This window comes from Hypomesus transpacificus, unplaced genomic scaffold, assembly GCF_021917145.1.
Source record: "Hypomesus transpacificus isolate Combined female unplaced genomic scaffold, fHypTra1 scaffold_170, whole genome shotgun sequence".
Taxonomy (NCBI): Eukaryota; Metazoa; Chordata; class Actinopteri; order Osmeriformes; family Osmeridae; genus Hypomesus; species Hypomesus transpacificus.
The window spans coordinates 1-136587 of NW_025813728.1; the positions used below are offsets into that span (position 1 = coordinate 1).

General features: G+C 44.1%; 17 protein-coding genes and 1 long non-coding RNA gene across 30 annotated transcripts in view; 15 read left to right on the plus strand and 3 right to left on the minus strand.

Moving 5' to 3' along the window:
• The first annotated feature begins 3837 nt into the window (after positions 1–3837).
• Positions 3838–8748, plus strand: si:ch1073-220m6.1. The gene is made up of 5 exons (XM_047051763.1): positions 3838–3918; positions 4637–4933; positions 6606–6869; positions 6977–7122; positions 7271–8748. The coding sequence occupies exons 2-5, from the start codon at positions 4639–4641 to the stop codon at positions 7679–7681; spliced, it is 1116 nt and encodes a 371-aa protein (XP_046907719.1). The 5' UTR covers positions 3838–3918; positions 4637–4638; the 3' UTR covers positions 7682–8748.
• A 1960-nt stretch (positions 8749–10708) lies between these two features.
• Positions 10709–25577, plus strand: LOC124489050 (titin-like). 6 transcript variants are annotated; one of them, XM_047051674.1, is made up of 27 exons: positions 10709–10904; positions 11144–11274; positions 11492–11527; positions 12063–12131; positions 12559–12825; positions 12982–13266; positions 14152–14418; positions 14575–14859; positions 16272–16538; positions 16680–16952; positions 17110–17385; positions 17569–17835; positions 17993–18277; positions 19183–19458; positions 19672–19941; positions 20027–20332; positions 20433–20699; positions 20785–21030; positions 21232–21330; positions 21460–21484; positions 21703–21803; positions 22457–22534; positions 22722–22784; positions 23566–23640; positions 23831–23893; positions 24327–24398; positions 24666–25577. In XM_047051674.1, the coding sequence occupies exons 2-27, from the start codon at positions 11244–11246 to the stop codon at positions 24719–24721; spliced, it is 4605 nt and encodes a 1534-aa protein (XP_046907630.1). In that variant the 5' UTR covers positions 10709–10904; positions 11144–11243; the 3' UTR covers positions 24722–25577. The 6 variants fall into 6 exon arrangements, 5 of the variants coding, with proteins under 5 accessions (XP_046907630.1, XP_046907631.1, XP_046907632.1 ...); XM_047051675.1 differs by having other exon boundaries at positions 11147–11274; XM_047051676.1 differs by having other exon boundaries at positions 11150–11274.
• Positions 25578–28218: 2641 nt separating this feature from the next.
• si:cabz01074944.1 (T-cell surface antigen CD2) lies at positions 28219–32653 on the plus strand. Of its 3 annotated transcripts, none has more exons than XM_047051680.1 (7): positions 28219–28436; positions 30066–30386; positions 30590–30862; positions 31012–31101; positions 31484–31551; positions 31764–31841; positions 32061–32653. In XM_047051680.1, exons 1-7 carry the CDS (start codon positions 28367–28369, stop codon positions 32145–32147), a joined length of 987 nt encoding a protein of 328 aa, XP_046907636.1. In that variant the 5' UTR covers positions 28219–28366; the 3' UTR covers positions 32148–32653. The 3 variants fall into 3 exon arrangements, with proteins under 3 accessions (XP_046907636.1, XP_046907635.1, XP_046907637.1); XM_047051679.1 differs by having other exon boundaries at positions 31009–31101; positions 32061–32651; XM_047051681.1 differs by lacking the exon at positions 31012–31101 and having other exon boundaries at positions 28220–28436; positions 32061–32650.
• A 32-nt stretch (positions 32654–32685) lies between these two features.
• si:cabz01074946.1 (SLAM family member 9) lies at positions 32686–35825 on the minus strand. Its single transcript, XM_047051682.1, has 6 exons — positions 35705–35825; positions 34522–34842; positions 33642–33920; positions 33372–33491; positions 33197–33239; positions 32686–33095 (listed from the first exon to the last, which is right to left on the minus strand). Exons 1-6 carry the CDS (start codon positions 35751–35753, stop codon positions 33056–33058), a joined length of 852 nt encoding a protein of 283 aa, XP_046907638.1. The 5' UTR covers positions 35754–35825; the 3' UTR covers positions 32686–33055.
• A 1565-nt stretch (positions 35826–37390) lies between these two features.
• On the minus strand, positions 37391–44617 carry vangl2 (VANGL planar cell polarity protein 2). The gene is made up of 8 exons (XM_047051684.1): positions 43869–44617; positions 40854–41117; positions 40598–40721; positions 39725–40332; positions 39255–39391; positions 38895–39030; positions 38157–38403; positions 37391–37728 (listed from the first exon to the last, which is right to left on the minus strand). The coding sequence occupies exons 2-8, from the start codon at positions 40916–40918 to the stop codon at positions 37468–37470; spliced, it is 1578 nt and encodes a 525-aa protein (XP_046907640.1). The 5' UTR covers positions 40919–41117; positions 43869–44617; the 3' UTR covers positions 37391–37467.
• An 806-nt stretch (positions 44618–45423) lies between these two features.
• On the minus strand, positions 45424–65929 carry arhgef11 (Rho guanine nucleotide exchange factor (GEF) 11). 3 transcript variants are annotated; one of them, XM_047051689.1, is made up of 41 exons: positions 64165–65929; positions 62758–62849; positions 62382–62486; positions 62225–62274; positions 62029–62086; positions 61681–61880; positions 61438–61509; positions 61113–61220; positions 60980–61028; positions 60780–60817; positions 60461–60556; positions 60115–60183; positions 59717–59821; positions 59523–59621; positions 59366–59408; positions 58897–58993; positions 58592–58714; positions 58116–58139; positions 56259–56388; positions 55825–55918; positions 55620–55649; positions 55251–55377; positions 54874–55083; positions 54728–54775; positions 54389–54537; positions 53207–53347; positions 53016–53092; positions 52684–52809; positions 52185–52302; positions 51508–51656; positions 51328–51403; positions 50959–51141; positions 50671–50752; positions 50468–50548; positions 50307–50365; positions 50075–50227; positions 49744–49977; positions 49245–49346; positions 48566–48867; positions 48139–48271; positions 45424–47955 (listed from the first exon to the last, which is right to left on the minus strand). In XM_047051689.1, exons 1-41 carry the CDS (start codon positions 64197–64199, stop codon positions 47903–47905), a joined length of 4320 nt encoding a protein of 1439 aa, XP_046907645.1. In that variant the 5' UTR covers positions 64200–65929; the 3' UTR covers positions 45424–47902. The 3 variants fall into 3 exon arrangements, with proteins under 3 accessions (XP_046907645.1, XP_046907646.1, XP_046907647.1); XM_047051690.1 differs by lacking the exon at positions 60461–60556; XM_047051691.1 differs by lacking the exon at positions 49245–49346.
• Positions 65930–66256: 327 nt separating this feature from the next.
• myadma (myeloid associated differentiation marker a) lies at positions 66257–71769 on the plus strand. Its single transcript, XM_047051697.1, has 2 exons — positions 66257–66398; positions 70508–71769. Exon 2 carries the CDS (start codon positions 70756–70758, stop codon positions 71605–71607), a length of 852 nt encoding a protein of 283 aa, XP_046907653.1. The 5' UTR covers positions 66257–66398; positions 70508–70755; the 3' UTR covers positions 71608–71769.
• Positions 71770–72205: 436 nt separating this feature from the next.
• Positions 72206–74645, plus strand: LOC124489064 (GTPase IMAP family member 7-like). Its single transcript, XM_047051696.1, has 3 exons — positions 72206–72274; positions 72472–72632; positions 73151–74645. Exons 2-3 carry the CDS (start codon positions 72569–72571, stop codon positions 74347–74349), a joined length of 1263 nt encoding a protein of 420 aa, XP_046907652.1. The 5' UTR covers positions 72206–72274; positions 72472–72568; the 3' UTR covers positions 74350–74645.
• A 360-nt stretch (positions 74646–75005) lies between these two features.
• gal3st3 (galactose-3-O-sulfotransferase 3) lies at positions 75006–78780 on the plus strand. Of its 2 annotated transcripts, XM_047051693.1 has the most exons (3): positions 75006–75135; positions 75358–75454; positions 76939–78780. In XM_047051693.1, exons 1-3 carry the CDS (start codon positions 75006–75008, stop codon positions 78059–78061), a joined length of 1350 nt encoding a protein of 449 aa, XP_046907649.1. In that variant the 3' UTR covers positions 78062–78780. The 2 variants fall into 2 exon arrangements, with proteins under 2 accessions (XP_046907649.1, XP_046907651.1); XM_047051695.1 differs by lacking the exon at positions 75006–75135 and having other exon boundaries at positions 75276–75454.
• Positions 78781–79996: 1216 nt separating this feature from the next.
• On the plus strand, positions 79997–82090 carry LOC124489104. The gene is made up of 3 exons (XR_006958752.1): positions 79997–80120; positions 80811–81041; positions 81190–82090. It is a non-coding gene; the product is annotated as an uncharacterized LOC124489104 (long non-coding RNA).
• A 2933-nt stretch (positions 82091–85023) lies between these two features.
• Positions 85024–94694, plus strand: LOC124489074 (calpain-2 catalytic subunit-like). The gene is made up of 22 exons (XM_047051708.1): positions 85024–85131; positions 86549–86801; positions 86900–86969; positions 87074–87192; positions 87717–87850; positions 87945–88119; positions 88300–88374; positions 89266–89351; positions 90222–90296; positions 90561–90721; positions 91377–91543; positions 91701–91712; positions 91987–92195; positions 92341–92380; positions 92582–92656; positions 92901–92958; positions 93173–93234; positions 93360–93428; positions 93593–93671; positions 93808–93924; positions 94046–94098; positions 94259–94694. The coding sequence occupies exons 2-22, from the start codon at positions 86565–86567 to the stop codon at positions 94283–94285; spliced, it is 2100 nt and encodes a 699-aa protein (XP_046907664.1). The 5' UTR covers positions 85024–85131; positions 86549–86564; the 3' UTR covers positions 94286–94694.
• Positions 94695–96305: 1611 nt separating this feature from the next.
• Positions 96306–99997, plus strand: LOC124489103 (tripartite motif-containing protein 16-like). The gene is made up of 6 exons (XM_047051757.1): positions 96306–96919; positions 97218–97313; positions 97747–98001; positions 98385–98544; positions 99240–99299; positions 99434–99997. The coding sequence occupies exons 1-6, from the start codon at positions 96320–96322 to the stop codon at positions 99952–99954; spliced, it is 1692 nt and encodes a 563-aa protein (XP_046907713.1). The 5' UTR covers positions 96306–96319; the 3' UTR covers positions 99955–99997.
• A 3936-nt stretch (positions 99998–103933) lies between these two features.
• On the plus strand, positions 103934–111967 carry LOC124489075 (calpain-2 catalytic subunit-like). Its single transcript, XM_047051709.1, has 21 exons — positions 103934–104276; positions 104406–104475; positions 104580–104698; positions 105152–105285; positions 105384–105558; positions 105729–105803; positions 106744–106829; positions 107627–107701; positions 108087–108247; positions 108415–108581; positions 108754–108765; positions 109059–109267; positions 109441–109480; positions 109748–109813; positions 110067–110124; positions 110370–110431; positions 110559–110627; positions 110796–110874; positions 111012–111128; positions 111250–111302; positions 111452–111967. Exons 1-21 carry the CDS (start codon positions 104040–104042, stop codon positions 111476–111478), a joined length of 2091 nt encoding a protein of 696 aa, XP_046907665.1. The 5' UTR covers positions 103934–104039; the 3' UTR covers positions 111479–111967.
• A 554-nt stretch (positions 111968–112521) lies between these two features.
• LOC124489082 (E3 ubiquitin-protein ligase TRIM16-like) lies at positions 112522–116558 on the plus strand. Its single transcript, XM_047051728.1, has 7 exons — positions 112522–113211; positions 113948–114043; positions 114158–114391; positions 114690–114849; positions 115378–115494; positions 115785–115814; positions 115957–116558. The coding sequence occupies exons 1-7, from the start codon at positions 112612–112614 to the stop codon at positions 116478–116480; spliced, it is 1761 nt and encodes a 586-aa protein (XP_046907684.1). The 5' UTR covers positions 112522–112611; the 3' UTR covers positions 116481–116558.
• A 4725-nt stretch (positions 116559–121283) lies between these two features.
• On the plus strand, positions 121284–130005 carry LOC124489076 (calpain-8-like). The gene is given in 23 exon segments (XM_047051710.1): positions 121284–121386; positions 122488–122740; positions 122870–122939; positions 123034–123152; positions 123432–123565; positions 123664–123838; positions 124009–124083; positions 125045–125130; positions 125695–125769; positions 126182–126342; positions 126505–126574; positions 126576–126654; positions 126737–126748; positions 127142–127350; positions 127493–127532; positions 127779–127853; positions 128100–128157; positions 128526–128587; positions 128715–128783; positions 128947–129025; positions 129163–129279; positions 129401–129453; positions 129603–130005. Coding segments are annotated over 22 exon segments (2082 nt in total). The 5' UTR covers positions 121284–121386; positions 122488–122503; the 3' UTR covers positions 129630–130005.
• LOC124489102 (protein mono-ADP-ribosyltransferase PARP15-like) overlaps positions 125090–136587 on the plus strand; it is a 17905-nt gene continuing 6407 nt past the window's right edge. The window contains exons 1-2 of the mRNA XM_047051756.1: positions 125090–125101; positions 131532–131537. The gene's annotated coding sequence lies outside the window, so the exon portion shown is untranslated. The remainder of the gene's footprint in view (positions 125102–131531; positions 131538–136587) is intronic.
• On the plus strand, positions 130756–135514 carry LOC124489078 (E3 ubiquitin-protein ligase TRIM16-like). Of its 3 annotated transcripts, XM_047051712.1 has the most exons (8): positions 130756–131425; positions 132247–132342; positions 132479–132712; positions 132889–133057; positions 133487–133636; positions 133834–133920; positions 134396–134455; positions 134597–135514. In XM_047051712.1, exons 1-8 carry the CDS (start codon positions 130826–130828, stop codon positions 135121–135123), a joined length of 1923 nt encoding a protein of 640 aa, XP_046907668.1. In that variant the 5' UTR covers positions 130756–130825; the 3' UTR covers positions 135124–135514. The 3 variants fall into 3 exon arrangements, with proteins under 3 accessions (XP_046907668.1, XP_046907669.1, XP_046907670.1); XM_047051713.1 differs by lacking the exon at positions 133834–133920; XM_047051714.1 differs by lacking the exons at positions 133487–133636; positions 133834–133920.
• Positions 136253–136587, plus strand: part of LOC124489056 (leukotriene B4 receptor 1-like) — a 5291-nt gene continuing 4956 nt past the window's right edge. The window contains 1 exon segment of the mRNA XM_047051685.1: positions 136253–136269. Coding sequence (XP_046907641.1) covers positions 136253–136269 — 17 coding nt within the window.

Below are 136587 nucleotides of genomic sequence, written 5' to 3' on the forward strand. Positions count from 1 at the left end.
GTTGGATATCTGTCAAATACATGTTCTTTGGCATTCCAGCATGATCCTCTAAATGTACTTTTCCTGTTTCTGGTTCCCCCTCACTTCCGAAGCCGTGTTCGTCCAGCAGATAATCTCTTCTCCTCGGGAGACACACATGTACAATCATCTGTTCACTCAGCAGTTACTTTGACCACAATGACCGCACAGAAAGAGATTTGAACCCACAACCTCATCAGCTGCACTCCAATGCTCTAACCACTGAGCTATACCCATCCCTGCAGTTCCCAACTACAGCTGTGACTTCACTGCAGTACAGACGTCCTTTCACAGAATTGTACGGACGGGTGATCGGCCTTCAGACTCGGTGGCGACCGTGCGCCCAGCTTGACGGTGCACGGACGCGTGAATCGACGACAGAACGTTCTGCTTGGTTCTGCAAGTGAGGCGAGGCGGCTGGCCTCTGGCCAGACGTTCTGTAGGGGTCTCTAAGGTTCCCTGCTCGAGCCCGCTATATTCAGCGGTCTGGAACCATGTTGGTGCCTACCTCTCACACACCGCCCCCCCCCCCCCACCTCACCATCCCTACCCGTGCTGTGTGTGTGTGTGATGTTTATATCTGTCATAATGTGAGTTACTAAGTCACACTATAGATTAAGTCCCTCACTGTTTACGTTTGTGTGTGAATCCGTGTTTAGGATGAAAGTGTGTGTGTGTGTTACGAACCCCTGTGTTTTCCCAGTGAGAGCAGTACTGGGTGTGGGTTAGGGGAAGTACTGTTCAGACAGATGACAGACATGACAACTCATCAGATGACAGAGTATGTGCTTGTGTTTGTGGGTGCTTTTTTGTGTGTATATGCCATTGAGCATGTCATTTGTATAATGTGTTCATGGGTTTATACGTGGAAATACCCATACCAGAGTATAGGGAGTCAGATGGCTGAGCGGTGAGGGAGTCGGGCTAGTAATCAGATGGTTACCGGATCGATTCCCCGCTGGGTCAAATGATGTTGTGTCCTTGGCAAGGTACTTCACCCTACTTGCCTCGGTAGAATGTCCCTGTACTTACTGTAAGTCGCTCTGGATAAGAGTGTCTGCTGAATGACTAACTGTAAATGTAACACCCCTGTAGCTCCCCTTATTACTGGTCGTGACACATGTCGTTCAAACAGCAAAACACGGTCTGTGCGTGTCTGAAACCACAATACAGTCAATGTAGCTGTGTGAAATACGTTTCAACGTGTGTTCACTTTCTCCAAACGTCATTTTAAAGCGTGGGGGAGTGCTTGTGACCTCGTGTGGCCTGCCCTACGTAGCCATATTCCATGACCATGTCCTCCACGCTCAGCTACACCAACACCCTCCCTGGTCCTAGCAGGCGTGCTCAGCCTGTCTGTGCTCTGTGTTCCAGGCGGGGGGTGGACGGACCCGGACCTGGCCGACTTTGAGCTGCTGGTGATCCTGAGCGCCACGGTGGAGCCCACCTCGGCCACCTGCCAGGTACGCACCTCCTACCTGCCCGACGAGATCCTGTGGGGCTACGAGTTCCCCCCCGTGGTCTCCCTCTCCGCCTCGGGCAAGTACGTGGCCGACTTCGCCTTCTTCGACAAGGTGGCCAAGACCAAGACCCCGCCCTTTTTCAAACAGGCCCCGCCCCCGAGCCCCGCCGCCCGCTCGCCGGTCCGCCGCAGGGGGGCGACCGAGGAGGCCGGGGGGGCGGACCCAGAGAAGATGCGCCTGGAGGAGAGCTATAAGGAGAAGGGGGGCGAGAGGGGGGAGGAGAGGGGGAGGGAGAGGGGGAGGGGGAGGGACAGCAGTCCTCTCAATGTCCGCATCAGTAATGTGTAGAGAGAGGGAGAGAGGGAGAGAGAGAGAGAGAGATAGATAGATAGAGAGAGAGAGAGAGAGAGAGAGAGAGAGAGAGAGAGAGAGAGAGAGAGAGAGAGAGAGAGAGAGAGAGAGAGAGAGAGAGAGAGAGATGGGGAAGTTGGAGTGGCATATCGGAAAAAACCCATGCTTCTATTTTTACACACGCACGCCCACATGTGCAAAACAGATGTGTCTTTTGGTTCAAACTGAATGGAATCTAGGTCTTGCAGAATCACGTTGTGCATGCTCCAAGGTTCACCCCGCAACCAACAATGGAAGTTTTCCCAAATGACAGACGTGTATGTATTCACGGGGGCACTTGGAAACAAATTGAAAAGATCAATGGCGACCAAAACCAAACGGAACCCTGAGGTGAACTGTTTCCCTGGAACTCAATCACAAAATCATGGAGGACTGATGTTCCTCAGTGTTCTCCACAGCCCTGACAAGGTGTTTTAACGGGAGAGAAAGAGTCGACTTGGAGACACTGGAAGCTTGCTGTTTCTACAGTAGTCAAAATGGAATGTATTGCGTTGGTTGGCGGAGTTTTACGTTTGTGTCTCTAACAGCTTGTCAGCACTCACTCAATATGTATTTGAAGTGTCTAGCTTGGACGGAATGTTTGTCGTCATTGGAATATATAAACCGTGTGTTTTGAATGTGAATGGAGGAAGTTTGGTAACACTACTAAAAGCACTTTAACTCCACGGGAAAAGCAGTACTGTACACTGAGAGCTTAACTGGACTAACTGTATGATTTATCACACTGGTTTATAAACATATTACGTGTGTGTGTGTGTACTGTGTGTGAGTGTGTGTGCGCGCATGCGACCGTGTGTGCGAGTTAGCACCCTCTATGACCAGTATGAGAGTGTGTGTGTGTCCGGAAAAATAGCTGTGTATGTACATGTGAGAAAACATATGACATACTTAAAAAGGAAAGAAAGCCCTTTCGAGCCAAGCACCATAGAATGCCTCTCTCTACCCAATACTACTGTTAAACTAAGATCAACTCAGAGATGTTATGTCACTCTTCAGAACCAGCGGGGTGTCACATCAAAGCGACACATCATGTGACATGTGACACCCCGCTGCGCACACAGGAAGTCAGCTGAACATCTTCCCTTGTGATAACATCTCTTGAACTGGGTTGCATTTTCTGGTGTTTGGTTTTGAGTTTACCTTTTAAAGGGAATTTGAAACATGTTCCCCCCCCCCCCGCCCCATGTCCAGCTTGAACTGCTCTGGAATCTACACAGCATTAAAACACAACACTACCATGCCAGGAAAGCCTGATCACTCATCATAAGGGGACAGCATGGTTAGCCTGCGTATGTTATTTCTTGAGGGGATTTTCTAATATCTGAATGACTGGTTTTGCTTGTGGGAATCTTCAGTGTCCAGTCTCACCTGTTATATAGTGCAGGCCTGGAAACCTAACTATCAATTCTACCAAGTGCCTGTTTTAATAAATTTTCAAACTTTTAAAACACTTTTTGGTTTTCGCTCTCTTAAGGCCAGGTGTGCAGGCTAAAATCAGGTGTGGAATTTTGAATTGTTCATTTTCTCAGCCCTGGTGTTTATTTCTTCTTTGTGGTAAGGTTAAAACCAAAACATGACTTTTTGGGTTTTAGTCTCATGGAAACACATGATCACTACAGTGTGTTTCTAAAATTATCTATGACTAATTTTTTCTTTATTTCCACTAATCTCTCTTTCTCTTTCTCTTTGGTTGATTAGACCCAGGATAGGAACGATAACATCAGTCCACATCCCGTCTAATATCACAGGTTGTTATTCATCACACCTCGAGTGTTGGTGAACCACATGGGAGGTAAAGATTGTCCTATTACTTTGAAGTTTTGCAAAAATACAGATAAAACCCATCAACAGGAAACACTGCTCAACTGCTAGAGTTGAGAAGAAACTCAGTGGTAGGCTTACATGAAACTAGCAGAATGCATGATAAAATCTTACCATACAGTATCTACCTCACGCACCTGGCAACACAGGATGTTTCACTTCTCGATTTTCGGTTTCAAAGCCACGTTCTTGTCAGGTGTGAAATGTAAGTGTTTTAAAACGAATGCATTTAATCTGGTGATGGTAGTGGCTATGTCCTGCATAGTCCAGCTGTTTGCAGCAAAGTGTAGTGAGGTACATGTTTTCATCAGGGGGAAATGACAACACGGGGTCATGCATCTATTTCCCAGTGATGCACCTGATCACAAGGTGTCACATGATGGGGAGATTTATAGTAAGACACATGGAAGTTACAGTTTTAGAGGCGGGTGTATGTGTGTGTGTGTGTATTTCCCATTTAAAAAAAACGAATCTGACACATGCACAGAGAAGTGGGGTGTTATCATGCAAAGCGGAAACTGTTGTTTTCAGTTGTCAGTTTTCTCACAGGAAGATAGCTGCTCTCCATATCATACGGAAAATGAACATTCTTTTTTGTCATCTGATCTTTGTCATCGCAGGTAAACTAAATGATTTGAGTTGAGTTAAGTTTGAACTACGTTTTAGTTAGGTTGATCATTGTAGTTGTTAGTAAGGTGTAAAAAGGTCAAATTATGTCATGAGGTTAACCTGACATTTGGTTATGCAAGCGGAAGAGTGTAAAATATGTTAACAACCTGATGGTTGAAATGAGCAAATAGTTGTATAGTGGTAGACAGGCATTCTCTCTTCAGAGCAAAGCAGCTTTTGACTGATTTTACTATATTAGCTAAATAAACTGTGGTACTTGAAAATCCCTATTTAAACCTTTATTCTCTTCACAGGAATGAAAGCACAGGCCTCTGCTACCGTCCAGTATGGGTTGAAAGGGAGCTTAACCTGTCTGTGCTTTACAAATTCTCTAGAGGACATTACAGAGCTAAAATGGAAAGTCAACACTAAGTTAATTGTTAATAAGGGAAATGTAACTAATTCATTCAGAGACAGGTTTCAGTACAACAGAGTGAACCACAGTCTGTATATTAGGAGTCTGAAGGACACAGACAGTGATATCTACATTGTAACTACAACCTATAAAAACGACTCAGAATTCACTAACAGCTATAAACTGATCGTGGAAGGTGAGTGTACACCCCTTTACTGCCTAATACAAAATTCCGAACATTCCATATGCTGTTGAAATATGATATGCATATTAATATTAATATTTTATGGATTTTCATATAAAATCATACACCTTAACTGTTTATACCATCTTGAAGAGGAGAACTAGGGGATTTTTATCATGTCAATGAATATATGATTACTTAAGGCAAATCATATTTTATCAAAGTGGTTTCAGGTAGATATTTTTAACAAAAACTTCTCCATCCACCATACCTCATCAGACAACTGAATTTGTCACCACTTTAATTACAAGATAGAGAAAAACTTTGAGTAGGTGGAATATCCACAAGTCTGTGGGCAATGTAGAACAGAAGACAGATTAGAAATACCTTATTTTGATTAAAAGTTATGACCGTTCTTGTGACTAGTGGAGACATGGGGGAAACCGGAATTATCCTGTCCCAAAAGCAGCTAAAAGCAGCTAGCGCTATGGCTGGATACTCCTCTCGATAAGTAAAAAACGTTCGAGTTTCTTCCACAATCGACCGAATTGGCCAAACAAGGCATGTACATTTAGCTTAGAGTATACATAATCTACCTAGTTAATGTTGTTTTTCGAAGTTTTTTAGAAATCTGCTCAAATCGAAGCTAAACAGTGCTACTACCGTCATTGCTGCCTGTCACAAACGGCCAAGCCGGACACGTCATTCTTTCCTGAAAACACTCGCGTCACTCCCACAAACAAATTCTTCGTAAGTAAAAAGTTGAGACTTTTAATAGACAATATTGACAACACATATTAAGGAACTTGTCTTAACTCATAATATCGTCTCCGATTTCAATTCGAAGCTGTATATCTAACACTGTAGGCAATCTCCCATGGTCTCCGCTCTGGCTCCGCCTCAGAAAACAATGGCTGCCGTTGCAGACGATAGATTTATTTCCCCCTCCCACTAACCCCTTAACCAATGATATGTGCCTTGAGCTTAAGTTGTCATGAGTATCTGGCAGTTTTCAGAAATAAAATCGGTGATTGGATGGCAAAGTTATTAAGGCGGGTTCTATGGGTCTTTTTCGACCCATATTTGAATGGTCCGGCAGGAAAGGGACATGTTTCTGTTTTGTTAGCTACATCAAGGTGTTTGTAGTTGGCCTTAGTATGGGACTTTTGAAAATTCTAATGGGGTACTTTGAATTCCACATTCAGTATTTTCTCTCCAGTTTTGTTGTTTGTTGTTAAATTTTTGCTGCTCTTCTTGGTCAGGATGTGAGACATAATTTCATTAGCGTCAGTGGGCCTACATATTTTCTTAAATCTTTTCTACGATAAGTGTAATTAAGAATAAAATGTACTGAGCTCGAAACTGAAAAACTTTTTCTAGTCTTTTAAGACTAGTAAAATACTTTTACCAGTCTTTTACTAGTCTTAAAATGTATACATGTATACATCCTATAGGATATTAACCTTTTATGAGCTGGGCAGACTTGGAGTTTAAAATATCTTCAGGGCGAGTCTAAAAGCCTTTTATTCTAGTGTGCTTCCCTTGCTAAAAACGGCTGTGCTTATTCATGCCTAGTGCCTAACCGCGTGCAGATACTGTGCTGTTCAAACGTCTACTTTTAGATTCAAGGATGATTCTTCTTTCTCTCTATAGTCTTATTCTTTCACTTTATTGATTCACACAGAAGCTGTATCCATGCCAGTTGTGAAGATAACACCTTTCGACTTTAATTCATCCGCCGGAACCTGCAACATGTCAATCAACTGCTCTGTGGGAAGCAACTGGGCTGCCTTCATCTGCGATGACGACTCACATGATAGTCGGTGCACGTTATCATCATCAACCACCAACGTCTTCATCAACATCTCGAAGCTTAGCGGGAATGTTGAGTGTACCGGCAAGAACAATGTTAGCAAGAAGACGCTCTTAAAGTCCACGAATTACATATGTAAGGACTGGTGCTACGTATACAATCATTTCTAAACTTTTGGTGGTGCGTAGATTTCTGTTAATGTAGCCTCATATTTTCCCGCTGGGTTTCTGTGATCCTCCCAGGTCCAGATGGAACTACAGCTCCTGTTATAACTCCACATTGGTGGCCAGATTATTGGTGGTTTATATTGGGGGGTCTAGCCCTGATAGCCATTATAGTGGCGATATTGATTATACTAAAGTGTCAGAAATCTTCCCAAAACTCACAGGTATGTGTACGAGGCTGCTGTCTCTGATCCAACTATTTAACTCAGTGTGGTTTGTAGATTATTATTTATTATTATATTTATAATTATATTATATTAATTATTATTTTTATTTATTTATTATTATTTTTTAAAATATTTTTTATAACAGGAAACTTCTCGACCTGTGAAAGATTCAACAATGACAGGACATGAAAATCCAAGCTACAGCACAGTACAGGAACATGCGTCCGTAGTGACATTTGGGGTTCAAACCGAAGCAGATGGGACCACGTCTCTCTACGACACTGTTAGAGACCAAGTGAACAGTCCTGCGTCGAGGGAGCCGGAAACTTCCGTCTACAGCACCATCCAGAAACACGGGTCAGCGGCAGAGGCCGACGTGGCGGCGATGGAAAAAGTAGCTGACAAAACCACGTCGGTGTATGAAGTGGCTACAGAGCCTGAAAGTCATTGCAGGCTCAAAGGCAGAGTGAGAGCATCAACACCGGACAAGGCTGTAGCAGACACGATATATTCAACTTTACAAGCCGTCTGCCCAGTGGATGATGGTAGTGTGTGAGGTGATCTGAAACAGGTGAACTGTGGGAGGGGAACTTCAGGAGATGAACTGTGGGAGGTGAACTTCAGGAGGTGAACTGGAGGTGATCAGCAACAGGTGAACTGTGGGAGGTGAACTGTGGGAGGTGAACTGCGGGAGTTGATCTGCCGGAGGAGCTACCAGTCTAAAGGACGCAAACCCCTGTTAACCCCAGACAGAGATGACATATGGTCGCACAGCGCCCCCAAGTGGACAGCAAAAGTAGACAGAAGGATGTTGGTTTAGTAGTACTCATGCTTTCTGCTTCTCTGGGCTCCTCCTGGCCTGCGTGCCTCAGAGCATGTACCATGCTGCCCTTCAGTCCCTGCTGGAGACACCTCAGAGCATGTAGGTCAGATGGCTGTGCAGTTAGTGAATTGGGCTTGTAATCTGAAAGTTGCCGGTTCGATTCCTGGCTGTGCCAAATTACATTGTGTCCTTGGGCAAGGCACTTCACCCTACTTGCCTCCGGGGGATAAGAGCGTCTGCTAAATGACTGAATGTAAATGTACCATGCTACCCTTCAGTCCCTGCTGGGAGACAATGTGAATAACACGAGGACTTCCTGTGCCTGTCCTCTCTGAGGCGATGTACCGCAGTAACTGTTACTGTAGTAACGCTTGTTTTACGGTTTCTTACCTAGAAACCTAAAACCACTTCGCATTACAAGTGCATCGTGTTGCTGCAGTAAAACCACAATCTGTAGTAACTAACAGTGTTAAAATGTTTAATGATTCTAGTACTTATTCAGCTTATGTATCATATGTAACTGTACATAGTATATCTATGTGTTTCATGTTTCTGTGACTTGATTCTACGTAAGTTGGTTCTTAAAAAATATGCCAAATATAAACTCCAGTATCCTTGCCACAAGCTTCCATTTGCTTTGTTATACTGCTCTTTTCAATACTGAATATATAGCACTGCTACGCTGACCATATTTGGAGTTTCTACTATGATTTGAGTAACTCCTTTGTGGAAAGAACAATTACTGATAAATCATCATAAGTTCAAAAAGCGAGTCATAACTAATGATAAATGAACAGATTTAAGTTAACCTTTGGAGATGACTCCTCCAATGGTCCCAATTTGATGATTCTGATGGAGGATTTTTGTCCAGGATGTTGCAATCGGAATTCTTTGCACATGTACACATTTTTCGGAAAGAGGGGGAGATTGCTAAAGAATGTCTTGTTTTCACTTATCTACTGATCTGTACTCAAATATAATTAGCCTACTAGTAGTGCCTCAACATTTCATGTCTTGTATCTTCACCCACGCCTCGTCTGGGTTAGAATTGGGCAAAGGCGTAGATGGTGGAACCAGAAACAAGAGTGGACGTGTCCAGAGTCCGTGGTGACTCAGGACACATCCACTCTTGTTTCGCTTGTCAATGGGGCGAGCCCATGCAGACTCTGTACAAAATGAAATGTAGGTGACTAGTGGGCTGGAAGGAAGGGCATGACTAGCCTGGTCCTACCAGACTCTCTACATTTCATTTTGTACAGAGTCTGCATGGGCTCGCCCCATTGACAAGCGTTCCTTGAAGGCGGGTGCACACGGTTGAAGTTTAAAACGATTGGATCTGCCCAGAACCACTCTGGATCTGCCATAACCAATCACTAGCGTTCGCCTTAGCCAACTCCTTCACCACTAACGGAGCTAGCTGAAAAATCTAACTTTTCCCGAACCCCGTGGGGAGGAGAGCCACGACATCATCACCACCAACTAAACTCAGCAAAGATTGTTCTTGCTCCAGCTTTAACTTATGGATATTCGGCAGCATTGCCAAAACAAACCGAATGGCTTCGCTCGCATCTTTCTCCGCCGCCACTTCCAGAACTTCAGTGCTTTAACAGGACTGATGCGTATGAGTTTTTCCTCCTGAACTTCAGTTAATCGAACTCCGTTAAGTTTTTAAGTAATTTCCTTACAGTTTCAACATATTTCTGTTGAAGTACCTATTAACAACATCAAGCGGTGTTGCAAATGTAGGTTCCTGCTGCACACTCACATGAAGAGAATGGGGACCTCATTACCTGAACACAGGAAGTACACACACAAACACAACAAACACATGTGGAAGGGGTCATTACAGTAACAAATGCTGGGCACGTTTTGCAGGGCAGTTTTTTGTCACGTGACGATGACACCTACAAATAAACATTTAAGCTGAAAGAGACGCAGATAGAATCACATCTTGAACGTTTGAGTTGATTGAGAAATATTGGAAAGTTGTAAGATTTCTTCATTTTCCTTTCTGCATATGTGAAATAATGTGTTGTATTTCTATCAGCATCTCAGTGCTGGTGTTGTCTCAACATTTCCTGTTTGAAATCTTCCTGTGCCTCGTCTCTCAAGGCAGCGTTTGCTGGTAAGGACACTGTGCAGGCCTCCAGTTGTATCTGCCACCTCTACATACAGTGGCAGTCATCCTCAACTGTTGTCTCTGAAATTGATCTCTCCATCTCCATCCCTACTGCAGGCAACAACATTCATCCCATGTCTGTGTTCTCACACTTCTGAGTTCTCTCTCCGTCCAGTTTTTCTGTAAAGATGAAATAACTACAAAGGAAATAAGAACTTGAAATTCATTATTTCATTTATTTTCATGACGTCATTCTGTAGCCCTGAAGGTTTATGACACAGTCCCTGTAGTTTCTTCAAGGCTGCCAACTCTCACGTATTGGCCGTGAGACACGCATTTCAACCAGTTCACTCGCTCTCACGCCACACCTTGTATTTCTCATGCTGAAAAGGCAACGCCAACCAAGTAGCCCTGCCAACGCTGTAATAATTAATGGACTGAAGCAACATAGACGCGTGAACACCCTTGAAAGCTCGTCTAATATTGTAACTCTTTTTCTATCTTTATCTCTCCATTCTCTGTTCAGCTCCCCTTTCTCTCTCGCTCTCTCTCTCTCTCTCTCTCTCCCTCCCCTCCCAGTTCTCTCTCTCCCCTCCCAGTTCTCTCTCTCTCCCTCCCCTTCCAGTTCTCTCTCTCCCTCCCCTCCCAGTTCTCTCTCTCTCCCTCCCCTTCCAGTTCTCTCTCTCCCTCCCCCTCCCCTCCCAGTTCTCTCCTTCTGTATTTCTAGCATCAGAGAAGTGTGCTGCCTCAGTTTGTAGGAAGTGTTGTGATCAGAATAAACGTTGATAGCAGGATAGCAGGAGAGGATGGGGCTCACCTCACCTTGTGTGATGCTCTGTGAGTACCCACATTCTACTCTGTTATGATGTACTCAATATGTGTGTGTAGACACACGGGGCATGTCTGTGTGTGTGTCTATGTTTGTATGCATGTTTGTATGTACGTAATTTTCATGAAGTCATGTTCATCTCTCCCTTTTCTCTCTCTCTCTCTCTCTCTCTCTCTCTCTCTCTCTCTCTCTCTCTCTCTCTCTCTCTCTCACCCCCCCTCCCCATTCTCTCCTTCTATATTTCTAGCAGCAGAGAAGTGTGCTGCCTCAGTTTGTAGGAAGTGGAAGTGTTGTGATCAGAATAAACTTTGTGGTTCAGAGACTCTCACACTGGATAGCAGGAGAGGATGGGGCTCACCTCACCTTGTGTGCTGCTCTGTGAGTACCCACATTCTACTCTGTTATGATTTACTCAACATATGTGTGTAGACACACGGGGCATGTCTGTGTGTGTGTCTATGTTTGTATGCATGTCTGTATGTCCGTGTGTGCATGTGATTTATATGTGAGTGAAAGGGGGGGTTCCTACATTGTTACGTTGATTTTAAAACATGTATTTGACCTAATGAGATGCTTCTCTCTGACTTGGTTGTAGTGCTGAGTGCTCTCCTCATCTCTGGAAACACTCAAGGTTGGTTGAAACACAGTAAAGTGCCGTACAGTACGATACTGGATCAAACCAATAATGAACTTCTGTGTCTGACTGCCTCTCAAACTTTCCTTTCTTTTTTGGCTACTGAAACTTCTCTTCCTTGTCAAATCATATTAAATTAATTAAAACGGAAAAAGCGAGAGACAAATAATTACGGGCACTCTTGCAAAATGTAAAGACATTGAATAAAGCTTAAGCAAAGCCAAGCTAAGTGAGAGAGAGTCTGCAGCCTGAAGATGCGGCAGTAGCCTACCAGAGGCGGCAGGTGCAAGCATTGTCGACATTTAGAAAATTCAAATATCCAAACCATATTGTTTTTATTTTTCTAAAAACAGTATACATTTGGTATTACTGTTATCCAATATATAGGATAAATATTTTAAATAAAGGAAAAGCAATGGCCAAGCGAAAAAGGCACTCTTTTAAATATGCACAACATGTTTTTTTGGGCTTTAAATATTAAATTTGCTATGTGGATGAAATGCAATGATCTTATTTGTTCTGTGTATTAAAGCAGCCACAGGTGACACGGATCAAGAGATGGAGGCTGCTGTGAATGGGTCCAGTGGAGAGACTACGACAGGTGCAGCAATGCAACTCTGCACAGTAGACTATATGTTAACTGGGTTATTATATGGAAATTAGTTTGTTGAATTGATTTTCATTATTGACTATAGTTAACTGATTATTATTCTTTTGCAACATCAAAAAGCAGATGCAGAAACGGAGAGAAGTAAGGAAAAAGAAAGTCAGGGAGAATTTCCATATTCATTTTAATATAGTGTATAAGATCTCATTTTGTTAACAGTCTTTGATAGCACTGCATTATACTTTATTATTATATAGCCTATTTGTATAAAGCAACTGTACACGGTCGCGGGCCGGTCTGCGTTTCAAAGTCCCGGGGTATTTTTCGGTCCCAGTCCGACCCTGCTGAGAAGTGTTTGTAACAGAACCAGTAACTGACAGATACTCCTACTTTTACTGTCATGTGTCTTGTGTGTCCACAGCTCCGCCCACAGCAACAGTGAACATCCTCTCTCCTCCTGATCCTCTCTATCCTGGAGACACAGTCACTCTGCAGTGTGACATATCACAGTATGAAGACTGGAACTACTACTTCTGGTACATGAATGATCAGAAGTATGAAGATTGTACCAGTAAAACCTGCTCCATCAAACTGGTTCACAACAATTATCAGTACAGCTGTGCGGGGAGGAGGAGTGGTCGACCACAGGATTCACAGCGTAGTGCTCCCTCATTTATAACTGTTACAGGTGGGTTAACTAGACTACTGACAGCAGAACACATCAGCTACTAGATCTTTGATCTCCCTGTCAAACATACACATTGTCAATATCTGGACATCATGGAACTGTATTACTTTATATGGTATGTTTCATTTTCATTTAATTCATCTCTGTTGTCCTCAGCCGTCCCTAAAGCTACTCTGACTGTGACTCCAAACCCTGTCTACCACGGAGAGACAGTCTCTCTGAAGTGTTCAGTGGAGTCTGGTCCTGCCTGGAGCTACAGGTGGTACAAAGACGGAACAGAGATCAGAGTGGAGCAGTCTGGTAGACACTGGATATCTGGAGACTCCCTCACCATCAGTAAAGTAGAATCATCTGATCAGGATCAATACTGGTGTACAGGAGAGATACAGTCCAGATCCATATCAACATTACAGAGTGATTCCATCAGTATCACAGTGAAAGGTAATCTTTGTTTGTGGTGGTGTGTCCATGGGCGGACTGGCCATCGTGGATACCAGGGGATACCGGGGGAATCCCCGGTGGCCGACGGGGTTGGGATGGTCATTTTTTTGTAATCATCCAAAATAATGTTAAGTGTATGGGTATTTTTCCAAGTAGGCCACTGATTGGTCGATACGTGCGATGCATTGAGTGGGCAACGCGCCGTGTACTGAGTGGGCCGGTCTGACAGTAACTCCCAGGACACTTTGTTCCCCCAGTCCGTCCCTGGGTGTGTCTGTGTGTTAGTATGTGTGTTAGTATGGGTGTGTGTGTATGTCATGAGATATCCAGATTTTCAAGAGTCAGCAAATTACAATATCCTCTGAATATGTCACTCTTAAGGGCATCCTTCCTGGCTTGTAGGAGCATCAAGGGGGTTACCAACGTTAGCTTCCTCCATTGTCGGTGTAGCAGAGTGCTGTGTTTTACGGCCTGCCCTCGTGGAGTCTTGCTTTGGCTTAGGCTGAGCGTACGGTCAAAAAACAAAAAAAGACATCTAGAAAGTTTCCCCAGTTTGTCTAAAATTGTTTCGGATTGATTTTGTGAAAAACAGTACAGTAAAAAGTGTATTTAAGTCACATGATCTTAGAGCTGTAAGGGGACACGTCTACTCCCTTCCGTGCTCTATAGCGCCCCCCGATTTACAATATCTTCATGTTAATGGTTAGTTATGGGAGTTGTTAAAAGTAAAGGTCAGACTGTGTTCATGTTTTGTACGCATGATCATCATTTGAGAACTTAACCAGGCTAACTTAATATATTGACATTTACTGAAATATTCAGTATTATAACTGAACCTGTATTCTAATAGCTACTGTTGCTGTCATGTGTCTTGTGTGTCCACAGCTCTGCCCACAGCAACAGTGAACATCCTCTCTCCTCCTGATCCTCTCTATCCTGGAGACACAGTCACTCTGCAGTGTGACATATCACAGTATGAAGACTGGAATGACTACTTCTGGTACATGAATGATCAGAAGTATGAAGATTGTACCAGTAAAACCTGCTCCATCAAACTGGTTCACAACAATTATCAGTACAGCTGTGCGGGGAGGAGGAGTGGTCGACCCCAGTCTTCACAGCGTAGTGCTCCCTCATCTATAACTGTTACAGGTGGGTTAACTAGACTACTGACAGCAGAACACATCAGCTACTAGATCTTTGATCTCCCTGTCAAACATACACATTGTCAATATCTGGATATCATGGAACTGTATTACTTTATATGGTATGTTTCATTTTCATTTCATTCATCTCTGTTGTCCTCAGCCGTCCCTAAAGCTACTCTGACTGTGACTCCAAACCCTGTCTACCACGGAGAGACAGTCTCTCTGAAGTGTTCAGTGGAGTCTGGTCCTGCCTGGAGCTACAGGTGGTACAAAGACAGACCAGAGATCAGAGTGGAGCAGTCTGGTAGACACTGGATATCTGGAGACTCCCTCACCATCAGTAAAGTAGAATCATCTGATCAGGATCAATACTGGTGTACAGGAGAGATACCGTCCAGATCCATATCAACATTACAGAGTGATTCCATCAGTATCACAGTGAAAGGTAATCTTTGTTTGTGGTGGTGTGTCCATGGGCGGACTGGCCATCGTGGATACCAGGGGATACCGGGGGAATCCCCGGTGGCCGACGGGGTTGGGATGGTCATTTTTTTGTAATCATCCAAAATAATGTTAAGTGTATGGGTATTTTTCCAAGTAGGCCACTGATTGGTCGATACGTGCAATGCATTGAGTGGGCAACGCGCCGTGTACTGAGTGGGCCGGTCTGACAGTAACTCCCAGGACACTTTGTTCCCCCAGTCCGTCCCTGGGTGTGTCTGTGTGTTAGTATGTGTGTTAGTATGGGTGTGTCTGTGTTAGTTAGTATGTGTGTTAGTATGGGTGTGTGTGTATGTCATGAGATATCCAGATTTTCAAGAGTCAGCAAATTACAATATCCTCTGAATATGTCACTCTTAAGGGCATCCTTCCTGGCTTGTAGGAGCATCAAGGGGGTTACCAACGTTAGCTTCCTCCATTGTCGGTGTAGCAGAGAGCTGTGTTTTACGGCCTGCCCTCGTGGAGTCTTGCTTTGGCTTAGGCTGAGCGTACGGTCAAAAAACAAAAAAAGACATCTAGAAAGTTTCCCCAGTTCGTCTAAAATTGTTTCGGATTGATTTTGTGAAAAACAGTACAGTAAAAAGTGTATTTAAGTCACATGATCTCAGAGTTTTAAGGGGACACGTCTACTCCTTTCCGTGCTCCATAGTACCCCCCGATTTACAATATCTTCATGTTAATGGTGAGTTATGAGAGTTGTTAAAAGTAAAGATAAGACTGTGTTCATATTTTGTATGTCAAATCAAATCAAATCAAATTTATTTGTATAGCCCTTTTTACACGCAAGCATGTCACAGAGGGCTTCACATGCGCCCATAGAACTGCCCCTCAACCAACCTAAACCCTCAAGGAAGACAAGGAAAAACTCCCAGAAAAACTCCCACCGGGAGAAAAAATGGAAGAAACCTTGGGAGGAGCAATTCAGAGAGGGATCCCCTCCTCCAGAGACGGTTGGTAAGAGAGAGGAGCAGAACACAAGCTAAACATAGTCATACAGTGTCAATGGGTTTTGAAACACCAAAATCCATTGTTCGGCTTTATAGACGTTGGATGGGACCGGGAAACTCGCTGTTGGCCGTCATGGAGACTGGATTCCGGGTGACGACCTGGTTCAGCGTTGGCAGACCGACGACCAAGCAGGTCCTGACAGCTCAAACCCCCCACACCACAGGGAATGTGTGGGGGGGGGACAGAGAGGAGAGCAGGGATTAGAGAATGCCAGGAGTATGCATGATCATCATTTGAGAACTGAACCGGGCAAACTTAATATCTTTACATTTACTGGAATATGTAGTTTACAATTGATCCTGTATTCTAATAGTTACTGTTACTGTCATGTGTCTTGTGTGTCCACAGCTCTGCCCACAGCAACAGTGAACATCCTCTCTCCTCCTGCTCCTCACTATTCTGGAGAAGTAGTCAGTCTGCAGTGTGACATATTAGAGAATGAAGACTGGAGCTCCTACATCTGGTTCATAAATGGCCAGAAATATAATGGTCGTACCAGTAAAACCTGCTCCTTCACCCTGGGTCATGCCACAGTGAGGTACAGCTGTAGTGGGAGGAGGAGTGGTCAATCCCAGACTTCACAGCAGAGTCCTGACATATCTATAACAATTACAGGTGGGTTAACTAGACTACTGACAGCATAAACATCAGCTGCTAGACCTTGTGAACATCAGGAAGCTTTTCATTACATTGTAACAGAACCAGTAACTAACAGATACTCCTACTGTTACTGTCATGTGTCTTGTGTGTCCACAGCTCTGCCCACAGCAACAGTGAACATCCTCTCTCCTCCTGCTCCTCTCTATCCTGGAGACACAGTCACTCTGCAGTGTGACATATCACAGTATGAAGACTGGAACTACTACTTCTGGTACATGAATGGCCAGTACTATAAAGATTTCACCAGTAAAACCTGCTCCATCAAACTGGATCACAACAATGTTCAATACAGCTGTGAAGGGAGGAGGATGAGGAGTGGTCGACCCCAGGATTCACAGCGTAGTGCTACCTCATCTATACCTGTTACAGGTGGGTTAACTGGACTACTGACAGCAGAACACATCAGCTACTAGATATTTGATCTCCCTGTCAGACACATTCACATTGTCAATATCTGGACATCATGGAACTGTATTACTTCAGATGGTATGCATCATTTTCTTTAATTCATCTTTGTTGTCCTCAGCCCTCCCTAAAGCTACTCTGACTGTGACAAACCCTGTCTACCACGGAGAGACAGTCTCTCTGAAGTGTTCAGTGGAGTCTGGTCCTGCCTGGAGCTACAGGTGGTACAAAGGCAGACCAGAGATCAGAGTGGAGCAGTCTGGTAGACACTGGATATCTGGAGACTCCCTCACCATCAGTAAAGTAGAATCATATGATCAGGGTTCATACAGGTGTAGAGGAGAGTTAAGATCCCTATTTTCAACGGACAGTGATTCAACATATCTTTATGTTTATGGTGAGTTATGTGAGTTTTTAAAAGTAAAGATCAGACTGTGTTCATATTTGTGTGCTTGATCATCATTTGAGAACTGAACCAGGCAAACATAATATCTTGACATTTACTCGAATATTCAGCATCTACAACTGAACCTGTATTTTAATAGTTACTGTTACTGTCATGTGTCTTGTGTGTCCACAGCTCTGCCCACAGCAACAGTGAACATCCTCTCTCCTCCTGCTCCTCACTATCCTGGAGACACAGTCACTCTGCAGTGCGACATATCACAGTATGAAGACTGGAACTACTACTTCTGGATGATAAATAATAACGATTATAAAGATTGTACCAAGAAAACCTGCTCCATCAAACTGGATCAATACGGTGTTCAGCACAGCTGTAGGGGGAGGGGGAGTGGTCGACCCCAGGATTCACAGTTTAGTGCTCCCTCATCTATACCTGTTACAGGTGGGTTAACTAGACTACTGACAGCAGAACACATCAGCTAATAGATATTTGATCTCCCTGTCAGACACATTCACATTGTCAATATCTGGATATCATGGAACTGTATTACTTCAGATGGTATGCATCATTTTCTTTAATTCATCTCTGTTGTCCTCAGCCCTCCCTAAAGCTACTCTGACTGTGACTCCAAACCCTGTCTACCATGGAGAGACAGTCTCTCTGAAGTGTTCAGTGGAGTCTGGTCTGGCCTGGAGCTACAGGTGGTACAAAGACAGAACAGATATCAGAGTGAAGCAGTCTGGTAGACACAGGATATCTGGAGACTCCCTCACTATCAGTAAAGTAGAATCATCTGATCAGGCTCACTACTGGTGTACAGGAGTGATACCGTCCAGATCCATATCCACAGTACAGAGTGATTCCATCAGTATGACAGTGAAAGGTAATTTTTGTTTGTGGGGGTGTGTCTGTGTGTGTGTGTGTATGTGTGTGTGTGTGTGTGTGTGTTTGTGTGTGTGTGTGAAGGTATGTATTTGTGTAATATTCATGTAATTGTCAGTATTTTGTCATGAGATATCCAGATGTTCTTACTGTAGATGGTGGAGGGAAGCATGTCCTAGTTGTTTTTAATCAAAGTTGTTCTGGTAATGAGACAAAGAAAAGACTAAATGAAAGAACCACAACTTCATATCTTAATGAGTTGAAATGGGAGAAACTTCACTGATGTGTGTTTAGTTTTTAAAATGTTTTATGGTACGGCTTCACCTCCGCTTAGTGATTTTATTAAACAGCGCACTCAGAGTGGCAGACACACCAGATCTGCTTCAAGAGGTGATTGTATTATTTCATATAGGTCTAGCTCTTTTAAAAAATCAGCATTTTCTGTAAATTGAGCAAACGTTAAAGCACATACTTGGAATGCTCTGCCGTCACACATACGCACAAAAGACACATACAAAACATTCAAACATAGCCTTAAGGAATGGCTTGTTGCCAACCAGGTATGCAAGCATTGATGTACTGTCTGCTTATATGTGTGTTTGTCGTGTTGATGTATGTCATGTGTCTCAGATGTATGTCATGTGCCTCATATGTGCTTGTACTGTAGGTACACTTTGCTGTTGTTTATATGTGAACTGGGTGTGTCTACGTTACTGTATGTTTATTGACTTATTTTAACCTTAGTATGTTATTTGATATTTTGTCATTTTAGGCTGCCTTGAAACATCTGGCTGGGGACAGCAGATTATAATTAGCCTCTCTGGCTAACTCTGGTGCACTTACAGTTTTTGCTGTTGATCAGTGTGCATTGTCCCTAATACCATCATGTTTTATCAATTTATACAGATTATGTGCCAACAGCCACGCTTCAGTCTGACAAGACAGACATCTATACAGGTGCCAGAGTGACTCTGACCTGCACTGTGGAAGGTTCCTCTTGGTGGTGGTTTTACTGGTACAGACACACCACAGACTCTGACCATGTGGCCTCTTCTTATTGGTCACCCTACTCTTTCACCCCTGCAAGTGTGTCAGAGGGGGGTCAGTTCTGGTGCAGAGGGGAGAGGGGATACACAGACTTTTACACCCAGTACAGCAGCCCAGTCCATATTAATGTTACTGGTGAGTCTAGTACAGTTTCTCATCATACAGTGTAATATGTCAAATGCGAAACTATACGTTGTCTAATAACGGACATTATATAATTGTAAGAAACGGTGGTATTCATTTATTTGAATTGTATTTTATGAATCTCTAGTTGACAGTATGGTGATAATAATGACTAATGACTTTTGTCTGTAATGCTGTGTGATCATGTTCTGTGTGTTTGAACAGCGAGGCCCTATGCTTCTGTGACTCTGAGGCCCAACTGGATTCAGATATTCAGAGGGGAGAGTGTCACCCTCAGGTGTGACATACAGGGGACAGAGGACACAGACTGGGAGTATGAATGGTGGAGACCTGGAGACTCTACCCCAGGATGGACAGAACAGGAATACAAGATAATCAGTGCTGAGGAGTCTTACAGTGGTGACTACAAGTGTAGAGGTCAACGTGGAAAAGACCATTCAGTGATGAGTTCTGCTGTCAAACTGACAGTTAAAAGTAAGTCAGGTTCCATCACGTTTACTTTAAACAAACATTATTTGCCACATTGATTTGAAAATGTATTTACATGTTGTCCTCCCAGATCGTCCCCAGCCAGTCCTGAGAGTGTCTCCCTCGTGGCTGAATCCTGGAGACTCAGTGACTCTGAGCTGTGAGGTTGGAGACTCATCTACAGGCTGGAGCTTTTCCTTCTACAGAGCTGCTCCCTCTCTACCAGACCAGCCCTACTCTGTAGAGCTCCTCTCTGACCGTGAGCAGACTACAGGGAACTCCTCCACTCTGCAGCTAGCTGCTCCCTCTCACACAGCAGGATATATGTGTAGAGCTGGGAGAGGAGAGACAGTCTACTACTCTGACTACAGTAATCCACAGTTTCACTGGTCTGGAGGTAAGTTCATGCTGTGTTTGTTTGTCTGACCAGACGTTCATCTGTATGTATATGGGTCGAATCCTGAATCCTCTTTCTCTTTCTCTCTTTCTCCCATCAGATCTGCATTCCTCAGTGTCTCTCAGTGTAAGCACCAACAGATCTCAGCAGCTTGTGTCTGAGTCTGTCTCTCTGAGCTGTGAGCTGAAGGGGAACTCTACTGGATGGACACTGAGGAGGTACTCAGGCAGTGAGCTGTATACTGTGTGTTCATCTGTCAGTCCATCCACCTGCACCATTGAGCCCTTAAACGTAGAGCACAGTGGAGTGTTCTGGTGTGAGTCTGGCTCAGGAGAGGACAGTAATGCTGTCAACATCACAGTACATGGTGCGTTCATGATACTAAATAGTGTTCAATTGGGACATTTTTATGAACATGACTTTAAACTCCATTGAAACCTTCTGATTTCCAGTTGGCTCTGTGATCCTGGAGAGTCCTGTCCACCCTGTCACTGAGGGAGACTCTGTGACTCTGCGCTGCAGACACAAGACTCCTCCATCAAGCCCCGAGGTAGACTTCTACAAAGATGGTAACCTGATCAGGAAGGAGACCACAGGAGAGATGACCATCCCTGCAGTATCCCAGTCAGACAAAGGCCTCTACAAGTGTACATACTCTGACAGGGAAGAATCCTCACAGAGCTGGCTGCTGGTGAGAGGTGAGTCGACGAGTTTTGAGTGAATCTGTTTGAAAGTCTGTCCTTCCTAAGTCAGGTCGTTCCAACAGCAAACCCGTTCAAGTATAATGTTTCTGTACGTCTCTCCAGTATTAGTATGTTGTTGCGTCTGTCTCTCCAGCATTAGTGAGGTGTTGTGTCTCTCTCCAGCATTAATGAGGTGTTGTGTCTCTCCTGGTGCAGTTCCCTCCTCTTCTGTAGGATTGATGGTGGGACTGGTTGTTACTGGTGTTTTACTGTTTCTCCTCATACTGATGTTACTAGGCTGGCGAAAGTTCAAAGGTGAGAAGGTTGTTAAAACGTCTTCCTCCTCTTCCTGGTCCAGTGATTAAATACACAACCTCATTTTAACTCCATCAATATAATTTAGAAAGACTGTAATTGAAGCGTTGGATGTGTTTTGTGTTGCAGGTGCTCAGTCTAGTGGGGCATCTATGTGAGTAAACCACCCATCTCTCTCAACCATCACTGCTGACAGAGACATTACATTTGTAGACTAAACTTTGTACCCTACATAGTTGGCTCACTAAGTTAGACACTAAGACTCAAAAGAAAAGAAAACAGGATCATATCTATAGGAATGTTTTTATAGGCTGATTATAATGTGACGTTAGTAGTAGTCCTCACCTCTTATACTAATTATTTTGTTTATAGATCCTCCCAGGCACAAAGTACCAAACGTGTCTTAGATGGGGTCCAGATAACCAATCAGAACCAAGCTCCTGGTGGAAACGCCCTTCTGCACCATGGGCAAGGTCAGTGTTAGCCAATCACATTCTCTCTACATACGCCATGCAGAATGCAGTGTTTTAGATTGCACAAAAATAACAATTATCATTCAAGAATAGATTTTCCTTTATGCATATCTCTAACTCTCTCCCTGCCGACCAGCAGATGGCCTTGACAACATATTTTACACACTTGTTGTTGTGACAACATAAACACACAACATAAACACACAACACACAAGTCCATCAATGTGAGATAGAATTATGTTAGACCTAGTAGATGGTGTAGTCCTACTGGTACCACACTGCCAGGACAGTATGATGATGTGATACCTAGTAGATGGTCTAGTCCTACTGGTACCACACTGCCAGGACAGACCAGGCATCCTCCAGGAGGACGGGGTGCAACATTATGAATCATTTTAAACATCAGAAACCCTATGGAAGCCTGTGTGGAACATTTGACATGAAGATGAGAGACGTCTCACTGGGAGGAGTGGACTCCTCCAGTAACGATCCAGTCACAAAGCGTCATCTATGAGTTAGTTGTCATGAGTATCATGTATGAATCCTGTCACAAAGCGTCATTTATGAGTTAGTTGTCATGAGTATCATGTATGAATCCTGTCCTAGTTTCCCAGCAGAGTCACTGTGGTCTGTGTGTGCTGTTCATGCTCAAGGTGTGGAGGCCGGACCAAGTCACCTGACCTACGCCCAGATTGAGCTCAAAAAGATGAAAAAACCCAAGAGAAAGACAGGTGATTGTAATCAGCTGTTTCATACAGGTGCTAGTATCACTGTTAACAAGCCGTCTAATACAGTTTGCCAGTGATTTACCTTTTAGCATCACATACACCTGATGGTCTATAGTGTATGTATAACACGCAGCTTCATGTTTAAAATGACAAAATGGTTTGTTTTTTACATGTTTATGTTGCTCTTTAGGAAAGCAAGCAGAATCAGAGGAAGACACCATTTATTCCAATGTGGCCACAGGACCTTCCTCTGGTAAGGTCAATTTTTTTTTGGTCCAGCACGGTGGCTCAGTGGTTAGCACCGTTGCCTCACAGCAAGAAGGTCCCTGGTTCAAACCCCGGTCGCTCCAGGTCCTTTCTGTGTGGAGTTTACATGTTCTCCCCGTGCCTGTGTGGGTTTCCATCATTGTATGAATGTTGGTGGAGGTCGGGGGGGCCGTAGATGCTGATTAGCTGCCATGCTTCTGTCAGTCTGCCCCAGGGCAGCTGTGGCTACAGAGGTAGCTTACCACCACCACTTTGACTGTGTCTGAATGAATACTGGACTCTGTGAAGCGACTTTGAGTAGTAGAAAGCGCTATATAAGATCGATAATAATAATACTAATTTTCTCAACAGAAGGCAGAAACTGAAGGACTTGAAGAAATCCTGTGCGTTGACGCAATTTCATTTTCAGTGCCATTCACAGAACATGAAAATAGTGATGTCATATCATCCTGTTGCCACAGTGTTTTTCCTGAGTTGTGGAGTGAGATGCAAGTTTCTTGGTGTGCTTCAGTTTGTCGGAAATAAATATATCACCATGGAGACGTGATACACAATAGACAAGCAAAGTGTAGAAATATAATGCAAACACCACTTTATCAAGCACATATTAAAGACCAATCTAGAGTAGTTGTCCCAGCTCCAGAGCACCAATCAGGGCTTAGATTGGAAGCAGGAAGCCAATCAGAGCCCCACAACCAGTCTTTTAGCCAATCATATCGTGGCCCGTGGATGACAGAGAGTGTTTTGTTTTCTTTGTTGGTCTGTAGTTGGCGCTGGACCAAGTGACCTGACCTACGCCAAGATTGAGCTCAAAAAGATGAAAAAACCCAAGAGAAAGACAGGTGATTGTAATCAGCTGTTTCCTACAGGTGCCAGTATCACCGTTAACAAGCCGTCTTCCGTCTAATACAGTTTTCCAACGATCTACTTTTTAGCATCACATACACCTGATGGTCTATAATGTATGTATAACAAGTAACTTATTGTTAAAAATTACAGTTTGTTTTTTTACATGTTTATGTTGCTCTTTAGGAAAGCAAGCAGAATCAGAGGAAGACACTATTTATTCCAATGCGGCCACAGGACCTTCCTCTGGTAAGGCTGTCCTTCATTTTCTCAACAGAAGGCAGAAACAGACATGAAGCAGACATGAAGAAATCCTGCGCGTTCACGCAATGTCATTTTGACTGCCAGAACGTGGAAAAAGTGATGTAATATCCTCCTGTCACCACAGTGTTTTTTCTGAGTAGTGGAGTTAGATGCAAGCGTCTCAGTATGCTGCAGTTTGTTGGACATAATTATATCACCATGGAGACATGATACACAATAGACAAGCAAAGTGTAGAAATATAATGCAAACACCACTTTATCAAGCACATATCAAAGACCAGTCTAGAGTAGTTGTCCCAGCTCCAGAGCACCAATCCTGGCTCAGATTGGAAACAGGCAGCCAATCAGAGCCCCGCAACCAATCATATCGTGGCCCATGGCTGAGAGTGAGTGTTTTGTTTCCTGTGTTGGTCACTAGGTGACGCTAAAGCAGATGACGTGACCTATGCCCAGGTTGACTTAAAGGGCAAGAAAGCCAAAAAGAAATCAGGTGATTACCCCTCAGTTCTCTCCTTTACAACCCTCTCATCCCTGACAGTGAGAGTTGTGAATGAGTGAATAAAGTGAGTGAATGAATGAGAGAGAGATGATGAGAGAGATAGACACCTACGCTATCACAACTTAGGGAGGCAACAGAGAGGATAGAGGATTCACATACTGTGAAAAACAAAGACTACTACTATCATATTATTTTAACCTTCTATAACAAATATATTCTTGTTAAGCAGCTCTCTGTCCCGTGTGATCTGTCCTGCAGACATGTTGACCACCAGGGAGCCGGATGCTGTCTGCTCTGCAGTGAAGACAGGGTGAGGGGTCCTCCCTGGATGCTGTCTACTCTGCAGTGAAGACAGGGTGAGGGGTCCTCCCTGGATACTGTCTACTCTGCAGTGAAGACAGGGTGAGGGGTCCTCCCTGGATACTGTCTACTCTGCAGTGAAGACAGGGTGAGGGGTCCTCCCTGGATGCTGTCTACTCTGCAGTGAAGACAGGGTGAGGAGTTCTCCCTGGATACTGTCTACTCTGCAGTGAAGACAGGGTGAGGGGTCCTCCCTGGATACTGTCTACTCTGCAGTGAAGACAGGGTGAGGGGTCCTCCCTGGATGCTGTCTACTCTGCAGTGAAGACAGGGTGAGGGGTCCTCCCTGGATGCTGTCTACTCTGCAGTGAAGACAGGGGGAGGGGTCCTCCCTGGACAGTCTGTTTACTGGCGTTTTGTTGTCATGACAGTGTACGTGTCTGTGTTGAGGTAGTTTTTTTACACACAAAGACAGGTACATATTCATGAACCGACACGTCAGGAAATGCACTCACGTAAACACATATAACATTTACACACACACTGACAGGCACACACACACACTCACATGCACACAGACTCACATACACACACAGACCCACACACATCTGTTTGATGTGAATAATAGCTTAGCAACCTGTGTGATGTAGCTGCTTAGTGTAATGTTTTGGAACTTGGAGGATTTCATGCAACTCAATGAATTGAAAGTGTCTTTATCATATAGGTGTCTTTATTTTTATGCTGCATTTTAAAGCATTTTTAACATAAAGTTAGTCAATTTTTTGGGGGATATGTGTTGATAGAATATTTTTGATATGTGCTTCTTTACTGCCCAGTTTAATGTATTAATAAAACATTTATTGACCTTTCTTCAAAGTCTCTGTTTGAATAATTGTTTTACAAATTTTATCCATGATGAGGTTGTTCCAAAAAAACATTTTCCATCATTAAGAACACGATTGGTGTGCTATGTCCATCATTGTCACTGTTTTTTAACTTCCATGATCAACTGTATTAAATCTAGTTTCACAGTGACTGTGTCCATTGCTGAAGTTTTACTATAACCATTACAGTAGGCGGACGTAGCTGTGATGTAGTGGAAGAATCATATCATCAATGAAAAAAGTACTATTTATATACCCATAAATAATGTATGTATTGCTACCTAAGGCCTGATATCTATAATGCAGCTCTTTGTCAGCTAATCTGATCAACTAGACAGTCTCACTGATACAGTCTAAACGGCTGATGACTACTCCCTCAGTTGATGTATACGATGATGGTCTATGACATCACAGGCAGCTTAGATGAACCTGAAAACAGACCTTGTGTGACCCCCTGTTACTCTCAGATGGTCTGCAGTCCTGCTGTGAGAAATGTCTTGTTTCTGTTCTGCCCCGTCATCACTTCTCTCTGAAAGCAGTTCCAGAACCTTCCTGTGTCATAGACCTCTCCCTATTCACTCACTTCTCCTTTTTCAACAAACTCCTTGATGCATAGTTGTTGTAAATTGAATTTACGTGCATACTGACCAGTAGTGGTTTCAGTAATAAGATATGGAAAGGTTCTACAAACTGTTACTTTGGTTAAAAAAAATACTTTTTGGAGATAAGAAAGTTTATCAAGTGGAAGTCTTGAGCTGATGAAACTTTACATGTTCCATCTTATGTCTACAGTTTGGCTGGTCTAGTGTTAAAGTCAAAATCTCACAGCCACTAAAAGAGGTCACTGGCAGTTGTTTACTTCAATATTTTCACCCTAAGAAGTTTTTTGTCAAGGAAAAAGAAAGAAAGTACCACTCGACCATGTCATAGGTGCTGCTGTTTGCTTTGTGGTTCCAGCATTGCTGTGGGTTGACACGACAACGCGTAGGTCGCTTTTGTTTTCGGGTCGGACCACAACCAGACTGTTGTGAGGAAAAAATAGCCTAGCGTTTAATAGTCATGGAAACCTAGTGTCTCTTTCATCCAGTGTCTGGTCTAGGTGGAGGCTGTTCTGATGAGGCCCAGTGTGGGCGTGGTCTAAGTGGAGGCTGTTCTAAGGAGGCCCAGGGTGTGAGGGGTCTAGGTGGAGGCTGTTCTGAGGAGGCCCAGGGTGTGTCTGGTCTATGTGGAGGCTGCTCTGATGAGGCCCAGTGTGGGCGTGGTCTAAGTGGAGGCTGTTCTGATGAGGCCCAGTGTGGGCGTGGTCTAGGTGGAGGCTGTTCTGAGGAGGCCCAGGGTGTGTCTGGTCTAAGTGGAGGCTGTTCTGAGGAGGCCCAGGGTGTGGGGGGTCTAGGTGGAGGCTGCTCTGATGAGGCCCAGTGTGGGCGTGGTCTAGGTGGAGGCTGTTCTGAGGAGGCCCAGTGTGGGCGTGGTCTAGGTGGAGGCTGTTCTGAGGAGGCCCAGGGTGTGGGGGGTCTAGGTGGAGGCTGTTCTGAGGAGGCCCAGTGTGGGCGTGGTCTATGTGGAGGCTGTTCTGAGGAGGCCCAGTGTGGGCGTGGTCTAGGTTACTGACTCTGACGCGAGGGGGGTTTCTATGACAGGACCACAACCTTTGACTTCATGAGAAACACGGTGTAGAACAGGAAGAGGCGGTGCCCTCAGAAACAAGGGTGGGTGGGGGGGGTGTGTGTGTGGGTGGGGGGGTATGGTAGTCTGAAAGCTCCACTTCCTGGTCCTGGTGTCTCCGTGGTTACGTACTAACTCATTTGTAGCCGTCTGCAACATTTACCGTTCATGGAAGCGTTTGCTGTGTGCACGAGGACTGAGAGCGTGAGAAGCAGTGTCTACACGCGTGCACACGCATGAACACACAGACATGCACACGCATGAACACACAGACATGCACACGCATGAACACACAGACATGCCCACGCATGAACACACAGACATGCACACGCATGACCACATAGACATGCACACCCATGACCACACAGACATGCACACGCATGAACACACAGACATGCACACGCATGAACACACAGACATGCACACGCATGACCACACAGACATGCACACCCATGACCACACAGACATGCACACGCATGAACACACAGGCATGCACACGCATGAACACACAGACATGCACACACATGAACACACTGACATGCACACGCATGAACACACAGACATGCACACGCATGAACACACAGACATGCACACGCATGAACACACTGACATGCACACGCATGAACACACAGACATGCACACGCATGAACACACAGACATGCACACGCATGAACACACAGACATGCACACGCATGAACACACTGACATGCACACGCATGAACACACAGACATGCACACGCATGAACACACAGACATGCACACGCATGAACACACTGACATGCACACGCATGAACACACAGACATGCACACGCATGAACACACTAACATGCACACGCATGAACACACAGACATGCACACGCATGAACACACAGACATGCACACGCATGAACACACAGACATGAGGGTTGTCATGAAGCAGCACTCCACTTCCCATAAGCAGAACGTGTCACGCAAGGAGCCACTGACACCACTGCCTCAAACTTGAACTGTGCAGCACGCCGACTGAGGAAGTCTACCCCACCCCCGCCTTCTCTCTCTCTCTCTGTCTCTGTCTTAACAGACAGGATGACCAGTCTTTTGGAGGAAACAGAATAGTCAAACCTCACAGACATGGTCTCTGGAGAGCGCCTGCTCTTCCTCTCCGCTCCCGGGGGAGTGCTCTCCCTCCTCTTCCTCCAAGGTAAGGGACCAGCGTCGTCACGTCAACGCCTTCATGTGTTTGCGTCTCTGCCGGGTGAGCACTTGGCACGGCTCCAGGGCACCACATCGTACCACTTCACTGTAGGATGCCGCTCCTGATCATCTTGTACATGTCTTAGGTCTTTGAATTGAAAGTTTGTAGGGACGCTAACCCCGGTCTAACCTAGTCTAACCTAGTCTAACCTGGTCTAACCTGGTCTAACCTGGTCTAACCTGGTCTAACCTAGTCTTACACGTCTCCTATGATAGCATAAATGCTAATCCTGTCTGATCTTGCTGAGCTGCACTGTTGAGCAATGGATGTTGTAGAGTTAGTACTTGCTCAGGATATTCTTTGTGGTTTAAGGAAGCAAGAAACCCACAACTAACTGCCAGACTCTGTTTGCTCTCTGCTCTCTCCCATACGCGCCAGCATGGCTTTTAATTCATGAGTGGACATTTCCTCCTCTGCTGTATTGTATCCCAGTGTTCGAGAAGGTGAAAGGGGAAGAAAGAGAGGGAGGGGGGAGGAAGAGAGAGGAGGGGGGAGGATGGGGAGAGAAGGGAGTGGGGAAGGAGAGAGGAGAAAGAGAGGAGGGGGGAGGATGGGGAGAGGGGAGAGGGGAAGGAGAGAGAAGAAAGAGAGGAGGGGGGAGGAGGGAGAGAGGAGGGGGAGAGGAGAGGGAGAGAGGAGGAAGAGAGAGGAGGGGGGAGGGGGGAGAGAGGAGGGGGGAGAGGAGAGGGAGAGAGGAGGGGGGAGAGGAGAGGGAGAGAGGAGGAAGAGAGAGGAGGGGGGAGGAGGGAGAGAGGAGGGGAAGTGCGAGGGGACAGAGGAGGGAGAGAGAAGATAGGTGGGAGGGAGAGAGGAGGTGGAGGGGATGGAGAAGGGGGGGATAGAAGAGGGAGACAGGAGGGGGAGGGTCATAAGTGACACAAATGTCTGTTTGATTCCTTTAAGTTCACTTGGGTTAGTTTGGTTCGATTCAGCTTGGGTCTGTTTCTTTGTGCTGGGGTGTGTTTGTCTGATATCAGTGGATTTGTGTTTCTGGGGGAGGGGGAGCTGTGTTAAGGGTGTATTGATAAAGATCTGAACACTTCTCTTTCCTGATTCACGGCTGGAGGGTGTGTGTGTGTGTTTGTGCTTGTGTGTGTTTGTGGTTGTGTGTGTCTGTGTGTGTAGATGGGGGGAGGGCGGGTTATAATGTAAAACCTTCATTGCACATTATGATGATGAATATGATGGTGATGATAGAAGAAGATAAATAACATGAGTAGAACGATAAAACAATGATGGTGATGGAAAATATAATGATTCATAATTCACTTTTTTTTACTCCTGTGGGCATGTGTTTTTGTGTGTTTGTATTTGTGTGTGTGTGTCGAATCATTGTGTGTCTGTGTGCTGACCATTTGTGCATGTGTGTGTGTGAGTCTGTGTGTGCTAACCGTTTGCATGTGTCTGTGTGTGTGTGGACCGTTTGTGTGTGTCGGTGTGTGTGTCTGTGTGTGTGTGGACCGTTTGTGTGTGTCTGTGTGTGTGTGATTATGTCTGCATGCGTCTTTGGGTGTGTCTCTGTGTGTGTGTGTCTCTGTGTGTGTGTGTGTCTCTGTGTGTGTGTGTGTGTTTCAGGTGTGGGGGCACTTGCATCTCAGGTGATCAACAAGACAGAAGGAGAGAGTGTGCTGTTTCAGTTTAACAGCTTTAGGAGAGAAGTCCAGTATGACGTTGTGTGGTGGGAATTCAACCGCACAAGAATAGCAGAAAAATCGAATGGGGCAAAGCCAGAATATCCAAGTACGTTGTTTGGAGGAAGACTAGAAATGAACACTGGAAATTTCAGTTTGACAGTGAAGAACCTGGAACTGAGGGACTCTGGGACATTCAGTGTTGTGGCGGATGTAGCCAAGGGAGCTCAACCAGCCACACAGTGCATCCCTCTTCAGGTCTACAGTAAGATGGCTGCTTCTGATCCATTCAATCCCAGTAGATGATCTGGTGCCTGAGTGTCATTGAATACTGATCCGCCCCCCTCTCTTCTTCTTTCTCCTTTCCCCTCTCTCACACTCTCCTTTTTTTCATTCTTGCTCTCCTCTTCTCCATTTCTCTCTCCCTCACTTTTCTCTCTCTCTTCCCCCCTCCCTCTGGTGGCCCAGAGTCTATAACCGAGGCAAAAATCGACTTCAACACCACTTGGCAGTCGAAGAGTGGATGCTGTGACGTCTGGGTGAGCTGCTCTTCTCCAGGACACGCTGATGTGTCCTACACCTGGAAGATAAACAACCAGACCCACCATCTCCCCCAGGTGATGCTCCCCCTAGAATCAACAGAGCGAGTCATCGTGAACTGCACCGCCCAGAATCCCGTCAGTCATAAAACCGCATCACAAACAGTGACATGCACGGAGGAAACTACGCTGGATTCCACAGGTAGGCTTTGCCAGCAGGACGTGGGTGATCTTACTTTGCCATATTTCATATCCTCAAGCTCCCGCTAGAAGCTGTTTCATGGTAAGGTGTGAAATACATGTTGGGGACAATCTGGATGAGTGTAACAGGTTGAGTTCTCTGTTCAGAAGGCCGGTATGTCATCATCGGTGTTTCAACATGTGGTGTCCTTCTCCTCTTCCTTATTGTGGCCTTGGTCTGCTATAAATGCAGAAAAACTGGTAATATTCTCTACTCCGATACACTGGGCTATACTCTACTGTTTTCTATTGTCTCAAAATGTCTGTGCTCTACAGCACTCTTCGCCTTCTAATACATTCCTCTCACTAGCTCTTCTCTCCCTCTAATACATTAACATTTAGTCATTTAGCGACTTACAGTAAGTACAGGGACATTCCCCCTGAGGCAAATACGGTGAAGTGCCTTGCCCAAGGACACAACGCCATTTGGCACAACCGGAAATCCAACCGGCAACCTTCTGATCAGTAGCCCGATTCCCTAACCGGAAGTATACGTCCAAACTGTTCTAGACTGCTGACCAACGCGCTCTCGAGGAACACGCAATCCTTGCCTAACATCCTGTTCTTTTTAAAAATGTGACAGAGGCAAACACAGACCTGATAGCAGATACCATATATGCTGACATTACGGACAACATAGAGATGAAAGACGTAAGTCCCAAACGAGCCTATCTTTAGTTAGTAAGAGTATTGGCGATAATAGTAAAGGTACTGGTATAGTCCAGGGGCGGTACTGTGACTGTGAGGAGGGAGGGCGGGTCTCACACCAACCACAGTGTTGAAATCTAGATATTTAAACTTCTTAAACATCAGACGTATTTAGGTTAATCCTATGTCATAGAGATGTTCTGTTGTTGTTGCAGAAGCCAGCTAGCACCACCATCAAACCTGACTCCATCTACGAAACTGTCAAAGACCATGTTGTAATACCTGCAAACAAGGTGAGAATGTTCTCACCCACATGCAAATTACAAACTACACTATTAAACTCCCCAAAACAGGTTAATTTAACACAGGAGTTTGATATATATGTATGTACACTTAAGTAACATGATCATTCCTTTGGTAGTAAATGCAAACATTGACATTTCTTGCTAGTGGTCACTCACGTCACTTCCATGTTGTTCATAAACTTCCCTGTGCTGTGTTGTCTCTCTCAGCCTCTGACGGTTTACGACACGATCCAGTTCGACCGAACGCCAGCGCCCGACTCTGCCGGAGTCTCTCAGTACCAGCATGTACTTTAGCTGAAGCACCAGTTCCGAAAAGAAATGATGGATGTCAGCCATGACACCTAGCCTACTGAAGACGTGTGTTGTTCTGTTCTGGGGAGCTTTTATGGTTAGTTGTTATCCCCAACAAGGAAGTAAATGCTGAATGAACAGTGTGCATTGTGATGGCAGCATCTAGCTCATGTGGATGCTCCTGAGGTTGTCATGGTAACCTATTTGCTATTATGCTAAGCTAATGCTGTATACATTATTGATACATTAAGCAGTATTATGTCAAATGAATGGATTTTATACTTTACTATTCTTGATGTCATCAGTAAAATTGTTTTTTTTATCCAGTGTATATTTTCTTTTTCACAAGGAAGCTAAGATGTAGGCTATTTGTATAAAACAGCTAATAAATAAGATTAAATAAATTACACTCATCTTATTTCTTTTACCCAAAATAATGTAATGATTATATGAAATCATGATCCAAATCATAACATATGTTCCAAATATTCTAATACAATAGGCATTTTAAACAACAGTATATATTAATAAATGAACAATGTTTTGTAGTCAAGTCATTTTTATTTATAGAGCACATTTAAAAACATCCAATGCCGACCAAAGTGCTGTACAAAATCATCAAATAGGGCAAATCAACAATTAATAAGAACAACAGACAAACAACACAATTACAGTAAGCTCGAGTGACCCTAAACTGAAAGATGTTTTTTTTTTCAAACAACCAAGATTTAACATTAGACAGAAACAATTCAACCCCCCCCCCTCAACATCTCTACCTTGTACCTAAAAAGGTTGCATATATGTACATATTATTTTTAACATAAAAACAACAAAGTATTTCTTATGGTTCAGGATGTAGATGTTAGCTTGGTGAAGAGGATTTTCAGGAGTTGCCTAATTTTGAACTGTTTTCAGAGTCCTGAATCTTGTACACAATCGGATTTCTTATCCCTGAAAAAGACAAGAGAATGAACAATGTTTGTTAGTAATCAAAGCTTGTGGGGTTGTCTAAGAAAAAAATACAAAATAAAAAGGAAATAAAGTTTACATACCTAAATTTTCTTTTGCAATAATCTACCTTCTTTTTTAGTTTTTCTGTAAAAGATAGAAGTGGCACATGAACACAGCATTTACCAAATTAATTTTAAAGAGAGATAATACTAATTTTAATGGATAAATCTAAGCTGCAAAGTCAATTTAAATGTATTAATTTCTAGCTGTACTTACCATTAAATTTGTATGCAAAGAGTCCACCAACTATAACTCCAATTACAAATGTAAGAAAGAAAAAAAAATCTGAAATACAGGGTTTGGGACACCGGATAGGGGGGCAAATTGGCTTGTCTCCTGTAGGCAAATTACAAAAATCAACATTGTGATTGTATATATAAATATAATTATAATCAGTCTTTCACTAAATATATTTTCATTGTAATAGGCTTAATAACAAAAAATTAATTGTTCCGTTGGTTCCAGTCACGCTAGCCTCAGTCTTACCCTGACAAGTCTTTCCTACAACTTCAAACTCCTCGCTGTCGTCGTTGGCTGCGACGCATGTTAGGGTAACATTGCGGGATGCGTTGGATTTGAAGAATACAAACAGCTCGGTGGCATTGCCGACACGTTTCTGAAAGAAGGCTTCGTTGACCTGTGAAGCATCAGATTTCCAGGAGATGTTGGTGCCCTGTAATATGGAGGAGCATCGCAGCCCCATCACACAGTACCCGTTCTCCACCGTGTTGAACAGGTCTGTGATGGTGGGCTTCTCCAGGCGCTCTGCACAACAGGACAGAAATGCAGACATTTGTGGAATTAAAAAGATCTGACATCAGGACTACTGCAAGGTGGCTGTAAAATCTCAAGGCTGAGTGACTATTACAAACAGCACATTCAAACTATACATGTGTATCTGATACCAGTATATTGTGGGTCCCACCATAACTGCTCTTTGGAATTATCTATTAACTGCAGTGACAGCTATCGATCACTAAAACACTTTAGCAAAAAGGGGATTGCGGTTGACAATTTTGATTGTCTGAAGTTCATCTATATCAGGGCGGTCCATTCCTGGTCCTCAGTTGCCACTGTCCTGAATGTTTCAGATGTTTCCCTGCTCCAGCACACCTGATTCTAGTGAATGGTCATTACTAGACTTCCACAGAGCTTGATAACAACCCAGTAATTTGAATCAAGTGTGCTGGAGCAGGGAAACATCTAGAACATTCCCCTGAGGACCAGGGTTGGACAGCCCTGAAGTATATAATCCCTTTAAAATAAAGTTATTTCACTCATCTATTCAGATTATACAGTTGGTGTATCCAAGTAGTCAGAGGCAACAAATCAATTCAGCGAGACCACCGGTATTTTCATCCCTTACGTTTCACTGAGAGTTGAATCTCAATCCTCGGCAGCTTCCCTCCAGTTGTCCTCGTTATATCTGCTATGTAGAGACGGGAGTCCTCCTTCTTCAGATCTCGGATCTCCAGGTCCCCGTTGTCTTTGTTGAGCTTCAGACGACCTTTGAACTGTGGAATGCGATTATCCCTCACATTTCCGTTGCGGAAGGTTGCAATGAAGGTGTTGTTTGTGAAGATGGACCACTCAATGGTGGAGATGCCAGAGCTGTCAGCGTATCCTGGTTTCAAGGTGATAGGCTGTCCCACGAACCCTGACACTTGTTTTGTGTCCGCTGCCAAGGCTACAAGACAACAACATGTGTACAAACATCAGGCCTAATGTTATTGGGCATGGCTGTCTCGCTATGCCAGCTTAGTTATAAAGTATCTCTTATAATGTTCTACCTATTTTATGAGAAGTATAGCTAATTGAATTCAATGTACAAGACAGGGTTCAACCATTTAACATCTTCATTAAATGCTTGTTCAGTATTTGTTGTGAAAGCATGTTGCAATTACAGAAAGAGGAAAACACATTTTCAACACGGCCCCTCACTTCCAACTTTTACACAAAAAAGAACTCCACCAACAATTTTGAACAAAATGGCATGAAATGCTGTGAGATAAGAGATTAAAAAAAATACATGTTTTTTACAGATGCTTTCACAGACAGTTGTTTCACTTAGGAACTAATTTATTTCAACCCAACTTCCTACATTAAACTGCCCACAACAAGGTCTGGATTATTAGGATTATTAGGAGTAACTAGGTCATGATTTCTGAAAAAAAGACATTACTGTTGAGTTTATCAAATATATTTTAGGGCACATTGAGCTCCAAAAACTAGGTGCTATCTAGATCTGTATTACTCAAGAGATGGCAGACATATCAACGGACGATATATCAAAAAACGCGGCAATTTACAACGAAACAGTCTAGATTGAAAAATAGCACTAAAAGTCAGAGGGAAATATATTTTCGATTTTTGAACTATCCCTTTTTTCACCAAACACAAGAACACAGAAGTTTAGGTTTTATGCCTCGTGCTGGTTTACTGTCTTCTACTGAATGATACATACTCCCTGCTTTTTCACTAATAAAATGGAATCTCTCACAGAACAGTATCTGTGTGTATGTATATATATTGTATATAGTCCATCTTACCTTGGGAGATCATTAGAAGGTAGACACAAGGTAAAAACAATAGTTTCATCGTGAGCACGTCCCTAGCAACGCAGTTTATAGGAACTGTGTCACATACCCTGTTACTCACTTCCCTTCAGAGGGGGGATGGAACACGCGGTTGACTTTATGGTTTGACAGCTGAATCACAATTTCTCATCAGGAAAGAGACAAATGCACATATTGTCATTTTGAAAGAGATCATTTATTTAGAAAGTTTTTCAAATAGTTTAGTACTAAAATGATCGAATGTGAAAGCCGTTCACATCCCACAGCAATCTACAAACTTTTGTTACCGACTACTGTTTTTAATAAAAGGGTTAGGGGTTTAGCTTCAGTACAGTATATGTTGATACAAAATGTTTATCAAAACACTGCGAGTATGCAATCTTCCAAAAGTTCATGGAGCTTCATGCAAGCAGGAGAATTATGTTGAAATGGAACAAGTCAAAAAACACCTTTACATGAAAGCTACTTTGTTACAAAACACACACACACACACACACATACATACGAACAACTACACAAATGCATTCCGTAGTTCAACATTGACAAATATACACATGATAAAGGAATCAAAACATGTATGTACAACATAGGGAGGCTACGGTGGCTCGGAGCTGCCAAAAAGCACAGTCATACTTCAGCATATCATTTGTCTGTCCACATATCTGTCGTGGCTCTTTAACACTATTGGTCCCCAGTGTTTGTGGGTGGGGTCAGTATATCTCTGCTCAGCAGGCATGTGTCAGAGCGGTGCAGTGGTCACATGTTACACCCACACACTCGAGAATAAAATAACCCTGTTTTATCTGTTGTTTCACACATGGCCGATGCTAATCTGTGAGACTGAGCAAGTTCCCCTTTAAAATAAAAGGGATCTTTTTACTCACCAGTGTATTTCCTCTTATATTAAAAAGAAGTGATAATAAAAAAAAACAGCTTGTCAGTGTTTCAGTTTGGACAGTCGGACATCTTTACACAAATCCATGGTTGGTTGGTTAAAGGACTGACCACTGACCATGCACTTCTATTACCAAACAAACACAAGTGTGCACACATGCACACTCACAGTTGACCAAACATGACATCCAGTTGTCCCCCCCAAGCCCTTGGTGTCCGACTCGATTGACAGCTTTGCAGGAGAGCAGACAAGACAGAGAGCCCATCTCTGATGGAGTAACGCCCATAAGCATGAGGTATGCTGTTCTTACATACAAGGTTGGAAGTTCAAACTCACACAAAAACAACACAGAATTAACAGGCAACCGACTAAAGGAAAAGTTCACTCACTTCAAAGTGTCAACAGTGGGCTGGGATGTTTCTGAATGACAACAGGGGTAATTATGAACATTATGAATATCAGGACAGACTTGGTGTTTTTGAGGTGTGTTGTCCTGTAATAACCCTAAACCCCGACGCAGCATGGACAACAACTGCTGACACGGTGTCACGTTGACAACCTGCTCGGGGTAAGGTGAGTCTGTGGCATTGGGGGGAACAGTCGAGTCATGTCGAGGAAGCATCCGATTGGTCGGACAAAGGCAGGAGGAAGCACGTCATTGGTGGTCTCCTCCCCTCCTCAAGCCCCCTTCACTTCTCTTGTTTTTAACCTGTCCTCCGCCGTCTCTCTCTCTCTCTCTCTCTCTCTCTCTCTCTCTCTCTCTCTCTCTCTCTCTCTCTCTGTCTCCTGATCATACTCGATCTCTCTCTTTCTTTGCTGCGTTTCTTCCCCTCCCCCTTTGCTAGACGGACGTTTCCGACTGGAGCCTCATGACAAACTTGTGGCTTTTGGGGTCGATGAACTCCTCCCCCAGGCGCAGGAAGGGGAGGGGCGTCACCGTGACGACCAGGGAGAAGTCGAGGCGGCGCAGGGAGAAGACGAGGCCCTGGCGCAGCGACGACGTCACGGGCTCCTCGCTCACCAGCGTCCACTGGCGCCCCCTGCCGTTCTCTTTCTGGTACTGCAGGGTCGGCCCTGGGCTCAGGTAACGCTCCAGAAACGCCTGAGAGGGTGGGGAGACAGAGAGAGATCGAGTATGATACACAGGAGAGAGAGAGAGACAGAGAGAGAGAGAGAGAGACATAAGTAAACAGAGTAACAGAAGGGGAGAGACAGAGAGAGAGAGAGAGAGAGAAAGGGAGAGATCGAGTATGATACACAGGAGAGAGAGAGAGACAGAGAGAGAGAGAGAGACATAAGTAAACAGAGTAACAGAAGGGGAGAGACAGAGAGAGAGAGAGAGAAAAAAGGGAGAGATCGAGTATCATACACAGGAGAGAGAGAGAGACATAGGGAGAGATCAAGTATGATACACAGGAGAGAGAGAGAGACATAGTGAAAGAGAGACATAGGGAGAGATCAAGTATGATACACAGGAGAGAGAGAGAGACATAGTGAAAGAGAGACATAGGGAGAGAGATAGAGACGCACCTTGGGGGTCATGTTGTGCGTGATGCAGAACTGCAGGTGGTTGATGATGCTCTCCATACTGTGGTAGGGCTGCTGGCGGGTGGTGCGCAGGTACTTCTGCATGGCCCGGGCCATGGGGGCGAAGATGGCCTGGGCCGCTTCCCTGGGGTCCATCACCTCCCGGGGGTGCTTAGGAGACGAGGCGGCCGGCTCGTCCTCCTGGAGGCGCTTGATGTGGGTGAAGGCCTCCTCCACCGCCACCACCAGCCTGGGGGGAGGAGGGGGGAGAGAGGAGGGGGGGAGGGGGAGGGGAGGAGGGGGAGGGAAGGAGGAGGGGAGGAGGGGGAGGGGAGGGGAGGAGGGGGAGGGAAGGAGGAGGGGGAGGGAAGGAGGAGGGGGAGGGGAGGAGGGGGAGGGAGGGGGAGGGGAGGAGGGGAGGAGGGGGAGGGAAGGGGGGAGGAGGGGGAGGGAGGAGGGGGTGGGAGGGTCAGAGGGATGTTGGGATGGGACATGTGTGTGTTCAGGTATGTTGGGATGGGTCATGTGTGTGTTCAGGGCTCGGAATTAACGCCGTCCCCGGGACAGTTCAGCACTGACCAGTCCAGTTTTTGGATTTTGCGAGCCCCTATGTTTGTGTTTGAGGATGTATGCTGACAGAGAATGTACAGTGTGGGAGTATCCCTGTGTGTGGGAATGTTGTACACCGTGTGTCACAGAGTGTGTGTGTGTGTGTGAGTGTGTGTGTGTGTGAGTCCTCACCTGGCCTTGCGCTTGCGTAGCCGGCGGTCCATCTCAGCCTCCTCGTAGTAGTACTCGTTGTGGGAGTTGTCTCGTCGCCTCGCCGCGGCGGCCATCATGGCCCTGGACTGGCCGGTGGAGTTGTTGGTGCTGTTATCTAAGGGAACACGGCCAACGGTACTGTCAACGCCAAGCAGGACACATCCTACAGCTGCTGGGTTTAAAGGTGACTGTTTGTAGGTGAAGTGTGACAGGAATGGCAGGAATATATGCAGCGAATGGCCAGGATTGGATAAGATCCCAGGTTGCTGTGGTAATGCCAGTAAGGAGACAGAGAGAGGGAGAGAGAGAGAGGGGGAAGAGCAGAAAAAGCCGGCCCACCTTCTCCCAGGTTGTAGACCTTGAACCCAGACATCTTCTTGGAGAGGATGGACTTGGGCAGGTTGAGCAGTGCCGGGTTGTAGACGGGGAAGTCACTGTAGTACTGGTCCAGGATCCACACGGCTGCCCTTTGGATGCTACAGAGCAGGATGTCTGTGTTAGAGCACTGGAACTGACCTCTGACCTCTCACGCCACCTCGGGGTCAGGACCCATCTAATCACCCGATACAAGTCTACATCCCATATCTCTTATCGCATCCAGAATCCCTCATGCAGTCACACAAGTTGTTATTCGAGGGGCTGAAGATGTGGAGAGTGACACACACACACACATACACACACATCTACACACACACACACATCTACACACACACACATACATACACACACACACACACATCTACACACACACATAAACACATCTACACACACACACATAAACACACATCTACACACACACAAACACACACCTGAGGTGGCCCACGTTGTAGAAGCGGCTGGCCCCGTCGGTGGAGCGCACCACCTTGAGGCAGAAGGCGGGCTGCAGGTGGCGCACCTCCAGCAGCACCAGCGCCAGGTACTGGATGAAGAGCAGCGAGTCCACCAGCGACGCGGCGTAGCCCACGATGCCCCGGTAGTCCCTCTCCTGGGGCTCCAGCACGCGCACGCCGTAGAACAGCCAATAGGACGCCACGAAGAGGAAGACGAGGGCCAGCAGCAGGCAGCGGAAGATGAAGAAGCGGGGCAGCGAGGCGCGCGGCGGGCGCAGGAACAGCGCCCAGGTGGAGATGAGGAGGACGAGGAGCTTGAAGGCCAGGGAGACGTAGAGGCCCTCGCAGGGCGTGCCGCACGGGTCCAGGGCGTCCCGCCACAGCAGCTGGGGGAGGGCCAGGAAGGCCAGGGGGGTGACCAGGGCAAAGAGGCCCAGCACGGCGCCCAGGGAAGGGCCGAGGAAGCGCCGGCACTCCAGAGGGGAGGACTCATCCAGCTCCTTGGAGACGCGCGTCAGGTCCTCGTTGGAGACGCTGTGCTCCGAGGTGCCCGTGACCACGGTGGTGGTCTCGCCCCAGTTGTCATCCTGGGGAGGGGGAGAGAGAGATAGGAACAGAGAGATAGGAACAGAGAGATAGGAACAGAGAGATAGGAACAGAGACAGAAACAGAACGATAGAAACAGAGAGCGATAGAAACCGAAAAAGACAGGGAGGGAGAGATTTCCGTGAGCATATGACAATGATGTCCAGGTCAGTATTGCATTGTGTATTATTCATGATGATTTCTTAAACATGGAGGACATTCTAAAACAGATACACAAACGACACAAATGCATGTGCGTGGTCTGACCCTGTCATCTCCTCTGGTCGACTCGCCGTCCAGGAGCGGTTCTCCAGGGGCCTGGATGGTCACAGACTTGTCCCCCCGGACGCTGCTGTCCCGGCTCTTCGACCGGTGCCTGTCCCTCCTCTCCCTGGATGTCCCACACACAGACACATCAGTACACGGAAACAGTCAACAATCAAGCCACCGACAGATTGTCAATCACCCCGTGCCCCCCCACCATCCAGCCCCTGTCTGGGGTCCAACCCCTGCCCCTCCTCACCTGTGCTTGCGTGAGCTGCGGGACGACTTGTAGGAGTAGCCCGAGTACTGCGACTCGTTGTCCATGTCGGAGGCGGGCGGCGGGCGGGGTTTGCGGGCCCCTACTCCTCCCCCCGCGGCGGGGCCCAGCTGGCTCTTGCGGTGGCTGATGGACTTGGAGGAGAGGGCCAGGGGCAGCCGCAGCAGGTCAACCTTGCTCCTGAGGGAATCTATCTTGGAGGCCGGGCTGGGTGGGGGAGGAGGGTGGGGTGTGGGGGGCGCAGACCTGGGTGGGCAGGGGACACCGCGGGAGAGGGAGGGAGGAGGGGGGAGAGAGGAGGGGAGGGGGAAAGAGGGGAAGGATGAAGAGAGAAACAGAGAGAGGGAGAATTACTCACATGTGACACGTCTGGCTCGAGGGCCCCAACAAATAAAAACACAAAAAACTAATCCAGTTTCCACACAGCACAATCTGCACTGTGTTGACTCCACACACGCCTTATGGGGCCTTCATGTGTGTTCAACCAGTTAGCGTGGCTTACTAATCAGGCTATTTGTGGGGCTGCTTGTGCCCTGCCATGAGTCAGTGCAGGAGGGGACACACAGCCCTGGGACCAGGCCTCCACTGACAAAGAAGTGAGGCAGACACGGCTGTAGAGGCAGCAGATGAGGTCTTGTTAAGCCATTTCAATGGACTACTGGTCCCCTGGAGTATGCCCCCCATCCCCCTTCATTTTAACCGTTGAATGAAAGAATTGCTGAGGTGGAAAATGTGAACCACTAAATGAATGTCTGCTCCCCAGACTGATCTGAGTTCGCTGCCTCTCTCTTCCCAGTGTGCTTTTCTGTCCGCTTTCTGCCACAAACACACACACACACACACTCATTAACACACACAGAACATGCTCTCTAACACACACACACTCTCTCTCCCACACACACTCTCTCTCCCACACACACACCACATTCCCCTATCCTCCCCTGTCGTCTCCAGGGGCAACAGAGCTTAGCCATTACTATGGAGATGAATGGGGGCTGTGGGGTGAAAAGGGACTGGGGGTTACCACGGTGACCACCCATCAACTCTGCACCTTCTCTTGTCTTTTTTCCTTTTTTCTTCACAACCTTTTAGAACGTGTTTACGTCTTCGAGAATGTAGGTAGCCTTGCTTCTATATTCCTGGTGTGTGTTTTTCTATCTGCTTGTATATGTATCGTCCACAGTTGTCTGACTGATCTCTATCTCTAATTCAAGTGTTAACAACGTGACTTTGTTTTTGCACAGTTGGTCAATTGCCTCTAGAATGTCTGTCCCTTATAAAACACACGCACACACACCCCCACACCCCCACACACACACGCTCCTAATCTAATACTGGGGGATGAAAGACACCCTTATGATTGTGTCCAGCCCTTCGCGAGGCTCTGTTAATCTGTGCCGTGTGACAGTGGGTCACATTGAGACAGACCACGATGGAGCAGACCAAACGTAAGGGCTTCTTCCTGATATGACCCTATGTGGTTCAGTCTGTGTGAGGCTATCACTGACCAATGACACAGCAGGGTTAGGCATCCCAAGGCGCTGGCTGTGGAAGCTGCTCTTACAGTTGACCAAAAGAGGGTTTGGGGATTTTTAACCCCGTAAACAGTTGTGTTGCCAGGACCAATTAAAAGACAATCCATAATTGGGCCACACACACACACACACACAGGTGTAATGTATGACATAACTCAGGTGACATCAGATAGCATGCCCCCCCTCCCCCCAGGTAGCTTCACTAAGTTTAAGTGAGTCATGAAACCCAGCATACTAGTACACACTGAGGAGCCTTCCGCCAAATCAGGCCTGATCTCTATTAAACACAGATAATCTGTCTATCTGTTTGCCTGCCTCTCTTTTTCTCACACACACACACACACACACACACACACACACACACACACACACACACACACACACACACACACACACACACACACACACACACACACACACACAGAAGGACATGGTTTGGTAGCATGCAGAGACAGGCTGTGTGTGTTTCAGTCAATTCCATTGATGCAATTACTATGCCCAGTGTGCTGTAGGCTTTAAACAGCTACATTGATTTAAATGGTTCATGGGGGAGGAGCCCTAGGATGGATTTATGTCAATACTTCTGTTATCTCCAAGACTTCACACGACAGTTCAACGTGCCTATTAAAGTGAACAAACCCAGGTGGCATAGCCTACATTCCGAAAACTGTCCTAGTTCCCAGGGGCCTACAAAAGCCTCGGGCTGGAAGCCGGCCTAGGCGGCGTAGCAAAGCCACACCCGATAGTAACCTCAACAAATCGAACCGCAGGCTTCAGGGCCTTTCCATTACGCATCTGTATCGACAATCGGTATCCTATCGTTCACGTTTTAGGATTGATAAATTGCTGACATAACGACTCTAACTAACAGTATATGGGGTGGGTGGGCGTTTATAAATATTTACAGTTAATACATCACGGATTACGCTTAAATCGAAGCAAGATCCGAGACAAAGTAGCTAATGATTCGCACACGCCCTAGCATCATCGAGATGTTCCGACTGGCAGAGCTGAGAGCTCTACAATGGGCTGGAGCATAGGCTAGCCACAACATGCTGCAGAACACATTGCCTACTACAAAACCAAATATAGCTTTGAATATCTGAATGCAGGTATTAGACAATTTTGGGGAAGATCCAAAATAGGTGTCATGATTCACACAATGCATGATGAGAACTTGCAGTAGACTTTTGAGTGAAAGGTCTCTTTTCTTTTTTTTTTACCCTAAGCGTCCTAACACCGTGATGTTTGCATTTTTTCTATAAGGCTAACAAAAAAATGGTCAATAAGTTTGAAAAATATTCCTTAAAGATGCAACTTAGTGAGGAAAATGTACGGGCGAAGTAATGAATGAAACGAATTGTAGCCCCCACAAAGGCTTCACAACTGAACTTTAGCATTTTATTTCAATTTACGAGTAAAATTAAAGTTATATATGTGAATAAATTATCCGAGATCTTACCTTTCTTTTCGAATATCCTAAAATAGGCGAGTGTTTTGCAAATCCCTCCACACAAAAGAACTATCCGAGTAGCCTATGAGTAGTTCAGGCGTATCCAGCAAGGCTTTCCTTGATTCACTTTAATTCCTTTAGTCCAAATTAGGCGAAGAATAGACTACAACGTAATGTGATTCCTCTTCACAAACAGTATCTCTTTTCTAACTGAAAAACATATAGGGCCATGCTTTACAAAGGCACTGAGACGCATCCCAATCTCAGTTTCTGCATCTGTTCTTCTTTGGAAGCCCCGCTGCGCGTGTGAATACGGACATTCATCACCCTGAGGGGCAAGAGACAGTTAAACGCTTTGCCGCGACGCTTTGCTTTGGTGACCCGAATACAAACGGAATACAATCCCAAAGAAAATTTAAATTCACATCCAAGGGTCGCAGTGGTTCAATCTTTCCACTTGTTCCAATGAAGAGTCCAAATGTGAGCTATCTCTTTGGTGTGTGGGGGTTCTCTGGAAGCGACAAAGTCGTAGCTGGCTGAGGACAATTGTCCCTTCGGTCTTGTCCGCGGTTCCTCGCCCTTTGTGATGAACATTTACGGCATTTTTTCTCTCTCGTATACGGTTTACTTTCATTGAACCAACATGTCCAGGTTCAATCTTCCTTTAAGTAGGCTAATTTCAAAACCAGTCTCTATCCAAATTTTAAACCCAAATCAATGGCCTCTCTCTCTTTCTCCCGAGGTCCCCAACGGTGCTCCGCCTCTCTCTACTCCTCTTTGGTGGCCCCCCTCTTCGCTTTCCCAACTCTCCTCCTCCCTTTTCCGCCGCACACCTTCACTTTCCCAGGCAGGAGTTTGACTATAACCGTTGCAACCAGATCCATCTGTGAATTTGACTCGATTTTTGTGCACGCCGCACGCCTTGCAACACTGACATGTGCATAACTCTCCCCGAACTATCCTACTCAGAGTATAAACCATGACTTCCAAATTGCCTCACTCAAACATGTTTTAACTGACGCTGCTTAAAGAAGTAGCCTAGGTTATAACCTGGTGCAAACACGTCCGTAGGCCTATAGGCATAAATACTATTTTAAATCCTCGAGAAACTGCAGCCTATACACCATTCAGCTTCTCAGAACTGGATATGAGTTTTACCAGACTGCAGGATAAAAGATCATTGTCCAGTGATAATTAGCTGGTTCAACGAGCGCTACGCCAGGGGCAGTTACCACCAGGGCGTGGGATGCGATTTCTCTTGCCTCCGCGAGTATCCATGCAGCACCTGTGCTGCATTATTCAACAAAACAAACACACATTTATCGGGCTATACAGTGCAACGCTGAACTGCGAAAAGCTTTACATTTTCTATTACAATAAACTTAAGTTGTTTTCATTTTCCCAGATGTAATTACGTTCAACTATATTGTCTTAAACAAGAAAAACGGCTAGGCCTACATAATAGGATATACTGTAGGCCTATATCCCATAATCTATAGTGTTAATTAGAGTATTGTGTAAATTGAAGGGCAACATTATTAAACAGCAGAGTTTCACACAAATACTTTTTTTAACAGTTATTTTTTATTGTCACAAAACACGAGTTCATTTTCCTTCTGTGCCGCTAACAATCTCGCCATTCTTAAAAACAGGGGAGAAAAAATAATTTACATTTGTTTTCGTTTTTTTAACCGTATCTACAAAAATAAAATCAAAGACAGGACTAAGGCTTTACAGAAAGATTAACATATATAAAACAAGGGGTGTGATTTCTATATTACATGAGTGAACGAGACCATATAAAAAGAAAAAGGAGGTCTTTACGCCTGTGTATGAATACAGTAGTTTGCACTGTGCAGGGTTTCCCTGTGCAACATCTCACAAAGAAAACAGATCGGTTTAAAACGTCTTTACAGCCAGTTATAACCTCTTATAGATCCGACGTGACATCGTAATGAGCGAGGTGAACTGGACCCAGACATCAAAGGAAAGACAATGGTATGAAAAAGACTATTAGAGTTTACAGAAGAATAGAGGTAGAAAATGGAGATGGCTAAATGCTACTTGAAGGGGAGGAAATATAGAGGGGGAATGAATCCTAGTCCAAACAAGAATGAAAGAAGGGCGAGTCGGGAGGTCTTTGCCATGCGACGGTATGGTAAATAAAACACTGTATCGCCTCCAACATCGGAGCGTGCACACACGCAGCTTAGTATCACAGTCGTTTGCTGGTTATAACGTCTCAAAAGAATGACAGGGAGTTCACATTTGACGTTTTTATGAAGTGAAAGAAAGGTAAGGTTCTTTAGCTCAACGTTTTGAACTGAGCGGTCTTTAAGGTGAACATTGTCAAGCCAAAACGTTACGGTAAATACCATAAGTTTAGCTGTCCTCCAGACTGTCATTTTATTTTGTCGTTGACACTGCATTTGCATATTCTACTCTCAGAACTAATTACAGATTTATTTTCTTTTATTCTCCCACAATAAATAGAGGGGATCTGTGCATAGGATGTGTAACTACAGGTATATATATATATATTGGTATACCACTGGGAGTGAACCACAGTTCCTTCAGAGTTTGGTGCAGAACCTTGGTCAAACACCTGAGATGCGCTTGATTCACTTCACCAGCACACTGTAGCTACCGAGGAGATCAGACAAGTTGCCCACCAGGGACACAAATCAAACGTCCCTCATATCAGTTCTAGTGTTTGCCCAAAGTCCGGTTTTGGTGAGGCTGCCAACACTATCTAGGTCCACGGTGGAAGTAGGGTGGTTCACAGTTGAGCTTATGTATGTACACACGCACGCACAACAGTAGTGATAGTATCCATCAATAAACCCAAATATAACATGATTGGGGGGGGAAACAAAACAATTTAAAAAAACAAAAACAAGACAATAACAGTGTTTAAGTCCTTTCTGTTAGTAGTAGTGATCCCTGTTTGTCTGAGCAGTTCTGCATCACTGAGCAGTGTCTGAGTGATCCACAGCACCGAGGCCCTGCTGTTAGCCACATCCATCCACCCGTGGCTAAGAAAATCCAGGCTGGCTGGCTGGAGAAACGCACAGATGGTCCCACATCCCTTGGCTTAGCAGCTGTCCAGAGGCAGTGTGACGTGGCGGCCAGCGCGGCGGACATCTTGGATCCGGCCACGCCTCCATAGTGTTCAGTCTCCTCATGTGTTTTGGTACTGATTGAACATAGCAGTTGAGTGACATGAATGAAGTAACGCTGACGTGTGCTGAATATAGTCTCTATGTATGATTCCCATTCTGAGTGTTGACCCTTGTCTTTCTACAGGGCCCAGTGCAAATTACCTGAATTGATAAGACACAGTCCTTTGGCGTCCTTTAAAGCAGCCAGTGGCAGAATGTCCGCCATTTTGGCTCAAACTAGGTGTGCAGTCGCATTGGTCCACAATGGCGCATGTGGTCTTTCCAGTTCCTGACCAAACAAATCGACTGGGTTCTGTGTAGAGATTGAGAGGTGCGCAGTGGGTAAAGTGCTGGGGGTCCTTCAGTGGTGTCCTTGGTAACGTCACATTACCTCGACGACGCTCTTCTGCTCCCTTCATCCGACTTTGTTTTATTTTTAATTTTTACTTCCTTCATTTCCCAGTGTACAACTCGATCCTTTAACTAGTTTTGCAAACCCTACTTTCCTTCAACATCCCAAAATACTTCCTCTCCCAGTAGTGTGCCTTCCTTCCTTCCATTTGCTACTTCTCCAAATCTTTCTCTTTCACTCACTTGTTCTTCATGTATGTTTCCTTCATTCCGCCATCCTTCTTCCCCCTTCCCCCTCCCGGTCATGAGCTTTCCCCTGCTCCTAAAAGGTCAAAGGTCATTTGGTCCCCTCTGAGGGGGTGGGGTCCTTAAATGTCAGGGGTGGTTGTCACGCCAAAGTAATTTCCTGGTTTTCTGGGGGTAACAGATGCATGCTGGGATTGGGGTAAACCGGGCAGAGTCAGCTGGGGTCCCATTCTCTGTGGGTGTGGATGCGTGTGTGTGTGTGTGTTAGTCCATTCTAAGGTGAGGTCAGAATCCTGTAGACTGAATCTTGACAGGTTCCAGTTGTCCTCTCTCACTTCCTGCAATAGACGAGAGACAAATACAAACATGAGCTGACGATCACCATGACAACAGACCAAACGCCTGCAGCTCAGTGTACTGTAGAAGGGTTGGGGTTCTAATGCTGTGTCCCAACACAGACTGGGACAGTCATGCACGCCTGGAGAGAGAAGTTTGACCCTTGACCCCTCCCTCTTCCTCACCTTCTCCAGAGCCCCGATCCAGAGATGGCGTCCTGGCCACAGTTGCCTGGATACGGGGGAGGTCCACGGGCTCTTGATTGACAGCTGGCTCACTGAGTGTTTGGAGGAGCTGCTGGTGCGCCTTCTCTATCTCCTGTCAGGTGGACGGACCAACAGCCAATCAGCACACACTCAATAATGCTACCGTGACATTGAGAATAATACTGGTTTAGAACAATAGTCAAAATTGTAGAATGTTTCTGATGTTGTCTCATGAAAGACTCACATGGTTACTTACAAGATGAGTACAAATGTGTATGCATGTTGTATGTGTGTATGCATGTTGTGTGTGTGTGTGTGTGTGTGTATGGATTTGTGTGTGTGTGTATGCATGTTGTGTGTGTGTGTTTGCATGTTGTGTGTGTGTGTGTCTGTACATCAGTTGTACCTTCAGGCGGTGCAGCTTGCCCATCAACTCCTCGATCGTGTGGAAAATCTCGTCCACCTTCTTGATCACATGACTCTGGCGCCTGCTTTGTGATTGGCCCAATTCCTCCTCCCCGCTCGGCAGCGTGGGCCCTGATTGGTCGACCTTGGGCGGGATGTGAACCTGCGCCTGTTCCTCCTCCTCCACCGCCAACCGGACGGGGGATGACATCACTTCCTCTTCCTGCGGAGCATGCTCAGCGGCGGGCTCGTCAGTGTGGCTCTCTCCCTGCTCACCGGGCATGACCAGGTAGAAGGTGTTACCTGGAGGAGGGGGAGGAGACAACGGAAGGAGGAGGAGAAGAGGAGAAAAAGAGAGATGGAGGAGAGAGAGGACATGGGAGAGAGAGAGAGAGTGTGAGAGAAATTCGAGAAAAAGGACAGAGCCATGAGAGAACAGAGAGAAGAGAGGAGAGAGATTAGAAAGAGAAGAGAGAGATCAGGGACAACAGCAGCTTTAACTCAACCTAAACGCTACACATTCCTGCTCACTGCACGTCAAAGCTGCCTTGAAGAACTGTCCTGTCCTGTCCTATGCCTTATGGACTTGAGCCTGACAACAACAGCATTATGAAGCGTACTGAAAGGGAGCCCAGAGAAATCTGGGATGGAGGTTCAGACGTGAGCTAGATTGTCGTTACCCTGGGCACTGGCCACGTCTCTCGGCTCACACGATTGGTTGGAGAGGAGGCTGACATCATCAGTGATGTCATCAGGGACAGAGGAAGAGCCCGCAACCAAAGCTGTACGTGGAGGACAGATGTGTGAAGAAGAGAGAGTGTGTGTGCGTGTGTGTGTGAGCGCACAGGTTCATAGGAACATGGGAGTGTCAGTGTTGGGTGCAGGTGAGTAGACGTGAGAGCGTGTGTGTGTGTGTGTGTGAGAGAGAAGCGATTCAGAGTGTTGTGAAATAAAAAACAGGCAGAGAAAAGAGAGAGTAAGCAGCAGAATAAAAGAATCATAAAGAATAGTGTTCATGCGGGACTCGTGTGGAGAGTGGTCCATCCATTATTATTATTATTGTGAAAAGATTGGATAAGGACAGAATAGACACCAAGCTCCACAAAGCAACAGATTCATAGAATTTGTACGGAGTAGTCCAATATTAGTGCTCTGGTAATTTGTAACCCCCTTTGTTACCTTTCCTGACAACGTGAACACTCTGTGGCTCCGCCTCCGGGGGCGGGACCTCCTCAGACGCAGCCTTCGATTGGTTGGGACTGACCCCCGGGACAGTCTCTGAGGATTCTGGCCTCTGTCTGTCAGTGAAGGGACTCTTCTCATTGGCTGTCTCGTTGGTGGGCGTTTCACCTGAATTGTGGCTCCACCCATCCTCTTCTAGGTCTCGGAAAATCAGCAGCCTTAATGTTTCAACTGATAAAATGTTTTAATTAGTTGGTAACATTTGTTAAGAAATATTATTGATTAATTAACTAAGACCTAGCTATGATATAACTGGCTGCTTCCTCACCATCTTGGAGCGCTGCCTCGGCCACGCCCACTGCCCGCCCATTACTGCAGAGGAAAGATGCTGATTGGTCCGTTGGCGTGGTGGGTGTGAGCGCGCCGTCGTCGTTGGGGGAGTCCGTCTCCATGGAAACCGACCTTTCTGTCATGGAATCGTCTAGGAGATTGAAACAAACCATGTTAAAATGTCACAAACAAATCCAACATGAATTTCTTGCTTGAACAACATCTCTCACCTGATTGGTAGATGTGGCTGCCTGTTGAAATGGGGGAGGAGTTGCCAACACTGGGGGAGCTGGGGGGGGGGGGGGGGGTGGTGAGAGAGAAACAAACTGTTAGGTGTACAAATCCTTCAGTATGCTTGATGGCAAGGAACTGTAACACACTAGATACTCACGATGTAGGCGTGGACCTGTGATTGCTCAAAGGTGACGAACTGGCAACCAATGAGATGGTCTTTTCGAGAAAGTCCTTCCATCTGGGGAAAGAATAAAGAGGAAAGTAATCTCTATACAAAAGTTGACAGACAACAGCACAAATCGCAGACGTGAAGGTTCTAGAAGGTTCTACGTTGTTCCACACCAGCTGTGAGACACTTACGTGTTCTTCTCTGACGACGTCCTGGCCACCAGCTCGTATATCTGCCTCTCCGTGGTACTGATCACATACAGGGCCTTGTTGTCTAGGAGACCAGGCACACAGGAAGTAAGAGGCAGCTGTAGTGTTTTTCCCATGCATCCATCTTTACATCCATCCTAATTTTCATTACATTGTCCAATCTCACAACCACTCGTTTCTCCACATTTCCTCCCATCTATCCACAACAGTGACAAACAGGTGATTAAACACACCCACCCCACCCACAGCCTCCCTGACCCTTGACCTTACCGGTGGCCACGGGCCGGACCAGCAGGGAGTCCAGCTGGACCACGGGGCTGAATGAGGTCTTGGTGTCCCCGCCGCCCCCACCGCCGCCCCCCAGCCAGCGAGACGGACCCCTCAGCAGCAGGCGCTCGTCAGGGCCCCTCTGGAGCAGAACCAGCAGGTCGGACAGCAGCAGGGCCTGGATCTCTGCACACACACAGAACCAGGGTTAGGAGAGCCAGGCTTAGGAGATCCAGGGTTAGGAGAACCAGGGTTAGGACAGCCAGGCTTAGGAGATCCAGGGTTAAGAGAACCAGGGTTAAGAGAACCAGGGTTAGGAGAACCAGGCATAGGAAATCCAGGGTTAGGAGAACAGCTGGAGTGCTGCCTTACCTAAGGTTTTGTCTTTGCTGACTTTCCAAGTGAGAGGCCCTTCATGGATCATCCTCTTGGAGGTCAGGTCCAGACTCTGGGACAAGGCAGGCAGAGATCACAACATTAGATTCATGTGGACAGAGAGATGAGATCGGCAGGAAGGATAAAGAGAAGAAGCTGGAAGGATGGGGAGGATACCTTAAACTGGGGGGCGGCGTCTAGCCTGCGCTGGTATTGGCTGAGCCTCTGGCGGTGTTCCGTCTCCCTGACGACCTCGTTGACAGCCTGCAGGATCCCGCGGCAACAAGCCTGAGCCTGCTGTAGAGGAGGGAGGTCCGAGGAGCCGGCTGGAGGAGGAGGAAGAGGAGGAGGAAGAGGAGGACGGGAGGATGAGGAGGAAGAGGAGGACGGGAGGAAGAGAAGGACGGGAGAGGAAGGGGAGGAAGAGGAGGACGGGAGGATGAGGAGGAAGAGGAGGATGAGGAGGAAGAGGAGGAAGGGGAGGAAGAGGAGGACGGGAGGATGAGGAGGAAGAGGAGGAAGAGGAGGAAGGGGAGGAAGAAGAGGAGGAAGGGGAGGAAGAGGAGGACGGGAGGATGAGGAGGAAGAGGAGGAGGAAGGGGAGGAAGAGGAGGACGGGAGGATGAGGAGGAAGAGGAGGAAGAGGAGGAAGGGGAGGAAGAGGAGGACGGGAGGATGAGGAGGAAGAGGAGGAAGAGGAGGACGGGAGGATGAGGAGGAAGAGGAGGAAGAGGAGGAAGGGGAGGAAGAAGAGGAGGAAGGGGAGAAAGAGGAGGATGTTAGCCACTGGGCAGGAGCGCAAGGCTGTCTGTGTGTGTGTGTGTGTGTGTGGGTGGGTGGGTGGGGCTCCCTACCCTGGGTGTGTTTGATGATGTTGTTCAGCAGCAGGGGGTACTTGGTGAGTCTCTGCATCTCTGACACGAGCAGGTCCTTCAGCTGCAGTCTCCTACAGTGGGGGCTGGCCTCACACTCCTACACACAAACACACAAACACCCACGCACACACACAGTTAGGAAGGTGTGTGTGTTCAATCTATCAGAGTGAAGCAGGTGTGTGTACCTGGATGAGGTGAGCGAAGCGGGGGTGTGTGTGTGTGTGTGTCTGGGTGATGTGAGCGAGCGTGTGTGTGTGTACCTGGATGAGGTGAGCGAAGCGGGGGTGTGTGTGTGTGTCTGGGTGATGTGAGCGAGCGTGTGTGTGTGTACCTGGATGAGGTGAGCGAAGCAGGGGTGTGTGTGTGTGTGTGGGTGATGTCAGCGTGTGTGTGTGTACCTGGATGAGGTGAGCGAAGCGGGGGTGTGTGTGTGTGTACCTGGATGAGGTGAGCGAAGCGGGGGTGTGTGTGTGTGTACCTGGATGAGGTGAGCGAAGCGGGGGTCTTTGCGCTGCTTGTTCTTGATCAGCTCCAGGGCCTGAGACTGCTGACTGCACAGCTGAGACGCCTGCTCCTGAAACTCCTCCCCCGCCGCACCCTCAAACTGACACACACACACACAGCCATACACACACACACAGCCATACACACACACACACACACACAGCCATACACAGACAATCAAAGTTGGGTTGGGGGCACATTACATCACCATCAGAACACAGATGAGTTGAGATGGACCTCATCCTCCAGAGAACTGTCTCATTACTGAGAGCCAGGGCCTGGCCTAGCCTAGCCTGGCCCACTCACCCTGGCCAGCATGACGTCCCCGATGACCGGCACGATGGGAGTCTCCCTCCTGTTCCTCATGGCCTCACACAGGCTGGCTGCAACACAGCAGCAACACAGACACATGAGACACACAGTGGGGCTCTTAGGGAGCCAGGGTTCACACCAGCAGGCCAGCAGCTTCACACACACACACAAACACTGGGACGGACCGTGGAGTTTGTAGACCTGGGGCAGGTTGGGGAAGATGCAGGCCAGCTCGTCTGAGCTCAGCACGCTCCTCATCTTCTGGAAGAAGACCTGGTCCAGAACCCTGAGGATCCTCAGGTGGGAACACTCTGTAGTCAGCAGCTCTGAGAGGAGGAGGAAGGAGGGAGGGGGTGAAGGAAGGAGGGAGGGGGTGAAGGAGGGAGGGGGTGAAGGAGGGAGGGAGAGGGTGAAGGAGGGAAGGGGTGAAGGAGGGAGGGAGGGGATGAAGGAGGGGGTGAAGGAGGGAGGGAGGGGATGAAGGAGGGAGGGAGGGTGAGGGAGGGATAGGAGGGTCAGAGGTAGGGTGTGAGGGAGCGGGAAGGGAGAGGGAAAGAGGTTGGGAGAGAGAGACAGAGAAGATAAATATGATTCACCTGGTTTCTTGGTGTGAGTTTTAACCATGATCTTTGTTGTGTGTCTCTGTGAGAGACTCGAGTGTGTGTGTCTCTGTGTGCGTGTGAGGGTGTGTGTGTGTGAGGGTGTGTGTGTGTGTGTGTGTGAGGGTGTGTGTCTCTGTGTGTGTGTGTCTCTGTGTGTGTGTGTGTGTGTCTCTGTGTGTGTGTGTGTCTCTGTGTGTGTGTGTGTCTCTGTGTGTGTGTGTGTCTCTGTGTGAGGGTGTGTCTCTGTGTGTGTGTGTGTCTCTGTGTGTGTGTGTGTCTCTGTGTGAGGGTGTGTCTCTGTGTGTGTGTGTGTCTCTGTGTGTGTGTGTGTGTGTGTGTGTCTCTGTGTGTGTGTCTCTGTGTGTGTGTGTGTCTCTGTGTGTGTGTGTGTCTCTGTGTGTGTGTGTGTCTCTGTGTGTGTGTGTGTCTCTGTGTGTGTGTGTGTGTGTCTCTGTGTGTGTGTGTGTCTCTGTGTGTGTGTGTGTCTCTGTGTGTGTGTGTGTCTCTGTGTGAGGGTGTGTCTCTGTGTGTGTGTGTGTCTCTGTGTGTGTGTGTGTCTCTGTGTGAGGGTGTGTCTCTGTGTGTGTGTGTGTCTCTGTGTGTGTGTGTGTGTGTGTGTGTGTGTGAGGGTGTGTCTCTGTGTGTGTGTCTCTGTGTGTGTGTGTGTCTCTGTGTGTGTGTGTGTCTCTGTGTGTGTGTGTGTCTCTGTGTGTGTGTGTGTCTCTGTGTGTGTGTGTGTCTCTGTGTGTGTGTGTGTCTCTGTACCGTAGATGACGGCCTGCCGGTCAGCCTCCCGGGAGCTGAGCGTGGCGAGGAGGTGGGGTGGCACCGTGTCCTGCCAGTTCTGCACCTCACACACCTCCTCCTCCAGGGGCGGGGCGTCCGGGAGCAGGGCCGCCGGCGTGTCCACGTTCCTGCACACACACACACACACACAGTATTAAACATACGGGGATAAAACGCAACATGGATGCAGACATGAGAGTGACTAGGCCTGCATCCAGAGGCACACACACACAGGGACAGAACACACACACACAGGGACACACACACACACACACACAGGGACAGAACACACACACACACACAGCCGTGTGGACCCACCTCCGTGTGGAGCGAGGTGTGTATGGAGGGGTTGGGTTCTCCAGGGACCTGCAGACAGAACCAGTACACGAGCGTCACAACATCGTCCAGCGTGTGTGTGTGTAAGTGTGACTGTGTGTGTGTCTCTGTGTGTGTGTGTGCCTCACCGTGCAGAGCTGCCGGAGGAGGACGAGGCGCTGTGCTGCAGAGGCCTCAGGCCCCGCCCCTCGCCCTCCTCCTCCTCCCCGCAGTCCTCCATGTCCACGTCGCTACGGGAACGGGGCACAGACTCCGCCCCCGGGGCCCCGCCCCGCCGGCGCCCCTCCCCCTGCGCCTTCAGCGACTCACTGCGAGCCAGGCGGACTGAGACCGTGGGACTGGAGGGAGAGAGAGAGGAGGGAGAGAGAGGGGGAGAGAGAGAGAGAGAGGGAGGAGGGAGAGGGGTTAGGTCAGGACACACCCACAACAACATACCACCCACAGTCCCACAGACACCCCACCTCACCCATCGATACAGCCTCCCCCCCCCCCTCCGGCCCCTCACCTGTCCATGCGCTCCTCCCCCAGGCTGCTGGAGGGTCTCTGGGGGTCGGCGTCGCCCCCCTCCTCTCCAGGGGTCTCCACGTGGTTCTCAAACTGCTGGATGATGTTCCTCACACTGCCCGGCCGGACTGGAGACGCACACACAGGCACACACAGGCACACACAGGCAAACACACACACAGGCACATAAATACAGGCATATTTACACACACACACACACACAAACATAGTTTAGGAGAAAGGACAGGAAAGGGTTATAGAGCAGATGTGAGCCACAGCAGCAGCCTCACTCTGAACAGAGAAGAACAAGGGGGGGGGGGGGGGGAGCCAACAGAAGAAGAAAAGATCCAAATCAAAGAAAGAGATGTACCTTCGGAAGGTGACAACGGGATGTGGAACGCTGGGGAATCGAAAGGATAAAGAGACAAAAATAAAATAAACGCAAAATGGATTCTAAGAATGATGAACTGAAATCAGAATGGTGTTGTGGGGGAGAGATCAATTATTCCAGGTCCAATGGCAGACAGAGAGAGGAGTGTGTGTGTGTGGGTGTGAGTGTGTGTAGATGTATTTACTGGACTGGGACGTGCTCCGGGGTTTGCCGATGTACTTGAGGATGGGGTTCCTCTTCCTGTCCTCTCCGTCTCTCTCCTTCCTGGTGCTGCTCAGCTGCAGGGAGAACACCGCCCGAGGAGGGGGGGGGGGGAGTAAGGGGGGGGGGGAGAGAGGGGAGAGAGAAGGAGGATAGAGGGGGGGAGGAAAAAGGAAGAGAGAGGTGAGGAAGGGAGGGAAAGATAGAGAAAATGAGCGTGCATGTTTGTGTGAGAACATAGAATGAATGGGAATACATTTGTGTGTGTGTGTCTCTGTGCGTGTGTCTCTGTGCGTGTGTCTCTGTGCGTGTGTCTCTGTGCGTGTGTCTCTGTGCGTGTGTCTCTGTGCGTGTGTCTCTGTGCGTGTGTGTCTCTGTGTATAGGTCTCTGTGTGTGTGTGTGTGAGCCCTCCTCACCTTCTTGGTCTTGGGGAAGAAGGCGAGCCACTTGTCCCTCTCGGTGGCGAGGCCGGGGAACACCCTGGAGTCTCTCAGCTTCACCCCCGAGTGGCGCAGGTAGAGCAGCACTGCAGAGGCCAGGGGAGAACTGGAGGGGAGGGAGAGGAGAGGGAGGGAGACAAAGACAGACAGGCAGAGGAAGAGGAAAGAGAAAGGAAAAAAGGGGGAGAGGGGAGGGGAACAATGTTAGATAGAAAACGCAACAGGAAACATTTAGAGTGTGTGTCAGACAGGAGAGAGAGAGTCAGACAGGAGAGAGAGTCAGACAGGAGAGAGAGAGAGGGTCAGACAGGAGAGAGAGTGTGTCAGACAGGAGAGAGAGAGTCAGACAGGAGAGAGAGAGTGTCAGACAGGAGAGAGAGGGTCAGACAGGAGAGAGAGAGTCAGACAGGAGAGAGAGAGAGTCAGACAGGAGAGAGAGTGTCAGACAGGAGAGAGAGAGAGTCAGAGAGGAGAGAGAGAGAGAGTCAGACAGGAGAGAGAGTCAGACAGGAGAGAGAGTGTGTCAGACAGGAGAGAGAGTGTGTCAGACAGGAGAGAGAGTCAGAGAGGAGAGAGAGAGAGTCAGACAGGAGAGAGAGAGTCAGACAGGAGAGAGAGTCAGACAGGAGAGAGAGAGAGAGTCAGACAGGAGAGAGAGAGTCAGACAGGAGAGAGAGAGTGTCAGACAGGAGAGAGAGAGTGTCAGACAGGAGAGAGAGAGTCAGACAGGAGAGAGAGAGTGTCAGACAGGAGAGAGAGAGTCAGACAGGAGAGAGAGAGTCAGACAGGAGAGAGAGAGTCAGACAGGAGAGAGAGAGAGTCAGACAGGAGAGAGAGTGTCAGACAGGAGAGAGAGAGTGTCAGACAGGAGAGAGAGAGTGTCAGACAGGAGAGAGAGAGTGTCAGACAGGAGAGAGAGTCAGACAGGAGAGAGAGAGTCAGACAGGAGAGAGAGAGTGTCAGACAGGAGAGAGAGAGTGTCAGACAGGAGAGAGAGAGTCAGACAGGAGAGAGAGAGAGAGTCAGACAGGAGAGAGAGAGTCAGACAGGAGAGAGAGAGAGTCAGACAGGAGAGAGAGAGTGTCAGACAGGAGAGAGAGAGTGTCAGACAGGAGAGAGAGAGTCAGACAGGAGAGAGAGAGTCAGACAGGAGAGAGAGAGTCAGACAGGAGAGAGAGAGTGTCAGACAGGAGAGAGAGAGTGTCAGACAGGAGAGAGAGTCAGACAGGAGAGAGAGAGTGTCAGACAGGAGAGAGAGAGTGTCAGACAGGAGAGAGAGAGAGTGTCAGACAGGAGAGAGAGAGTCAGACAGGAGAGAGAGAGTGTCAGACAGGAGAGAGAGAGTGTCAGACAGGAGAGAGAGAGTGTCAGACAGGAGAGAGAGAGTGTCAGACAGGAGAGAGAGAGTGTCAGACAGGAGAGAGAGAGAGTGTCAGACAGGAGAGAGAGAGTCAGACAGGAGAGAGAGAGTGTCAGACAGGAGAGAGAGAGAGTCAGACAGGAGAGAGAGTGTGTCAGACAGGAGAGAGAGAGTCAGACAGGAGAGAGAGAGTGTCAGACAGGAGAGAGAGAGTCAGACAGGAGAGAGAGAGTGTCAGACAGGAGAGAGAGAGAGGGTCAGACAGGAGAGAGAGTGTGTCAGACAGGAGAGAGAGAGTCAGACAGGAGAGAGAGAGTGTCAGACAGGAGAGAGGGAGAGGGTCAGACAGGAGAGAGAGTGTGTCAGACAGGAGAGAGAGAGTCAGACAGGAGAGAGAGAGTCAGAGAGGAGAGAGAGAGTCAGACAGGAGGGAGGTGGAGAGCAGAGAGGAGGACAGCAGACGCTCTGCTTACCTGCGCTCTTCTTCGTGCTTGGAGCTGCGGGAGGAAATGACACGTTGGTCCGTTAGAACTTTTTCTCCAGGAGGAACCAGACGGCCTCTAATCCACCCGAGTGAGAAACTAGCCTGAGTGTGTCTGGAGCAGTCATGTGATGGGAGGCTGTGTGTGTGTGTGTGTGTGTGTAAATGTCATGTGGCAGAGTGTGTGTGACGCTGACCTTTGTCCCTGCTACGGCTCCACCTGTCTCTACAGCACCAGAGCAGTAAGGGGCTCAGGCTTACACACACAAGGTTTTTACTGGCCTGCAAACTCTTTACCATGTTGCTAGGCAAATGGGGGGGAGGAGTCACCCGGTTGACGGATGGCTGTCTCCACCAATTAGACTGATTCTAGACTACAAATAGCCTTGCTGCTGTGTGTGTGTCAGACATCTAAGACCAGATACAGGACTAATACTACAAGGTGTGTGTGTGTGTGTGTGTACTCACAGCAGCTCCCACAGGGCTGTGACCTGTCTGTCCACCACCTGTTTCTCCCTGGCAGGGTCTCCGTCCAGCTGCTGCAGGTCTCCCTCTCCAAACAGAGAGCCCAGCCCCATCATCTGCTTGTTCCTGCACACACACACGCTAGCGTTTAACCATCGCTCACAAAAGACACACACAGGAAGTCCATACACAACACAATGTCACGCAATGTCATGTTTGAACACGCGTGACACACACACACACACACACACACACACAGACACACACAGACACACACAGACACACACAGCCACACACAGCCGGGGTACCTGTAGTCCAGGATCTGCTCCTGGATGTCTGGGAGGACCTGTTGCTGCAGCTCTGACAGAGGCCCTCTGATGTCCTCCTGGGCGTGGAGACGACCCTCTGCAGGGGACACAATACACCGTAACACCCCAGTCAGACTGGCTGGGGGACACAATACACAGTAACACCCCAGTCAGACTGGCTGGGGGACACAATACACCATAACACCCCAGTCAGACTGGCTGGGGGACACAATACACCGTAACACCCCAGTCAGACTGGCTGGGGGACACAATACACCGTAACTCCCCAGTCAGACTGGCTGGGGGACACAATACACCGTAACACCCCAGTCAGACTGGCTGGGGGACACAATACACCGTAACACCCCAGTCAGACTGGCTGGGGGACACAATACACCGTAACACCCCAGTCAGACTGGCTGGGGGACACAACACACCGTAACACCACAATAATAAAAAGGCAGCTTACCTATATCTGTGAGGTACTCTTCTCTAACTCTGATTTTCAGCGGCTACAAAAACACAAAAGATCACGTTTGATTGCAGGGTTACTGACGCTATGGCTACACATGCTGACGAAGAGAGGTGTGTGTGAGGGAGGAGAAACAGGAAGTGGGGAAGCGTACAGCGTCTGGGTCCAGGAAGTGGGAGCAGATCTGAGGGGCGAGGCCACGGGCATCCTTAGGACTGGAGCCCAGGTAGGCCTCCACTGACAGGTAGAACAGCTGTGGCACACACACACACACACACACAGTGTCAGGTGAGGCCTCCAGGTGGGGCAGTGAGCATCTTAAAGCCTGCTTCCAGGGGGGTTTCTGACCAGAGGGTTGGGGTCCAGGAGCTGGCTGAACACGTATCTCATGAACACAGTCATGTGGGCCGGCCGAGACTTCAGCAGCTCAATATCCTGGAAGGGGCCGTCCATCTGGAGGAGGGAGGGAGGGAGGGGGGACAGTAGTGAGGAGGAGGAGGAGGAGGAAGAGGGAATGATGGAAGAACATGTAGAAGAAGGAGGAGCAGAAAAAGAAAGGGAGAGAGAGAGAGAGAGAGAGACAGAGAGAGAGAGAGAGACGGAGAGAGAGACGGAGAGAGAGAGAGAGACGGAGAGAGAGACGGAGAGAGAGAGAGAGACGGAGAGAGAGAGAGAGCCAGAGAGAGAGAGCCTCAGGTGGAGGATGAGTCCTGAGTGAGGCAGCTGTGATGAAGTGTGTGTCTCACCTCGTTGATGGTGTAGCTGTCCTCCTCTTCCTCCTCTTCCTCCGGCCCAATGATCTGGGCCTTCCCTCCCTTCACAAACAAGCACACACACACACACACACGCACACAGACGGACACACACACACACGGACGGACACCAGAACAGCAAGAATGTTAGTGAGTGGGTTTGGATGTATCGGGATGTGTGTGTGTGTGTGAGTGTATGCCAGAGTGAGTGAGTGTTAACGTGTGTGTGTGTGTGAATGTGTTTGTGAGAGATTCAAGTGTGTGTGTATGAGAGTGTCAGAGTGTGTGTGTGTGTGTATGTGTGTGTGTGAGAGAGAGTGTCAGTGTGTGTGTGTCTCACCGAGTCAGAGAGCATGTGTGTGTCTGAGGCCTGTCTCCTGTGTAAGGGGGTCCTGAAGGAGGAGGAGGAGGGGGAGGAGTGGGGGCTCTCACATGCCTGGGGGAGGAGGGGGGTGGGGGGGTGAGGGATGGGTTGAAAAGGAGAAACACACACGTGCACACACACACACACTCGCTTTTTCAAATGTGTCCACTTTAGCCATGCCCAGATCTCCTCTCGATCTGTCAAATACACACACACCAAGACACACACACACACAGACACACACACACACACACACAGACACACACACATTGTCTTAAGGAACGGCCCCTCTCACCTCAAAGTCTCCTTCACTTGAGTCCACTGACAACCGACCTGCCAAGACAACAACAATCTGTTTTAGGCATTTCTACAACACAACCAAAGACCACTGACACACAGGACATCTTGTATATCTGACACACACACAGAGAGACCAGAGACAGGACATCTTGTATATCTGACACACACACAGACAGACCAGAGACAGGACCTCACCTTCGCCTGCTATCAGGTAGTTGGTCACAGCTTCCGATCTCGTCCCGTCCTGGAGAGAGAGAGGATGTAAGTCAGACACGCTGCACTACACGACAAGGACCGAGTCCGTCGGCATGGAAACGGGACACCTCACCAGGTCTTGCTGGATCTTGACGCGGACCTGCTGGGCCCGCCTCTTGGCACTTTCGATTCGCTCCTCCAGCGAGGGGGAGGGGTTCCGCGACAGCTCCTCCATCAGGTCCTGAGGGGATCAGAGGAGGAATGTCAGCGGGTTGCTGCTTGGCTGACGATGGGTCAAGCTGACTCGCATATGTAGATCATAGAAGAGACCCTTCTGTTCTGTGTGTGAGAGAGAGAGAGAGAGAGAGACATAGAGAGAGAGTGAGAGAGAGAGAGAGAGAGAGAGAGAGAGAGAGAGAGAGAGAGAGAGAGAGAGAGAGAGGAGAGTGTGTGTGTACCTGCAGCTCAGCCTCTCCCTGCTGCAGCATGTTCCTGAGGATCTGAGTGGCGTGTTTCTGCACTTCAGGGTCCTGAGAGAGAGAGAGAGAGAGAGAGAGAGAGAGAGAGAGAGAGAGAGAGAGAGAGAGATAGAGAGATAGAGAGAGAGAGGACACAGACAAACAGACAAAGAGAGAAAGCGTTCAGTATTTCAGTGTGCTGGAACCCGTCCGACACAAAGCCAGGTGTGTGAAGGTCCTGACCTGGAGGGGTTTAGGACCTGTGATCCTCTGGGAGGGGGTGCTGGTCAGACCGGGGGGCAGGGGCGGGGGCGGCGGGGGCGGGGCCTCGCCCCCCAGAGATGTCCTCTGGTTGGGCAGGAGGTCGCTGGGGAGGGGCTCCAGGGGCAGGGCAGCGGCCGAAGGGGGCGGGCCTTGGAGGGTGAGGGCAACGTACGTTCCAGCTGGAGACGGAAAGGAAGGAGTGGCATTTGATTTCATGCTCTAATATTTGGCCCAAGGGATCACTTCACTCCTTCAGCGCACCTCAGATCTTCATCATCCTCACCTTCATCCTCATCACTGTAATACTGGTAAGAGAGCCCTACTTACACTTGATGAGCTTCACTACTTCCTGGTGTGACATCGAGGACACCAGAGAGCCGTTAACCTGAGGGAGAGAGAGAGACATAGGGAGAGAGAGACATAGGGAGAGGGAGAGAGACAGAGACATTAGTTATAGTGATAACAGTCATTCAGCCTGTCCTACAGTGGAATGAGCTGAAGACTTATAAGACTATTAAATAACCTTGATGATTCTGTCTCCCTCCTGGACTCCAGCCTTGACCGCTGCTCCACCTGCAAGGACCCACAGCACAAACACAGATATGACTGGTGTGTGCGTGTGCTCTGTGTGTGTGTGTGCTCTGTGTGTGTGTGTGATCCGTGTGTGTGTGTATCCTGACCTGGTCGGACGTTCTGGACCAGCTTGATCCTCTCACCACACACTGTGAAGCCGAAGCCCAGCTGGTCCTTCTGAACGACCACACATCTCTGAACCAGCCCTGGACCTGGGAGGGAGAGAGAGAGAGGGACAGAGAGAGAGCGAGGGGGAGAGAGAGACAGAGAGAGAGACAGAGAGAGAGAGAGACGGGGAGAGAGAGAGAAAGAGTGAAGGGAAGAGAGAGAGACAGAGAGAGCGTGAGAGAGAGACAGAGAGACAGAGAGACAGAGAGAGAGACAGAGAGAGAGACAGAGACAGAGAGAGGGTGAAACCATGAAGGTCAGCTGGCGTCACTCAACATTAAACCCCACTGATCCCAGCGTTAATTGGCCACCTACCTGAGCTCTCAGTGGGAACCTCCACAGCCGGCTCCCTCTGCTGGCCAGCAGAGGTCTTGCGCTCTGAATCTCCTATCGTCAGGCTGCTCAGCCTGGGGGGGGGGGGGGGGGGTGGAGAAAATTAAGAAATTAATTTGAAGGAGAAGGTTAAGGAGAAGGGTGAGATTGTGACCTGGGAAAGGGAGCAGGGATGAAAGTGAAGACAAGGCCATGGGGGAGAAGGGGAGAGTAGGCAACTGTGGGGCCACAGAGGGGAGAGAGGGGTGAGAGAGAGGTAAAGAGACAGCGGAGAGGAGGACGTAGGAAAGAGAGAGAGGGAGGGGGAGAGAGAGGGAGGGGGAGAGAGAGAGAGAGAGAGAGAGAGACATAGCTTCAGGTGGAGGATGAGTCCTGACTGAGGTGAGGAGAGGATCTGCACAGGATACATGCAGTTACAGAAACTGCAGGAGGCAGGAGAGGAGGAGGCAAGACATACACAGAAAACAGGCAGAGGGAGAGAAAGAGGCAGAGAGAGAGGCAGAGGGAGAGAGGCAGAGGGAGAGAGAGATTGGGCGAGAGCCCATGAAGTACACTGGCAGCACTAGCACGGTGCTCATGTGGTCGTTTGTGTGGCTTTCACTTCTCAGGACGGCTCAGTCAGAACACTCACCAAGCAGCGAAAGGGCTGATAGGGAAGCGTGCCAGAGAAGAGAGAAGAACAACATGAATACAGAGGGTGGGAAAGGCCAAGGCAGAAAAAAAAAAAGAAGTTAAGAATATAAATATGACTGCGCCTTAAGGAGAAAATACTTGTGGTTAGCATTTGGAAATACGTAGTACTGACTTGAAAATAGTACTGAAAATATGACTGAAAATATGACTTTCTTGTTGGTGCTGTCTGTCTTTGTCCCTCCCAATAAGCTTATTTTCTACCAAGTACTGTTTTCCTGGATATTTGTTCTTCTGTAACTGACCACCATAGTTTGAGTAGTTAGTTGTGTGCTGAGGGGAACGGAGTATACAAGCTCAAGCATGCAAGTACCCGTTTAAAGGTCAATTAATTGTATGGTCATTGTACATGGGCATGTTGGGAGTGTTCCCTAATGTCTGCCTTGCTGTCACATGGCAAGCGCTGAGGTGTGTAAGGTACAAAAATCAAGCACGCACTTTAAAGATGAAGTGTCGGGATACAAAGGGGATTTCCTCTGTCGCTTCCTGACAGCCTTTTCAACTCCTCGAATCTTACACACCTGTCTCCACTTGACAATTGCCCTCCCTTCGCTTTCCCCTCCATATCAGTCAGATATCTTTGTCCTTTTCTGTTTCCCTGCTCCGTAGTAGCCAAATCGGTATCTTTCTAATGCTTTTGTTCAACCCCCTCTGTGCTCTAAAATCGTAGTTAACATGAGCTGCATCTCCAGTGCCTACCTGTCCAGTGTCGAGGTCGGTTGGCGGAGACTCATGGTCGCTGCTTGAGACAGTCCCGTGAGGCGATCTCGTGAAGTAGGACTATTTATCCGTCACAAGGCGACCATGTCTTCTCCTCTTGTTCTTCAAGTTTCGATGCCAGTTTTCCACAGCGCCCAAACGTCTGACCAGAGCGTCAGCTTTTGGGAAGGTTATTGTGTCCGGTGAGATCTGTAGAAACCATCCTCATTTTCCCATTCGAATAGTTTTACTTCTTGTCTGTGTGCTGTGGTATCCTACCGCATCTGTTCGCACGCGCGAAAGGTAAACTAAGTGCGTGGTATCCCAAGGACAGTCTGTCCTTACTCGGGTGCTTGCACAAAGTTTAAGACCAGTGTTTGATAATTACGAATTGAGGCTTGATCTAGTGTCTCGGCTTCGGTAAAAATGGGAGGAAGGAGAGTAGCCAAGCTGTCATCAATAATGTATCGAGGCCGAGTTACTGGGACTACAAGCTTTGTATTATTCGTTTAGACGCCTTAAAGTGCACTGATATACCATAACGAATGCATGTAGACTTACCTCATGCAGATAACACTGATTTTCTGTACCCAAGCCAACTTAAATCAGTAGTCTTTAGCCAGCCTGTACCGAGAAACCTGCAGCTTATTTAACAGTGCACACCAGTAAGCAAGCTAGACTTAGACCACTCCACTGTCCGGCTTTATCCCCTGTAAATTGGTTTTCTCCGCTGGAACCTAATTTTAGACACAGCAGGTTCCTTGACAGGGCAAGTTCAGTAGTGTTGGATCAACAACAGTAGCTAATGCATGATCATGAATCCCTTCTATTCCGATCTGGGTTCCCTTTGTCAGACAGACAGCTACCGACGTCCTGTGGTCCTAGTCTCAACGGTCTCACACTACAACCACGCACTCTACAGTAGTAAAACAAATAGGATGCCAGGTTAACTGATTGGGCGACAAACGAGTTCACGATAGTTGGAGTTTGATTTGTTCAACATTTCGCTAGCAGTGTACAGTGCTTTTTGCAATAACTTGTCCTTCGCGTTCAACTATGCGGTTTAGCATTTGTAGCTAGGCGATGCTGCCTGGTCTTAGTGGGCATCGTTCAAGCTAACAAATGTCTAGCGATTGCAAGTAGTGCTGCTTCCAATATATATTACATTAGAACTTGCTTGTCCAGAGAAACTCACATTTCTGTGATTTGCATCAAAAAGTGAATGCGGTTATACCCATGTAATTCCAGGCCAAAGGCGATCCTCGGCATCGCGTGACTACTGCGAGTCGCCACAAGCGTTGTCTCGTGGGCTGTGACATCCAAGACGGTGACCAATTGGTTAGCCGTAGCAGCCGAGCAAAACAAAATTTGATCACATTGGTTTGCGTCCAATGTGTCCTCTGGAATTGACAAGAAGCCCAGTGTCGCTACAGTGTATCATACAATACCATATCCCACATCGATTGTTACCTAGCGAGCAGCTTTTAGTCCAATTCTGCGTGGCTAGCGTTATAGCTAGCAAGGTACAAGCGACGCCTCTTCTGCACCAGTCCTGTGCAAACAATTCACCTCAAATGATTACACGAGTGCATTCCATATGGTTAGATTCCACCGTCCCCAGTCACCCAAATACTTCGTTTGGATCCAAAGTAGCAATAGCATCGCCGCATATTCCAGCAACAGCAAATATATCACTAAAATTGTGTTGCTATCCAGCTGGTCGGATTTTGCTGGCTAGCTCCTTTACTGTTGTCATACAAAACACTGGGAATGACCTAGTGAGAGCGTGACGGAACTGTGGTGCCCTCAGCTGGTCATTTTACCGCACTGCAGATTCCGATTCTCTTTAAAACAGGTCAGTTTTCATAAACCATTCTATTATTATGGGGAAGTATCATATGTATGGATGACATGATGTGAAATAGATTTAATACAACATTTAGAAATGTTAGACAAGGCTGTTAATCATAAACAGTGCACACATAGTTGATTAACTGAACTATTCGTTTCAAATGCCTACTGTAAATGCAAGGGGGCGTGCGAGACCATCCATGACGATCTGTGTGGGGGGAAAAAGGATTCAACAGTTTTATCCAAATTTGGTCAACACGGGGCGTGGGGATGTGAGAAGATTTCAAGCCTAGTTGATGAAAGTTGCCGCGAGCAGTGTGCTTAAAAACGCACTGTCGAAAAGTTTGCGGAGGAGAAGTCAAAATAATGAGAGTAGAATATAGGTAAGAGGAAAATATCTTCTTCCCTTGCGACCCATGTTCCGTAGATTAGACAGTGTTCTTCTATCTTCTTCGTGTTGGGCTGTATTTAGCAAGAAGGCTCTGAATGTAGCAGTTTCAGGTGTTGAATAGTTTTGATGTCAAAGAGTTTAGAGCTCAGGGTAGTGTCGCTATCCGTTATTATGCTTTTCTTACGAGTTCATTTTCTTTTATCCTACTGACATTTTACATATTGTTGGCCTTTTTCTTTTCTTGTACCATCTAGCAGCGTTTTCATCAAGTCTGGTTCTTGTGAAAAAGTTTCGTGGTCGACTAAAATGTTAGTCATATCAAACCATAACCATAAAGTACAGGGGGTATACCACACCCCATATTCTGCACAAGGGGGAAACCACATCCTTACAACCCTGTAACCGACTCGGTTTCCGCTGCCCTTGGTTCAGTAGGAGCTAAATCTTTTTTTGCGTTTTGGACGTCCATATGGACGTCCATAGACTGACGGCGATGGCTGCTGATCTTTGCATGGATGGACGGACGGCGATGCTGTTCAGAGTGCCGTCCATAGAGGGAGCAGATATTTTGGACGGCGTCATAGCCGTCCATATGGACGGCGATGCTGTTCAGAGCTAAATCTTTTTTTGCGTTTTGGACGTCCATATGGACGTCCATAGACTGACGGCGATGGCTGCTGATCTTTGCATGGATGGACGGACGGCGATGCTGTTCAGAGTGCCGTCCATAGAGGGAGCAGATATTTTGGACGGCGTCATAGCCGTCCATATGGACGGCGATGCTGTTCAGAGTGCCGTCCATAGAGGGAGCAGATATTTTGGACGGCGATGGATTAGCAGGGACGTCCCTCGTGCCGTCCATAGAGGGAGCAGATATTTTGGACGGCGATGGATTAGCAGGGACGTCCCTCGTGCCGTCCATAGAGGGAGCAGATATTTTGGACGGCGATGGATTAGCAGGGACGTCCCTCGTGCCGTCCATAGAGGGAGCAGATATTTTGGACGGCATCATAGCCGTCCATATGGACGGCGATGCTGTTCAGAGTGCCGTCCATAGAGGGAGCATATATTTTGGACGGCGATGGATTGAATGTTTAGCAGGCTGTTGAGCTAACAGAACTGCCGAAGGCTACCATAGCATGTAGCTAGCTACATTAACTTTGGATGACTCAATCTTTTGTCAAGTTAATTTGTATGAATTGCATGTTAGTGCAATATTTACGCCTTTATTCTGTTTTTTTACATAATCAGCAGTATGATCTCATGACAATATAGACTTGAAAAACAATATGTTATGGTTTGGGTTTGCCTATAGGCTACATTTATTTTAATTATTTCGAGAATTGTTAATAAAGACTCATTTAAAAGGTTAACATTGTGTTATGACCCTATGAAATACATTGCCATTTAGGTCTTTTAAACCGTCAGTTTAAAGTGTTTTATGGGTGGATTTGAAGCCACCAGTCAGTAGCTCCAATCTTGCGCACGAACTTTGCGCACGGAGACAAACGCAAAACAACAAACACTCGCTTGGAGCGGAGACCAATGCAAAACACAATACGATGTGTTGAGCCAAACCAAAGCCGTCAAAGGCTACCATGAATGTAGCTACAGCAACCGTGGATGACTCAATAAGTTTTGTCACGTTATTTTGTATTAATTGCATTTAAGTGAAGGCTATATATTTACGCCTTTATTTTATTTTTAACATACAAAAGTAGGCCAATCAACAATATAATCTCATGACAATACAGACTTGAAAAACAATATGTTATGGTTAGGGTTTGCCTAGATATAGGCTACATATATTTTAATTATTTCGAGAATTGTTAATAAAGACTCAATTAAGATTTTAACATTGTGTTATGACCCTATGAAATACATTGCCCTTTAGGTCTTTTAAGCCGTCAGTTTAAAGTGTTTTATGGGTGGATTTGGAGCCACCAGTCAGTAGCTCCAATGTTGCGCACGAACCACTTTGAGCGGAGACAAATGCAAAACGTAATAGCCTATGGGCCTAACACTCCAAATGTTAACCTTTTAAATGAGTCTTTATTAACAATTCTCGAAATAATTAAAATAAATGTAGCCTATAGGCAAACCCAAACCATAACATATTGTTTTTCAAGTCTATATTGTCATGAGATCATACTGCTGATTATGTAAAAAAAACAGAATAAAGGCGTAAATATTGCACTAACATGCAATTCATACAAATTAACTTGACAAAAGATTGAGTCATCCAAAGTTAATGTAGCTAGCTACATGCTATGGTAGCCTTCGGCAGTTCTGTTAGCTCAACAGCCTGCTAAACATTCAATCCATCGCCGTCCAAAATATATGCTCCCTCTATGGACGGCACTCTGAACAGCATCGCCGTCCATATGGACGGCTATGACGCCGTCCAAAATATCTGCTCCCTCTATGGACGGCACGAGGGACGTCCCTGCTAATCCATCGCCGTCCAAAATATCTGCTCCCTCTATGGACGGCACTCTGAACAGCATCGCCGTCCATATGGACGGCTATGACGCCGTCCAAAATATATGCTCCCTCTATGGACGGCACTCTGAACAGCATCGCCGTCCGTCCATCCATGCAAAGATCAGCAGCCATCGCCGTCAGTCTATGGACGTCCATATGGACGTCCAAAACGCAAAAAAAGATTTAGCTGCCTCTCCCTTGGTTTCATCTCGCTCTATTGAGCTCATACCAGCATCAAAATATGTCAACTGATAAACCATAAATCGCGTCTTTGCCCAGTGCTTACACAAATACACATCGATCCAACCATGTATACTAAGACTTCATGGGTTGATGGAAATGTCGATTCATGATGGTGATTACATGTAGTTTTGATGTGCATGTTGAGCATTTACGATGTGAAATTGCGAGATACTCTACATGTATGTTCTTGCAATGGAACCTGTGTTTGGGCTTGAATGGCTTCCTGCGTTAATGCAACTTCCTGGGTTATGCTCACACACCCCAGAGGAAATGGCTCTGAGCTCTGACTAATTCCCCCTCTAGCTTACTGTAATATAGCCTAATACATGGAGTTAATGGAAGATAACTGAGTTGATGTTCATTAAGAACAGAATGTCATAAATTTTTATATACAAAAAAAATATTAAGATAATAAATACTTGGCTTGTTATTGTAAATTCATGTGGCCAGTTCATTCAAGGTTTAATGTTACAGGAATGGGAGTCACAGACATTCCTTAGTGCTTTAAGTCTCGTCCAAAACTGGAGGAAACTGACCTAACATGCATAACAGTAGAGAATTCATCGACGAGTGAAAAAACGTTTATCGGAAATAATCTCTAATATCAATAACAAGTCGGCAGACTTATTTAGTTTACACAGTGCAGTACCACACCAATAGAATTTCGGATTTCAATAACCTCTTGACATTTTTAGGGACGCACGCATCGTACGCCCCAACACACGCCTTTGAACCTAACTTTCCTAAAACCGTTTTTCGATGACAAAGTAGACCGTCACGCGTGACAACACCAGAGGGCGCAAGAGTCAAAAATTAAAGCATTTCTCCCTGGTTATTTGAGGGACTTTCCGTCTTTCTGTGAACGTTCCCAGCCCTCTCACGGGTCGAAGCCACAAGAGTCAAGCAGAGTTCACATCCTCATTAGAGATCTGTGTGTGTCGTAAACGCACATTCGACTGTAACTTACTGTACTGTCAGAATACTATAAGTTTTACTAAGCACTCAGGGTTAATTAGTGTAGTCTGAACAGACCTACGCTTCATGGAGTCTGATATTAAAATCTTATTCATAGGTGGTGAATAAAATGTAAATTTGATGGTAATTACAAAGAAGGGCAAAATGGCCTTTGCTGGCATAAAAAAATTGTATATTACAATCTTCAATATGAGTAACTGAATGTGCATATAAGCCTGCAATAAAGCGAAATATAAGATCTCTTTTAATTCTCAAGCTGTGTCAACGGATGTAGCTGTGGGAAAGGATGTATGTGAAAGTACGGCCACCGGTCTTATAATAACTTAGTTTTACAAGGGTTTCAGTTTTGTTTTGAGTCACTAGTGATATCCTGTAACACACTCCCCTTTCCTTCAACAGGGTTACAGCGTCTGGGACAGCACAACCCTAGACACACTCCGCACCTGCGCCATTGAACTCTGTTGGGACTACAAGAACCAGAGACTACAAATCCCACAACTCTTAGCCCTTGACTGTGGTCCACCATCAACCCTAGACACACCTCTCACCAAGTCACCTGCGCCATTAAACTCTGTTGGGACTACAAGTCCCAGAAACTACAAATCCCACAACTCCTAGCCCTTGCCTGTGAATAGCGCTCTCCCATCATGCCGCTGGTGCTGCTGCCCTCCTCCCAGCTGCTGTGGGTCCGTGTGGCTGCCCTGGTTTTCTCCTGCGTGGCCTTCAGCGTCTCCGCCCACGGAGCCATGCTCCCCCACGGCGGCATGGCCGACTGGTGCATCTTCTGCTGGGCCTTTAGCTTCGCCGGCACCCTGCTGGTTCTCCTGGTGGAGCAGTTTGGCCTCCAGGCTCGCACCCCAGTCTCCTGGACCAACTTCCCCATCACCCTAGCCTGCTACGCGGCCTTGCTCTGCCTCTCCGCCTCCGTCATCTACCCCCTCTACTTCCTCCAGGGAGGGAGCTGGCGCGGGGAGCCGCGCGACTGCCGCATCGCCGCCACAGTCTTCTCCTGCCTGGCGACTGTGGCCTACCTGGGCGAGGTGAGCCTGGCGCGGGCGCGGCCAGGCGAGGTGGCGGGCTACATGGCCACGGCCCCGGGCCTCCTCAAAGTGTGCCAGACGTCTGTGGCGTGCCTGATCTTCATCCTGGTCAGCGACCCCGTGGCTTACGACGGCCACGCCGCCCTCAAGTGGTGCATGGCGGTCTACTGCATCTGCTTCATCCTGTCTGCCGCCGTGGTGGTGCTCTGCGTCGGCGAGTGCACCGGCTGCCTCCCGTTCCCCTTCGCCAAATTCCTGTCTGCCTACGGCCTGCTGGCGGTGGTCATGTACCTGACGGCCACCATCATCTGGCCCGTCTTTCAGTTCGACAAGCGTTACCATGGCAGCGGCCGCCAGCAGCCTCGGCTGGTTGCCGTGGCGGTGCTCACTGCCCTCAACTTCCTGCTGTACGTGGCGGACTTGGCTTACTCTGCTAGGCTGGTGTTTGTCAGTGTGTGAAGGAGGGAGGAGGAACAAGGGATGGTGATGGGGAGGGGGGGAGGGGTGTAGGATGAACTGTGATGGAGCATGGGGAAGGAATAGAACAGTGTTATTACTTCTCAGGATGACATGGAGGGGGATAGGAGGTCAAAGACAGCTACTGACTCAAGGTCAGAAAGACCAAAGTTGAACCTTTCAATCACGTTAAATAAATCTTGAACTTTGTCATATTTATCTTTTGTTGTTGTCTTTTGAAAATTAAGGAATGTATAACGTTGTCCAAACGATAAGATGTGTGCATGTTTGCTTTTTTCTCTCCTTTGTATTAAATACTGCATGTTTCTCTCCATGTCTTTTCATTTAGATATATAGGACGATAAGCTAGCAACATATGAATGGTATCTGGTTTTTGAAAGATGGTGTTGATGTATGACCAACATTTCCGCAGACCACTGTTGCTTACGTCAACATTTTTGACTTACGTATTTTTTTTTTTACTTCAATTGAACAGCGATTGTATTGCTCTTTGTCTTCGTTTTTTATCAAATTGACTCCAGTGTTTGATAGGAAGGAAGTCCATTTCCCCCCTCCCTATTTTTCTCTCCAAATAAACCACTCCCTTCCATTTCCATTTGGTGTTTCTGTGTGAGACAGAGCGAATCATTTGTTTAAAGGAGTATAGTGGGTGAGTATTACCTTGCATAATTTATTATTTTTTTTTTTTTAAATAATGATTTATTATTGTGATTATATTCTATTCAATAGAAGTATGACATTAAAGTAGTTGGACCCATAGTTGGGTGGTGGAATACTGGATAAAACACTACTTATTACCTTAAATGATAAACGACATTTGACCAAAGTAGGCTACGTTTTAACCAGCCTCATCAAGGTGTGCCAGACATCCGTGTCGTAGCTAATCTTCATCCTGGTCAGAGAGCCCCTGGCTTACGACGGCCACGCCACCCTCAAGTGGGACATGGCGGTCTACTGCATCTGCTTCATCCTGTCTGCCGCCGTGGTGGTGCTCTGCGTCGGCGAGTGTAAGTGTGCTTAAAGTAATTCCAGAAATGACCAGCTGGTGGTGGTTATACTCCCATTTTCTGCATAGTTACCTTCTTGTGAGTTGTAACCTAATGTGTATAAAAAGGTCAATTATGTAAAAATATTCCCCCAAATTATTTGTTAATTTTGTACAACTAAAAATATTTATTGTACAGACTAGTTATGTTAGTGAGATACGGTTAGTGAAATAGTTAATATGGCCATGGCAAATTCACATCTTTCCTCACTTTTTTAAAACCATTTACAGTACATTTTTAGTCATTTAGCAGACGCTTATCCAGAGCGACTTACAGTAAGTACAGGGACATTCTCCCCGAGGCAAGTAGGGTGCAGTGCCTTGCCCAAGGACACAAAGTCATGTGCACCGGCCGGGAATCGAACTGGAAACCTTCAGATTACTAGCCCGATGTTCTACCCGCTCAGCCACCTGACTCCCCATGGACGGTTCCATGATAGGATTCTAAAATGCTAATGAAGATATGTTCCTTTCCTGTAGGTTCCAGAGACAGGACGATTGTTCTGCTGGGAAAAACTGGTGCTGGAAAGAGCAGCACAGGAAACACCATATTTGGTGGGGAGGAAGTGTTCCATACATCCAGTTCCTCTAACTCCTTAACAGAGAAATGTAAACCTGAGTCCAGGATCGTAGAGGGAAGACATGTCACTTTGATCGACACACCAGGTTTTTTTGACACCAGGATCTCTGACGATGAGCAGAGGAAAGAAATAATTAATTGTATGACAGAGTCTGCCGGAGGTGTTCATGCATTTCTAATTGTGCTCAAAGTGGAGAAATTTACTGTTCATGAGAAAGAAATCATTACAAAAATCCAACAATCGTTTTCAAATGAAGCTTTCAAATATGCTACAGTCCTTTTCACTCATGGATATCAACTCAAAGGTAAACCCCTCCAGGATTATGTGCTAGAGAACAAAGAGGTGAGTCAACTGGTGAAGAAGTGTGGAGGCCGCTGTCATGTTATCGACAATGAGCACTGGAACCAGGGTCAGCAGGACAGGAAGAGCATCAACCAGTTCCAGGTGTCAGAGCTACTGAAGACCATCGACCAGATGGTGGAGCAGAACGGAGGAGGCAGCTACACTAATGAGATACTCCAGGCAGTGCAGGAGGAACTACAAGCAGAGATGATGTTAGTAAGAGAGGAGTCAGGGGGTAAACTGTCTGATGAGGAGATTCACAGACAGATTAAGAAAACAGTGAAGACCAAGTTATCTGTCAGATTGGCTGGCATAGCAACAGGAGTCTTGGTGGGAGGTGTGTTTGGAGTTACAACAGCAGCACTTTTACCCTTGTATATAATAACAGTAGTCGCTAAAGAATTAAGATCAACTGCAAAAGAGATAGGATCAACAGCAGAAGCTTTTCAAGCAATAGGATTCGTAGTAGAAGGAGGAGGAACAGCAGCATCAGGAGGAGGAACAGAAGCAGCAGCAGGAACATGGTTGAGTACAGCAGCGAAAGGTATATTATCTCCAGCGAAATATATGGTAGGAACAGGAGCAGTACTAGGAGGATTAGGAGGAGGGATGATTGGGGCTGATGCAGCTGAGGGAGCAGAAACAGCAGGAGAAGCAGCAGTAGCAGCAGCTACAGCAGTCTATGACAAATCTACGGCTGCTTTGGGTAAAGTGAAGGATTGGGTACAGGAGTACAATAAAGAGAAATCTTTATGAGAATATTGCTCTTAAAATGTCTCACAGAATATAGGTTAAACTGGAATATGAAGAAGGAAACATGCTTTATTTTAATTGTATCTAGACATTACAATATATTAGTTTTAATTGAGTTATTTGCTCAAATCTTTTTCTTTCAGCTTGTGTATCATTGGTTTATAGTATAGTGAGGAACAAATCAGTTAAAGTTGATCATAATTCAGAGATGGATGGTGACAGAGAGGTGCATAGAGAATAACTGATTATTAAAATGTTTCATGGTTTTGTTTTTGGTTAAGCAATAAAAAAAGCCTAGTGATCCTAATGTTACTGTCATCAGTTTATTTCTTTACCTGAATACTAGCTGACCTGAGAGTGTTGCTAAACACCTCCAGTCTAGAAGAAGCCCACTTATAGCTGTATTTAGCCCACACCATTTTCCCTTGTTCATTTAATAGACATCCATTATTTGGGGGTGTAGAACAGTTTGTGTCTCATGGTCACTGGCCCAAACCAAGATCCTGCTACAGTCTCTGTTCAGTTCTCTGTCTGTTTCTCTCTGATTCTAAACTACATCAACTTGCTTATTACAAAGAAAAAATAAACAAAAACTCTCTTGTCCTCTTCTCTCTCTTTCCCCCAACTCTCTCTCTAAACTGCTTCCTTTCTGTTGGGAAATGGACACATACAGTTGTTCTGATTATTCTGATTCTGATTGTTCTGTATTTCCCGTGAATGTTGGTGTACCAGCATGTCCAGCAGAGGGCGAAATTACACAACAAACAGCACAACGTGACAGGGAGAAACGTGAGTTCTCTCCTCCTTTAGCTTGATTCTGTCTTTTGGCACCTTGTATGAATGATTGTTACCATATCTGTAAACGAAACCAATAAGCTTGGAGAAGCTCTCTCTCTCTCTCTCTCTCTCTCTCTCTCTCTCTCTCTCTCTCTCTCTCTCTCTCTCTCTCTCTCTCTCTCTCTCCCACTCTCTCTCTCTCTCTCTCTCTCTTCCCTCTCTGTTCTTCTACAGCTCCAGTGAGGTACACAGAGATGTCTCAGAAGAAGATATTCCTGGTCTTTGTGGCAATCAGCACAGTCAGCTTCCTGCTCCACCATGGGGGCAGCTGGTGAGACACACACACACACATACACACACACACACACACACACACACTAATGCACACTCATACATGCGTAAGTGTTAACTTGAGCTCACAGTCCCTGTGATGTGTACCTCACTATTTTACTGCAAAACAAATTGCCAATGTTCTGGTACTTTCATGCAAATGATTATGTAGCCAACAATTGTCTGCTGTTTCCTATGTTAGCAATTACTTATGTCATGTTGATTAAAATGTATTGTATTGATTTTTCGTTAAATTGTCTTACCCCCACAAACAAGTAGACATTTAGTTTATTACATAAGTCATTACATGCACAATGTTTGATCCATTTATCATCATTGTAGACCTAATTCACCATGCAGTGCATATACCTGAAGTATGCAAGCCATAGAATCTCAGTGTTAATTGCTACATGTTTCTCTGGATTATTAGCGCATGCATATTGCTTGACTCTATGTTACCTGTACTATTAGTGCCAGTTATTAAGGACAAAACAAGTAAGGTATCAAGCATAGACAAGTACAGGCCAATCGCTCTAGCGAGTATATTCTCTAAAGTGTTAGAACAAATTCTATTTGATAGACTACAACAATATATAAAAACGACTGACATTCAATTTGGTTTTAAAAAGAAACAGGGCACAGATTTGTGTATATGCACTGAAATAACTTGTATATAAGCCATGGCTCAACAATGTTTTTATGTTTCCTTGATACATCGAAAGCTTTTGACCGTGTTAATCATGGTAAACTGTTAATACAATTACAAGAGCGAGGGGTCCCCCCATACTGATACGTATCTTGCATTATTAGTACTCCCATCAAACTATGCAAGCCAGATGGGGGAACACAACATTGGCTCCTTTCCCAGTTACCAACGGGGTTAGACAAGGTGGAACACTGTCACCTGTTCTTTTTAATCTGTATATGGATGATGATGTTATGTCTCCATATAGTGCTGGCCTACAGCAACTGCTTAGAGTCTGCTCAAACTATGGACTACAGTATGACATCAAATTCAATGTAAAAAAAAGTGTTGTAACGATTGCCAGAATGAAAGAGGACAGGATGCTATGCCTTCCATCGTTTTACTTGTCAGGGCAAGAGCTCAACGTAGTTGCTAAAGCAAAATACCTAGGCCATATCTTCAGGGATGATTTTTGTGACAATGATAACATACAGCGCCAGTGCTGTAAATGATATGGACAACCGCTATCCCTAACCGCTCAGCCACCTGACTCTCCCATGGCTTGGGAGAAAATATTAGGAGATTCACAATATCCCTGTGGAATCCTTGTATATGTATAGCATTTTTGTCAACACTGAACGTGTGATCCAAAGTGAACCAAGTAAACGCGAACCAAAATTAACTATTTTAATACACAGGCATAGCTGTATAGCTATATAGGTAACTCTCTCCCTCTCACCCCCCACTCTATCTCTCCTTCCTTTCCTCTTGCTCTCCATTATCTTCCCTCCCCCCCCCAGGACGATGGAGGCCTTCCACCTGGGCTGTCCCGCCCTGTGCTCCCACTCCTCCTCCTCCTCGGGCCTCAAACCCAAACACACCAACATCCTGTTCCTGAAGACCCACAAGACGGCCAGCAGCACCATGCAGAACCTGCTGTTTCGCTTCGCCGAGCGCAACAAGCTCACCGTGGGCCTGCCCATTTTGGCGTGCGGCCACCAGTTCTGCTACCCACGCGCCTTCAGCGACCAATTTGTCCACCTGCGCAACCTCACGCCTAACATCATCACCAATCACATGCGCTTCAACCGGGCCGAGTTACGACGCCTGATGCCCAACAACACCGTCTACGTGACCATACTGAGGGAGCCCAGCTCCATGTTCGAGTCCCTGTTCAGCTACTTCAACCAGCACTGTCAGAGCTTCAAACGGGTTCCCAACGGCTCTCTAGAGGCTTTCCTGGAGGATCCGTGGAGGTACTACCGCCCCGATGAGAAATACTCCATGTACGCCCGGAACACCCTGACCTTTGACCTTGGCGGGGACAAGGACCGTCCATCGACGGACGAGGTGTACGCCCGGGCGTTCGTGGCGGAGGTGGAGCGCGTCTTCTCGCTGGTGATGATCGCCGAGCACTTTGAGGAGTCGCTGGTCCTCCTCCGCCACCTGCTGTCCTGGGACCTGGAGGACGTGCTCTACCTCAACCACAACATGCGCACGTCGGCCTCCAAGGACAACGTCACCAACGGCCTCCCCACCAAAATCCGCGCCTGGAACCACCTGGACGCGCGCCTCTACGACCACTTCAACGCCTCGCTGTGGCGGCAGCTGGCGGTGCTGGGGCCGGCGTGCGTGGCGAGGGAGGTGCGGCTCTTGCGGCGGGCGCAGGAGCGGGTGATCCGGAGCTGCTTTGGGGGCGGGCTCCCGCAGCAACGCACCGCCGTCCAGATCAAAAACAAAGACCTGCGTCCGTGGAAACCCAGCTCCAAGGTGGACATCGTGGGCTACGACCTCCCCGTGAACGTTAGCCGGGGCGGCAGCGGCGGCGGGGGTGGCGAGGCGGCTAGCGAGCTGTGTCTCAGGCTCATCATGCCCGAGGTGCAGTACACGCGTGTGTTGCAACGCTCTCAGGTGCTGCGGTGACTTTTGACCTTCTTTTGATCGTCGCTCTTCTGAATGGTGTGTTTTTTAACCTTGGTTTTCTCTGTGGCTTGTAACTGTATAGGGAATTAAAGTTAAGTCTGTGTTAACCAACAATTTGTGGATCCTGTTGTGCATTTCAATCTTCAACACAAACAGACGAATGAAAGCCTACTGTAAACACACACAAACAAGTGAGCGAGGAGTTAATTCTCAAAGTTGATGTGTTGGAAGCAAAACTATTGCAGGTAAATCGGTTTCCCTTGTGTTCTCAATAACCAACTGAAACTTGTTAATGATTCACTCAGGCCTCCTGATGAAAAGATAATTGAATTTAACGACTGTATGACTTGAAAATAGCTTTTCGCTTTATGGTTTTTTTTATGGATAGTAGTGGAGGTGTTTATGAGATGTTGAGAGTTTGCCAACATTTGTTACCCAACAAGATCAGTACATTATACGAGGTTTCAAAGGTCACCTTAATTCTAGCACTCACTCTCCACACTTCTACAACTCTCCAGACCCCCAACCTAAAACTCTATACAGTGTAATTGGGCTACTCTATATGGAAGTGTATTTCACAATATTTATGTATATTTATTTAAATTTAGTCCTATATGAAACTGGTGTTTTTTCTTTTTATTATATCTTGTACTACCTTTATACATTTCTATATATACTCTTCTGTCCACTCATCTTAGGTCATCTGTATTGCATTCATTCAAACATAGAAGGTAACTTTATTCAAAGACTTGAGGAAAAACGACATGTGGGACTGAGGAAAAAGGTTTTATATACAAACATTAAATGTATTGAGCTACAATTACAGCCATATCTACTCAAGGTTGAAAGCATTTCAAGGTGTTGAATTTCACATTGTTAACAGACAGGGGCCCTATTTTTATAGAGCACCTACTGCACTGCACAGAGCCGTGCAAGTATAACAATGGAAACTAGTATTTTACTTTGCTACACTGTGACATTGTTGGCAACAATTTACTTTGTCTTTTACTATCAAATACAGTTAACATAATATAAGTTAATTCAAGGGTATTATATGTATTGAAATATGACACCCCTAGTGTTGTCCATGACTCAATTAGCGAGAGCATGCCCCACAGGGCACTTTGTAGGGCACAGCATTGTGGACATCGAAGCCCACTTTTAGTTGTATTTAACCTGCACCAATTTCCCTTGTTCATTTAATAGACACCCATTATTTGGGGGTGTAGAACAGTTTGTGTCTCATGGTCACTGGCCCAAACCAGATCCTACTACAGTCTTTCTGTTCAGTTTTCTGTCTATTTCTCTCTGATTCTAAACTACATCCACTTGCTTATTACAAAGACAAAATTAACTAAAACTCTCTTATCCTCTTTTCTCTCCTTTCCCCAAACTCTATCTCTCTAAACTGCTTCCTTTGTGTTGGGAAATGGACACATACAATCGTTATGATTCTGATCGTTCTGTAATTCCGGTGAATGTTGGTGTATCAGCATATTTCCAGCAGAGGGCGGAATGGCACAACAAACAGCACGAAGTGACAGGGAGAAACATGAGAGTTCTGTCCTTTAGCTTGTTTTTGTCTTTGGGCACCATTGATGAATGATTGTTACCCATCCATGTAAATGAAAAGAAACCAATACGCTTGAAGAAGTAGAGCTTTCTCACACCCTCTGTCTCCATCCCTCCCTTTCTCTCTCCCTCTCTCTCGCTAGACATTTTTAAAAGACAGCTTAAAACATACCTTTTTACCAAAGCATTTAAGTAATTTTATCTCAGAAGGGTTTTACTACTTTTATTAGTTATATTATTGTTGCTATTTTAATTATTACTTTTATCACTTGTATTATTGTTTTTATTGTTTTAATTGATTTTATGTAAAGCACCTTGAGCTACAATTCTTGTATGAAATGTGCTACATAAATAAAGTCTCCCTCTCTCTCTTTCTCTCACCCTTCCCACTGCTCCTTTCTTCTCTAAGCCCCCACCTTTCTGACAGAACAGGTAATCTCCCCTCTGAAACAATCTTTTCTACTGCTGCAAGACGCTGTCATATAAGGTGAGGTGTATCATGTTACTGAGATGAAATATGCTGTGAAATACAGAATGAGATTCAACTTGTTTCTAATCTGGCAACAGGGTATGAAAAGTTTAAATTAGAGAATGCTCGGACTACTGTATATCACCATTGGACCGATACAAACACAGCTTCCATTGTAAACAGCTCTATTGTTATCTTGTAGTCTTTTAAGAGTCCAAAGTTCGAACTCCACCTAGGTTTACATGCAGGATTATTTAAAATGTCAAAAAGTGCTGGCTGGCTGTCTCTCTCTCTTTCTGTCTGTGTGCGTGTCTGTCTGTCTGTCTTTTTCTCACTGCACAGTGGATGGGGAGGGGGGTTGGAGCTTGGTAAGTTGTAACTAGGGAGGTTTAGTTTAGTTTTTTAGGTTTGTCTGGAAATTTAAATGTTCAGAAAATGGCTGTTGTGGTGTACCTGTTGGTTAACTGGCAGTTTTGACTGTCCAATATATAGATAGTTTAAAGATATGTTTAAAGTCAAAGTTTACCTCTCTCTCTCTCTCTCTCTCTCTCTCTCTCTCTCTCTCTCTCTGTGTCTCTCTCTCTCTCTCTCTCTCTCTCTCTCTCTCTCTCTCTCTCTCTCTGTGTCTCTGACTCTCTCTCTCTCTCTCTCTCTCTCTCTCTCTCTCTCTCTCTCTCTCTCTCTCTCTCTCTCTCTCTCTCTCTCTAGGTAGCAGTGAAGGACTGTAAGAGGATCCCCACTAAAGTAAAAACATCACATTTTACAAAAAGATGATGTCTATGTATTTTATTTGTGCTTCTGTTTGTTTATGTGTGTCTTCATGTGGGCCTATGTGTGAATGTGTGCACATTTGTTGCTTGTGTGTGTGTGTTTATGTATCCACAGTCTCTTCTATGGATTTGCTACTGCATCCAGAGACCAGAGCTGAGCTTCTCAAATGTGAGTCTCTGAAGTGTCCAGGTCTCTCTCCACTGACACGTGTTGAATGATGAACATTGATCCACAACAACCGCAGCTTTAACATGGTGACACATGAATGAATATGTTATTATTGTAACTCTGATCTGGTCTCTGGCTCTGCTCCCAGATTCCTGTCAGCTCTCACTGGACCCAAACACAGCACAGAGACAGCTCTCTCTGTCTGAGGAGGACAGGGCAGTGACGTGTTCAAGTGGGGCAAGGGTGCCATGTTCTGACCATCCAGATAGATTCACCTTTTTCAACCAGGTGCTGTGTAGAGAGGCTCTGTCTGGGCGCTGTTACTGGGAGATGGAATGGAGAGGTGGCAAGGTTTTTATAGGAGTCTCCTATGAAGACATAAGCAGAACAGACACTTTTCTTGGTAACGATGACATGTCCTGGATTATACAATGCTATAATGAACGTTATTATTTCAATCATAACCATCTTATAACTTTAGTATCAGGCCCTCAGTCCTCCAGAGTAGGAGTGTACCTGGATCACAAGGCAGGTACTCTGTCCTTCTACAGTGTCGTCTCTGACACAGTGACCCTCCTCCACAGAGTCCAGACCACCTTCACCCAGCCACTCTACCCTGGGATTTACCTCGGTCGGTATGGTGACAGTGCAGAGATGATTAAACTGTGGTAGAGGATCTCATGCATGAGTCTATCCGCTTTTGAACGGTCCATTTCCCAACTCGTCAACGTTTTGACGTGCTCCCTCTGTCAGGGGGAGTTCAGCAGGGTAAACCCAAGCGCAGAGACATAAGCTGGTAAGGCAGGATCACCAAAGCAAAAGGTATTTAAGTTCCACAAACGGGTACACGGCGGGAAAAGTCACACATCATACGACAAGGAGCCGACAAGGACTGCCAAGAGGAGTACAGAGGGCAGGATAATCACACATGGACAATAGCCGAGCGAAGGGAACAGACAGGAGGTCCAGAGAGCCAGGTGGCTGAGCGGTTAGGGAGTCGGGCCAGTAATCTGAAGGTTGCCGGTTCGGTTCCCGGCCCTTGCCAAATGACGTTGTGTCCTTCACCCCTCGGGGGGAATGTCCCTGTTCTTACTGTAAGTCGCTCTGGATAAGAGCGTCTGTTACATGTCTAAATGTCAAGGGAGCCTGGAGAGAGAGAGACAAGACTAGGACCAGAACCAGAACACACCCAGGGAGACCGACAGAAAACACCAGGCCAGGGGAAACATAAACTTGACCCTTGTGCTGCCTTTGGATCATTGTGACCCACCGTCGTGGCGCAAAAGGTGGGTCACAATGACCCGAAGGCAGCCCAAGGGTTAAACAGGGGCATGGCCCTGTGCGTGACAACCTGTTTTGTTGACATTGTCTCCTTGTGTTTGGTCCTGCCCGTCAGGAATCACACCCCTCCAGTAGAACCGGAGAGGTAGGGACTTTACTATTGTTGAATAATCCCTGGCAATTACACCACGTCAAGACACATTTCAAATGCATTCAAAAGAGACAAAATGGGCAAGCCCTAGGCCTCCAGGTAAATCTGTTCACCCTGTGTCCTCAGAGTAAGAGACTAGTTTAAACTTGTTATAATGATGACTGTAAATACACCACCGGCAACACTGTACTGATTAGAGGATCTTATACGTCAGTATTTTAGATTTGGAACTGTCAGTTTCCCACTTGGATGTTGAGACTTGCTCCCCTGTTAAAGTCGTCCCCTCATGTTTGAGCCTGCGTCTCAGGAATCCCATCCTCAAGTCAAGACCTGTGGCTTGTGTACTGTTGTTGAAGTGCAGGGAGTCAAGTGGCTGAGCGGTTAGGGAATCGGGCTAGTAATCTAAAGGTTGCCAGTTTGATTTCAGGCTGTGCCAAATGACGTTGTGTCCTTGGGCAAGGCACTTCACCCTTCTTGCCTCGGGGGGGGGAATGTCCCTGTACTTACTGTAAGTCGTTCTGGATAAGAGCGTCTGATAAATGACTAAATGTAAATGTAAGTGAAATCCTTTCCTCAGGGCTCCAGCTGAATTGCTTCCCCTTGTGTTTTCAGTAAGAGACAGATTACATTTATTTTATACATTAATTACTGTCAAAACCATCATCTGCATCACTGCAGTGCTTTATACATTATGACACTGTAATATATGGAGGGAGGGGGGGTAACCTGGATCACAAGGCAGGTACTCTGTCCTTCTACACTGTCGTCTCTGACACAGTGACCCTCCTCCAGGGTCCAGACCACCTTCACCCAGACACTGTCCTGGGATTTCTGTCCTGGGATTTCTCCCAAGACAGAGGGAGATTGTCTGCTGCTTGTGTATGTATAGTTTACCTTACAGCGCCTGAGGTGCTTCTTGTAATGTCAGGCTGGCTAATTGTAGTGTACACTGAGCAAATTTGCATATAAGCAACGTGTGGAGGATTAAATAGGAAACTTCAGACATAGCCCAAAGCTTTTTTATCGATTTCTCCACTGCGACTTTAACAGGGAGCATGTCTGAACATCGACGTGTGGGACGAACAGTTCCAAATCTAACAGACTAATGTATAAGATCCTCTATAACATCTTAATCATCTCAGTGAACTGTGGCGTGTTTACTGTACTATTTTGGAAGTGAAATCCCTGCCATAAAACTTGCGAAATGTTTTATGTTTTCAAAAGAGTTAGGTGTGGGCGTATTGTGGCAGCCCCCAGTGATCCGTAGCCGCCTCGCGGCGAGTTTGGGCGCCGTCACTTTAAGAAATCTCTGCACGGCTGCAACCTATTTGAATGTTGTTATTTGTTAATTATAAGCACGTGCTCTTTTGGACGCGAGTCTCCGGAATTGTGTGCGTCTTAGCCTTGGTTTTGTCTGTGGCTTGCCACAGACAAAACCAATTGTATTGGTTTTGTATTGGGGATACAAAATAAAGTATGCCTAAGTGTTAACTAACAATTTTTGGATCCTAATGTGTACTTATAATCATCAACACAAACACACAAATTACACACAAGTGAGCCAGCCATTAATTCTCAAAGTTGACGAGTTGGAAGCAGAAAAAGTGGACACGGGTAAGTAAGGCCTCCAGGTATATCTTTGTATCCAAGGTTGTTAGATACATCAGATAAAACATGTTTTACATGATGACACGATGATGAGGGGGGGGGGGGGGGGGGGGGGAACCACGTTTCTCTGGCCTCAAGCTAAATCAGTTCCCCTTGTGTTGTCAGTAAGAGACAGATTTATAAATTACATTTATTATCTAGGCTACATATTGATTACAGTAAAAACCATCACCTGCATCACTGTAGTGCTTTGTACATTATCACATTGTAATATATGGAGAAAGGGGGGGGGGGGGGGGGGGGGGGGGGGTAAACTGGATACTCTGTCCTTCTACAGTGCCCCTCCTCCAGGGTCCAGACCACCTTCACCCAGACACTCTGGGATTTCTCTTGGTCGGTCAGGCGTCAGCGCTGAGATGATTAAGATGTTATAGATGATCTTATACATTAGTCTGTTAGGTTGTGAACTGTCCGTCCCCCACATCGATGTTCAGAAATGCTCCCTGTTAAAGTCGTCCCCTCATGTATGATCCTGCATCTCAGAAAACACATCCCTCAAGTCAAAGCCTGTGGCTTGTTGTTGAAGTGATTCCTGCCACGAAACTTGATAAATGTACATTTCAAACTTTTTTGAATGTATTTGAAATTCGAAGGTAAAGGACACATCCTTGAGATGACCAAGTGGATGACATCAGTCCTTCCGAAAAACAATAATTTCCTTTCACTCTCTCTGTGTTATCTGCACGAGGGTATCTAAAATTCATCCTGCAACACCAGAAACCAAGCTAAAATCATTTATACGTTTCTTAACTAAAACGTGTGGCTGAATATTATAAGCAGTGGAGAAATCCATCAAAAGCTTTGGGCTATGTATAAAGTTTCCTATTGAATCCTCCATACATTGCTTATATGCAAATTAGCCAGCCTGACGTCACAAGCAGCGCCTCAGGCGCTGTATGGTGAACTATACATACACAAGCAGCAGACACTCTCTTATGTTTTGGCTGAAGACTGGAATTCTATCTATTCTTATTTTCCAAAGCATCTGGGGTAAGATATTTATCATGATTCAAAGTTGGCAGTAGAATAGTACTCCCAGGGGGAAATTGCATGCAGTTGCAAATTGCAACTTGCAACTGCATGCAAATTGCAACTGCAAACTTGCAAATTGCAACTGCAAACTTGCAAATTGCGAAGATATTGCTTGCAATCACTGCATTATCTGTAGAATAGAATGATTGCAGTCTGTGTTGAAAACGAAAACGAAATATGTTCTGCTTTGTTGCAAACGCTCATTTGGAAAATAATTGGGTTCACGTCTGGTTATTTTATACGTTAGTCTAATAGTTTACAATACACTGCTTTATTTCACTTTCATAATGACGTTATATTTGCGCCTCATTCCTGAGCGAGCAATAGAATATTTGGTGCACAGAAAAATACATTTTGTAACAACATTATGTTTTGAAGAGTATAATCATAACGAAAATACATTAGTTTAAGCAAACTAAAATCCATTCTATGATCAATAAATGTAGCCTATGTTTGCCATCATCCACATGAACGTGAAATAATCTCCCCCGTAGTCACTCACTTAAAAAAAAAAAAATGTAAACCTTAAGAAACGTTTTTTTCCTCCCACATACACAGTGAAAGGAGAGTAGAGAGAAGGAGTGGGTAGATGAGAACAGAGAAGCCTATAACAGAAGCAGAGAAGAGTACAATAGAGTACCCAAGTAGCAACAGGGCAGCGCTAGGGAGGGGCAGGTGCTTCAGCACCTCCAAGAAAGACCAAAGCACCCCGATAGCACCCCCAAAAATAATTTCTGGAAAATCCGATCGGAGAATCGGATGTTAATTGATAATTAATTCAAATTAGCATCATTAGTGGCCAAGTTTTGATAATGTATTAATAGTATTCATATATAATATATATATAATTGCGCAGCTCCCCCCTGTCAATGATCTAGCACCCCCTCAGCACCTGCATAAAAAAATATCTGGCGCCGGCCCTCAATGATGCTAACGTTTTTTTTTTAACCTTTCTTTCAACCTTTCAAAACCTTTTTAGATGTTTTTTTTCTCCTTTTTTGAAAACATTGTTCCAAACGTTCAAAAATAATTAAAACATTTTGTTTTACTTTCTTTCTCACGTCAGTGAATCCGTTCGCCTCTTACAAAAAAATCATATCTATTGTACCTTTCAAACTATTTTTTTACAGAAAAACCATAACCATTGAAAAAGAGAGTACGAACAACCTGCTGCGCTAATCGTACATTTGGGTGTCATTTGTTGAAGAACTGGTCTTTGAGGCAGAGATTGTATCAACTGAGTTTTTTTTGCTATAGACATTGACTGCCGGTGAAAACTTTGAAATCATGCTCATAGTTCAATACCGATATATTAGTACTTTAAGTGAGTGTATTAGTGTATTTAACGAATGACATTGTTACCCTCCTTGCACAGATAACTTTCTGCAACAATGCCTCCTCCTGGCGTGTGTCTAAATATCATGAAAGAGCGCCACAAGAAAGATGGCCGTGGTAGCCTTGCCAACCCCCTGAAATTCCTCAACCAAGACTTTGAGCAGATGAAGCAGTATTGTGTCGCTCGGGAGGTTCGCTTTGTCGATGACATGTTTCCTCCAGACCATAATTCAATTGGCGAAGAACTACTGTCGTCCTCCGACATGGGAAGAGTGCAGTGGCTGAGGCCACATGTAAGTTATTTGACCTTGACTTGGGCCGTTACACAGCACAACATCCCCAAAAAATAATCGTAGGCTACTATTCTCATTCTTTGATTCCTCACTTTCAGAAAATTGCCCAGAATCCCTCTTTTATTGTGGATGGAATTTCAAGATTTGATTTTGGGCAAGGCATAGTTGGTAGGTGGATGGGACTGTTCTTTCCAAATACATTCTCATCACAAACACTGACTGTTTAAATGCAATATGTTGTACCTACTCACTCATTCCTTGTCCTTGTTTAGGTAACTGCTGGTTCCTTGCGTCCATTGGGGCACTGACATTCCAAAAGCATATCCTGGAACAAGTCGTGCCTCTCAATCAATCATTTCAAGAAGAATATTGTGGAATATTCCATTTCAGGGTAAAGTCTGATAATCTTTTAACAGGAATAACAAATCATTAATATAAATTATGTTGTTGTCATTCATAGCACTAAACATGTAATGATTCTCAACTGTAGCACTTGTCAACAGCGGGTAAACTTTAATTTTTTTTTTTTTTTTTTGTGTTGCAAAACCGTCATCAATGTAATACCTAAAATAGATGACAATAACAAGTTCTAAAATAATCATAATTTCCTTTCAGATTTGTTTGGAAACATCAACAGCAATATTTGAAACGAGACATGTTATCATTCAAACATCTTGAATATATATTATATATAAATATATATATGTAGATTATTTATTATTATTATTATATTTCTAGTGCCATATTACCTAGGGTTATGGTTCTTCAAGAATGTATTAAGGGTTTTCTCATTAATCTTCATCCAAATCATTGGGCTCAGTGGCTGTTCCAGACCATTCGGGTCTTCCAATATTTTTGGAGACCCTGATTTGGAGACCAAACATCCTAAAATGAATGTTCTCTCTTATCTTTTAGTTCTGGAGGTTCGGAAAGTGGGAGGATGTTTTGATTGATGACAAGCTACCGACAATTGACGGCAATCTCATTTTTGTCCGATCCAAAACTCCAAATGAGTTCTGGCCTGCTTTGATGGAGAAGGCCTACGCCAAGTATGTAAACAAGCATTTTAGTCATCCAAGTATTTTGGATAACAAAACGGTTGCATTGGTTTCATAGGTCATAATGTATGTACTCTTTTGCCAGAGTTTGTGGCTCCTATGCAGACATGAATGCAGGGACGCCCTCCGAGGCTTTGGTGGATTTTACTGGCGGGATCCACTTGTGTATCCAGCTTGCAACCCCCCCCCCTAACCTATGGGATCTAATGTCTAGAGCTGCTCAAGCAAAATCTCTGATGGGGTGTGGTACACCTCAAGGGGTGAGTGTAAAACAACCTCATGCAGACACTTGGATACAGCAACTGTGAAGACACACTGACGTGACGAAACAGTAGTTGGCCTTTTTTGCACAATACATGTATACAGAGGTTTGCTGTGTTTCTAATAAATAACATTGTTCCATTTATTACATCGGTTTTGATGCTTGTTTTACTCTGTAGGAAACATCAGCCAACACCGTTGCAGAGAACGGATTAGTGAGGGGCCATGCCTACACTGTTACAGGTGTCACTGAGGTACAGTATGATCTGAATGGATGATAATGGCAGCTACCTGATAACATTAATGTATGACATTCCTAGATTGATCTCAGTCTTCATTGACAGATGGAGTATCAAAAGTTTATATACTTGGGAGTCAGGTGGCTGAGCGGTGAGGGAGTTGGGCTAGTAATCTAAAGGTCGCTAGTTCGATTCCCGGCCAAACCAAATGACGTTGTGTCCTTGGGCAAGGCACTTTACCCTACTTCCCTCGGGGGGAATGTCCCTGTACTTACTGTAAGTCGCTCTGGATAAGAGCGTCTGCTAAATGACTAAATGTAAATGTAAATATACCTTATGTATGTATTTGTCTTAAACATTATCAGAATAGCACAACTGATTCATGTATTGTATACAGCTCTGGAAAAATATTTGAGACTACTGCTCCTCTTTTTTTCCCTTTAAAAAAAAGTTGATAAGGACAATTTTGAGTGAGGAACAGAAGGTTCAGATTTGAAGTTGTCCTTTTACTGTATGTGCTCAAGACACATTTATTTCAGCACAATAAAGTTAATTTGATCTTATTTACATTTAGGAGACACTCTTATCCAGAGCGACGTACAGTAATTACAGGGACATTGATGTTTTGCACAGCAACTATAATTTGATAAAAAAGCACCACATTATTTAAGTATGCCTTAATACATTTTTTATTAAGTCTAGCAGGAGAAATAGATTGCCTTGGCAATTGTATCGTTAAAAAAATAATATCTAAATAGACACGATTAGGGTCCTACAAAACAGTTTAAACAAACGTAATGCTGATACATGGGAACCTATTCCTCGTACTAAAGACACCTGCAAATAATACGTAAATGTGTCCAAATTCAACTAATACTAAACACCGGTCTCATTTAAACTCCTCAGCACACAAGAAATGGAAGACCAGTGAAGCTGGTGCGTCTGTGGAACCCCTGGGGTGAAAGGGAATGGAATGGGGATTGGAGCGACAAGTAAGAAAACACACTAGTAATACATTTAAAAAAAATACCAGCACCTATTTTGTTGTCTTCCTCTGCCTTACTCCACAGCAGTAGAAGGACTTCCTCTGCCTTACTCCACAGCAGTAGACAGACTTCCTCTGCCTTACTCCACAGCAGTAGACAGACTTCCTCTGCCTTACTCCACAGCAGTAGACAGACTTCCTCTTCCTTACTCCACAGCAGTAGACAGACTTCCTCTGTCTTACTCCACAGCAGTAGACAGACTTCCTCTGCCTTACTCCACAGCAGTAGACAGACTTCCTCTGCCTTACTCCACAGCAGTAGACAGACTTCCTCTGCCTTACTCCACAGCAGTAGACAGACTTCCTCTGCCTTACTCCACAGCAGTAGACAGACTTCCTCTGCCTTACTCCACAGCAGTAGACAGACTTCCTCTGCCTTACTCCACAGCAGTAGACAGACTTCCTCTGTCTTACTCCAGAGCTGTAGACAGACTTCCTCTGCCTTACTCAACAGCAGTAGACAGACTTCCTCTGCCTTACTCCACAGCAGTAGACAGACTTCCTCTGCCTTACTCCACAGCAGTAGACAGACTTCCTCTGCCTTACTCCACAGCAGTAGACAGACTTCCTCTGCCTTACTCCACAGCAGTAGAAGGACTTCCTCTGCCTTACTCCAGAGCAGTAGACAGACTTCCTCTGCCTTACTCCACAGCTATAGACAGACTTCCTCTGCCTTACTCCACAGCTATAGACAGACTTCCTCTGCCTTACTCCACAGCAGTAGACAGACTTCCTCTGCCTTACTCCACAGCAGTAGACAGACTTCCTCTGCCTTACTCCATTCAGCCTGTTCAAATGACCGTTTTATGGTTTTCAGTTCCCCCTTGTGGCAGACCGTGAGTCCTGAAGATCGTCTGAAATGTCTCTCAGTGAAGGATGACGGAGAATTCTGGTAAGCACAGAAACCCCACATGGTTTAATGTTTAATGTTATGAAATGTATAAACATGAATGGTAGGTTATTGAAACATTGTACAAGCAGGGCACTTACTTTTTGATGGAGCTGAATGAAACGACAAAAACATATTTATAATAGAGAGGGAAGCATTCCTTACAAACTCAACTTTGCTGGTGAATAAAATAGTTTCATTTTTAGGATGTCATCACACTGCCGCAAACCAGTCTTTCAAAGACTGAAACATGATTTGTCTTAATAGGATGACAATTGAGGATTTCTGCAGCAACTACTCAGATTTGGATATCTGCTCTCTGTGCCCTGACTTCCTTGATGGAAATGCATCATGTCACTGGGGGTGTTCTGTCCATGATGGCAGATGGCTTGCTGGAACTACTGCTGGTGGATGCTTAAATTATCGAGGTGTGTATTATAATAATATCCCCCCCAAAAAATTGATTTCGATTTTTTGCTATTGTGGAAAGAGAAGTCAGCTCTCCTCAGAAGGATTATCAAAAATAGTCGGAGACGGAATATCTTTCAAACTCAAGGTGGTTCGATGGTTTATTCAGCATAACGCAGTTAGTAGGTTCAAATGGAAGGTTCAAAATGCAACCATATTTCTCTGGACATCTCATTATATAGACGGATATGAGGAACAAACCCCCACCCTGCATGATTCTATTTCACAACCTTCTAGAATCTAGAATGTTCTAGAAGGTTCTTAACCTGTTCATAAAACCCCCAAACCTGCATGTGGATCCCCTGGCTTCTAAAGTGTTGATGAACTATTTTCTCCTCCAAAGCCCCCTCTCTACATGTCTCTTGTCACACTGGTTTGAGCCTGTTCCTCAGTGCAATTCTTACTGCGTAGGACTAGATTCCTCCGTCTTAGGCCCATAACCTTTCCTCTGCGTACCCCACTGGTCACCACCCTGCCCAATAATCAAGAATCTACCACACTATTTAAAAAAAAAGGAATTGCTAAACTACTTACTTAGTCCACTTTTAATAAAAAGATTCATCCAAAATCTGGAATGGTCAGAAAAATACTAATGACTGACATTTTGCCATTTAGACAGTTTCTGGACAAACCCTCAGTATCGGTTAAAGATTGAAGGTCTGGATGAGGATTGTGCTGAGAAACAAGGGGACAAAAACATGCTGGTCTCTCTGATGCAGAAGCCTGACAAGCGAAACAGACGACTGGTTAAAACCCTCCATATTGGATTCTCAATTTTTGAGGTCTGTGTAGACCATATTTGTTTTTTTTCCACATTTCATGGTGGCAGTGTCTTTACTTTAGTTGACGTTTTGGAAATTGAATTTATTTGTATTTTTACTTGTAGTATTTTTACAAGAATAAGTGCCTGTTTTGAATTTTTCTTGTATTTAATTTCAGGTGCCTGAACAAGTAAGTAACCATTATAAACTATATAAACTATTTATACCACATACAAATTGTGCATTTCGAAAATACAGCAGAAAATCAAGAATGAGAAGTGTATAGTTCTAACAGTTCTACTAGACTATTGTGGTGGTCAGAGTCAAGGAAGGATCTCTAATTACCTGCTTTTGCCTGATGTGGGAGTAAGAGAAACTGAATGTATTCACTGTAGCATTGGACTCACATGGGCCAATAAAAAGTATGGGCTGCATATGATAGATACCATTACATATTTCCACAGTACAAGCGTCTGAAAGGAAAGTTCCCAGCATCTTTCTTTGCCACCAATGCACCAGTGGCTCAATCCAAGAATTATCTAAATGCTCGTGAAGTCATGGAGCTGTTCCGTCTGAAGCCTGGTGAATATCTAATCGTGCCATCCACCTTCAAGCCGAACGAAACAGCTTCCTTCATCTTGTCTATCCTTTCCAAGGCAGAGACCAACATCCAGTAAGCACAACTCCATGTTCTACAAGAGCTTTGGCAAAACAAAATGTTGTCAAATTTAATATTTGTTACAAAAGAGGAATGACGTTATGACTGTAACATTGTGGTTCATGGAAAATCCTCATAAGACTGGACCTTGTTTTCTCAGTGAAAATTCTGGTGGTCATGAACACATGGAAGTCACAAAGGTATGTAGAAAGTATTGCAACATATGGCATAGTTAAACACCTTGAATGGTTTACCTGATCAGAATTAAATTTTTTCCAGTACTAATGACACATTGATGGTATTAATGACAACAAAAGCGATAACATTTCCTCATAAGAATTTCATCTGCAATAAATATAAATGTACATGCATCCTTTGCTAAATACATTCATCCTTTGCAGCCAAAACCGATGGAAAATGAAGACAATGAAGACAATAAAAACAAGAAAACGCTTTTTCGACAATACTCTGACAAGGTTGTAGAAATCAAGATAACTTACTGACAGTTTACCACACCAGAAATGTGTCTTGTATGAAGAGAGGTACTTCAAAAGCATACAGTAATATATATGATAGCTTTGTAATAAAGTAAAGAGATCTATTTTTTTGAAAATTCGTTTTGGCCTGTAGCGTTTAATTTGACTATTTTTTTTATACAAGATGACTTAACTCAATTTAATGTAAAAAAGGTTTTAAATTGTTGTTTTTTTCTCTGAGAAGTATGAAGAAGTGGATGCTGAGTTGCTTCAAAAGATTTTGAACGACAATGTTCTTAAGGGTATGTACTATCAATACCTTTCAACCATTACTTAGTAGTAGGTTTCTGGGTGATTAGGGAATGATACAAAATCTCCAAATCCCAAAATCTAATTCCATGTGGGCGAAGCATACAATGAGTATATTTTTCAACAAAATCAATAGTATGTATGTACTGTACATACATGTTGATTTCTGTCATATGTACATGATTAGGTTTTCTTTTTTTTTCGTAGGACAAACAAGCAATGGTGGGTTCAGCCTTGATTCCTGTCGAAGCATGGTTGCTCTGATGGATGTATCCTACTTGCATGTGCGACACACTATTATACAGTCACATTAAGGAAGGCTTCAAGTCCAGTATACTTCATGAAATGAAATTGTGCATGCCATTAATTAAAGATAACCTTAATATTACTTAAGACATCCATCACTGGAAAACTGAACAGTGCAGAATTCCTCCGTCTGTTGAGGAAAGTGACCATGTTCCAGGTAGTAATGGATACATTTATTTTTAATCTGCCATTCTTTCCATTCTATACTTCTGTCTTCAGGGCTAGAAAATACCAGGAGTTCTTTGATGGTTTCCCTTTAAAACGATGCACTTTTATTAAGAATAATTAACCTGAATCTTCTTGTATCTCATTGTCCTAAAGGACATCTTCTTTGCAACGGATGTCTCCCTCACTGGAACTTTATCATTGAGTGAACTGAGAAATGCAATCATGGCTTCAGGTAAATCTACTCAATATCCCAAGTAATTTATCCATACCTCAACTTCTTCACTATGTTACGAGACTAAAACGGACAGAAAGTAAATAGTGAGGCTCCAACGATATACTTTTAACCAAGGTCTATGTTTCTGTTTTAGGAATGCCGGTCAGTGATGGCATGCTGAACCTGATGGCTGTACGCTATGGCGGCTTGTCTGGAAAAATGTCCCTGGAAAGCTTCATAAGCCTGGTCCTTCGCCTGGACTGCATGGCCAGTACGTCCACAACAACACCACATATAGACACGTCCATTTGAGGGCCCATTCAGGTTGATAGTGATTTTTCTATATTCTCGAACTACGGAATAAACTGTAATTAATCGAACTCTTTCGACAGAAATATTCCGGAAGCTTTCTGAAGGATCAACCATGACTCTTCAGGAATCTGAGGTAGTAATTCATAACAGTTTATGTACATTTTCAAGCTGTGTGAGTGCTGTCTTTGTATGTCACTGTGTTATAACTGTGTATAACATCAATGTGACACACTTGTATATCTTTCATGGTTATTAATAAGATTTTACCCAAAGTTTTACTTTTTCTTTTTCAGTGGATGTATATGTCAATGTATACATAAACCATTTATCTCTGGATGATGGATCAACGATGTTGGAATAATTCAGATGGAGCTGATGTACAACATGTTGAACAAGTTGATGTATTAACAGTATTTGCAAAATTTCTGCAAATTCGACACATTTCATTATTATTCATTAGACTAATTATTCATTAGTCATTATTATAACATTTTCTTCTAATGTTAACTGTGAGTTCATTCTCTGTGTTGCTAGAATAACCCTTACAACTGATCTTACGATATCTCATTTATTATACTAAAGTAGTCATTCTTTTTTTAAACATTTTAAATTGTTTGACGAATTTCATGTAAAATACAATCTAGCTATTTGTTTGTCCCTTTTTCCAAGATGTAAGTTTTTTTTTGAAACATGCGCTGTTGAAATAAACTAAAATTGCACAACAACAAATGGTCCAATTTCCTTCATCATTGTCTATGACAGGCAGAAAACCAGCAGTCTACGTTCCAATCTTAGACTTTGATGTCATAATTCCCAAGTAACATAAAATGTGACACTCCATCCCACCAGGTGCCTTTTCTTTCTGAATGTCTGGTTTTAAATAACCTTCCCTTGTTCCCATGTTGTGGGGCTTTATGTGAGAGGGATCTGGATACAGATCAGGAGAAGCCCCTCTTATCCAGAGCGACTTACAGTAAGTACAGGGACATTCCCCCCGAGGCAAGTAGAGCCTTGCCCAAGGACACAACGTAATTTGGTACAGCCGGGAATCGAACTGGCAACCTTCTGATTACCAGCCCGATTCCCTCACCGCTCAGCCACCTGACTCCCTGACATTTGGTGCCCTATGCAAGGTTTACCCAGAGGTTTAACTGCTCTTTACTGTCGCAAAACGGTAAATTACTCGTACTCAAGTTACAAAGTTGTTCCCTCTCAACTGATAGCACAGCAAGATTGTGAAGCCTGTCTTGCCCCATTGTGCACCTCAGCCATGTATGGAGCCGTCTCAACACACTGAATGAGTGTTCACAGCTACAGCTATTTACTGGAATTGTCAGAGAGATCTTGAGTATCTGTGTCAGTGTACCTGGATCACAAGGCAGGTACTCTGTCTTTCTACAGTGTCATCTCTGACACAGTGACCCTCCTCCACAGAGTCCAGACCACCTTCACCCAGCCACACTACAATGTGACAGGGCTGTACTGAGGACCCAAACGCACGACACACACACGAGGGTCTGGATGTACGCAGAACTTTATTCGAGAGACGGGGAGGAGGGTTGAGGGTAGCTGGTGGAGCGGGGTACCAAGGTAGCAAGGAAACAAGATTTAGCACAAAAACAGGCATAGATGAGTCAAACACGGAAGGCCAGGAATACAGACGTGGGGTCGGTGATTCAACAAACTGGCGAGTAGTGGATGACAATCCGGGGTTTAAGAGCTGTGGTGTTGATGAGGGAATGAGCCGCAGGTGAGTTGAGTTACCTGGAGGGAGTGAAGAAACGGAATGGATGACTGGACCTGGAATAAACAGACTGAACAGACTAAAACCCGGTCTGGCCTGGCCCGGGGACATAACACAATGGGATGTATCTTAGTTTCTATGGTGAGAAATATTCAACTGTGGTAGAGGATTTTATTGAGTGATATTTTTATACCATCATACAGAACCCCTTTTATAGTTTTATTTCTTTTATAATCATTGTTATTTTGTTATTGTTCTGAAACTGTTGACCTTGATGATTGTATCAATTAGTATTGGCTCTACTCACTGTATACTTCCTGTCCTGCTACTCAGTAAATACAGTTTTACTAATGTTGTGTTGTAATGTTTGGTGAACAAATATCTCTGTCTTTCTCCTGTCTTTCTCATACTTACTCTATCTCTATGTCAGTCTCTCTCCATTGCTCTCTCTTCACCCGACCCCCTCCTAAACTCCACCCCATGACAACCATGAAATTCTTCTGTCCTCACCCTATAGTTATTCTGAGGAAACAAAACTTATCTAGGTCCCTTTCTCTTTGTCCATTTGTGTTTCTGTGTGTGAGAGAGCGACCGTCACTACCACTCCAGCATGGCCCAGCAGGGAATTGTGTTGGACCAGGACCAGTTCTGCTGTTCCGTCTGTCTGGACCTCTTAAAGGATCCTGTCACCCTCCCCTGTGGTCACAGCTACTGTAGCAACTGTATAGAGGGCTACTGGGACAAAGATGAGCAGAAGGGAGTCTACAGCTGCCCCCAGTGCAGACAGAGCTTCACTCCGAGGCCTGCTCTGAAGAGGAACTACATGCTGGCTGAGGTGGTGGAGAAGCTGAAGGAGACAAGAGGAGCCCAGGCCGTCCCCTCTGAGCTGACCAGTCCAGCTGGGCCAGGAGAGGTGACCTGTGACCTCTGTACTGGGCCCAGTAAGCAGAGAGCCCTCAAGTCCTGTCTGGTGTGTATGGTGTCCTACTGCCAGACTCACCTCCAGCCCCACTACCAGGTTCTTGGGCTGAAAAAACACAAGCTGGTGGAAGCCACGTCTGGACTGCAGGAGATGATCTGCTCCAGTCATGACAAGCTGCTGGAGGTCTTCTGTCGGACAGACCAGCAGTGTATTTGCATGCTGTGTACCATGGATGAACATAAAGGTCATGACACGGTGTCAGTCAAAGCTGAGAGGAAGGAGAAACAGGTAAAACCAGAACTCCTAGTTGGTAGAAGTTAGAATATACAACCTATACATATAATACATACTATACATAACCATACTGTAACTAACTCCTATAGTACCAGACCGTAACATTAACCCCTGTAGTAGGTGACCGTAACATTAACCCCTATACTACAAGGCTGTACTTGACATTCAGGGTTCAACATGTTTACCAGCCGTGTTCAGTGTTGGTGTTCAGTGTGTTCTGACAGAGGTTCTCTCCACCAGAGTCCTGTACCGTAACTCCTACTGTGTTGTTGTCATGTGTGTTGTTCTCCAGGACAAGATGATCCTGAGTCAGCAGGAAGTCCAGCAGAGAGTCCAGCAGAGAGAGAAGAAGCTGAAGGAGCTCCAACAGGCTGTGGAGTCTCACAAGGTCAGCATCAGGATCTCCACTACTGGAGCTGTGCTACTGTGCTACATTTACATTTATTCATTTAGCAGACGTTTTGATCCAAAGTGACTTCCATGAGAGAGCTTTACAAAAGTGCAAAGGTCAATGATCATAAACAAAGAGATAGCAATAAAATACAAATTAAACAACATGAAACTCAAACGTGCGAGAGTGTACCTGTAGGAAAGCAATTTATAGCGAATTCAAGTAGTTAAATAAGTTTAATACCAAACAACAAGTGCAACAAGTCACTCTATCTATAAGTGTCATTGTGTTTCTGGAGGAAATAATTTAATATGGGATCCAACAAATCTTTCTTAGGTACCGTTGTACTCCCGGAACAGTAGGTAGGTTTATTTTTTACCCTCTCTTTCTTTTTCTCTCTGTCTCACCCTGTCCCTATCTCTTTTTCCAGGTATCAGGCCAGGCAGCAGAGAAAGACAGTGAGAGGATCTTCACTGAGCTGATCCGATCCATTGGGCTGATCAGCTCAATGGCGGAGCGAAAGCGCTCTGAGGTGAAAGATCTGATCAGAGCCCAGCAGGGGGCAGCAGTAAGGCCGGCTGAAGGACTGCTGAAGAGACTGGAGCAGGAGATAGCTGAGCTGAGGAGGAGAGATGCTGAGCTGGAGAAGCTCTCACACACAGAGGACAATATCCACTTCCTCCAGGTAACTAGACTACTCTGGCAGCTCAGATCTGAAGCTACAATCAATGTCTGTGTTCTGATCTATCTAGTAATGTATCTGCTTAACCTGCGTGTCTGTCCATGTGTCCATTCATGTGTCCATGTGTCCATTCATGTGTCCATGTGTCCATTCACACAACGTCATTTTGCTTTGTTATTTAAACCGGGAATCGAACCGGCAACCTTCTGAGTGGTAGCCCGATTCCCTAACCGCTCAGCTATCTGACCCCCACATTCTGACCTCCCATTTATATAACTATCCCTCTGTCCTCTCTCTCTGTCTCCTTCCTCTCTTTCCATAACTACCCCTCTCTCTCTCTCTCTCTCTCTCTCTCTCTCTCTCTCTCTCTCTCTCTCTCTCTCCAGAACTACCAGTCTCTCTCCGGTACCAGTGTATCTTCAGATGTCCCCAGCATCTCTGTCCCTCCTGTTCAGTACTTCAAACATGTGACTGAGGTGGTCTCTGAGCTGAGAGACAAACTAGAGGAGCTGATCCAGAGAGAGTGGTCCAACATCTCCACCACAGGTGAGCTGGTTAAACACAGCAGATCTGGAGAAACAGCAGCTGTAAGACTGCCTCCAAAGCCCAATACCAGAGCAGACCTCTTACAGTAAAATGTGGGTCTCTGAAGTGTCCAGGGGGGGATTCCAGAAAGCAGGTTATGTGACATACCCGGGTAAGTTAACTCCCCAGCTGAAACCCAGCGTTGTAGCAACATTGCCAGTAGGTTGCTGCAACATTGTGAATCACCTGGTCGGTTAACTTACCCAATTATGTCGCATAACCTGCTTTCTGGAATACACCCCAGGTTTCCACTAGTAAGTTCTGTAAAAACATCAGATCATGACACACAAAAACAAAATATTCAATCAAAATCAATATCACCCATTACTGTCAGCTTGTTAGAGTAATATCGACTTGGCTTTGATAATGATGACTACGTCCTTGTGTGTGTCTATTTATATGTGTGTGTTGGTGTGCATGTATGTGTGTATACATGTGTGTGTAAATGTTTTTGTATTGCGTATGTGGCTGGGTAAGTGCATGTATCTGTTTGTGTGGGTGTGTGTTTATGTACATATGGAGTCAAGTGGGTGAGCGGTTAGGGAATCAAGCTAGGAATCAGAAGGTTGCCGGGTCAATTCCTGTGATTGTGAATTATGTATTGTATTTCTGTGTGTGAATACATATTGTATGATTGCATGTGTGTGTGTCTCCAGTCTCCAGAGTGGAAGTGTTCCTGCCTCCAGAGCCCAAGACCAGAACAGACCTCTTACCATGTGAGTCTCTGAAGTGTCCAGGTCTCTCTCCAGTGACACGTGTTGAATGATGAATCTGATCCAGAACAACAGCCGCTTTCACATGGGGACACATGAATGGACGTGTTATTAACTCTGATCTGCTCTGCTCCCAGATTCCTGTCAGCTCTCACTGGACCCAAACACTGCTCACATAAAACTCTGTCTGTCTAAAAAGAACATGAAGGTGTCACGTCTAAACCAGAACCAGTCATATGGTTTCCATAGAGACCGATTTACCTCCTGCTGTCAGGTGCTGTGTAGAGAGGCTCTGTCTGGACGCTGTTACTGGGAGGTGGAGTGGAAAGATCGCACAGTTGACATAGCAGTCTCATATAAAGACATTAACAGAACAGATTTAAGCTCTAGATTTGGTTTTAATGACATGTCCTGGAGTTTACGGTGCTGTGATGAATACTCTTTCACTCATAACAGTGTTGAGACTGCAGTATCAGGACCTCAGTCCTCCAGAGTAGGAGTGTACCTGGATCACAAGGCAGGTACTCTGTCCTTCTACAGAGTCGTCTCTGAAACAGTGACCCTCTTCCTCAGAATCCAGACCACCTTCACCCAGCCACTCTACGCTGGGTTTTGGCCAGGTGGCAATGACAGTGCAGAGATTATCAAACTCTGGTAGAGGGTCTTGTCGAAGAGTAATTCCTTCATACCATCAAACAGAACTATGATCATTTTTTTGTTGGTTCAAAATCATTCTTCTCTTGTTCTATAATTACTGCTCTTTGACCTTGATGATTGTTTATAATCATTTTGTAATGGCTCTACTGGGAAATATAATTCACTGTCTACTTTCTGTCCTGCTGTTCATTAAAATGAGAGTTTTACTAATAATGTGTTCCAATGTTTGGGGACATGTGCTACTCACTATTGAGATGAACGTGTTTATGACTAGTGTTGTTTGAATAATCAGTTCATTGTTGTCCCTGCTTTGAATTCCTGGTGGTTGATATCATGCACCTGCACAGCTGAATAAAGATATTTGAAAAAGACCGTTCAGAGTTATATCTAGGTAATACTAAGGGGAGCGTGCGTAAGAGTTAACCTTCATTTGTAACATGTTTGCCTTTTAATAGATTTCATTCATTTGCAGCATTATTAAATGTAGATTTCATTTAACCTTACTTTCTTTCTTGCTCTGTTGTAACCAATAGAGTCCAATAACTGTAATTCCTTTAGTATTGGAATTATTTGGTTCATGTTAAAACACTGTTCAGTTTCCCATCTTTCTTTATACCATAGGGGAATTCGTGTTGCCTATTTGGCCAATATTTAACCCCCTACACAGCCATGGCTGTATCCACCATTGAGGACATTGTGGTCCGGACTTCATATTTTTTATGAGGTGTTGGCTATCGTAATGTCATAAAATAGTTTCCGGATAAAAGCAAAGATTGCACAACAGAACTATAGTCAATTTAATTGTTGGACCTCAGTATTTATACGGCCACGAGCACAGCATCTCATTTCCACTATCACTACAAATCCTCCTATAGCAGAATAGTGAGCTGTGCCTCAGACAAGCGGTCAGAGAGTCTACAATAATTACAATCAAATATAATCAAGACTCTAAAGTAAAGACGATCATCGGACTGTTGTGTAGCCACAATCTTAAGTACATGACTGACTGTTTTTTTAGGAGAGGGAAATATAAGAGAGTGAGGAAGCAGAAACAAAGAGAGATGGAAACAACACCTGGAGGAAAGAAAAGTATCATGTAGTTTAAGTAAAAGTGTTAATGTATGGTTTACAGTTCAATGCTACAAACGGAGCCTATTAGCGCTGTTTAGTTTCGGTTTGAGGATAACGTGTATATTTTCTATTCTGCATTACTTAAATCTATGTTTGTACTTACAGAACCACACATACACACACTTAATAAACATCTGTGAGAAACTACAATCCCAGCCCCAATCCTGTCATATAAAGAATACATAATATGTTTTTGGACACAATCGTCTAACCCTGCATCATATCATGGAGTTCTGACCAGACTCCCCACAGTGTTTTGACCTAACCCAACCACCAGATATTTTTATTATTTTTCAGGTGTAGATAAAAGAAGGGAGAGTCCAAAGTCTGAACTCCACCTATGTTTACAAGCAGGATTAACCCGTCAGGAAATAAAGGAAGTTTAATGACTAAGATCATTTTTACGATGTGCAACCTAATAAAGATATCTTCAAAGTCAAAGTCTATCTCTCCCTTCCCTCTCTCTCTTTCAATTTCACACAGACTGGCCTTCTGTTTTTTCCAAGGGCCATCAGGGTTCTAAATATACATTGATATGGACATTGATACACTGTGGACACTCACACTAGTCACTTTACACACTGTCACTTTCAGCTACTGGTTGCACTATCAGCAATATTGCATGAATTGTACCGTACTTATCTCTAGGTTAGTATAGTTAATTATGTGTATTAGATGTTTAGTATACTGTATTGTATGTTATTTTGTATATTTAGGAGGTTCATTATATTTTATTTTAGCTTATCATAGGTGTAACCTATGTTCTGAGTACTTATATGTCATGTTATGCCAGGTTGCTTTGCGTTGTCTTGTCCTAAGAATTTCAGTGCCCAGTCTGACCTTGTGTTGTTCTGTGCATCTGACAATAAAAGACTTGAACTTGAACCTTGAACTCTCTCTCTAAGTAGCAGTGAAGGACTGCAAAAGGACCCCCACTAAAGTCTCTTTTATGGATTTGTTACTCCCTCCAGAGACCAGAGCAGACCTCTTACAATGTGAGTCTGAAGAGTCCAGGTCTCTCTCTACGGACACGTGTTGAATGATGAATCTTGATCCACAACAACAGCAGCTTTAATTTGGGGACACATGAAATGATGTGTTATTATTAACTCTTGATCTGGTCTTTGCTCTGCTCCCAGATTCCTGTCAGCTCTGCCTGGACCCAAACACAGCACGTACATACCTCTCTCTGTCTGAGGAGAACAGGTACAGGTTTGTTCCACAAACAGGTACATGGCAGAAATAGTCACACATAACATAGCAAGGAACACACTAAACTCATTTATACTTTTCCTAATTAAAATGTGTGGCTGAATAATAAAAGCTTATCTAAATGCTGCAGTACTATGTATAAGGTTTCCTTTTACTATTGCATCGTTCACATGTGGCTTGTATGCAAATTAGCTGAATGTGCACTATGTACTCAGTGCTTCTATGGGATAGAATCAGTCAGCCTGACGTCATATGAACCACACCAGGCGTGAAGACTGGAGTTCTTTCTATTCTTCTTTTCCAAATCATCCGGGGTAAGATATTTCTCATGAGTTAAAGTTGGCAGCAGTTCTTTGATCCCCGGGGGGGAAATTCCATGCATTTGCAATCACTGCAATATCTTTAGAAAGGAATGGTGTCGCGGCTCAGGCCAAGACCCAAATGCAGACAGCGGGGGGCAGGTATAATAGGTAACAGTATTTTATGAATCCAAAATCGGCAAGCTGATTCAGGTGATGGAGAAGCAAGATTAGCTGCACAGTGGATTTTTGATAAGGCACAGACAGACTGCAGGCTGTAATCTGCAGGGTTTGGTACACAGGTAATCTAGACACAGAGACTGTAAACACTGAGAAAAGCCTGCTAGGACAACTGGGGAAACACACAAGACGAACTGGCAACCAGAACAGGGAGAGAGAGAGTTTAAATAGACAAGGAAACAATTAGAACCCCTAGAGTGGGTGGGGAAAGGGACAGGCAGTACAGGTGAATAGAATTAGTGTGAGACAAATGGTTGCAGTCTGTATTGAAAACGAAAATATGTTCTGCTTTGTTGCAAACGCTCATTTGGAGAATAATTGGGTTCACGTCTGGTTATTTTATAAGTTAGTCTCTATTAGTTTACCATACACTGCATTATTTCGCTTTCATAATTATGTCATATCTGTGCCTCATTCAGCAGTGGAAGATTAGGTTCACAGAAAAAATACATTTTGCAACCACATTATGTTTTGAAGAGTAATCATAAGCAAAACGAATTAGTTCAAGCAAACTAAAATGTATTCCATGCTCTATAAATGTAACCTATGTACATATTTGCCATCATCCACATAAATGTGAAATACCCTCTCCCGTAGTCACTCACTTTTTTTCAAAATTATTTTAAAAAATCCACCTGTCCAAAGGAGAGAAGTGGGGAGATGAGAACAGAGAAGCCTATAACAGAGTGAAGCAGAGCAGAGTACAATAGAGTACTGTTGAGTATAGTAGAGTCCTCATTTCAAGTACACATCAATGATGCTAACGTGTTTTTTGAAACTTTTTTCAACGTTTTTTTGCAACCTTTCCAAACTTTGTTTTCCAAAACCTTTGTAATAGTTTTATTCCCAAAACCTTTTTTTGAAAATATTGTGTCAACCTTTAAATTTTTTTTTAAAGCCGATCATCTCACTCAAAAATCGTATCTGTTGTACCTTTAAATTTTTTTTTTTACAGAAAAACTGAAAACCAGAACCATTGAAAAAGAGAGTGAGACCAACCATATAGGCTAATTGTACATTTGGGTGTCATTTGTTTAGGTGGTCTTTGAGGCAAAGATTTAAGTTTTTTTTCTTTGACTGCCGATGAAAACTTTGAAATCATGCTCATAGTTCAATACCGATATATTAGTACTTTAAGTGAGTGTATTAGTGTATTTAACGAATGACATTGTTACCCTCCTTGCACAGATAACTTTCTGCAACAATGCCTCCTCCTGGCGTGTGTCTAAATATCATGAATGAGCGTCACAAGAAAGATGGCCGTGGTAGCCTTGACAACCCTTTGAAATTCCTCAACCAAGACTTTGAGCAGATGAAGCAGTACTGTGTCGCTCGGAAGGTTCGCTTTGTCGATGACATGTTTCCTCCAGACCATAATTCAATTGGTGAAGGACTACTGTCGCCCTCCGACATGGGAAGAGTGCAGTGGCTGAGGCCACATGTAAGTTATTTGACCTTGACTTGGGCCGGTACACATCACAACATCCCCAAAAATAATCGTAGGCTATGACTCTCATTGTTTGTGAAGGGCATGATATCTGAGTCTCAATTATCCATTCCTCACTTTCAGAAAATTGCTCAGAATCCGTCTTTTATTGTTGATGGAATTTCAAGATTTGATTTTGGGCAAGGCATGGTTGGTAGGTGGATGGGACTGTTCTTTCCAAATACATTCACATCACAAACAGTGACTGTTTAAATGCAATATGTTGTACCTACTCACTCATTCCTTGTCCTTGTTTAGGTAACTGCTGGTTCCTTGCCTCCATTGGGGCGCTGACATTCCAAAAGCATATCCTGGAACAAGTCATGCCTCTCGATCAATCATTTCAACAAAAATATTGTGGAGTATTCCATTTCAGGGTAAAGTCTGATAATCTTTTAACAGGAATAACAAATCATTGATATAAATTATGTTTGTTTTTATAGCACTAGATGTGTAATGATTCTCTATTGAGGCACTTTTCAACAGCGGGAAAACCTTTTTGTGGAGCAAAACCCTCAACAATTTATTACCGTAATACCTAAAATAGAGGACACGTTCTCAAATAAAAGTCATGATTTCCCTTTCAGATTTGTTTGGAAACAACAAAAGCAATTTTTGAAGAAAGACATATTATTATTAAAATATCTGAGTATTTCTAGTGCCATATCTAGTGTTACGGTTCTTTAAGGATTTCCTTAGGTATTTCTCATGAATCAGCACCCAAATCATTGGGCTGAGTGGCTGTTGCACAACCATTTGGGTCCTTCAATATTTTTGGAGACTCTGATGAAAATAACATCGTAAAATTAATGTTCTCTCCTATCTTTCAGTTCTGGAGGTTCGGAAAATGGGAAGATGTTTTGATTGATGACAAGCTTCCGACAGTTGACGGCAGACTCATTTTTGTCCATTCCAAAACTCCATATGAGTTCTGGCCTGCTTTAATGGAGAAGGCTTACGCCAAGTATGTAAACAAGCATTTTTGTCATTTAACCAAGTCTTTTGGATTAAAAAACGGTTGTATTTGTTTCATAGGTCATAATGCATGTATTATTTTGCCAGAGTTTGTGGCTCCTATGCAGACATGAATGCAGGGACGCCCTCAGAGGCTTTGGTGGATTTTACTGGTGGGATCCACATGTGTGTCCAGCTTGCAGAAGGCCCCCCTAACCTATGGGATCTAATGTCTAGAGCTGCCCAATCAAAATCTCTGATGGGGTGTGGTACACCTCAAGGGGTGAGTGTAAAACAACCTCATGGAGACACTTGGATACAGCAACTGTGAAGACACACTGACGATACAGTGGTTGGCCTTTTTTGCACAAATGTATACAGAGGTTTGCTGTGTGTCATAAATAACATTGTTCAATTTTTTCAATCAGTTTTGATGCTTGTTTTACACTGTAGGAAACATCAGCCAACACCATCGCAGAGAACGGATTAGTGAAGGGCCATGCCTACTCTGTTACAGGTGTCATTGAGGTACAGTATGATCTGAATGGATGATAATGGCAGCTACCAGATAACATTCATGTATGACATTCCTAGATTTATCTCAGTCTTCATTGACAGCTGGAGTATCAAAAGTTTATATAAATATACCTTATGTATGTATTTGTCTTAAAAGTTATCAGAATAGCACAACTGATTCATGTATTGTATATAGTATACATGTATAGAGCTCTGGATTTTTTTTTTTTTAACTACTGCTCCTCTTTCTTTCCCTTTAAAAAAAGTTTATCTCCTAATTTTTTCCAGAGTCGTATGTATTTAAACAACAGATGCTGAACTGTATGTGCTCAAGACAAATTCATTTCATTTATTTTGAGTCCTTTAATAAGATAATGTAATTGAACAAATTGAGACCACTTTTTCTTTCTTTTTTAAATAATTTGAAAAGGACCATTTTGAGTGAGGAACAGAAGCGTAAAATTTGCAGTGGCCTCTTAATTTTTTACTTCTGTTCCTTACTCAAAAGGGTCCTTATCAACTTTTTACAAATGGACAGAAAAAGTTGTCTCTTAATTTTTTTCCAGAGCTGTATGTATTTGAACAACAGATACTGTACAGTATTCTTTCAGGACAATAAAGTCCATCTTATTTTATGTATGATGTGCATGTCCAAACCAAGATGTATGTAGGTTCAAACGTATCACCCCCTGTGTTGTATTGCACAACAACTATAATTTAATAAAAAGGATCACATTATTTAAGTAAGTCTAGTTGGAGAAATAGGTTCCTTTGGCATTACAAAAATAAACTATTCTATAATACAAAATGTTTGGGTCCTATAAAACTGTTTAAACTAAAGTAATAATGGTACATGTGAACCTATTTCTCCTACTAGACACACCTGCAAATAATACGTAAATGTGTCCAAATTCAACTATTACTAAACACTGGTCTCATTTAAACTCCTCAGCTCACGAGAAATGGAAGACCAGTGAAGCTGGTGCGTCTGTGGAACCCCTGGGGTGAAAGGGAATGGATTGGGGATTGGAGCGACAAGTAAGAAAACAAACTAGTAATCATGTACATGTTTTTTGCACCATCTATTTTGTTGTTGTTTTTCATACACTTTCATACAATTTTCCCTTCTGTTCCTCACTCAAAATCGTCCTTATATATATTTTTTTTTAAGGAAAGTAAAAAGTGCAGTGGCTCTTTTCCCCCCAGAGCTGCAGACAGACTTCCTCTGCCTTACTCCAGAGCTGCAGACAGACTTCCTCTGCTTTACTCCAGAGCTGCAGACAGACTTCCTCTGCCTTACTCCAGAGCTGTAGACAGACTTCCTCTGCCTTACTCCAGAGCTGTAGACAGACTTCCTCTGCCTTACTCCAGAGCTGCAGACAGACTTCCTCTGCCTTACTTCACAGCTGTAGACAGACTTCCTCTGCCTTACTCCAGAGCTGTAGACAGACTTCCTCTGCCTTACTCCAGAGCTGTAGACAGACTTCCTCTGCCTTACTCCAGAGCTGTAGACAGGCTTCCTCTGCCTTACTCCAGAGCTGTAGACAGACTTCCTCTGCCTTACTCCAGAGCTGTAGACAGACTTCCTCTGTCTTACTCCACAGCTGTAGACAGATTTCCTCTGCCTTACTCCAGAGCTGTAGACAGACTTCCTCTGCCTTACTCCAGAGCTGTAGACAGACTTCCTCTGCCTTACTCCATAGCTGTAGACAGACTTCCTCTGCCTTACTCCAGAGCTGTAGACAGACTTCCTCTGTCTTACTCCACAGCTGTAGACAGACTTCCTATGCCTTATTCCATTCAGCCTGTTAAATGACCAATTTTATGTTTTTTAGGTCCCCCTTGTGGCAGACCGTGAGTCCTGAGGATCGTCTGAAATGTCTCTCGGTGAAGGATGACGGAGAATTCTGGTAAGCACAGAAACCCACGCACGTGTCTACAAAGAAGACATGCAACACATTCATAGCCAGTGCTATCTTCATAAGATGTTATAGCTGGTAAGGGTTCTAAGATATATTTAAATGTTCTGGATTATTTTAGCCTTACATAGAATTAATGGTTTGCTGTTTAATGTTGTTATTAAATGTATAAACATGAACGTTGGGTTATTGAAACATTGTACAAGCAGGGCACTTATTTTTGTATGGAATTTAATAAAACGACAAAAACATATCTAGAGGGAAGCATTACTGACAAACTCAACTTTGCTGGTGAATTAAATAGTTTCAGTTTTAGGATGTCATCACACTGCCACAAGCCAGTCTTTCAAAGACTGAAACACGATTGTCTTAATAGGATGACAATTGAGGATTTCTGCAGCAACTACTCAGATTTGGATATCTGCTCTCTGTACCCTGACTTCCTTGATGGAAATGCATCATGTCACTGGGGTCGTTCTGTCCATGATGGCAGATGGGTTTCTGGAACTACTGCTGGTGGATGCTTGAATTATCGAGGTCTGTATGTTAATAATATTCCCTTAAAACTACATTTTGATTTTTTCTATTTAAAATAAATGTAAGCTTCTTGCTAAAATACTTACTCAGTCCACTTTTAATACAAAGATTCATTCAAAATGTTGAATGGTCAGAAAAATACTAATGACTGAAATGTTGCCTTTTAGACAGTTTCTGGACAAACCCTCAGTATCGGTTAAAGATTGAAGGTCTGGATGAGGATTGTGCTGAGAAACAAGGGGACCAAAACATGCTGGTCTCTCTGATGCAGAAGCCTAACAAGCCAAATAGACGCCTGGTTAAAAACCTCCACATTGGATTCTCCATTTTTGAGGTATTTTTTTTTTCGTTTTTCAAAAGTAATCTATATATGAATTTATTTTTATTTTTTATATTTAGATCACTAGTTCTAGAATTCAACCTACCAGTACTTGGCCACTCACATTTCTCAGTATATTACAATAAGTGCCTGCTCTTAAATGTATTTTTCTTGTATTTAATTTCAGGTGCCTGAACAAGTAAGTTACCATTATAAACTATACCAACTATTTATACAACATACAAATTGTGCATTTCGAAAATACAGCTGAAGATCAAGGATCAAAAGTGTATAGTTTTAACAGTTCTACAGACTGTGGTCTTCAGAGTCAAGGATTTGTAATTACGTGCTTCAGCGCAAAGTCACATCTTGGCAACCAGGCTGTACTGTAAAATCTACTGATATGGGAGTGACATCACAGTATTTGTGGACTCATATGGCCAATAAGAAGTAGGGGCTGCATATGATACATACCATTACGTATTTCCACAGTACAAGCGTCGAGAAGGAAAGTTCCCTGCATCTTTCTTTGCCACCAATGCACCTGTGGCTCAATCCAAGAATTATCTAAATGCTCGTGAAGTCATGGAGCTGTTCCGTCTGAAGCCTGGTGAATATCTAATCGTGCCATCCACCTTCAAGCCGAACGAAACAGCTTCTTTCATCTTGTCCATCCTTTCCAAGACAGAGACCAACATCCAGTAAGCACAACTCCATTTTCTACAAGAGCTTTAGCAAAACGTAAAATATAGTGAAATGTGATATTTGTTACTAAAAAGAGAAATTATGTTATGACTCTAACATTGTGGTTTATGGAAAATAAGTAATAAAAAAATAAATAATAATCTCATAAAACTGGACCTTGTTTTCTCAGTGAAAATTCTGATGGTCATAACCACATGGAAGTCACGAAGGTATGTAGACAGTATTGCAACTTGAACAAAGAAGCCATGAGAGGGCATGGTATGACTACCTCACAACCTATGGCATAGTTGAACACCCAAGGGTTACATAATCAGAATTAAATACGTTTTAAGTACTAAAAGTAAAGAAAAAAGTTACTAAAAACACATTGATGGTATTAATGACAACAAAAGAGATATGAATACCTGATAAGAATTTCATCTGTAATAAAAAAAAATATTCATGCATCCTTTGATAAATATTTACATCTTTTTCAGCCAAAACCGATGGAAAGCGAAGACAATAAAAACAAGAAAAAGCTTTTTCACCAGTACTCTGACAAGGTTGTAAAATCAAGATAACTTATTGACAGTTTACCACACTAGAAATGTGACTTGCATGAAGAGAGGTACATAATAAACATACAGTCATATGATAGCTTTGTTATAAAGTAAGTAGATCTACTATCTTGAAAATTGGATTTGGACTTTGGCGTTTAACTTTGATGAATTTGACCCAATAAATTATACAAGATGACTTAACTCGTTTAAAAAAAATGTTTTAAGGTTTTAAATTGTTGTTTTTTTCTCTGATAAGTATGAAGAAGTGGATGCTGAGTTGCTTCAAACGATTTTGAACAACAATTTTCTTAAGGGTATGTACTGTCAATGTTCATAAGGGTATGTACTGTCAATGGATTTTTACTATTTCTTAATAGGTTTCTGGGTGATTAAGGAATGATAAAAAATCTCAAAATCTTAAAATCAAATTCCAAGTGGGCGGAGCATACAATGAGTATATCTTTCAACAAAAATCATTATAATGCATGTACTGTACAGAAATTTTGAGTTCTGTCGTATTTACATGATTAGGTTTTCTTTTATCCTTTTTTGCACGTAGGACAAACAAACAATGGTGGCTTCAGCCTAGATTCCTGTCGAAGCATGGTTGCTCTGATGGATGTATCCTACTTGCATGTACAACAGCCACTATTATACAGTCATATTAAGGAAGACTTCAAACCCAGTATTCTTGATTAAATGAAATTGTGCATGCCATTAATTGAAGATAACCTTAATATTACTTAAGACATCCATCACTGGAAAACTGAACAGTGCAGAATTCCTCCATCTGTTGAGGAAAGTGACCATGTTCCAGGTAGTAATGGATACAAGTATCTGCCATAGAATCTGCCATTCTTTCCATTCTATACTTCTGTCATAAGGGCTAGAAATAAAACAAGTTCCTTGATGGTTTCCCCTTAAAACATTGTATTTTTATTAAGAATATTTGACCTGAATGTTCTTGTATCTAATTGTCCTAAAGGACATCTTCTTTGCAATGGATGTCTCCCTCACTGGAACTTTATCCTTGAGTGAACTGAGAAATGCAATCATGGCTTCAGGTAAATCTACTCAATATCCCAAGTAATTTATCCATACCTCAACTTCTTCACTATGTTACGAGACTAAAACTGATAGAAAGTAAATTGTGAGGCTCTAATGATATACTTTTAACCAAGGTCTATGTTTCTGTTTTAAGGAATGACGGTCAGTGATGGCATGCTGAACCTGATGGCTGTACGCTATGGCGGCTCGTCTGGAAACATGTCCCTGGAAAGCTTCATAAGCCTGGTCCTTCGCCTGGACTGCATGGCCAGTACGTCCACAACAACACCACATATAGACACGTCCATTTGAGGGCCCATTCAGGTTGATAGTGATTTTTCTATATTCTCGAACTACGGAATAAACTGTAATTAATCGAACTCTTTCGACAGAAATATTCCGGAAGCTTTCTGAAGGATCAGCCATGACTCTTCAGGAATCTGAGGTAGTAATTCATAACTTTTAATACACAGTTTCAAGCTGTGTGAGTGCTTAATATGTTACTGTGTTAAAGTATAACATCAACATGACACACTTTCACATATTTTATGGTTATTAATACGTTTTTACCCAAGGTTTTATGTATTTTTTCAGTGGATGTATATGTCTATGTATACATAAACCATTTACCTCTGAATGATGGATCAACAATGTTGGAATAATTCAGATGGAGCTGATGTACAACATATTGAACAAGTTCATGTTAACTGGACGGTATTTGCAAAATGTCCACAAATTCAACAAATGTTATATTTAGTCTACATTTTCCACTAATGTTAACTGTGAGTTAATTCTCTGTGTTGCTAGAATGACCCTTACAATTGATCTTATGATGTCACATTTATTATACTCGAGTAGAATTTCTTTTTAAAAACGTTTTAAATAATTGTTTAACAAACTTCATATAAAATAGAATCATTTACCTACCTATTTGTTTGTCCCTTTTTCCAAGATGTATGTTTTTTTTTTAAAGATGCGCTGGTGAAATAAACTAAAATCACACAACAACAAATGGTCCAATTTCCTTCATCATTGTCTATGACAGGCAGAAAACCTGCAGTCTACGTTCCAATCTTAGACTTTGATGTCATAATTCCCAAGTAACATAAAATGTTCCACTCCATCCCACAAGGTGCCTTTTCTGTCTGAATGACTGGTTTGACATAACCTTCCCTTGTTCCCATGTTGTGGGGCTTTATGTGAGAGGGATCTGGATACAGAAATGGAGGCAGATGTTTTGGACCTTTGCAGAAGTCATTTACCCCTTCATCAGGCACAGATCCTGGGTCAGGATGTGTTTCTTGAGTGTTTGGAGGCAGGAGAGGAGTGAAGGAGAAACCAGTTACTTGATCTCACAACATCATTATGTCTCATTGATTCTCTTTTTTTTCCTAACAGGGCATAGATATACACATAAACACATATACTCAGTACAATGCTGCTCCTGATTTGGGTTTTAGACAGTTGAAGCCAATAAGGAGAGATAGGGATAGTGCCTTTGTGAGAGGGAGGTGCTGTTTGGTGAATAAATACACGTCTCTCTTTCTCCTATCTCTCTCTTATGTAACTTGCCTTAGTAACAGTCACACACTCTCTTCTCTCCACCCCCTCCTAAACTCCACCCTCTGACAGAACCAGGAAATCCTGCTCTCCTCCCACAACTGTCCCACAACCACTCTCTATTTTTCTCACTCACTCCCCCTATCTCTTATTCAATTTCTCTGTGTGAGAGAGATTGTCACTACCTCTCCAGCATGGCCCAGCAGGGAGTTGTGCTGGACCAGGACCAGTTCTGCTGTTCTATCTGTCTGGATCTCTTAAAGGATCCTGTCACCCTCCCCTGTGGCCACAGCTACGGTAGAAGCTGTATCGAGGGCTACTGGGACCAGGATGAGCAGAAGGGAGTCTACAGCTGCCCCCAGTGCAGACAGAACTTCACTCGGAGGCCTGCTCTGAAGACGAACAACATGCTGGCTGAGGTGGTGGAGAAGCTGAAGGAGACAGGAGGAGCCCAAGCCTTCCCCTCTGAGCTGACCAGTCCAGCTGGGCCAGGAGAGGTGACCTGTGACGTCTGCACTGGGCCCAGGAAGCAGAGAGCCCTCAAGTCCTGTCTGGTGTGTATGGTGTCCTACTGCCAGACTCACCTCCAGCCCCACTACCAGGTTCCTGGGCTGAAGAAACACAAGCTGGTGGAAGCCACGTCTGGACTGCAGGAGATGATCTGCTCCAGTCATGACAAGATGCTGGAGGTCTTCTGTCAGACAGACCAGCAGTGTATCTGCATGCTGTGTACCATGGAGGAACATAAAGGCCATGACATAGTATCATCCAAAGCTGAAAGGGAGGAGAAACAGGTAAAACCACATTTGTTAATAATAAACTAATGGACATATTTATACACATATATAATATGTTTGCAAAGAAATACGGTCTGCTTGTGTACAAACATATTTAACAACAATATCATACATCTATAAAGTCTCTAAAAATATATTAAATGTATAATGTATAATGTGTTTTAAATGTCATTTTAAAACATAATGAAAAATCGTTACTCAACCTAGATGATCAAATGTGTACATTGGACTGTGGTTACAACCTCTCATATGAGTCCATTTTCGCGGACGTTTTTAAGAGAACCAATCGTTAAGCTGAAGTTGGGTGAAGTACTAAGTTAATAATTGTTTGAAATACAACGCATCATAATAACGTTCTCTCCTACAGTCCTTCACTGCTACCTAGAGAGACAGAATTTAAGTTCAAGTCTTATATTGTCAGATGCACAGAACTACACAGGGTCAGACTGGACTCTGAAATTCTTAGGACATGACAACGCAAAGCAACCTGGCATAATATAAGTACACAGAACATAGAGACAATAGTAAACCTCCTATTATACCAATAATATACAATATTCAATACATTTAACAACAGTATACTAATAACCTTACAGTACATGACTGTTCAGTAACCGTAAGCCCTATAGTTGTGTTCAGTGTTGGTGTTCAGTGTGTTCTGACAGGGGTCCTCTCCACCAGAGTCCTGTACTGTAACTCTCACTGTGTTGTTGTCTTGTGTGTTGTTCTCCAGGATAAGCTGGTCCTGAGTCAGCAGGAAGTCCAGCAGAGAGTCCAGCAGAGAGAGAAGAAGCTGGAGGAGCTCCAACAGGCTGTGGATTCTCTCAAGGTCAGCACCAGGATCTCCTTCACTGGAGCTGCTGTGCTACTGTGCTAGTAGGTTTATTCGTCTCACTTTTTCTTTTTTTCTCTGTCTCACCCTCTTTGTATCTCTCTTTCTCAGCGCTCTGGCCAGGCAGCAGAGAAGGACAGTGAGAGGATCTTCTCTGATATGATCCGCTCCATTGAGAGAAGGCGCTCTGAGGTGAAGGATCTGATCAGAGCCCAGCAGGGGGCAGCAGTGAGTCAGGCTGAAGGACTTCTGGAGAAACTGGAGCAGGAGATGGCTGAGCTGAGGAGGAGAGACGCTGAGCTGGAGAAGCTCTCACACATAGAGGACAACATCCACTTCCTCCAGGTAACTAGAATACTAGACTACCCAAACCCTAACTGTGCTCAGGTTTAACTCTGCTTAACCTGTGTGTCTGCATATGTGCCTCTCTCTCTATCTCCCAATGCTCGCTCTCTCTTTTTCTCTTTTTCTCTCTTTCTCTCTCTCTCTCTCTCTCTCTCTTTCTCTCTCTTTCTTTCTTTCTTTCTTTCTTTCTCTCTCTCTCTCTCTCTCTCTCTCTCTCTCTCTCTCTCTCTCTCTCTCTCTCTCTCTCTCTCTCTCTCTCTCTCTCTCTCTCTCTCTCTCTCTCTCTCTCTCTCTCCAGAACTACCAGTCTCTCTCCGGTACCAGTGTATCTTCAGATGTCCCCAGCATCTCTGTTCCTCCTCTTCAGTACTTCAAACATGTGACTGAAGTGGTCTCTGAGCTGAGAGAGAAACTAGAGGAGCTGATCCAGAGAGCGTGCTCCAACATCTCCACCACAAGTGAGCTGGTTAAACACAGCAGATCTGGAGAAACTTCAGATTATCTTCATGGACGTAGACGTTGTTTGGAGAAGAAAGTTCCTTTATGGACGCTTTCAAACTGTTGACCATCACAGACACATTTCAATTACTTTATTTGTTTGTGTGACTAGTTTTTCAAATTTAAGTTACAATTTGTTTTTTCGTGACTAATCGAATAAAAAATCAAATCAAAATATATTTGCATAGCCCTTTTTAAAAGCAATGTCACAGAGGGCTTCGCATACACCCATAGAACTGCCACTCAACCAACCTAAACCCTAAAGGAAGACAAGGAAAAACTCCCCGAAAAACAAGTATTGCTGGCATCCACCGCAGTCCAGAGTTACTTTCATTCCCCTCAAATGTGGCATTATTAAATAAAAGTCCCCTGAAAAAACATTATATGATTTGAATATTTATACTTTTTGTCATATATCTATTTATCTTAATTGTGTTGTTTAATTTCTGGATTTATTTCTTATATTTAATATTGACTGAATTATGAAGCCCCAACTCCAGCTCCAGACCCAGCTCCAGATGGAATCAACCGTGTGACAACGAAGAGGTCAATCCTGGTGGTGTTCCTGGCGTTAGTGATCTATCTGGTACTGCAACACAATCCAGGTACATGTCCTCAGATTCTTCACCATTCAGTGTGAAAACTGGTTTAGCGGTTATTCAGTATCCTCCTCTCAGATCAGATATAAATATCAGATGTAAAATGATATATCATGCACTGAACCCAGGTGATCATAATGTCCGTATTCTTTAGATATTTAAGCTTTTAGAAAAGGGTTGAAATGTGATGAGATCTTCAAATTGTGCTGACTGCAGCACATATCGCTAGATCTTATTTATGTGATTGTGTGTATGTATCTGTAAATGAGTGTATGTGTTTGTGTTCCTGCCTTCAGAGCCCAAGACCAGAGCAGACCTCTTACAATGTGAGTCTCTGAAGTGTCCAGGTCTCTCTCCACTGACACGTGTTGAATGGATAAATCTGAAACAGAACAACAGCAGCTTTAACATGGTGACACATGAGTGGACATGTTATTAACTCTGATCTGGTTTCTGCTCTGCTCCCAGATTCCTGTCAGCTGACACTGGACCCAAACACAGCACATGCACGCCTCTTTTTGTCTGAGGAAAACAGGAAGGTGACACGTCTAAAGCAGAAGCAACCATATCCTGACCATCCAGAGAGGTTCACCAGGCACAGTCAGGTGCTGTGTAGAGAGGCTCTGTCTGGACGCTGTTACTGGGAGGTGGAGTGGAGAGGTGACAATGTTAACATGGCAGTCTCATATAAAGACATCAGCAGAACAGACAGTCACTCTGGCTTTGGTAAAAATAACAAGTCCTGGAGGTTACGGTTCTCTAGAGGTGGTTACATGTTCAGACATAACAGTGTTGAGACTGCAGTATCAGGCCCTCGGTCCTCCAGAGTAGGAGTGTACCTGGATCACAAGGCAGGTACTCTGTCCTTCTACAGTGTCGTCTCTGACACAGTGACCCTCCTCCACAGAGTCCAGACCAACTTCACCCAGCCACTCTACCCTGGGCTTTGGCCTAGTATTGATCACAGTGCAGAGATTATAAAGATGTGGTAGAGGTTTTTATACAGCACATTTACATTTTATTCATTTAACAGTTTTATCAAAAATGAAAGCAAATAAAGGAGTGACTCCTTCATACCATCATTCTGAAGCTGGTGATTATTTCTGTTAGCTTATGATCATTGCATTTTTGTTCTTAAAAATTGCTCTGTCACCTTTAGCATGTATGCAATCAATGACTATTGACTCTAACAGGAAACAATTATAATTGTCTACTTCCTGTCCTGCAACTTGGTAAAAAAAAAAACTTCTGTACAGAGCTTTTTGTGCGTTACGACCTTCACCTGTCTTGTATGTTCTACTGTATCAGTGTGCTGGTCTCTGAGACCCAGTAAGGTGGAGATTCTGTGCATTCTATATCTGCACTGTCCAGCCATACATAAAGGCCATCTGAGGGACATTTCTTCACTCATGCCAATCCCTCAGTCATGGACTGATGGCATGATTCGACGTCGTGCTAATAGACCAAGTCAACCCTTTTCCTCTTTCTGGCCTGCCTGCTGACAGATATCTCATCCTTACAAATATAAGAAACCTTTTAAATATACAAAATAATATACAATACAATATACTAGACATCTAATACACATAATAACCTATCCTAACCTAGAGACAAGTAGGGTACAATTAGTACAATATTGCTGATAGTGCAACCAGTATCTGGAAGTGAAAGTAAAGTGTGAGTGTCGACAGTGTATCAATGTCCAGAAGCCTGATGGAGAGCGAGAGGCTGTTTATAAATCCGAAGTACGCCAAGTGTGTACTTGCATTCTTGAGTACAACGTTCTTGCCAAGCGTCTTGCGAGAACGGTCGTAGTGTTGTTATGCCAAATATTCTAATAAGCTTTTGAATTTATCTTTCAAACTCTGCTTACATTCAAAACACATAGGATGGCCCCATACCAAACTTTGTTGTGTTTTTCCAAGGGGTCGATACGTTTTAGGTTTAGCAGGCCTGGCATAGTTTATCTGGAAATATGGAAATATGGGGCAGCTGTCCATACACTGTCAGCCAGAATAGTAATAATTGGATTTGGATTAAATATGCAAACGTAATATTCATAATTATATATTCTTTGTCATGCTGAGCAATTTAAAATGACTGTTCTGCCAAGCAATGTGTGCTACAGTTTGGGTCACCTTCTGATATAAAAGTCTGTGCTGGTTTGTGCAATACTACTTATTTCAGTGAATCCCCATTTTAGACATGGTTATCTTCCCCTTTTATCTTAAAGCTCAGCATTCAGCGTATCAGTTTGTAAATGTGTGTGGCAAAGTTATTTTGAAGTAATGTATTAATTTTGTTCAAGATGTGAAGACAAAAACATTATTAGCCCACATCAAGTGCAATTAACCATGGCCTTCTTCAGTGTTTTGAATTTTATCCTACAATTTCCAATTGCTACCACGTTCTTTTTGAGCTATTATTCTCAATTTACTGTTGAGAATGTTGGCCATAGGCTGCTACTGTCAGAACGGGTTCAAACAGCTCATCAAATTACTCTAATTATCAGTAGTGTGGTGGCAATTCTTGTGGTACTGTGTAATTCAACTTAATCAAGATGGCGGTTTCCATAGAATTTCTTTAGTTTGCACAAACATCAAAAAACAGTGCACTCTGTGACCAATCATAACGAAGGACACGTAGGCTATAAGCTACAGGTCGTTCGTAGAGAGGTAAAGAACATCCATACATATTGCCTTATATAGACTTAGAACAATGGTCTTTTAGATAAATGTAGCATTCTCTGTGATTGGCTCTACTCAGTGACAGTATGAAACAATACCATATGTCCCAAAGTTCTCTGATTTTGCATCTCTCTTCAGATCAGTAGATAATAAAGCCACAGGAGTTGACCAGTCACATGGTCTACTGTCCTTTGTGTGGTCAACTTCAAACAATAATTAAATTAACACAAACAGTGAAACAGGACACAATCTCATTTACCATAACGTTAGAGCACCTGGATCAATTGATATATCTAAACCTACTCCCTCGGGTCACAAGACTAATACAGTTGAATTCACATTGTCTTCAGACCAACTGTCTCTTAACTCTTCCAGGTCACCCAGACTTCCCGTCTCTAGACTTCACGTCTCCTAGTTAGGTGTCGTAAAACTACAGGCGGCATCTCTACCAAATGGAGTTGAATCAACATTGTATCAAGCTTTTTAGCCCATTGTAAACTTATTTTAAAACACATTCATTATAACTATAATAATAATAATAATACATTTTATTTATATAGCGCTTTTCAAGGTACTCAAAGTCACTGTACATGGTTAAAATAAACATATTGTACATCATATAAAATCACAGCATAAATTACACATTAAAAGCAGATCTAAAAAAGATGTCCTAAAATTCTATCACAGTACGCCTAAATGCATATAGTTATGCTAAGTAGGGGGGGGGGGGGGGTCAGATGGCTGAGCGGTTAGGGAGTCGTACTATTAATCAGAAGGTTGGTGGTTCGATTCCCGGCCGTGCAAAATTACATTGTGTCCTTGGGCAAGGCACTTCACCCTACTTGCATCGGGGGGAATGTCCCTGTACTTACTGTAAGTCGCTGTGGATAAGAGCGTCTGCTAAATAACTAAATGTAAATGTAAACTAGCCTGTCTTCTCTTCACACTTTCCAAACACACTCAGTCTTCCTCTCTCTGTCTGAGGTGAATAAATATGTCTCTATTTCTCCTGTCTCTCTCTTTAATAATTTGCCTCTGTCTCAGTCACACTGTCTCTTCTCTCCACCCCCCCTAAACTCGACCCTCTGACAAAACCAGGAAATCCTGCACTGCTCCCACAAGTGTTTTTTTTTTTGAAGAAACAAAACTACTCTCTCTTTTTCTCACTCACTCACCCTCTCTGTAATTCAATTTCTGTGTGAGAGACAGACATTGTAACTACCTCTCCAGCATGGTGTAATGGCCATTTTTGACATAGTTACAATATCTATGTTTCTTTAAGCGGTAAAAAGTAAGTTCCTTTGTTATAGACAGAAACTGAGGTTATGTGATGTGGTTTACTCTGTAGAAGGGACACTCAGAGTGTCTTAAGGTATTTATGGTATTGTTTTAAGATGCCTAACTAAGATCCAGAGGGTCTTAGTTAGGTCTGGGGGTTGGGCAGAGCTGACCTGACCTTTTGGCCAAGGAGATGGCCAAGTCAGACATCCTGGTTGTAGAAACTAGAAACTACATCAACATGGGACACTGGCCTGGGGGGTTTTATTATCTTAAACTGTCACTGACCAGTGCTGACCAATCATGGTGACCGCTGTATTGATTGATTATTAACATCTGGTATCTGTTCATATAAGGGAGACCTTTCCTTACTGTCCTTTAGTAAGTCAACAGTCTAAACTCCTATAAGAGTGGTGATGTTTCACAGCATGAAGCGAGAAATTGCGACGATGAGCAGGAAGGGTTTAAAGGAGGACAAAATGACGAAAAGGAGGACACGCAACAGCGGTCCAGACAAAGGGCTGGAAAACCGGACTGTCTGGACAAAATCCGGACGTCTGGTCACCCTACCCTTGTTGCACAAACAAACATTGCGATATTATTAAGGAAACACAGCCAATGGAAAGCTCCCTATCCGATTCGCCACAGGTGTACCCGATCACCAATTATCTGTTGTTATTCCTGGCCTGTGACATAAACATGAACGTTGGGTTATTGAAACACTCTACAGGTGTACGGCTGGGTGTCAACCTGCCCCCATCTCTCATCTGATAAAATCTTAACAGATGAGAGTTGCTCGACCGGCAGTGCCGGTCCTGCTTGTAGTCCAGACATCCCAACCTGCAGAGACTCATTTCAGGGAGGTGGCTGAGACCCTCTGCTCAGCTCTGGCTTGTCCTTGTAGTCTCACACTTTGCTCACATTATCACACTGTAATATATGGAGGGCTAACCTGGATCACAAGGCTTGGGATTTCTCTTGCTCGGTCAGGCGACAGTGCTGAGATGATCTTATACATTTAGTCTTTTAGATTTTGAACTTCTAGATGGTTGATTCTGCATTTCAGAAAACACATCCCCAGGGTTTGCCAACTTTTTCCAAAACCTTGGCGTGAGATTTGGTGCGAGGGGCGAGCTTTCGCAAGCTTCACCACAGCTTGGCAGCTCTGCATCCCTCAAGTCAAGGCTCGTGGCGTGTTGTTGAAGTGATTCCTGCCATGAAACTTGATATATGCAAATTTGTTTCAATGCAAGTCAAGTCAGTTTTATTTATCCTGGGGAAATGTGTTTTTATATGAGTATTAAAACACATTCAATCCATCATAAATCATAAACAGCACACCTGACACCACACAGAGACACCAGCACAATACAATACAGTACAAGGATCACTTCATGTTGAAACCCAGAAATAAGTTCCGTCAATGAATACTTGGTGCAAATTGAGCCTCCCAATAGCAAAACAAACTAAATAGTCCCCAAGTCTTTTTGTTCTGTGGGTGGAAACTGTATACCTTCTTCCTCAAGGCAATAGCTCAAACTCCCCCTTCAAGGGGATGGTCAGTGCATTTGAAATGAGCAGGTAGAGGACACATCATTGAGGTGACCCAGTAAATGACATCAGCCCTTCCGAAAAACAAAAAATGTGTGGCTGAATATTAAAAGCAGTGGAGAAATCAATAGAAAGCTATTTTTGAGAATGTTTTGGGCTGTTCTAAATGCTGCAGTACTAAGTAAAAGGTTGCCTATTGCATCTTCTACACGTTGCTCATATGCAAATTAGCTCCATGTGCACTAGAATCAGTCAGCCTGACGTCACATGAACCACCTCAGGCGCTGTACGGTAAACTATACATACACAAGCAGCAGACAATCTCTCTCGTTTTGGCTGAAGACTGGAGTTCTATCTATTCTTATTCTCCAAAGCATCTGGGGTAAGATATTTCTCATGATTTAAAGTTGGCAGTACAATAGTACTTTATTGATGCCAGAGGGAAATTGCAGGCAGTTACAAATTGCAACTTTGCCCATTTTCATCTGCAAAGTTGCAAATTGCAAAGATATTGCTTGCAATCACTGCGATATCTTTAGAAAGGAATGATTGCAGTTTGAGTTGAAAACGAAAACCAAATATTTTCTGATTTGTTGCAAACGCTCATTTGGAGAATAATTGGGTGAAAATGTTGTTCCAACCTTTAAAAAATAATTTTTTAAACCTTTTTAAACTTTTAAACTGATAGTAACACGTCACTATCAGTAATATTGCACTATTGTACTTCACTGTACATCACTTAGTTTAGAATAGGTTTATAGGGTTAGCAATAGGTTATTAAGTGTATTTAGGGTTTAGTATATTGTGTTATTTATAGTTATCTGTATATTTAGGAGGTTTACATATTTAAGCTTAGCATAGATGTAATTTATGTTCTGTGTATTATATGTTATGTTATGCCAGGTGCTTGCGTTGTCTTGTCTTAAGAATTTCAGCGTCCAGTCTGACCTTGTGCTGTTCTGTGCATCTGACAATAAAAGACTTGAACTTGAACTAGAATCTGTTGGCCCTCACTTAAATACAGCAAAGAAATAGTCACTTACATAACAAAGGAGATAAAAAAAATAAAATAATCTGAAGTTATATTTCTTTAGGATAGCACGTTTTCCCTGCTTTTTAAAAAATGTTACATAAAGAAATAGTATAGACGTTAAAGTCTGTTCGCCTTTACTGAGCCGATCATCTTACTCAAAAACATATCTATTGTACCTTTAAACAATTTCTTTTTGCAGAAAATTTAAAACCAGAATCATTGAAAAAGAGAGTTCAACCAACCTGATAAGATAATCGTACATTTTGGTGTAATTTGTTTAAGTAGTCTTCGAGGCAGAGATTGTGTTAATTGAGTATTATTTGCTATAGACATTGACTGCAGTGCCGGTGCAAACCTTTAAATCATGCTCATAGTTTATATACCGTATTAGTACTTTAAATGAGTGTATTCATCTATTTAACACATTTTATTGTTCCCCTCCTTGCACAGAGAACTTTCTGCAACAATGCCTCCTCCTGGCGCGTGTCTAAATATCATGAAAGAGCGTCACAAGAAAGATGGCCGTGGTAGCCTTGACAACCCCCTGAAATTCTTCGACCAAAACTTTGAGCAGATGAAGCAGTACTGTGTCGCTCGGGAGGTTCGCTTTGTCGATGACATGTTTCCTCCAGACCATAATTCAATTGGCGAAGAACTACTGTCGCCCTCCGACATGGGAAGAGTGCAGTGGCTGAGGCCACATGTAAGTTATTTGACCTTGACTTGGGCCGGTACATATCACAACATCCCCAAAAATAATCGTAGGCTATGACTCTCATTGTTTGTGAAGGGCATGATATCTGAGTCTCAATTATCCATTCCTCACTTTCAGAAAATTGCTCAGAATCCGTCTTTTATTGTTGATGGAATTTCAAGATTTGATTTTGGGCAAGGCATAGTTGGTAGGTGGATGGGACTGTTCTTTCCAAATACATTCACATCACAAACACAATGCAATATGTTGTACCTACTCACTCATTCCTTGTCCTTGTTTAGGTAACTGCTGGTTCCTTGCCTCCATTGGGGCACTGACATTCCAAAAGCATATCCTGGAACAAGTCATGCCTCTCAATCAATCGTTTCAAGAAGAATATTGCGGAATATTCCGTTTCAGGGTAAAGTCCAATAATATTTTAACAAGAATAAAAGTACTGAATAGAAATCATGTCGTTGTCATTTATAGCACTAGATATGCATGATTCTATACTGTGGCACTTATCAACAGCGGGTAAGTTGTGTACGGTTCTTCAAGAATTTCCTTGCGGATTTCTCTTTAATCTGCATCCAAATAATTTGGCTCAGTGGCTGTTGCATAACCATTTGGGTCTTCCAATATTTTTGGGGACCCTGATGAAAATAACATCTTAAAATGAATGTTCTCTCCTATCTTTTAGTTCTGGAGGTTCGGAAAGTGGGAAGATGTTTTGATTGATGACAAGCTACCGACAGTTGATGGCAGACTCATTTTTGTCCATTCCAAAACTCCTAATGAGTTCTGGCCTGCTTTGATGGAGAAGGCCTACGCCAAGTATGTAAACAAGCATTTTAGTCATTTAACAAAGTCTTTTGGATAACAAAACGGTTGCATTGGTTTCATAGGTCATAATGAATTTACTCTTTTGCCAGAGTTTGTGGTTCCTATGCAGACATGAATGCAGGGACGCCCTCAGAGGCTTTGGTGGATTTTACTGGCGGGATCCACTTGTGTGTCCAGCTTGCAGAAGGCCCCCCTAACCTATGGGATCTAATGTCTAGAGCTGCCCAATCAAAATCTCTGATGGGGTGTGGTACACCTCAAGGGGTGAGTGTAAAACAACCTCATGGAGACACTTGGATACAGCAACTGTGAAGACACACTGACGAAACAGTGGTTGGTCTTTTTTGCACAAATGTATACAGAGGTTTGCTGTGTGTCATAAATAACATTGTTCAATTTTTTCAATCAGTTTTGATGCTTGTTTTACACTGTAGGAAACATCAGCCAACACCATCGCAGAGAACGGATTAGTGAAGGGCCATGCCTACTCTGTTACAGGTGTCATTGAGGTACAGTATGATCTGAATGGATGATAAAGGCAGCTACCTGATAACATTCATGTATGAAATACATTTACATTTAGTAATTTAGCAGATACTCTTATCCATAGCGACTTACAGCAAGTACAGGGACATTCCCCCAAGGCAAGTAGGGTGAAGTGCCTTGCCCAAGGACACAACGTCATTTGACACGGCCAGGATTCAAACTGGCAACCCTCAGATTACTAGCCCAATTCCCTAACCGCTCAGCCACCTGACTCCCGTATGGCATTCTTAGATTTATCTCACAGTCTTTATTGACAGCTGGAGTATCAAAACTTTATATGTATACCTTATGTATGTATATGTCTGGGAAGTTATCAGCATAGCACAACTGATTCATGGATTGTATATAACTCTGGAAAAGATTGAGACCACTGCACCTTTTTCTTTCCATAAAAAAAAAAGTTGATAATTACAATGTTTGAGTGAGGAACAGAAAGGGCAAATTTGCAGTTGTCCTTATCAACCTTTTTAAAAAGGAAATAAAAAGTTGTCTCAATTTTTTTCCAGAGCAGTATATATTTAAACAACAGATACTGTACTGTATGTATCCAAGACAAATTCATTTCAGGACAGTAAAGTCCATCTTATCTCATGTCAGATGTGCATCTCCAAACCAAGATGTATGTAGGTTCGAATGTATTCCACACTGTGATATATTGCACAACAACTATAATTTGACCAAATTATTTAAATATGCATTAATACATTTTCTATTAAGTCTAGCAAGAGAAAAAGGTTCCCTTGGCAACATAAACAATTCTTAAATAGAAACTATTAGGGTCCTAAAAAAACTGTTTAGACAAAAGTAATGCTGGTACATGGGCACCTATTTCTCTTACTAGACAGACCTGCAAATGATACGAAAACCTGTCCAACTTAAACTATTACTAAACTACTAAACACTGGTCTCATTTAAACTCCTCAGCTCACGAGAAATGGAAGACCAGTGAAGCTGGTGCGTCTGTGGAACCCCTGGGGCAGGGTGGAATGGAACGGGGAGTGGAGCGACAAGTAAAAAAACAAAATTTACATGTTTTTTGCACCACCTACCGGTATTTTGTTGTCATTTTTGAAAAAATACTGTTGGAACAATTATGTTTAATAGGAAATGACTATTGCAACTAGCAGTACACCTACACACCCATTATATTCATTCATAAGTCCTTGATAAAGTAGATAAGGACAATTTTGAGGAACAGAAGGAAACAATTTAAGAGGCCAAATTGTACCCTTCTGTTCCTCACTCAAAATTGTCCTTATTGACTTTTCTTGGAAGGAAAGAAAAAGTGGTCTCTTAATTTGTTTCCAGTGCTATAGACAAACTTCCTATGCCTTACTCCACAGCTGTAGACAGACTTCCTCTGCCTTACTCCACAGCTATAGACAGAATTCCTCTGCCTTACTCCACAGCTGTAGACAGACTTCCTCTGTCTTACTGCAGAGCTGCAGACAGACTTCCTCTGTCTTACTGCAGAGCTGCAGACAGACTTCCTCTGCCTTACTCCACAGCAGTAGACAGACTTCCTCTGCCTTACTCCATTCAGCCTGTTCAAATGACCAGTTTATGGTTTTTAGGTCCCCTTTGTGGCAAACTGTGAGTCCTGAGGATCGTCTGAAATGTCTATCAGTAAGGGATGACGGAGAATTCTGGTAAGCACAGAAACCCATGCACTGTCTACAAAGAAGACATGCAACACATTCATAGTGCAGGTTTGGACTAATTAAATGAGTTAATTCATAGCCAGTGCTATCTTTATAAAATGTTATAGCTTGTAATGGTTCTAAGATATATTTTAATTTTCTGGCTAATTTAAGCTTTACATGCAATTAATGGTTTACTGTTTAATGTTGTTATTAAATGTATAAACATGAATGTTGGGTTATTGAAACATTGTACAAGCAGGGCACTTATTTTTTGATGGAATTGAATAAAATGAGAACAACACATCTATAGCAGAGAAGGAAGCATTACTGACAAACTCAACTTTGCTGGTGAATTAAATAGTTTTAGTTTTAGGATATCATTATGCTGCTGCAAACCAGTCTTTCAATTGTCTAATAGGATGACAATTGAGGATTTCTGCAGCAACTACTCAGATTTGGATATCTGCTCTCTGTACACTGACTTCCTTGATGGAAATGCATCATGTCACTGGGGGTGTTCTGTCCATGATGGCAGATGGCTTGCTGGAACTACTGCTGGTGGATGCTTGAATTATCGAGGTGTGTATTATAATGATATCCCCCTTTAAAAATATTTCGATTTTTGCTATTTAAAATAAATGTACTTGCTAAATTAATTTTTCACTCCACTGTTAATACAAAGATTAATCCAAAATCTGGAATGGTCTGAAAAATACTATTGACTGACATTTTGCATTTCAGGCAGTTTCTGGACAAACCCTCAGTATCGGTTAAAGATTGAAGGTCTGGATGAGGATTGTGCTGAGAAACAATGTCTCTCTGATGCAAAAGCCTGACAAGCCAAACAGACGCCTGGTTAAAACCCTCCACATTGGATTCTCCATTTTTGAGGTCTGTGTGAACCAGATTTTCACATCTCATGGTGGCATTATTTTTACTAAAATAAAAACATTTTTCTTGTATTTAATTTTAGGTGCCTGAACATGTAAGTTACCATTATAAACTATATAATTTAATAATACTATAATAATACTAACTATTTACACGAAATACAATGTGTACATTTTCGAAAATACAGTAAAAGATCAAGGATCAGAAGTTCTAACAGTTCTAACAGTTCTAACAGTTCTAACAGTTCTAACAGTTGAACAGTTTTATTTGTATTAGTATTAGTAGTAGTAGTAATAGTATTGTGGTGGTAAGAAGCATGGAAGGATCTCTAAATACCTGCTACAGGCAAAGTAACCACATCTCGGCAACAGGCTGTACAGTAAAAATATACCTAGATGAGAGAAACTGATACAGTAGCAGTAGACTTACACGGGCCAGTAAAAACGTATGGGCTGCATATGATACACACTTTTACCTATTTCCATAGTACAAGCGTCGAGAAGGAAAGTTCCCAGCATCTTTCTTTGCCACCAATGCACCTGTGGCTCAATCCAAGAATTATCTAAATGCTCGTGAAGTCATGGGGCTGTTCCGTCTAAAGCCTGGTGAATATCTGATCGTGCCATCCACTTTCAAGCCGAACGAAACAGCTTCCTTCATCTTGTCCATCCTTTCCAAGACAGAGACCAACATCCAGTAAGCACAACTCCATTTTGTGCTTTGGCAAAACAAAAATTTGGTCAAATGTAAAATTTGTTACTAAAAAGAGGAATGATGTTATGACTGTAACATTGTGATTTATGGAAAATTCTCACAAGACTGGACCTTGTTTTCTCAGTGAAAATTCTGATGGTCATAACCACATGGAAGTCACGAAGGTATGTAGAAAGTATTGCAACTTGAACAGAGAAACCATGAGAGGGCATGGTATGACTACATCACAACCTATGGCATAGTTGAACACCCTGAATGGTTTAAATAATCAGAATTTGAAATAATGTGTTACTAATAACACATTGAGGGTATTAATGACAACAAAATAGATAAAATTTCCTTATAAGAATTTCAACTGCAATTCAAAATATGTACATGCATCCTTTGCTAAATACATTCATCCTTTGCAGCCCAAACCGATGGAAAATGAAAACTGTGAAGACAATAAAAACAAGAAAATGCTTTTTCGCCAATACTCTGACAAGGTTGTAGAATTACAAGATTACTGACAGTTTACCACACCAGAAATGTGTCTTGTATGAACAGAGGTACATAATAAACATACAGTCATATGATAGCTTTGTTATAAAGTAAGTAGATCTAGTTTCTTGAAAATTCGTTTTGTCCTTTAGAGTTTAACTTGAAGCAATTTGAAAAAAAAATTATACAACATGACTAACACAATTTAATGTAAAAAAGGTTTACATTTTTATTTTATTTTTTCTGAGAAGTATGAAGAAGTGGATGCTGAGTTGCTGCAAAAGATTTTGAACGACAATGTTCTTAAGGGTATGTACTGTCAATGGCCGGGTTTCCCATATTTGTTAAGAAGCTCTTAACGCTAAGAGCATCTTAAGAACATTCTAAGGGCGTTCTAGAACGCTCTTAGAATGTTCTTAAGAAGATTTTAGCGTTAAGAGCTTCTTAACGAGTCTGGGAAACCCGGCCAATGGCTGTCAACCATTTCTTAATACGTTTCTAGGTGATTAGGGAATGATAGAAAATCTCCAAATCCCAAAATCTAGTTCCATGTGGGCGGAGCATACAATGAGAATATCTTTCAACAAAAATCATTATAATGCATGTACAGTACAGAAATCTTGAGTTCTGTCATATTTACATGATTAGGTTTTCTTTTATCCTTTTCTTCCATGTAGGACAAACAAACAATGGTGGCTTCAGCCTAGATTCCTGTCGAAGCATGGTTGCTCTGATGGATGTATCCTACTTGCATGTGCAACAGACACTATTATACGGTCATATTAAGGAAGGCTTCAAACCCAGTATACTTCATGAAATGAAATTGTGCATGCCATTAATTAAAGATAACCTTAAAATTACTTAAGACATCCATCACTGGAAAACTGAACAGTGCAGAATTCCTCCATCTGTTGAGGAAAGTGACCATGTTCCAGGTAGTAATGGATACATTTATTTTTAATCTGCCATTCTTTCCATTCTATACTTCTGTCTTAAGGGCTAGAAATACCAGTAGTTCCTTGATGGTTTCCCCTTAAAACATTGTATTTTTATTAAGAATATTTGACCTGAATGTTCTTGTATCTAATTGTCCTAAAGGACATCTTCTTTGCAATGGATGTCTCCCTCACTGGAACTTTATCATTGAGTGAACTGAGAAATGCAATCATGGCTTCAGGTACATTTGCTCAATATTCCAAGTAATTTATCCATACCTTAACTTCTTCACTATGTTTTGAGACTAAAACGGTCAGAAAGTAAATTGTGAGGCTCTAATGATATACTTTTAACCAAGGTCTATATTTCTGTTTTAAGGAATGACGGTCAGTGATGGCATGCTGAACCTGATGGCTGTACGCTATGGCGGCTCGTCTGGAAACATGTCCCTGGAAAGCTTCATAAGCCTGGTCCTTCGCCTGGACTGCATGGCCAGTACGTCCACAACAACACCACATATAGACACGTCCATTTGAGGGCCCATTCAGGTTGATAGTGATTTTTCTATATTCTCGAACTACGGAATAAACTGTAATTAATGGAACTCTTTCGACAGAAATATTCCGGAAGCTTTCTGAAGGATCAGCCATGACTCTTCAGGAATCTGAGGTAGTAATTCATAACTTTTAATACACATCTTCAAGCTGTGTGAGTGCTTAATATGTTACTGTGTTAAAGTATAACATCAACATGACACACTTTCACATATTTTATGGTTATTAATACTTTTTTACCCAAGGTTTTATGTATTTTTTCAGTGGATGTATATGTCAATGTATACATAAACCATTTACCTCTGAATGATGGATCAACAATGTTGGAATAATTCAGATGGAGCTGATGAACAACATATTGAACAAGTTCATGTTAACTGGACGGTATTTGCAAAATGACCACAAATTCAACAAATGTTATATTTAGTCTACATTTTCCACTAATGTTAACTGTGAGTTAATTCTCTGTGTTGCTAGAATGACCCTTACAATTGATCTTATGATGTCACATTTATTATACTCGAGTAGAATTTATTTTTAAAAACGTTTTAAATAATTGTTTAACAAACTTCATATAAAATAGAATCATTTACCTACCTATTTGTTTGTCCCTTTTTCCAAGATGTATGTTTTTTTTTTAAAGATGCGCTGGTGAAATAAACTAAAATCACACAACAACAAATGGTGCATTTTCCTTCATCATTGTCTATGACAGGCAGAAAACCAGCAGTCTACGTTCCAATCTTAGACTTTGATGTCATAATTCCCAAGTAACATAAAATGTTCCACTCCATCCCACAAGGTGCCTTTTCTTTCTGAATGTCTGTTTTTAAATAACCTTCCCTTGTTCCCATGTTGTGGGGCTTTATGTGAGAGGGATCTGGATACAGAAATGGAGGCAGATGTTTTGGACCTTTGCAGGAGTCATTTACCCCTTCATCAGGCACAGATCCTGGGTCAGGAGGTGTTTCTTGAGTGTTTGGAGGCAGGAGAGGAGTGAAGGAGAAACCAGTTACTTGATCTCACAACATCATTATGTCTCATTGATTCTCTTTTTTCTCTTCTTTTTCCTAACAGGGCATAAATATACACGTAAACACATACACTCAGTACAATGCTGCTCCTGACTTGGTTTTAGACAGTTGAAGCCAATGACGAGAAATAGGGAATGTGTGTCTGTGTGAGAGGGAGGTGGTGTTAACACTTCCTGTTTCTAACTAGCCTGTCTTTTCTTCACACTGAACAGAAACACAGTCCTATCATTGTCTGAGTTGAATAAATACACGTCTATTTTTCTCCTGTCTCTCTGTTATATAATTTGCCTCTGTCTCAGCGACTCTCTCTCTTTTCTCCACCCCCTCCTAAACTCCACCCCATGACAACCAGGAAATTTCTCCCTCCTCCCACAATAGTTATTCTGAGGAAACAAAACTTATCTTTGTTTGTGTTTCTGTGTGTGAGAAAGAGATCATCACTACCACTCCAGCATGGCCCAGCAGGGAGTTGTGCTGGACCAGGACCAGTTCTGCTGTTCTATCTGTCTGGACCTCTTAAAGAATCCTGTCACCCTCGCCTGTGGCCACAGCTACTGTAGCAGCTGTATCGAGGGCTACTGGGACCAGAATGAGCAAAAAGGAGTCAACAGCTGCCCCCAGTGCAGACAGAGCTTCCCTCTGAGGCCTGTTCTGAAGAGGAACAACATCATTGCTGAGGTGGTGGAGAAGCTGAAGGAGACAGGAGGAGCCCAGGCCGCCCCCTCTGAGCTGACCAGTCCAGCTGGGCCAGGAGAGGTGACCTGTGACCTCTGCACCGGGCCCAGGAAGCAGAGAGCCCTGAAGTCCTGTCTGGTCTGTGTGGTGTCCTACTGCCAGACTCACCTCCAGCCCCACTACCAGGTCCCTGGACTGAAAAAACACAAGCTGGTGGAAGCCACGTCTGGACTGCAGGAGATGATCTGCTCCAGTCATGACAAGCTGCTGGAGGTCTTCTGTCGGACAGACCAGCAATGTATTTGCATGCTGTGTACCATGGATGAACATAAAGGCCATGACATAGTATCAGCCAAAGCTGTAAGGCAGGAGAAACAGGTAAAACCAGATTACTAGATGGTGACACAATCATTAACTTAGAACATGAAAGTGTTTAAATATGGACAATTTTCCTGTAGGTAGTTTAGTATGCAAAGAAATACAGCCTATTTGTGTACATCTTTAAAAGTATAATACATCTATAACTGCTTTAACAATATATGACATGTACAACCTAGATTATCAAATGTGTAATAATTGGACTGTGGTTACAATCTTAGATGAGTCAATTGATTGAACTCCTACTTAGACTATAGATATAAATCTAAAATGTCACAAGTACTGACTAATTTCAGGAAAAAAGACCCAGGAAGAGTTGAATTACTCAGTTGCTTGGATAAATGATGTGAATTACCATCACAACAGAGTAACAGAGTACAACGGTACTTAGGAATGGTTTGCTGGACCCAATGTTAGTTTCCTCCAGGATCACAATGACTCTTGCTTAGAGACTTGTTGCTCTTGTTGGTTAGTGGTACCTGATTTAAATTGTTGGACTAGCTGTGAAATATATTTTTTTTTTACTGTTGCTTGTTTTTCTACAGGTACATTTGCACTTATGGCAATTCATGTTCTTTAATTGTAACCTGTTTAACTACATAGTCTCTCTTGGAAGTCACTTTGGATAAAAGTGTCTGCTAAATGAATACATGTAAATGTAAACCTGTACATGACTGTAATACTAACCTTTATAGTTCAGTAACCCTAACCCCTATAGTTGTGTTCAGTGTAGGTGTTCAGTGTGTTCTGACAGAGGTCCTTTCCACCAGAGTTCTGTACTGTAACTCCTACTGTGTTGTTGTCTGTTTGTTTTTCTCCAGAACAAGCTAGTCCGGAGTCAGCAGGAAGTCCAGCAGAGAGTCCAGCAGAGAGAGAAGGAGCTGAAGGAGCTCCAACAGGCTGTGGAGTCTCTCAAGGTCAGCATCAGGATCTCCACTACTGGAGCTCTGCTACTGTGCTGGTGGGTTTATTTGTCTCACCTTTTTTTTTCTCTCTGTCTCACCCTCTCTGTCTCTCTCTCTCTCTCTCTCTTCTATCTTTCTCTATTTCCAGCTCTCTGGACAGACAGCAGAGAAGCTCAGTGAGACGATCTTCATTGATATGGTCCATTCCATTATGAGAAGGCGCTTTGAGGTGAACTATCTGATCACAGCCCAACAGGGAGCAGCAGTGAGTCAGGCTGAAGGACTGCTGGAGAGACTGGAGCAGGAGATAGCTGAGGTGAGGAGGAGAGACGCTGAGTTGGAGAAGCTCTCCCACACAGAGGACAACATCCTCTTCCTCCAGGTAACTAGACTACCCTGGCAGCTTGAACCCACTGTGTGTGCTCAGATTGAACTCTGCTTAACCTGTGTCTCTCTCTCTCTGTCTCTCTCTCTCTCTCTGTCTCTCTCTCTCTCTCTCTCTCTCTCTCTCTCTCTCTCTCTCTCTCTCTCTCTCTCTCTCTCTCTCTCTCTCTCCAGAACTACCAGTCTCTCTCCAGTACTAGTGTATCTTCAGATGTCCCCAGTCCCCCCACAAACTATGTCCCTCCTGTTCAGTACTTCAAACATGTGACTGAGGTGGTCTCTGAGCTGAGAGAGAAACTAGAGGAGCTGATCCAGAGAGAGTGGTCCAACATCTCCACCACAGGTGAGTTTGGTAAACACAGCAGGTCTGTAAAAACATCAGATTATCCTCAACGATTTAGACATTGGCCGAATCCCAATTCTCTGTCATACCCCTACTCCTTAGTTTGAAGCCTTCACATGAGAGTAAGGGCTGTCCTAATACTTGTTTTGATCGAGGGGTAAGGCTGGGTAGGGGTACACACCCCTTAAAACCACCAAGTGTGAAACCAAGGGGTAGCCAGAATACACTGCACAACCACCAGATCATCCAGAGAGTAATATTTTCATCTTAAATAATTGATTACAAAATTATGACAATGTTGTTTTGTGCTGGTCTGTATATTTTATTTGTTGTCATATATACAATTATTTATATATTTATTCACTAACTCTAATTTCTGGATTTATTTCATAAATCATACATATGTTTCCTATTGACTGAAACATGAAGCCCCAACTCCACCTCCACCTCCAACTCCAACTCCACCTCCAGAGCCAGCTCCAGAGCCAGCTCCAGATGGATACATTGTGACAACAAAGAGGTCAATCCTCTGGGTGTTCCTGGCGTTAGTGATTTATCTGATACTGCAACACAATCCAGGTACATGTCCACATGCCAAACCATGTCCTCTAATGGCTTCTTTGTTCAAGTTGCGATACTTTCTACATAACCTTCGAGATATTGACTTCCATGTGGTCATGACCATCAGAATTTTCACTGATAATACAAGGTCCAGTCTTATGAGAATTTTCCATAAACCACAATGTCACACATCAAAATAATTGCCCCAACTCCAGCTCCAGACGGTTACATTTTGACAACAAGCTCAATCTTGGTGGTGTTCCTGGAGTTAATGATCATTCTGATACTGCACTATCATCCAGGTACATGTCCTCAGATTCTTTTCCATTCAGTGTAAAAACTGGTTTAAACCGGTTAGCGGTTATTCAGTATCCTAGTCTCAGATCAGATATAAAAATCAGATGTAAAAATTGTATACAATGTAAGCCTTAGAAAGGAGGGTTGAAAATTGATGGGATCTTCAAATTTTGCAGACTGCAACACATATCGCTAAATCTTATTTATGAAATTGTGTGTTTGTATATGTATATGTGTGTATGTGTTTGTGTTCCTGCTTCCAAAGCCTAAGACCAGAGCAGACCTCTTACAATGTGAGTCTCTGAAGTGTCCAGGTCTCTCTCCACTGACACGTGTTTTCTGTGTTTGTTTGTGACTGTGTATGTGTATGTGTGTATGTGTGTCTATATCTGTGTGTTTTTCTTTGTATCTGTGTGTGTGTTTACGTCTATGTGTTTGTGTGAATATGTATTGTATGTGTGCACGTGTGTCTGTCTCCAGTCTCCACAGTGGAAGTGTTCCTGCCTCTAGAGCCCAAGACCAGAGCAGACCTCTTATCATGTGAGTCTCTGAAGTGTCCAGGTCTCTCTCGACTGACACGTGTTGAATGATGAATCTGATCCAGAACAACAGCAGCTTTAACATGGGGACACATGAATGGACGTGTTATTAACTCTGATCTGGTCTCTGCTCTGCTCCCAGATTCCTGTCAGCTGACACTGAACCCAAACACAGCACATAAACTCCTCTCTCTGTCTGAAGAGAACAGGAAGGTGACATGTATAAGGCGTCGGCAGCAGCGATATCCTAACCATCCAGAGAGGTTCACCAGGTGCTGTCAGGTGCTGTGTAGAGAGGCTCTGTCTGGACGCTGTTACTGGGAGGTGGAGTGGAGAGGTGACGATGTTCACATAGCAGTCTCCTATAAAGACATCAGCAGGACAGGCGACAACTCCTACTTTGGTAGCGATGACAAGTCCTGGGTGTTACGCTGCTCTAGTGGTGGTTACACTTTCAGACATAACAGTGTTGATACTGCAGTACCAGGCCCTCAGTCCTCCAGAGTAGGAGTGTACCTAGATCACAGGGCAGGTACTCTGTTCTTCTACAGTGTCATCTCTGAAATTATGATCCTCTTCCTCAGAGTCCAGACCACCTTCACCCAGCCACTCTATTTTGGATTTTGTCCTGGTATCAATGACAGTGCAAAGATTATTAAGTTGTTGTAGAGCGGTTTTATGTAGTACATTTACATTTTATTCATTTAACTGAAGGTTTTATCCTAAATGACGTGACAAGCAAATAGAGGACTAATGTAAAGGAGTGACACTTTCATACCATCATTCTGAGCATGGTGATTATTTCTGTTAGTTATAGTCATTGCGTTTTTGTTCTTAATAACGGATTAAATATTGTTTGCAAGCAATGAATTTTAGCTCTGATGGGAAAAATATAAAATTGTGTACTTCCTCTCTTGCAACTTGGTAAAATTACATTTTGAATGACCATGTACTAATGTTAGGGTACATCATGTTGTACTCACTATTAAGATTTCATGACTATAGTTGGTTACAATGGACCTGAACAGCTGAATAAAGACACGAGAAGCTGAACTACATATTTCATTATTTATATACTGTATAAGAATTAGTTGTAAAAACACTGTCTCTGTTTTTGTCTCATCTTATTACTCAGCTCTCTCCCTCACTTCCTGTTGCTTCATCTCCAGACTCCCCCTCCATCCCTCCCCATACACTTCTCTCCTTTATTCCCCTCTTCCCTCCCTTACAACTCAATGTATTTCTCTCTGTTTGAGCTTGAGTTTGTGATGTGTACCCATGTGGTTGTGTGTGTGTGTTCCTATGTGTGTGGCTGTGTTTGTGTGTGTGTGTGTGTGTTTGTTTGCCATACTTATCACAATGGACGCTAATGTAAAGACTCCTCCCTCTCCTGAGTGGACTGTCATCTCTCAGGTATGAGGCTGGGTGTGGACACGTTGAGTGACAGGCCAGAAGTGGGCCAGAGCCTGCAAGGGAGACACACACCCCCTTCCTTTCTCTCTCCACAACATGTCACAACAGGCATGACACAGCTGGGAGGGGAGAGAGACAGAGAGAGAGAGAGGGAGAGAGAGAGAGAGAGAGAGGGAGAGAGAGAGAGAGAGAGAGAGAGAGAGAGAGAGAGAGAGAGGAGGAGAGAGATGAGAGAGAGAGAGGGAGGGAGGGAGAGAGAGAGAGAGAGAGAGAGAGAGAGAGAGAGAGAGAGGGAGAGAGAGAGAGAGAGAGAGTGAGAGAGAGAGGGAGAGAGAGAGAGAGATAGACGCTGCTTGAAAAAGCAAAGAGATGATATTGTTTTAAGATGAGGAGAGTGAAAAGGTAGAGGGAGATAAGAGAGAGAGAGAGGAGGAAAGAAGAGAGATGGAAGCCACACGTGGAGAAAAGCCATAGCAGAGAGAAAAGAAGCCAGAGATCCAGAGAGAGAGAGACAGACAGACGTCTTTTTTAGCACTTCTTCCTCACTTTCTTTTGGATACCTCTCTCCCTCCATCCAGGATCATGTTCCCCCCCGGTGAGTACAGGTTCATCTCTGCCTCCATGTCCCTCTCTCTCCTGCTTTCCTCTATCTGGAAACCCATCCGAGCCTACCGTAAACACTAACCCCTGTCCTGCTGTACTGCTGTTGTGATGGATAGC

Coding starts and splice junctions, on each gene's coding strand:
- si:ch1073-220m6.1 (XM_047051763.1), top strand. CDS start 4,639: ATGAAAGCACAGGCCTCTGCTACCGTCCAGTATGGGTTGAAAGGGAGC. Junction 6,870..6,976: donor AAAGTCCACGAATTACATAT/GTAAGGACTGGT, acceptor TGATCCTCCCAG/GTCCAGATGGAACTACAGCT. Junction 7,123..7,270: donor AATCTTCCCAAAACTCACAG/GTATGTGTACGA, acceptor TTTTTATAACAG/GAAACTTCTCGACCTGTGAA.
- LOC124489050 (XM_047051674.1), top strand. CDS start 11,244: ATGGGGCTCACCTCACCTTGTGTGCTGCTCT. Junction 11,528..12,062: donor CATCTCTGGAAACACTCAAG/GTTGGTTGAAAC, acceptor TGTGTATTAAAG/CAGCCACAGGTGACACGGAT. Junction 18,278..19,182: donor CATCAGTATGACAGTGAAAG/GTAATTTTTGTT, acceptor CAATTTATACAG/ATTATGTGCCAACAGCCACG.
- si:cabz01074944.1 (XM_047051679.1), top strand. CDS start 28,367: ATGGTCTCTGGAGAGCGCCTGCTCTTCCTCTCCGCTCCCGGGGGAGTG. Junction 31,552..31,763: donor ACAACATAGAGATGAAAGAC/GTAAGTCCCAAA, acceptor TTGTTGTTGCAG/AAGCCAGCTAGCACCACCAT. Junction 31,842..32,060: donor TTGTAATACCTGCAAACAAG/GTGAGAATGTTC, acceptor TGTCTCTCTCAG/CCTCTGACGGTTTACGACAC.
- si:cabz01074946.1 (XM_047051682.1), bottom strand. CDS start 35,753: ATGAAACTATTGTTTTTACCTTGTGTCTACCTTCTAATGATCTCCCAA. Junction 34,843..35,704: donor CCTTCTAATGATCTCCCAAG/GTAAGATGGACT, acceptor GTTGTCTTGTAG/CCTTGGCAGCGGACACAAAA. Junction 33,492..33,641: donor TGTAGGAAAGACTTGTCAGG/GTAAGACTGAGG, acceptor ATTTGCCTACAG/GAGACAAGCCAATTTGCCCC.
- vangl2 (XM_047051684.1), bottom strand. CDS start 40,918: ATGGACAACGAGTCGCAGTACTCGGGCTACTCCTACAAGTCGTCCCGC. Junction 39,392..39,724: donor TACAACGTGGGCCACCTCAG/GTGTGTGTTTGT, acceptor CCTGCTCTGTAG/CATCCAAAGGGCAGCCGTGT. Junction 38,404..38,894: donor CTACGCAAGCGCAAGGCCAG/GTGAGGACTCAC, acceptor TCCTCCCCCCAG/GCTGGTGGTGGCGGTGGAGG.
- arhgef11 (XM_047051689.1), bottom strand. CDS start 64,199: ATGAGTCTCCGCCAACCGACCTCGACACTGGACAG. Junction 61,510..61,680: donor CAGGTCCTAAACCCCTCCAG/GTCAGGACCTTC, acceptor TCTCTCTCTCAG/GACCCTGAAGTGCAGAAACA. Junction 49,347..49,743: donor TGTTCACGTTGTCAGGAAAG/GTAACAAAGGGG, acceptor CTCCACGTACAG/CTTTGGTTGCGGGCTCTTCC.
- myadma (XM_047051697.1), top strand. CDS start 70,756: ATGCCGCTGGTGCTGCTGCCCTCCTCCCAGCTGCTGTGGGTCCGTGTG.
- LOC124489064 (XM_047051696.1), top strand. CDS start 72,569: ATGGCGGTCTACTGCATCTGCTTCATCCTGTCTGCCGCCGTGGTGGTG. Junction 72,633..73,150: donor GGTGCTCTGCGTCGGCGAGT/GTAAGTGTGCTT, acceptor CCTTTCCTGTAG/GTTCCAGAGACAGGACGATT.
- gal3st3 (XM_047051693.1), top strand. CDS start 75,006: ATGGACACATACAGTTGTTCTGATTATTCTGATTCTGATTGTTCTGTA. Junction 75,136..75,357: donor ACAACGTGACAGGGAGAAAC/GTGAGTTCTCTC, acceptor GTTCTTCTACAG/CTCCAGTGAGGTACACAGAG. Junction 75,455..76,938: donor CTCCACCATGGGGGCAGCTG/GTGAGACACACA, acceptor TCCCCCCCCCAG/GACGATGGAGGCCTTCCACC.
- LOC124489074 (XM_047051708.1), top strand. CDS start 86,565: ATGCCTCCTCCTGGCGTGTGTCTAAATATCATGAAAGAGCGCCACAAG. Junction 90,722..91,376: donor TGGATGCTTAAATTATCGAG/GTGTGTATTATA, acceptor TTTGCCATTTAG/ACAGTTTCTGGACAAACCCT. Junction 93,925..94,045: donor TCGCCTGGACTGCATGGCCA/GTACGTCCACAA, acceptor CTCTTTCGACAG/AAATATTCCGGAAGCTTTCT.
- LOC124489103 (XM_047051757.1), top strand. CDS start 96,320: ATGGCCCAGCAGGGAATTGTGTTGGACCAGGACCAGTTCTGCTGTTCC. Junction 97,314..97,746: donor AGGCTGTGGAGTCTCACAAG/GTCAGCATCAGG, acceptor CTCTTTTTCCAG/GTATCAGGCCAGGCAGCAGA. Junction 99,300..99,433: donor CAGAACAGACCTCTTACCAT/GTGAGTCTCTGA, acceptor CTCTGCTCCCAG/ATTCCTGTCAGCTCTCACTG.
- LOC124489075 (XM_047051709.1), top strand. CDS start 104,040: ATGCCTCCTCCTGGCGTGTGTCTAAATATCATGAATGAGCGTCACAAG. Junction 105,559..105,728: donor GGTGTGGTACACCTCAAGGG/GTGAGTGTAAAA, acceptor TTTACACTGTAG/GAAACATCAGCCAACACCAT. Junction 111,129..111,249: donor TCGCCTGGACTGCATGGCCA/GTACGTCCACAA, acceptor CTCTTTCGACAG/AAATATTCCGGAAGCTTTCT.
- LOC124489082 (XM_047051728.1), top strand. CDS start 112,612: ATGGCCCAGCAGGGAGTTGTGCTGGACCAGGACCAGTTCTGCTGTTCT. Junction 113,212..113,947: donor CTGAAAGGGAGGAGAAACAG/GTAAAACCACAT, acceptor GTTGTTCTCCAG/GATAAGCTGGTCCTGAGTCA. Junction 114,850..115,377: donor CTCCAACATCTCCACCACAA/GTGAGCTGGTTA, acceptor TGAATTATGAAG/CCCCAACTCCAGCTCCAGAC.
- LOC124489078 (XM_047051712.1), top strand. CDS start 130,826: ATGGCCCAGCAGGGAGTTGTGCTGGACCAGGACCAGTTCTGCTGTTCT. Junction 131,426..132,246: donor CTGTAAGGCAGGAGAAACAG/GTAAAACCAGAT, acceptor GTTTTTCTCCAG/AACAAGCTAGTCCGGAGTCA. Junction 132,343..132,478: donor AGGCTGTGGAGTCTCTCAAG/GTCAGCATCAGG, acceptor CTCTATTTCCAG/CTCTCTGGACAGACAGCAGA.